Source organism: Haliotis asinina, chromosome 14, assembly GCF_037392515.1.
Source record: "Haliotis asinina isolate JCU_RB_2024 chromosome 14, JCU_Hal_asi_v2, whole genome shotgun sequence".
NCBI classification, from domain to species: Eukaryota; Metazoa; Mollusca; class Gastropoda; order Lepetellida; family Haliotidae; genus Haliotis; species Haliotis asinina.
Window position 1 is genome coordinate 51427852 of NC_090293.1, and position 121736 is coordinate 51549587.

The 121736-nt window shown below is 39.9% G+C and overlaps 3 protein-coding genes across 3 annotated transcripts; all 3 read left to right on the forward strand.

Annotated features, from left to right (window-relative positions):
* Positions 1–2258: 2258 nt before the first annotated feature.
* Positions 2259–36161, forward strand: LOC137262221 (SCO-spondin-like). Its single transcript, XM_067800014.1, has 29 exons — positions 2259–2439; positions 2804–2879; positions 5808–6068; positions 7161–7334; positions 7544–7738; positions 12322–12597; positions 14097–14291; positions 15209–15388; positions 15599–15778; positions 16105–16281; positions 16660–16836; positions 17624–17812; positions 18652–18840; positions 18999–19187; positions 20095–20277; positions 21090–21269; positions 22123–22302; positions 23553–23741; positions 24264–24452; positions 25926–26114; positions 27510–27692; positions 28186–28374; positions 28765–28962; positions 29552–29731; positions 30555–30749; positions 32480–32680; positions 33293–33478; positions 34775–34957; positions 35814–36161. Exons 1-29 carry the CDS (start codon positions 2431–2433, stop codon positions 35879–35881), a joined length of 5160 nt encoding a protein of 1719 aa, XP_067656115.1. The 5' UTR covers positions 2259–2430; the 3' UTR covers positions 35882–36161.
* A 5181-nt stretch (positions 36162–41342) lies between these two features.
* On the forward strand, positions 41343–78926 carry LOC137262219 (calcineurin-binding protein cabin-1-like). The gene is made up of 42 exons (XM_067800012.1): positions 41343–41511; positions 42312–42398; positions 47452–47565; positions 48402–48539; positions 48874–48975; positions 49777–49855; positions 50190–50319; positions 51697–51745; positions 52255–52355; positions 53046–53112; positions 53682–55320; positions 56747–56880; positions 57965–58047; positions 59336–59418; positions 59926–60079; positions 60501–60578; positions 61069–61114; positions 61540–61619; positions 61821–61951; positions 62464–62534; positions 62944–63034; positions 63535–63674; positions 63912–63998; positions 65037–65158; positions 65521–65694; positions 66605–66718; positions 67282–67474; positions 67847–67948; positions 68576–68630; positions 69299–69371; positions 69689–69751; positions 69911–70022; positions 70521–70682; positions 71564–71773; positions 72014–72106; positions 72480–72619; positions 73090–74350; positions 74725–74835; positions 75251–75414; positions 76003–76240; positions 76459–76539; positions 77043–78926. Exons 1-42 carry the CDS (start codon positions 41509–41511, stop codon positions 77433–77435), a joined length of 7548 nt encoding a protein of 2515 aa, XP_067656113.1. The 5' UTR covers positions 41343–41508; the 3' UTR covers positions 77436–78926.
* Positions 78927–112462: 33536 nt separating this feature from the next.
* On the forward strand, positions 112463–116418 carry LOC137262238 (protein delta homolog 1-like). The gene is made up of 7 exons (XM_067800040.1): positions 112463–112527; positions 112652–112696; positions 113042–113155; positions 114201–114317; positions 114496–114612; positions 114803–114919; positions 115784–116418. Exons 1-7 carry the CDS (start codon positions 112494–112496, stop codon positions 115861–115863), a joined length of 624 nt encoding a protein of 207 aa, XP_067656141.1. The 5' UTR covers positions 112463–112493; the 3' UTR covers positions 115864–116418.
* Positions 116419–121736: the final 5318 nt, after the last annotated feature.

Genomic DNA, 121736 nt, shown 5'->3' on the forward strand with positions numbered 1-121736 from the left:
TCGTTTTCAGGAATTCAGCTGATTGGAGTTTTTTTGTGTTGTGTAACTCGATACACCGGGAGCTGGGTATATCTCTGTGGTGAGATATTTTAGGATTTGGGTTTGTGTTCAGGATACCATCTTTCTTTTAACAAACAAAGACAGTCATCGCCTGTTTATTGCCCGTGTCAGGATATCGATTGAAAACAACCTCCTGTGATTGATACTCAGCTCAATTGCTGAGTAAATGATTAATCACCTTCGCGTTCTATCACCTTTATATCGACTACGCCGCACACTGACACAGGGGAGTTCCACTTGAACAGCTCTTGCATTCAATTCTCGCAGTGGCTGTTAGCTATGAGGATGGGTCGTCCAATTTTATATTTAATGGAAAAAAGATTTCGTTTCAATTTCAAACAACCTTGACTTTTTAAACTGCAAAATGTAGAATGTTCAGTTTCACAAGATGAATATCCTGCTTACATAAACCATTTTTGGAAATGTCTTGAAGGAAAGGTCATGTTTAGTATCGACTTTGAAGGGGCGAAACCATGCTAGTTGCTATTGCATGTTTGTCAAGATGACATTTTGTGCTCTACGTGCATCTATTACTGAACATCAAATCACAAAGTGTCAGTTTGCGTGGTTAGAGAATTGTAAATGTAGTAACTCTACACAATCAAATTATATTTTTAAATATGCAGGTATTATTTCTACCTTCCAACAGTCATACTGCACTTAGAATGGAGCAGCTTTCCGTACTGAACTTGATGCCGTTATCGAAACGTTGTCGACATATTTCAGCAACACCGGGAAACGGCTTCACAATGTACCCATGTGGGGAATCGAACCCGGATCTACTGCATAATGAGCGAACGATACAACCACTAGGCTACCAACTGCCGCCGCAACTACAAGAGCCTTTTTGGTAAACTTATGGGTACTGGTTTACATGATCACTGAAAAGTGTCACCGGTTTTCTGTAGTCGATGAAGCAAGATTTCAGAAATCAGAAACGACAATCTGAATGTTGATGGGGCAGCAGCTGTACCGGAGATGACCATGAAATACACTGTACAGAACTACTGTCGAGGCAGGTGAAGGCTATTCTAGTCACCTTGAGCACTTTGTAAATCGTTATATCTCCAACTGAGAACTTTCCTAGGATGATAGGAAGTGCATTCAACACTGAACGATGAACACAATTGCCCGAGGCGCATAGTCTTTGTTAAAGGGGCGAATCCTAAGGCCAGGGGGTCAGGTCACAGGGTGCAGTGACTTGTATAGCAAGTCTACACATTTAATGGAGGGTGGGTGGTGTTTCGTTTGCTAGTACCTGGTGCCATAGCTATTTGTATGTTGACTAACTTACACGTGCTTATGTTGTCGGAACTGTACACTGCACTATTCTTTTTGAAGAGATTTCTCGTGGGTGTGGAAGGGTTTTGCCACTTTTATCTGACATCGATCGCTGTCTGTTACTATTTGTTTCGGGGTAAGACTGCATGTTTGTTCACAAATAGATGCCAGCGGTGACATTGTTTCCTCAATTTACTAATGTCTCTACAAAACCATCGAAGATCGATCCGCGTCCATTTGAAGATACTGGATATTTGTTGAGGGTCTATTTTCCTTCAGATACTATACTCCAATATGTGAAATGGAATGAAAATACATGAAAAGCAATACTCGAACCCTTCCACGGCCTTTTGAGAGAGAGAGGGGGACGGAGGCAGGGTCGGAGGGAAATTTACTATTTTAAAAGCACGGTGTGTGTTTGAGTGTGTGTGTGAGTGAGAGAGAGAGAGAGTATTTACCGTATATTCATGCCGTTTTTGTGAGATTTAATACGTCTAAATACAGTGATACGTTTGAGTGGATAATGTGTAATCGGTCATAGTATACATTTATAAAAGTTACGCCCAGTGATATCGTAAACAACAGAGAGCTCAGGAGACCGGCAACGGACTTAAACCCCCATGGTTTTACAACACACATTGAGAGCCAGGCACCCATTCTTCCCCAAAGTTCCCCTAGAGTTTAATTGTTTTGGAAATATTATCATTTCGTGATGACGTTCTTGAACCCTGACACAACCACCTCTCTGCGCATATAGAAAATTAAACCAGTCAAACATGCCAGGCGAGCTTCGCTGCATGAGTTATGAAGCGGGGCTCTGTCCTACATACCCGTTTAACCACCCCGTATATTGATTCTATTGCTGTTTCGATTGAGGAAAATATACAAAGGCATACAAGCGACTCGGGGAACGCAAACAATCACCCGTGTGGTTATTCAACGCTATTCACGCTAGCGGTAGCGGGATTCACATTCGTGACACACTGTTCAGTAGGTTGGGTGTGACGGTATGCTGTCTTGTTGGATGTACCACTGCTGAAACAAGGAAAAAGCTATTATAGACAATCGATTCTGAGAGACGTCACTTTAATGTCAGAGGTAAGACATACTATCATCGAAATACTGGAATGATGCTATTTTCATAATGAATGGAGTATTGCTTGGGTACATGTTTAGGTTACATGTATTCACAAGCATATGGCTTCTTAATTTCATGATTCCATTGAATTCTCAAAATTTATAACTCATTGTTTAAAGATATGATTACATTCTGTAGTCATCATGAATTATAATATACATGGCAGGCGTACATATTTATGGAATATGTATCACTGGCATATTGGTCAGTCGATCTTTCTTACTTGTTCAGTGCAAATAAGTTATTTTGTAAAAGCTATAATATGAGTTTGCCTTAACAAATATACTAAATGTCCTAGTAACACTATGTCTTCTTGTTCCATAGATGAAGTCCTTACAACGGAACCTTATTGTGATCGGATTTTGTCTGATCAGCCTACAACTCTCTTATCAACAGAGTGGTAAGACCTAATTTCAGATAACATTTGTCTTCATGAAAGATTGTAATATTGTGAAACAAGAACGAGTAGTAGTTTGTATATGTGTGCGTGCGTGCGTGCGTGCGTGCGTGCGTGCGTGAGTGAGTGAGTGGTTCACGTCCCTGAGATAAAATATTAGTTATATCATGATGTCATATATATGTTGAAACACGCCTAATTCATACAACTATGAAACGCTCTGCCGTTGGTATGGTGTTGCCAAATAACCCTGAAGTCCCAGATTATACTCCGTACGACTGTGGCACGGCAAGATGCAAATATGATCATCAGGATGACCTGTATTCCAACAATAAAACGTTGTTGCCTTGCACTCCCCTTCCTAGCCAGCTGTGAATAACTGCGACACTGAAACACGCCTACCCGCCGGACAACTATGAGCAGTGAGATCACACCGTAACACCACAAAGGAGTATTCAGGCGTGTATCTATTTGCGAGAAAAGACAGTGAATGTCATTGATAACCGACAATCTCTGTCAGTGTTGACAACGACGGCCTTTACGAAAAGGGGTGTGGGTATTATTCCCCGCCGGTAGTCATACCGCCTGTAGGGAGTACCCCATTGTCCTGGAGTTTGACGAAATGACGCCATAAGACTGAACTGCTTGCCTTCGGGAAACATTGGCGGTTGTCTTCATCTGAAACGGGTGTTTTCGCTGGGTTGGTTGTTATGTAAAAGTTGCCCGTATGTTTTACTCACTATGACTCATGTGGGAAATATTGGGAACAGGTTTAGAGTACAATAGTGCCTTCAACGGTTATGTTACAGCTGATAACTTGACATTCCGTCTCTGCACATGGATCTTATCATCGTCGCACCTTGTTTATGATGACTCTAGTCCTCATAATGTCGTAACGCCCCTCGCTTTCTGTGCATTTATAGTGCATGCATGTATGAACACGGTGATGTTCAACAGCGTTTTGCAGTTAAATGGCGCACGCATGTATTAATGTTCATTGATGCATCAAGGAAATTCAACTGAGCTTTGATATCTTTTTGATTGGCTTTCTACAAGTTGAGGAGATGGGGAATGAGGACAAGTTTTATGGATATACAACTTCTTTATTCGCGACGTGAAGACATGACTAATGTCGTTGTTAAGCACATTCTTGAGTTTTGGTAGTAAAATAGCTACCTTGGTTTATTGAAGTGTCAAACGTAAACGAAAGTATTAGTGTGGGAATGAACTATGTCTCTTTGTATGCAATAGTTATATTAATGCAACGCCGATGTTTGTCGTATGTGTGTATGTGTGTTTGTGCCTGTGTGTTTCTGTGTGTGTCTGTGTGTCTGTGTGTGTCTGTGTCTGTGTCTGTGTCTGTGTGTTAGTTAACGGAGTAAACGAAATATCAGTTACACGCCGTCACTATGGCTGGTCTCCAAAGACAACTAGATATTCTAAATGCATACACAAATGAATGGAAATTATCTGTGAATCTAGATAAAACTGAAATTGTGATCTTTAGGAAAGGTGGTCCAATAGCGTTGAAAGGAAGATGGGTATTTGATGGACAGTTGGTCAATGTAGTGGATCATTATTCATATTTAGGACTCTGGTTTTCACATACTATGAACTTGAACAAATGTACGAAGTATTTATCATTGCGTGCACAGAAAGCCCTAATGAGTGTAATTTCAATTGTTCATAAAGCTGGACCTATGCCACCTAAAATATTCTTTAAACTCTTTGATAGCCAGATACAACCAATTTTATTATACGGCTCAGAGGTATGGGGATTCCAGCGGTATGAATGTTTGGAGAAGGTCCATTTATTAGCATGTAAAACATTTCTTAGTGTTGGGTCTTCTACACCAAATTGTATGGTATATGGTGAATGTGGTAGATACCCCATATATATTAATTCCCAAATTAGATGTTTAAAATACTGGTTCAGACTTCTTCATCTGCACGAACAGCGTCTTCCTAAAATAGCATACAATATGCTTTTACATTCAGATAACATGGGGAAAACTACATGGTTAACGCATATAAGGAATCGTCTATTTTCCCATGGTTATGGTTTCATATGGTTATGTCAATCAGTTGGAAGTGTAGACATGTTTTTTAAGGAATTTAGAACGCGGTCTGCAAATATGTTTTACCAGGAATGGCATTCAACTTTAGAAGATAGCTCACGTTACGCTTATTACAGAACTTTCAAGACTTTATTCCAACCAGAAATTTATTTATCAATACTCACGACAGAAACTTTAAGGAACCATTTTATTAAATATCGACTAGGTTTATTAGACCTTGTCGAAAATAAGGGAAGAAAGGTGTCCATTGCAAAATCCCAACGAATTTGTCAGTTATGCAATATAGAAACAGAAAGAAATTCACTTTGTGTTCGTCTGTCCATTTTATAGTGACCTTCGAAAGAAATATATTAAAGATCATTTGATAAAGATGCCACCATCGCAAGCTTTCGCATATGTTTTAACTGCTAAGAACGAATCTCAAATATTAAACCTTTCACTATATATTAAACATGCATTAGTTAGAAGAAAAGAATTGCTTATAGAACGTGTTACTCCCTGTGTGTAACTTTTTGTTATATACATACTCTCTTGTATATGGGCCGGAGGCCTTTTGTACAATAAACCTTTTGACTTTGACTTGATTAAAATGGTTATAAATGCAACCTTGATCCCGTCACCATATGGCTGGAATATTGCCAATGTGACGTTTAGTCCAAACGTAGAACAACCGTATTCAAGCAATTCACAAAGAATTCAATTCACATGCACTATAAAGAATGTCTCGAAGTTTTTCCTTTCCATAATATTCCCTCTTATTTTATTTTAAATGTGAATATATCAGGAGCATGTTTCAGACAATTTGCCAACAACAACTTCCTGAAATTAGTTTCACGAAATTGTGATGTATTAGTCTTCCAGCAACCCTTGCAAGACATGAACGTTGAACCAGGAAACTATGGTAACATGGAGGTTACAGTCAGTCCTGGTATAACAGACGCCGGACAATGGTTCAAGGATGGCGTACAACTGTTTAACACACCAGGCAGAATGCAGATTGTGTCATCTGGACAGCTACGACAGCTGGTCATCTTCAGTCTTATTCTGTCTGACACTGGACGATATACCTTAACTATAAGGGGGCAGTCGACGTCAGCCTACCTTACAGTGGGAGGTAGGTGATGAGTGAATGAAAGAAGTAAGTTACTCATGGAAATGAACGAATGAATGATGGAATATCTGAATATGTATGTACAATATCTCTCATGGGAATGAATGCACGAAGTTACATCTGAAGATGTACAATATCTCTCATGTGAATGAATGAATGAAGTTACATCTGAAGGTGTACAATATCTCTCATGCTCGTGAGATTAAATGAATGAAGCTGCATCGGAAGATTACAATATCTTTCAGATGAATGAATGAATGAATGAAGTTACATCTGAAGATTACAATATCTCTCAAGTAAATGAATGAATGAAGGTATTTCTGAAGATGTACAATATGTCTCATGTAAACGAATGAATGAAGTTGCATTGGAAGATTACATTATCTCTCATGCAAATGAATTAATATAGTTATATCTGCAGATTACAATATCTCTCATGTGAATGAATGAAGCTACATCTGTAGATTACAATATCAAGTAAACGGATGAATTACGTTATACCTGAAGATGTACAATATCTCTCATGTGAATGAATGAAGGCAGTTATATCTGAAGATTACAATATATCTCGTGTAAATGAATGAATGAAGTTATGTCTGACGATTACAATACATCTCATGTGAATGAACTAATTAATGAAGTTATATCTAAAGATGCACGCTATAACTCAAGTACATGAATGAATTAAGTTATATCTGCAGATGTGCAGTATCTTCCTTCTGAATGGATGGAGTTACACATGACGCTGCAAGATATCTCATGCGAATGAATTCATAACTAAATGCAGTTGCATATGAGGATTTTTAATATATCTCATGTGAATGAATGAATGAAGCAAGGAAAACCTATTACGTATTTGTTATATCATCATATAAACAGGCGAACATTAGAAACTTCATGCTGATACTTGAACGCGGACAAAAATGAAGCAAAGAGGAAATGATAATTCAACAATATACATAACTGAGACGAGTATGTTGTGTATTGTTTTTAGTTTGCAATGTTTTGGCAAAGTATAACGTTCGTAATATCGGTCAAATCTAACGTGTATACTGTTCCATTGTCATTGAATCAAGAGTGCCTGACTGATTTCAGATGTTGTGGTTGGCGTGTGGGGGGAGTGGACACAGTGGGTCGGCCCCCCATGTCCGGCCACGTGTGGTCCTACAGCCACGCACAACGCCACCAGAAGCAGGACCTGCTCCTTTGCCAATTCCTGCTCTGGAGTAGGAACCCAGAGTGCATTTCGATCTTGTGGACCAGTATGTGGTATGTTGTGGTATTAGTATGTTATATATGTCCAATATTACTCACGCCGAGGCTGATCTACTACTAACTTGTCTTTATTAGAAAACGTCAATGACATCATGAGGTCATCACCACCACCCTCCCTCAGAAGTCTCTGATTATTCGAGACTTCAAACAAACTAGAAACAAGCTAGGAATAAACCTATTGTTGAGACATTTGTCTGTTTTAGGTGCAGTTAACGGAAACTGGGGTACGTGGTCCCAATGGAGTATTCCTTCCTGTCCTGCCACATGTGGCCCTACAGCAAGACGCGACATCACTAGAACCAGGAATTGCGACAACCCAGCTCCCACAGGTGGCGGCGCTCCTTGTGCTGGGCAACGGGAGCAGAGACAAAACGAAGCGTGTGCACCAGCAACGTGTGGTATGTACTCATTCTTGTAGTAGTAGTAGTAGTAGTAGTAGTAGTAGTAGTAGTAGTAGTAGTAGTAGTAGTAGTGGTGGTGGTGGTGGTGGTAGGAGAAGGAGGAAGAGGAAGTAGTAAATAGTTGTATCAGTAGATGTAGTTGTATTAGTAGAAGCGGTAGTAGAGGTAGCAGCAGAAACAGTAGGAGGTAGTGAAGGTAGTAGTTGCAGGAGTAGTAGTAGTTGTAATTGTTGTAGTAGCAGCAGTAGCAGCACTAGTAGTGGTTGTACTAGTAGTAGTAGTAGCAGTAGCAGCACTAGTAGTGGTTGTACTAGTAGTAGTAGTAGCAGTAGCACCATTAGTAGTGGTTGTACTAGTAGTAGTAACAGCAGTAGCAGCACTAGTAGTGGTTGTACTAGTAGTAGTAGTAGCAGTAGCAGCACTAGTAGTGGTTGTACTAGTAGTAGTAGTAGCAGTAGCACCATTAGTAGTGGTTGTACTAGTAGTAGAAACAGCAGTAGCAGCACTAGTAGTGGTTGTACTAGTAGTAATAGTACCAGTAGCACCATTAGTAGTGACTGTACTAGTAGTAGAAACAGCAGTAGCAGCACTAGTAGTGGTTGTACTACTAGTAGTAGCAGCAGTAGCAGCACTAGTAGTGGCTGTACTAGTAGTAGTAACAGCAGTAGCACCATTAGTAGTGACTGTACTAGTAGTAGAAACAGCAGTAGCAGCACTAGTAGTGGCTGTACTAGTAGTAGTAACAGCAGTAGCAGCACTAGTAGTGACTGTACTAGTAGTATTAGCAGCAATAGCAGCACTAGTAGTGGCTGTACCAGTAGTAGTGGCAGCAGTAGCAGCAATAGTAGTGGTTGTACTAGTAGTAGTAACAGCAGTAGCAGCACTAGTAGTGGCTGTACTACTAGTAGTAGCAGCAGTAGCAGCACTAGTAGTGGCTGTACTAGTAGCAGTAACAGCAGTAGCAGCACTAGTAGTGGCTGTACTTCTAGTAGTAGCAGCAGTAGCAGCACTAGTAGTGGCTGTACTACTAGTAGTAGCAGCAGTAGCAGCACTAGTAGTGGCTGTACTAGTAGCAGTAACAGCAGTAGCAGCACTAGTAGTGGCTGTACTTCTAGTAGTAGCAGCAGTAGCAGCACTAGTAGTGGTTGTACTAGTAGTAGCGGCAGCAGTAGCAGCACTAGTAGTGGTTGTACTAGTAGTACTAACAGCAGTAGCAGCACTAGTAGTTGCTGTACTACTAGTAGTAGCAGCAGTAGCAGCACTAGTAGTGACTGTACTAGTAGTAACAGAAGTAGCAGCACTAGTAGTGGCTGTACTTCTAGTAGTAGCAGCAGTAGCAGCACTAGTAGTGGTTGTACTAGTAGTAGCGGCAGCAGCAGCAGCACTAGTAGTGGTTGTACTAGTAGTAGTAACAGCAGTAGCAGCACTAGTAGTGGCTGTACTACTAGTAGTAGCAGCAGTAGCAGCACTAGTAGTGGCTGTACTTCTAGTAGTAGCAGCAGTAGCAGCACTAGTAGTGGTTGTACTAGTAGTAGTAGCAGCAGTAGCAGCACTAGTAGTGGCTATACTAGTAGTAGTAGCAGCAATAGCAGCACTAGTAGTGGCTGTACTTCTAGTAGTAGCAGCAGTAGCAGCACTAGTAGTGGCTGTACTACTAGTAGTAGCAGCAGTAGCAGCACTAGTAGTGGTTGTACTAGTAGTAGTAGCAGCAATAGCAGCACTAGTAGTGGCTATACTAGTAGTAGTAGCAGAGTAGCAGCACTAGTAATGGTTGTACTAGTAGTAGTAGCAGTAGTAGCAGCACTAGTAGTGGCTATACTGGTAGTATTAGCAGCAATAGCAGCACTAGTAGTGGCTATACTAGTAGTATTAGCAGAGTAGCAGCACTAGTAATGGTTGTACTAGTAGTAGTAGCAGTAGTAGCAGCACTAGTAGTGGCTATACTAGTAGTATTAGCAGCAATAGCAGCACTAGTAGTGGTTGTACTAGTAGTAGTAGCAGCAGTAGTAGCACTAGTAGTGGCTATACTAGTAGTATTAGCAGCAATAGCAGCACTAGTAGTGGCTATACTAGTAGTAGTAGCAGAGTAGCAGCACTAGTAATGGTTGTACTAGTAGTAGTAGCAGTAGTAGCAGCACTAGTAGTGGCTATACTAGTAGTAGTAGTAGCAGTAGCAGCACTAGTAGTGGTTGTACTAGTAGTAGTAGTAGCAGTAGCAGCAATAGTAGTGGTTGTACTAGTAGTAGTAACAGCAGTAGCAGCACTAGTAGTGGTTGTACTACTAGTAGTAGTAGTAGCAGCAGTAGCAGCACTAGTAGTGGTTGTACTACTAGTAGTAGTAGTAGCAGCAGTAGCAGCACTAGTAGTGGTTGTACTAGTAGTAGTAACAGCAGTAGTAGCACTAGTAGTGGCTATACTAGTAGTATTAGCAGCAATAGCAGCACTAGTAGTGGTTGTACTAGTAGTAGTAGCAGCAGTAGTAGCACTAGTAGTGGCTATACTAGTAGTAGTAACAGCAGTAGCACCATTGGTAGTGACTGTACTAGTAGTAGAAACAGCAGTAGCAGCACTAGTAGTGGTTGTACTAGTAGTATTAGCAGCAATAGCAGCACTAGTAGTGGCTGTACTAGTAGTATTAGCAGCAATAGCAGCACTAGTAGTGGCTGTACTAGTAGTAGTAGCAGTAGTAGCAGCAATAGTAGCAGCAATAGTAGTGGCTGTACTAGTAGTATTAGCAGCAGTAGCACCATTAGTAGTGACTGTACTAGTAGTAGTAGCAGCAGTAGCAGCACTAGTAGTGGCTGTACTACTAGTAGTAGCAGCAATAGCTGCACTAGTAGTGGCTATACTACTAGTAGTAGCAGAGTAGCAGCACTAGTAGTGGTTGTACTAGTAGTATTAGCAGCAATAGCAGCACTAGTAGTGACTGTACTAGTAGTAGTAGCAGCAGTAGTAGCACTAGTAGTGGTTGTACTAGTAGTAGTAGCAGCAGTAGCAGCACTAGTAGTGGCTGTACTAGTAGTAGTAGCAGCAGTAGCAGCACTAGTAGTGGCTATACTGGTAGTAGTATTAGCAGCAATAGCAGCACTAGTAGTGGCTATACTGGTTGTAGTAGTAGCAGTAGTAGCAGCACTAGTAGTGGCTATACTGGTTGTAGTAGTAGCAGCAATAGCAGCACTAGTAGTGGCTATACTAGTAGTATTAGCAGCAGTAGCAGCACTAGTAGTGGCTATACTAGTAGTAGTAGCAGCAGTAGCAGCACTAGTAGTGGCTATACTAGTAGTAGTAGCAGCAATAGTAGCACTAGTAGTGGCTGTACTAGTAGTAGTAGCAGCAATAGCAGCACTAGTAGTGGCTATACTAGTAGTAGTAGCAGCAATAGCAGCACTAGTAGTGGTTGTAGTAGTAGTAGTAGCAGTAGTAGCAGCACTAGTAGTGGCTATACTAGTAGTAGTAGCAGCAATAGCAGCACTAGTAGTGGCTATACTAGTAGTAGTAGCAGCAGTAGCAGCACTAGTAGTGGCTGTACTAGTAGTAGTAGCAGCAATAGCAGCACTAGTAGTGGCTGTACTAGTAGTATTAGCAGCAATAGCAGCACTAGTAGTTGCTGTACTAGTAGTAGTAGCAGCAGTAGCAGCACTAGTAGTGGCTATACTAGTAGTATTAGCAGCAATAGCAGCACTAGTAGTGGCTATACTGGTAGTAGTAGTAGCAGTAGTAGCAGCACTAGTAGTGGCTATACTAGTAGTATTAGCAGCAATAGCAGCACTAGTAGTGGCTGTACTACTAGTAGTAGCAGCAATAGCAGCACTAGTAGTGGCTATACTAGTAGTATTAGCAGCAGTAGCAGCACTAGTAGTGGCTGTACTGGTAGTGTAGTATTAGCAGCAATAGCAGCACTAGTAGTGGCTGTACTACTAGTAGTAGCAGCAATAGCAGCACTAGTAGTGGCTATACTAGTAGTATTAGCAGCAATAGCAGCAATAGCAGCACTAGTAGTGGCTGTACTGGTAGTGTAGTATTAGCAGCAATAGCAGCACTAGTAGTGGCTGTACTAGTAGTATTAGCAGCAATAGCAGCACTAGTAGTGGCTATACTAGTAGTAGTAGCAGTAGTAGCAGTAGTAGCAGCACTAGTAGTGGTTGTACTAGTAGTGGCTGTACTGGTAGTGTAGTATCATAAAATGATGGCGTTTCGAAGAATGTACATTTGTAAAATTTTATCTCTGTTTGACAACATGTATGTAAAATGTTAAGCACAGTAGGTAGCAGATAGATTGGTGACGGTCACTGGTGACGGTCATAACGCATTGTATAGTACTGTTGCAAACAAATCATGCATTCTAATTAAATAACATATTGTCTGCTCGTTCCATTACTTTTCGGGGTTGAGCTATGTGTACCAGTTTCAAATTGATGACATCGTTTTGTCATTTACTTTTGATAACAGAAATATTCCCAACACTTTGTAATTAATCTAAGTAAGGCAGTATCCTCGAAACCTCTCCTATCCTTAAAAATAATGCCAGGACCTCAGACTTACTCGGGCATACACCTATACCTGAAAACCTTCTTTCACAGCACCAAGCATTTTCAGTAAGGGTCTTTCAAGCGATAATCGAGGAGTTGGGGAGCAGGTGTTATTCGAAGTGACGTTTACCCAGGCACCGGCTCCAGGTACCATAGGCACGTGGAGGAAGAATGGTGTGGTCATTGAGGATGGCGGCAAATTTGTGATCGCTTCTGCTGGCAATAGTCAATATCTGTATATAACGGCCCTCGACATCGTGGACTCTGGACGGTACTCCTACACCTATAATGGAGAGACAACCGAAGCGCAACTGACAGTTGGAACAGGTATGTCAAAACTAACTGCAACATTATCAATAGTTACATTAGAGCATTATTACCATCCATCGAGAAAGATCTGACTTCACAGGCAGGAGAGTGCATACTTTGCAGGAGATGCATATTGTGGATATTATGAAGCAGATGCATTAATGATCTGGTTTACACCATCATGTGAATGACTGTGTGTGTTTATCACTTTCTGCCATGAGCGTGCCAATTTACACGCATCAGACAAAGTCCTCGGTCTTGACTACCGGTTTTCCTGCTTTCATTAAAGTGTGGTTGTGTGCTGACTCTGAAGGTGTCCGTTCGAATCCCGGATGGGTCTCAGTCCATCAAAAGTACTAGGATCTGTACGAAACTGTAACCAAAACAGGTTACCTCATCAATAAAACAGTCTTTTTAAAAACAATGTTTTCCTGGTGACGTTTTGGCGAATATTTATTCAAACGGTAATAATCAGCAGAAAACTTTGAAATTGCCGCGTTTTAGCAGTGATGCTGTTTCCAATCACAAAAATATGACTTTTTTGGAATGAAATGGTTTATTTGTGTTATCTTTGCTGCAGTTGCATAAATCCAGGATTCTGTAAATAAAACAAATGTTACCTGATCAAATTTGTTGAGTTTTGTTATCAATCTATCATTTGTCTAAAAAAGCCATTAGTCAGCCATTTTGGTTCTCACAGCCAACCATGATACATGGGTTTTAGAAATATTTAGAAATATATGCATGTGAGATGTATGTGAAATCATATTATTAACTTTAAATACAACCTGAAAAAATACAACTTCTTAATCTGAATCCTGAATGAGTAGCTGCATTGTCAGACGAGCCTGCGTGGTTTAGACCTGGAAAACAGTGGTGTCAGTGCGCGAAATAGTTTCCAAATCAAAGTTTTCGGTGAAGGAGGGGTTTCATCATTATGTTGAGCATACTGAACACGATTTTCATCACTAAGTTGAGACGATGATACACATTTTTATCAGGCCCAAATCCTTCATCATTTAAAAATGTATAATAACTTACCAAGTCTTAGACATTTATATATTTACGAACTGACTCCATGAAGATTCACCAGCTAGTCGGGCCAGACTGAAATGTAACGAGCCTTGGGCTAGCAGGCCACTGGTTATTCCAAGTGCTGAAGTGCTACTGTGATGCAACCATGTGACCCTTTCGGGTTTGTTGCAGCATTTGAACAATGCATCTTTGTAAACAGTAATCGTCACACCCTGTCATCTACATCCAGTCTCAGTGAGTGAGTTGGTTTAGTTTTACGCCGCTTTTAGTAATATTCCACCAGTATCATTGGGTGGATACCACAAATGGGATTCGCGCATTGTACCGACGTGACGAGCGGACGCTTTAACCTCTAGGCTACATCCCTACCCCACCCCTTCAGTCTGATGTCTCGGGGGATGAGTGAGCATATTTTGCCTTTTAGTCGCTTATCTCCATCGATTCTTTACACTAATTACATACAATTTCACATATACTTGTAGGTCCGGTTAACGGAAACTGGGGTGCATGGTCACAGTGGAGTGGGCCCCCTTGTCCAGCCACGTGTGGTCCTACAGCCAGACGCAACGTTGAAAGAATCAGGTCATGTAACAATCCCGCTCCCAGCAGCGGCGGTGCTCCTTGTCCTGGTGATAACCGCCAAAGTGAGGTTCAGGATTGTGCGCCAGCTGTCTGTGGTGAGTATAAAGTAGTTGCTAGTTACTCTTTGACGCTAGTCACTCTTTGACGCTAGTTACTCTTTGACGCTAGTTACTCTTTCGGGAAAACAGATGTGCGATACCTGAAAATTAATGTGTCCATCTCGGTTAACAGCATATGATAGAAATATATTATGACATTTGATGAAAGGTTGCCAAGCCAAAAAGAATCATAATCACGTATTCGAACAAACACTCAAAACCATTTTGCTAGTAGGTAACCCTTGAAGACTGAATTCAACAGTCAGTGCTTATCTTAAGAAGCGACTAACGCAATCATGTGGTCAGACTACACCAGTTGCGAAGATCGGTGCTCATATGCATAATGTCAATCTCTGGATTGTCTAGGCCAGACACGATTACTTTTGCTGTGCATCTATTATTTGTTCAGATGAAATTAAAATAATTCCACGTGTATCAGTATTAAGTGAATTTATTATGAAATCATAACCCTTCTCCTTTACACTATTGTTTCTCCATATTTCAAATAGACTTTAAAACCGGATATTAGGATGATTTTTCGTTTTTTCTATTATATTCTCGACTTTATGATTATTCACATTTGAGACGTGACAGGAATCTGAATGGGTTATCTTGACTTGCCAACAAGTCTTGTTATTATATTTTTACGTCCATGTAGGTCTTCTATCAGACAAGGTTTAGACAGACAGTTCATAGCACACTGATCACAAGATGTTATGGCCTATAATCATTTATCCATCATTTGTATGTTTGCGATGTATGCATTACACAAGAGCATGGTAAGAAGAGAAAATGTTGATAACGAAATATCTCCTTTATAATGTGAAATTGGCGTGCGAGTCTGCCTTCATGCAGACTAGGTATACTACATAAGGCGGAACACATAATGCAAAAGCATCTTCACTTCCTTGTAGTTTCAGCGTGGAACAACTGGGGCCAATGGATCGACCCCGGGTGTCCTCGATCATGTGGTGTGGGTGTGACACGAACTGCGACTCGAAGGAGGACCTGCAACCAGCAGCCAGGCCAACCCTTCTGTTCTGGTTCCAGCGAGGAGTTCGAGATTAGGGCGTGTAGCCTTCCTTTGTGCCCAGGTAATCCACGTACCTTTGTTTCTACGCCATGGTAGAATTTATTCCAGGATAGTCCAAACATATGCCTCAGCTGATGATATTCGATTGCAGAATTAAATTTAGTATAATTAGAAAAAAAACATTGTCCTGTTACTTACCTTATCTCCTGAATTTGCAATGAAAACCGAGCGTGGAATACATCAAAATTAACTCAGCAGTTTAACCTTGTAGTTTCAACATGGAATAACTGGGGCCAATGGATTGATCCCGGATGTCCAAGAACATGTGGTATTGGTGTGACACGAACTGCCACTCGAAGGAGGACCTGCAACCAGCAGCCAGGCCAACCGTTCTGTTCAGGTTCTAGCGAGGAGTCCGAGGTTAGAGCGTGCAATCTTCCTTCGTGTCCAGGTAAGCAATTGTCATACTGTTTTTATTTTTTGTTTGTTTAACTATTTTTATTGATTTTTTTGGTCTAGTCACAGTGGATAACATTGCTCCAGAACTAGTAATAGTAGTTCGTCCTTATAGCATTACATAACCAATGCTTGCAACCGTGCCTCCTGGACAAGCTATGCCAACATTTTATGTGTTTTGAATGCCAGCTTTTTTATTCTCTCGTGCGAAGACAGAATGACTTTCTTATCACACAGTATTTCCTGTGCACGTCCTATTGTCCCATCAAGAGCAACGAGAAGGCAATTCATCATCATTAACTTAGGAATGTAATTACGTAGGAACATGGAATAACTGGGGCGATTGGATCGATCCCGGATGTCCAAGAACCTGTGGTGTTGATGTGACACGAACTGCCACACGAAGGAGGACCTGCAACCAGCAGCCAGGTCAACTGTTCTGTTCAGGTTCTGGCGAGGAGTTCGAGGTTAGGGCGTGTAGTCTTCCTTTGTGTCCAGGTAAGCAATTGTTATACTGTTTTTTTGTTTTGTTTTTGTTTTTATTTGTTTGGGTTTATTGGGTTTTTTTCTGGTTCTTTTTCAGTCTTTTGTTAAAGTTTTTTAGTCTGGTCCATTTCACAATGGATAACCTTGCTCCAGAACAAGTAACAGTAGTTCGTCCTTATAGTATTACATAACCAATATTTGCAAGCTTACCGTTCCTCCCGGACAAGATATGTCAACATTTTATACGTTTAGAATGCCAGCTTTTTATTCTCTCGTGCGAAGACAGAATGACTTTCTTATCACACAAATCTCCTGTGCACGTCTTATTGCCCCATCAAGAGCAATGAGAAGACAATGCACCATCATTAACTCAGGAATGTAATTACGTAGGAACATGGAATAACTGGGGCCAATGGATAGATCCCGGATGTCCAAGAACCTGTGGTGTTGGTGTGACACGAACTGCCACTCGAAGGAGGACCTGCAACCAGCAGCCAGGTCAACTGTTCTGTTCAGGTTCTGGCGAGGAGTCCGAGATTAGGGCGTGCAGTCTTCCTTTGTGTCCTGGTAAGGCGCGTGGGGTGGATTTCCACTCAATGACTTAATTAAACTCCATGAAACGCTGCACAACCTGCAGAATGTGGCCATCAGGTACACAGCCTGTGGTGCCACATTGGTAGCATAAGGTATTTTTAAAACTAAGTGTTCTCGTCATTTCACTCCATCTTTCGGTTTGGTTTTTCAAGTCTTTTTTCTCATTACTGTGATTGTATATTTTTATTATTATCCCATTATTTCAAAGATACAATTTCAAGATTTTTCTCGACTCTTTAATGTTTATTCTTGCTTGGATTCTGTTTGCAAAGTTTCAAAAGTCAAATTTACGGAAATATAATTGATGAAAAGGTTCGAAAGATTGCAAAAGCCAAATGAATAAAAATAAAAAATAAAAATAAGAGAACTTTTGGCCTTTCATGCATATAGGCACTATTAGTCCTCCATACACTGTGACATCGAAATAACTGTTTGCATACCGTTGTACTGTGAAAATGTATCAAAGAGAAAATGACGAGCGAATCGTCCGAAAAGGCTGTGTTCATACTGAATTTATCAGACAATCACCACACGTTAGATGTAGCACCTAAGCAATTCTTTGGATTTGTAAATGAATTCGTAATCAGAAAATGTCATCGAATGGTTTATAACAACGAACTTGCTGGTGATAGAAATGCCTGTTCTACAGATCTCCTCATGTCTATTGAATGTCATTGGGAAAATGCAAGAAAATACATGACTTCAATGCATACAGTATATATAAACTGAGGCCTTCACATTGTTAATTCACTGCTTCCAGTAAACGGAAACTGGGGTGAATGGACACAGTGGAGTGGACCTCCATGTTCTGCCACGTGCGGACCTACAGCCACACGAACCATCACCAGATCTAGATCCTGTAACAACCCACCTCCCAGCAATGGTGGCGCTTCCTGTCCAGGCCAAAGCACTGTCAATAATGAGTTATCGTGTGGACCGTCCGTATGTGGTGCGTACTTCAAGACGTATCTGTGTCATTGGATACCTTTATATTATATGTTGGTTGAAAGGACAGTTCTGTTTTCTTATTTGTAAAGTATACTCTCAACGTTATATTTTCTTGATCTCCCCTGAAGAGTATATTGACGATAACATTTATGTTCATATGATTAGAATATTAAATTAGATGATACGCAGTGAGAATATGACCCCGGTTTCGGTATTTGTAATTCCCACTGCAGACCTGATCATGAATGTATAATGTTCAGTCAGCTATAGTTCCCACTCCAGACCTGATCATGAATGTATAATGTTCAGTCAGCTATAGTTCCCACTCCAGACCTGATCATGAATGTATAATGTTCAGTCAGCTATAGTTCCCACTCCAGACCTGATCATGAATGTATAATGTTCAGTCAGCTATAGTTCCCACTCCAGACCTGATCATGAATGTATAATGTTCAGTCAGCTATAGTTCCCACTCCACACATGATCATGAATATATAATTTTCAGTGAGAGAAATACTAATGGTGGGATGTGTTATCTCAAATGAACACCCTTATTATATCTTTATAAGATTATGCTTTGTTGTTCTTATTGAGTTGACAGGTTATCTGTTGTGGCGAATTCTGGTGATAAGTACAGTAAAACAAACTTAGAGTGTCAAGTGTGAATTACAGTTTTGTCACGTGATGAGAACTGAAAAAAGGCCATTTTCCTATATTAAACGTTATTTGCCACTGAGAGAGGCATATTTTAAGGATACCTCCCCAAAGGCTTCTACCATTGTTCTGTTGAACCTAGATCAAAACAGAGCTTTCATTTCTCAACAATACTATTTGTCACAGACTCTGTGACGTCAACATGGAATAACTGGGGCCAATGGATCGATCCCGGGTGTCCTCGATCATGTGGTGTTGGTGTGACACGAATTGCCATTCGAACTAGGACCTGTAACCAACAGCCAGGTCAACCGTTCTGTTCTGGTTCTAATGAGATTTCCGAGGTCAGGACGTGCAACCTTCCTTTGTGCCCTGGTAAGCTACATGAAATGTATCTCTATTTAGTAGCACTATGTCGTCCTTGCTCCAGAACAATATCTAACAACGTTCCTGTATATATAGTATATGTATAACGTCAATACAATCAAAATATAAAAACCTTGAATTAACTATTGTTTAATTAACGCTTTCAGTAAACGGAAACTGGGGTGGATGGACACAGTGGAGTGGACCTCCATGTCCTGCAACGTGCGGACCTACAGCCACACGAACCATCACCAGATCTAGAACCTGTAACAATCCACCTCCCAGCAATGGTGGCGCTTCCTGCCCAGGCCAAGGCACTGTCAATGATGAGTTATCGTGTGGACCGTCCGTATGTGGTGCGTAAACCACACATCATTCCATCATTGTATAGTCATTTCTTTCTTTCTTCTGCTGTCGAACAGTATTCTTTTTCTCAATGAAGGTTGTCCCTATTTATATAACAATCAATGTTTTTTTCCTTAGAGATTAAAAAGTATTGTGGATGTAGTTCCCTATATGCTTAACATTAAGATGATATCTTCAGGACCTAAATCACTTTGACTTAGTATTTTCATTTAAAGCGATTCCTAAAGCTTTTAAAACTTTTTTTAGCTGAAACCTATAAATATGTTAGACACATAATGATGGTGTGTGTACTGATGTGTGTTAAGTGAGTGAGTGAGTGAGTTTAGTTTTACGTCGCACTTAGCAATATTCCAGCCATATGGCGACGGTCTGTAAATAATCGAGTCTGGACCAGACAATCCAGTGATCAACAACATGAGCATCGATCTGCGCAATGGGGAACCGATGACATGTGTCAACCAAGTCAGCTAGTCTGACCACCCGATCCCGTTAGTCGCCTCTTACGACAAGCATAGTCACTGTGTGTTAAGCAACAAAGTGTGTTATTTATGTAAATATAGACAACTAATATAATATCGTGCTGGAAATAACATTTTACCTCACTTGAATCAAAAGATCTTTATAGCATCGGTTTTAGCTCAAGATTTAAATACACAGTATACGATACATTGAAAATTCATTGCTTGAAAATATGCTTGATAACGGCATTAACATGTTTTCGGGTAATCACATAGTCCCTTCATATCCCTACAATAACCACTCAAGGACAAGATGTGATAATTATGTGTTATAATCATAATTATGATATACAGCTGACTACCACCTGTGTAAATCATCACACGACCAGTCTGATTATCCCACAAAGATTCTCTCTCGAATATTCTTTTCTTAATATAGTGCAGTCATCATGGAATAACTGGGGCCAGTGGATTGATCCCGGATGTCCAAGAACATGCGGTATTGGTGTGACACGAACTGCTACTCGAAGGAGGACCTGCAACCAGCAGCCAGGCCAACCGTTCTGCTCTGGTCCTAGCGATGAGTCTGAGGTTAGGACTTGCAGTGTTCCTTTGTGTCCAGGTATGTCATGTGAAAAGATTCTGTGTGCTCCATAACAAAAATGTTATAACTTGTTCCAGAATAATAAAGACAATAGCTCATTCACATGATATTACAGAACCTACAAGATTTGACTGTTAGGTAGTTTGCTACGGCAGTCAAACGGTGCCACGTGTGTCACAACCTGGTCGTTCTCATTTATTCATATAATGTTTGGTCCAACATTTGAAGGTCGTATAATAGCGAGGGTTATGTTTTCTGAGCATGCTTGTTTTCTAGTAATTTCAAGTATTTCTAATATAGCCCACGTTTCATTTCTTGCTCATCACTTTGTTTGCTTACTTGTTATGTTATTCATTTTCTAAACATTTCGATTTTTTGCTGTTACGCCGATTTTTTTCTAGAGATTCCGATTATTTCTTTTTGTTATTTTCAAGTAGATTCCACAACAAACAGGAGTATATGTTTTTGTTACTTCGAATATGCCCTTAATCTTATGATTTTGTATACGAACGACACGACCCGGACCCGACCCACACACATTAACCCAGATTGGGTATCTTCCAATTCAGACAGGTCATGTCTTGTTAACCTGGTGTCCGTGTCTGTCTTCATTCAGACCAGGTTCAGCATAATCATAAGCATTTTCCTGTCACTACCATGTTTATCCCATCTCGTGAGTTACTAATCCAACAATTGTAAATGTTCTTTATGAACCTTTTATCAAAATCACGTGTCTTATCACTAAGCATTTAATTTGTACATCCTAATGCCATATAAAGAGCAATTAGCTGGCAATGCATCAAAATTAACTCAACAATGTAATCATATAGTTTCAACATGGAGTAACTGGGGCCAGTGGATTGATCCCGGATGTCCAAGGACATGTGGTGATGGTGTGACACGAACTGTCACTCGAAGGAGGACCTGCAACCAGCAGCCAGGTCAACCGTTCTGTTCAGGTTCTGGCGAGGAGTCCGAGGTTAGGCCGTGTAGCCTTCCTTTGTGCCCAGGTAAGCTGCATGAACTGGATTTATGGATTTGTTATTACGAAGTAGAAACTTGTTCAAATATTATAAAAAGATAGTTCGTTCTGCAACATTACACAACCTATGTGATGAGAGACATTTAGAAGTTCGTGAATATATAGGTAAATGGTTAGCAACTTCTTCATCGAAAGAGGCGACAGTTCTGGATTAGTTCTGGTCAGTTCTTCAGGTGACTGAATCACTTGAAGAAGCAACTACTCGACTCATATAACTTACATGATGTTACTATCAGCCATTTAGTTTTATCGCGAATATTTGAAGGTTGTTTCATCTGCTTCCTCAGCGTGATTGTTTTCTAATACTCTTAATTTCACGTGCACTGAATATAGCTGATGTTCCCTTTCTCATTACTCTGATTACTGTCTACTTGTTCCATATGTTTTAAAAAAATGAGTTGCCTGCCGTTCCTTCGGTTGTTTTATTTTTATTTTGATTTTTTACTTCATATTTCGACTACGTTTTAAAAAAAGTGCCCTGAGATTTTTTTATTTCGAATATACCTTCAACTATAGATTATTTACACTTGACACACGACCTGAACATGCCCACAAATATGAACCTGGGTGGGTTAACTTCCCTATCAGACAATTATTGTTACGTTAATTTGGCGTTTCTGTCTTTATTCAGATCAGGCTCAGATATGTAATGTATAGCAAATAGAACATCATTTTTTGTCAAACTTTTGTTGGATCTACTGAATTTACTAACCCAAAAGTCTGCAGTTTGACCATTTTATCAAAACGTCAACAAAGCTTGTGTTGTATCGCAAAGTATCTCCTTTACGTCCTAATAAAAAAATCACCATGTAATCATATAGTTTCAACATGGAATAACTGGGGCCAATGGATCGACCCCGGATGCCCAAGGACATGTGGTGTTGGTGTGACACGAACTGCGACACGAACTAGGATCTGCAACCAGCAGCCAGGTCAGCCGTTCTGCTCTGGTCCTAGCGATGAGTCGGAGGTTAGAGCTTGCAGTGTTCCTTTGTGCCCAGGTATGTCATGTGAAAAGATTCTGTGTGCTCCATAACAAAAATGTTATAACTTGTTCCAGAGGTTAGGCCGTGTAGCCTCCCATTGTGTCCAGGTATTTTTGAATGTGTAATAGAAAACACACACTCTTGTATAGCAAACTGAACGATCGAGAAGAAAACGAAACCGAAAGTCCTCCTAATTTACTACTTCATTATTAACTAATCCTTCATTTTTTTCTAATGCTTTGGACTTCTTCACAGAATTTCTGTGTTTTCGTAAATCTGATTCCTTTCGAATAATTTATAATATGTTGAGCATATTGCGATTAGTGTTTCGTCACCTTGATAGTTTTCTTATTAGATTTTTTTCTCAAACTTTTGAGTTACATCTCGTTACCTCCTCTTTTCAAGTGATTCCGATTGTTTTACCCCAATTTCAAATGGATGTTAGGAAATTATAGATTTGTGTGTCGATACGTTCATTATTTTTACACACATACAGTTATTTTCTCGAATTTTCAGGGCTTTACTTTATCCTTACACTAATACTTAAAATGATTGGGATAAATTCAAAATACACATCAGTTGAAGAACGACACTAGGCTTGTGCAAAATGCATAGATTCCTTCATAGATACTGATACAGCAATGTGCATTAAATGGTTGTGTTAGAGTACGTCAGAGACCAAATGATGAGAAATCTACATCCCATGAAGCTGTTTGTTATCATTGCCTGAAAATAACATGCCATCTTATTGCCATAAAATTTGAAATCATGCTGAGTGAGTGAGTGAGATTAGTTTTACGCCGCACTCCGCAGTATTCCAGCTATATGGCGGCGGCCTGTAAATAATCGAGTCTTGACCAGACAATCCAGTTATCAACAACATGAGCATCGATCTGCGCAATTGGGGACCCATGTCATGTTCCAACCAAGTCAGCAAGCCTGGCCAGCCGATCCCGTTAGTCGCTTCTTACGACAAGCACAGTCGCCTTTTATGGCAAGCTTGGGTTGCTGAAGACCTACCCGAGACCTTCACGGGTCAAATCCAGCAGAGAATTATCACAGAATTTATATTTAATGACACATAATAACATCTTTGAATTCATTATGGTTGTCTTAAGGTTTCCTATCTGACGTAATTCGGAAATGCAGATCTCCTCGTGTCTGTTAGATGTAATTGTGAAACGAGTGTCACAGGAAACACATGGTTTCAATGCATGCAGTATGTATAAACTGAGATCTCCCTATACTCAAATCACTGTTTTCAGTTAACGGAAACTGGGGAGAATGGACACAGTGGAGTGGACCTCCATGTTCTGTCACGTGCGGACCTACAGCTATACGAACCATCACCAGATCTAGATCCTGTAACAACCCACCTCCCAGCAATGGTGGTGCTTCGTGTCCAGGCCAAAGCACTGCAACAAATGAGTTATCGTGTGGACCATCCATCTGTGGTGCGTACTTCAAGATATCTTTGTATCTTTGGATACCTTTAGATGTTGGTTGAAAGGACGGATCTAATTTATTCTTTCTCTTTGAAGACTATGTTAATGATGTGTTTTCTGTTCATATGATTAGAATGTGAATCTGCAAGATGCCCAATACGGCAATGACTGTGATATCGGTCACAGTCTAATCGTCATTCAAGAAACATTAATATACAAAGGAGGGAGAATTTCTAATAGAGACCTGTGTTTATCTCAAATGAATGCCCTCTTCCTAATTTGAGTTACATAAGATCACATTACCCTGTTGTTTACGAGGTGTCAACACTATTGTTTGTCAGAATGAATTCAAGTGATTGCATTTTTGTGCAAATATTTTGTCACGTCCCATGAATTGCTCATCTTGGCAACTCTACCTGATCACAAGATGATCAGCGAGGGACCTTTTTAAGTGATAATTCTACAGATGACTCCTCGAAAATCTTCATGAAATTAGTGTCTTCTTCATTCCACGATCTTCCCCTGTGACAGATTCGGTGACTTCAACATGGAGTAACTGGGGCCAATGGATTGATCCCGGATGTCCAAGGACATGTGGTGTTGGAGTGACACGAACTGTCACTCGAAGGAGGACCTGTATCCAACAGCCAAATCAACCATTTTGTTCTGGTTCTAACGAGGATTCCGAGGTTAGGGCGTGCGAACTTCCACTGTGCCCAGGTAGGAAACATAGGAAGCATTTCCTTTCTGTAATATTATATTCAGCTTTAAACAACATGAAAAAATGTTCTTGTATATATACCATTACACAACCAACAGGACGCTCCATTAAAGTGACATCTAGGGAAGACTAATGGTGCCACTTTGAGTACATACATGATTTTTTAACATAGCTTTATCGTTATATGACCATTCAGTGGTTTGCATTTTTAATTTTGGTTTTGAGAAATCTTTTTCATGATTTTGGTGGGATGTTGTGATTTCAATTGTTTCTTTGTAATTTAGTTATATGAAAAAGCCGATTTCTCATTTCATTTTGTTCTTTCTCCTCAAATAACGTTTATCGTAAAAATACCAAATTCTCATTTCATCATTTTGTTTTTTATCTTTTTTTTCGAATACTTTTGTGATATTTTGATTTTTCTGTTACTCTGGTATTCTTCGGTATCTAAGATCAAAGATGTTGCCGACATCTCGCATGATGTCATACAATGTGTTTCGTGATCTTCTACGTGAATATTTAATTACTGATCTCAAAACAGTGGTTATATCAAAAAAGGAAACATATCACACTCCGGTATTTAACTGGGGGCATTTGTAGAATCCAGTCATTGGTATTATCACCCTTTCGCTTTACTGTAAAGTCTGATTCTGTTCTACTTTGCCAAAGCTTTAGAAAGTCCATACAAAGAGAGAGAAGTATTGCTGGACGTACCATATGTACCGTCAAAGGTTTGTCTGAAAGATGACCTGACCGAGTTCAGTTGTTCAGAACGTTTGAGCTTCCACTGCCATACTAGGCTATCCCAGACTTAAACAAACTTATGGAAACATTTCCTGTTTTTTATTCAAGGCGTATTTATTAATAAACGTGATGAGCATACAGATAAAGTTATTCAGCTGTCTTCAAGGGATAGTGACGATTTTTTAAAAGTGAAAACTACTTAAAAAAGACATTAAGGGAAATGCCCCACTCACGATATCTCCGTAACCTTTCTGACTAAATGTAAATGGCGATCATGATTGCATTAGTTATGGCAACAGTAAAACTTGCAAAACGTGTTACCGTGGGCATGTGGGAAAAATTCAAAGGTTGCCCCAAGGTGATGTTCAATGCAATTCACTACTTTGACTTGCATTATACTTTCCCAAATCTTCCCATTGGAAGATGTGACTTGCCTTTATCATTCGTTGTCATTTCATGAATACCGGTTATATTGTGACTGAAAACACGTGCTCACGATAAAGTCAGAATTTAACAGTCGAGAAATTTATAATTGTGTCGCTGTATTAGGAAATAGAAAGCTTATGCCTGAAATATCAGAGGGTTTTAAATATTTCTTACACTCTCTTTAAATCTGATGTTACTGGGAATGGTCCTTCAGTGACCTTGCATGTATTATTTATACTCAACTTAAATACCCGTATCATATTTGAATCGCCACTAACCTGTTGCTTGATTAACGCTTCCAGTCAACGGAAACTGGGGTGAATGGACAGGGTGGAGTGTGCCTCAATGTCCTGCCACATGCGGACCTACAGCCACAACCACCATCTCCAGATCCAGGACCTGTAACAATCCACCTCCCAGTAATGGTGGAGCGTCATGTTTTGGCCTAGGGATCGTGACAAATGAATTTTCGTGTGGACCATCCGTGTGTGGTGGGTATCTGAAAATCTCGTACATCAATGTGTACCCATTTGTTTCCTTCATCTCCTGCAGTCTTGTATTTTTTTTTTCTGTTACTGCATTTTTATTTTACTGCTCATGTATTTTTTAAGAAGCAATGGCTTTAATATGAGGATCACAATGTATTATGGATACGATTATGTTAGCCTTGTGGTCGAGGTGGACGAGCTGGCTGAAGCGCCAGGTTGGTGATCCAGCGAGGTTGAGGTGTCGGGATTGAGCCCACCGGGGGTGAAAACCTTGTAGTCAACTTTGTGTGCAAACTCTTTCCATGTTGTCATAACCCCCTGGTGTACAGTACAGAACATTGTGCACTTAAAAGAACCCACAAATCCGTTGGTGTATGATTAGTTGGTGGCCTCTTGAATATGTGCAAACACTCAGTTGCGGGTACATCAACGTGCAGTACCCAGCTGTGAACTGGGTACCTCGTTAAGATGAAAGGGCCACAATAAACGCGGTTCGCCTAGTGGCAGCAAGAGTTGTATACTCCTCAGGGAGCTGAGATTTATAATAGTAATGGTCGAGGGAAACAAATACCATCGCCTTGAGCAAGTACTAGTTGCATAGATATGTGGATATATATATAGAACTTGCATATATATATATATATATATATATATATATATATATATATATATATATATATATATATATATATATATATATATATATATATATATATATATATATATATATCCTTTCCTACCCTATCGTACGTTACACAGTACGGTGTGTCCACCCTGACAATAACATCCATGATACCAGCGGAACAATCAGAACGTAAAATATCAGCGTAAGTGAACACAAAATACAACCCATAAGACATATTCCTACAGATGAAATATGCACATATCACATGTTTTGGGGGTGAAAGGATGATACATTTATTGATTTTGTTGCTAAGATAATATTGCATTTATTGAAGTTAAAATTTCTCTTTGAATGAGTACGTGAAGTTTTACAGATAGTGAACGTCATTACTACAATATTCTATACATTGTTTCTCGTAACGATTCATGCTTATGCCATGTCCAGTCTTGAAAAAGTTGACATTTCCACCCGCCGATGAATTTAGGGAAGCCAACGCTTGAATAGAACAGCATTCTACTTCACTGGAATGAAAAGTTATTTATAACTGAACTAGATATTTCTAGATATATCTTGTAAAAAACATGATTGCGTAACGCCAAAATGTTATTAAGTTGTGACCCTTGGAAAATATGTGAATTACATGATAATTATCATGCGTTGACTGTATTTTGTTGACAAACACCCATGTAAATCCTGTCACTCTAATGAGACAAAGCGACCACGCTACTCGCCCCGCATATAGATTCAATCTCAAAATCAAATTGTTAAAACAGTACAATCATCATGGAATAACTGGGGCCAGTGGATCGATCCCGGATGTCCTCGATCATGTGGTGCCGGTGTGACACGAACTGTCACTCGAAGTAGGACCTGCAACCAGCAGCCAGGTCAACCTTTCTGTTCCGGTTCTACTGAGGACTCCGAGGTTCGGGCGTGCAACCTCCCTTTGTGTCCAGGTAACCAATGTTAACTGATTATTCGTCATTATGTATTTTAGCTTAAAAACAGAATGAGTGAGTTCTTTAGAGTAGAGTCTGCTTTTGGAGCTGTAACATAAACTAAAAAAATTCTAAGCTTCGTTAGACATGCCTGCCAGTCTTTTCTCCGCCCAGGTAGAGAGTATGTCCTATGTATTCCGACAGAGCGATAAAATGCGCAGTCTTTATCTCTCATATTAAAAGTAGAGCTCACGTATGTTAATGGCCACAGTTTGTACAGTTATCGCCCTTGAAAGATGGTGATGTATGACGTTGAACTGTCATGTGTAGGATATTCATTTTTAAAAAATGAAGGATTGTGGTGATGAATAATATTGCGTTCATAAGATGTCTGTCCTTGAAAAGTTTGTCAACGCGTGTGCGTCTGTCCAAGTTCAGGTTCCCCAACTTTTTAAAGAGTGTAGTAAGATGTAAACTTCGGTCAACCTGGATTTCTTCTAATTTGTTTCAGTAAACGGGAACTGGGGCGAGTGGTCAGAGTGGAGTGGTCTCCCCTGTCCTGCCACCTGTGGTCCTACAGCCAGACGGAACGTCACGAGATCCAGGTCATGTAACAACCCAACTCCCAGCAGTGGTGGAGTGGTCTGTTCTGGCCAAGGCTCGATGACGGAAACCGTATCCTGTGGACCGTCATTTTGTGGTATTTAAACCTTTTTGTTTCTGGATTTATGTTTACATTGCACTTATAATACTATATAAGATTATACATAATTGTAAACATTATTTTCTTCTATTTATGGCTGTTGATCGAATTTGAATCGATGTAGATGAATATGGCAGTGAGTTTTCATTAATATATACCGTCTTTTATAGGTATCAAATTTAATTATAGAAAAATGAGTAAAATATGTGGTGCTAAATTTTCATAAAATTCAAGAGGGTAATTCATGTGATTACTTGTTATAAAAAAGATTTTGTGGTGGTTATGTTTTCAGATCCCAAAGCTACACTAACCGGTACCAGTTAGATTGTCTGTCTGTCTATCTGTAGGTCTACCGGCGATTCTACCTGATCAATACGTATGTTTCAGCAAATGTTACAATCAATGGCGGCTACAGTGAGTGGAGCGCGTGGAGCACTGGTCAGTGTTCAGTGCCATGTGGAGACGGCATGAAGACCGACACACGGACGCGCTCATGTACTGACCCGACACCACAGAACGGGGGTCTGCCATGTTCAGGACCGTCCACAGAGAACCGAACAGAGTCATGCAATGTGGCATGTCAAGGTGGGTTAAGTACAGTGATATGGATAGGTACATGAGGGTAAAGAGTAGAGTGGCATGTGCAGACGCATATGGGTAAATAGAAGTCTTAGTAACATAACAAGGTGGGTAAATACGTGAGTATAGTGGCATGTGCAGATGCATATGGGTAAACAGAAGGTCTTAGTGGCATAACAAGGTGGGTAAATACGAGGTTCACCAGCAAGCTGACAAGGTAAGGATGTCATCTGTGGGATGACTCCACGCCCTGCTACAATAACATGAATAGGTAGATGAACATTCCACTATTGAAACTATACAGTATATCAATGATATGTTTGAAAAGGATGATTAGTGTATCAGTTGGTAGAGAATACGTGCACGAATAAATGTTGCGTCCATTTCCACGATAGTCCACATAGTAGCTCCATTAACTGGATTCCTTTCAACACATAAAGCATTTTCCGTAGTTTGGATATTGATTGAGTATCGATGTGAGACATTACTATCGATAATGATTCAGTATATTGTTTCACGTTGTAGTCTTCAGCTGGATATCAAGATGTGGAGGTCAGATGAAAGTTTACCTATGTTGTGAATGCTTTGTTTCTAGTGTCTCCATGGAGCAACTGGGCTGGGCCAGTTTGTCCGGCTACCTGTGGCCGACAGGTCAGGGTCGTTCAGGAACGTTCTAGAACGTGCACCGTACTGAATCCACGTGGTAGCGACAACACATGCGGGGTCTCCCGCCTTCAGAGGAGGAACTTCACCTGCATCGACGTATTGTGTCCAGGTAATTGTGCCATATGTCTTGCTGCTGCTGCTGCTGCTGTTGTTGTTGTTGTTGTTGTTGTTGTTGTTGTAGCAACACTCAGCAAGGTCCATTCCCAGCAACACCTGTCAATGGCCATTCACAAAAATACACATCAACATCCGACCACACCTACATCCATCCAACACCTTTAATGTCGATACACCACAACACCTAGCAACACCCATCAATGTCCATACAGACATCTATCGTTGTCCGTACATCATAACACCCACCCATGACCGTTCACAACAACACCCATCAATGACCGTTCACAACACCCATCAATGACCATTCACAACAACTGATATCAATGACTATGTACACAAATACCCATCAACATCCATACTTACATCAATCTAAGAAGAGACAGTCAGTTATAGACTTACAGCGAGTAATACAGTGTGTGTCACTATGTAGCCATATAATGGCTAGTAGTGAAAGGCAGAAGGTCTGAATTCACCGAAAACCAAGAGCATGCTGACTAACGATTGAATATCTATCCGAATCTAATTCAAATCAATGGTGTCATATATCGTCTTTATCAATCTCCTAGCAATGTAACATTGCGGATATTTGCTCCACACACTGTACCCGTAAAGGATTCAGTCCAGGACCGTTGACCTAATGAACGAACGCTTTGACCACTACCCTAACCCACCTTCTGATATGTGAACTATACTGAAAACTGTGTGATAAGTTATAGCTGTATGGAAATGAGAGTTGGTAAATATTTTCATGATAATCGTATTCATCATAACTGCCTTCGTAGTAACTATATCCATCATACACATCTGATCATCAGTTGATGGCGGCTTTTCTCCATGGAGCGTATGGGTGACCTACAACTACTGCACGGGGACATGTGAGGCTGAGGTGGAGACATTCATCCGCACTCGCAGCTGCAACAACCCCACCCCAGCCTTCAACGGCAGGCCCTGCGAGGGCGACACTCTCCAGACAAAGCAGGAATTGTGTGTGACAACTCCAGACTGCACAGGTAAATTGGCACTCGTCTAGAGATTATGACCAAATTATTATGATTATCAATTTTGCAGTTCGCACCACAATTATTTTTTCAGTTGGAAAGTAATGGCTGTGTATGGTTTTACGTAAGCCTCGCTTAGCAATATTTCAGGAAAATCACTGCTCTGAACACTAGAAGTGGGTTTCACATGTTGTACCCATGTGAGGAATCGAACCTGAGCCTTCGGCGTGACGAGCGAACGCTGTAACTAAAGACGTTTACCAGTGTTCAGAAACCCGAGACCAGGGTACATTGCTTACAAACCTGGAAACATGTTTCAAAGAGGGTTTACGCCCACAATCTTTACACTCTGATGCGCCAAGGGCCACAGCTCTTCACAACTAGTTACAGGTGTAACGGCTTCTGATACCTTACCATCACGCGCATTTTACGAGGGATATATACCATTCCCTAGACCTGTGACCCGTGACGGTCCGGGGTAGACCAGGCCTTCAGCAACCCATGCTTGCCGTAAAAGGCGACTATGCTTGTTGTAAGCGGCGACTAACGGGATCGGGTGATCAGGCTCGTTGACTTGGTTGACACATGACATCGGTTCCCAATTACGCAGATCGCTGCTAATGTTGTTGATCACTGGATTGTCTGGTCCAGACTCGATTATTTATAGACCGCCGCCATATAGCTGGAATATTGATGAGTGCGGGGTAAAACTAAACTCTCTCACTCACTCACTCTAGACCTGTGTAGGTAATATGCGTCACACATGCCAGAAATCAGGTGTGGGATGTTATAATTTGAATGACCTTGTGCTCCACAAAAACAAAGGTCATCCGACCTTGTAGCTCGTAACCTTAACCACAAATGTAGCTGATGGATGCATCAAACCTACAGTCACACTGTCTCTACACAGAAGCAATACATGCTCGTATAATACTGAGATCTGCTTTGGTCCAGACGTCGAAAGTACCGTGAGACGGGATGAGATCTGGGTCCATTGTGACTCACAAGTGTCATTATGATGTAGTTAGGTTTCCAGACACTGTTTAATAAAACTTTTCACATACTGAACTGTAGCGATAAATATGAATTCCTTTTTTAATTTGTTATATTTCTTTACATTTGCTGCAACAAAACTCCTACGGTTTTTGTTAAGACTCAGAGTGCAAAATAGTTTCCATATTGTGCAAGCCAGTCAGGCTAGCTATTCCTGAAATTTACAAATCCACAAGATATTTCACCAGCCAAAGATATGAATGTTGAAACTAAAATAAAAAAAATACGAAAAGTAAAATACCATCATTTATCGGTCCATAATCGTGCCTGATTTAATTGTATTATAACTTAACAACTCAGAGAGAGTGATATAGTTTAAAAGGTCAGTCTGACCAGTGACTGTGGAGATTTACTGGCCCAACTGGAATTTTACAAGATACGGGCTAGCGGACCGGTGGCTGTTTCGTTCACTGGCCAAGATGCTGTACAAGTATGTCTTTGGTGTATGCCTACCTCATTACCACTGCTGGTCTGTCTTTCATACAGCCCCTGAAACAAATATATGCAAGAAACCCCCGGCAAGTCTAGAATATGAGCAAGTACAGATTCCAACTGTTTCTGAAAAAAAAGCTGTACTACTTTTTATTATATTTTGTGAAGATAATTAAGAACATTTTTTTCTGTGTGATATGTTCATTTCAGAGACACTTTGTTAGTCTATGTGAAACGGCCGTTACATTCTCTTTCAGGGTCGGGCATAAACGGGAACTATACTGAGTGGACACAATGGGGTGGTCCCTCTTGTCCTGCCACATGCGGCCCTCTGGCCAGACACACCGTGACCAGGGAGCGGTACTGCACTAACCCACCTCCCAGCAATGGTGGAGCTCCTTGTATTGGTGATAGCACTCAAACCCAAGTCAGAGACTGTGGAACAGCAGCTGTGTGTGGTATGTTGATAATTACAGATGCCGTAGTAGTAGTAGCAGCGGTGGAGTTGTAGTGGTAGTAGTAGTGGTGATGATAGTAGTAGTAGTAGTAGTAGTAGTAGTAGCAGCAATAGGGTTAGTAGTAGTAGTCGTAGTAGTTAGAAGCGACAACAGTAGTAGTAGCAGTGGTAGTAGTAATAATAATCATAGTAGTAGGAGAAGAAGAAGAAGACAAAGCTGTAGTAGTAGAAGCGACAACAGTAGTAGTAGCAGTGTTAGTAGTAGTAATAATCATAGTAGTAGGAGGAGAAGAAGAAGAAGACAAAGCTGTAGTAGGAGGAGGAGGAGGAGGAGAAGACAAAGCTGTAGTAGTGGACGCATGCTAATGATGGATGGATTACAAGTGAGCCAGAAGAATAACCGCATTGTATTTATAACAAATATATCATTTTGTGATGTTGACGTAATAATTGGATGGCTGATTTGTTTATGAAAAATAGTCACGACGTTGTATACGTGACAGATGACGAGTCTCTTGTCTTGTATATTGGTATATTTCATACAATGCAGTGTACATGTACTTATCCACAAACACATGGCTCACGCTCTTCAACTTTCTTACTTCCGATTCAGAAACCCCAGTTGTGTGGTCGGACTGGGGACGCTGGGTGGACCCAGGGTGCCTGGTGACATGTGGCGTGGGGGTGACAAGAACATCCCAAAGAACCAGAACCTGCAATCAGCGGCCAGGGCAACCAACCTGCCCTGGAAACAACACACAGGCTCAAGTGTTGGCCTGTAACCTCCCGGTCTGCCAAGGTCAATATACCAATGTTTTCTTCTGAATGTGAGCGAAATAAGCGAGCGAGCGAGTGATTGAGTGAAGTTTTTTTCTGAAGTCATTAATACATCGCTCATTAAAACACTATACCTGTTGCAATCTAAGGTATTTCGATGTGAATAAAGGAGGAAGCCTCAGTTCTATGGATAGTCAACTTCTGTGTTGCAATGAATGCGACGTTTCGGTGTAGGTACAGTTATACCTTTAACAGTTGTTTGATAATAGTGTTAGTTTCTACATCGAAACTGTCCATAGAACTTTGCTTTCGTAAGGATGTTCAGTATGTAATAATTGCTGTCAAGCAGTCATGATACTTAGTATTCACGGATTGGTGGGCTTATCCCCCTCTTTCCGTGGCACCGTTATCAACACATGCAAAAGCAAGGTAATTGTGTTCGCTTGTAAAGCACGAAGACACAGCTGTCAATTAAACCTGGGAATTGTACCCCTGATGTATCAAATTTACATGTCTACCTGAACACGGTTTGAAAGTTTGACTAAGTCACTAAATGTTGACCTTAAGGAAACGCAGCTCATTCAAATCCTTCAAATAACAATTGTCAGAGATAAAAGCAATATTTGTACATTTACCTGTACAATCTGAAGATATTTCTTCATAAAATTAGAGGAAGAGAATTACACGAATGACCTTTAGATTGAAACTATAATGTATGAGCTACAGGGAATTATTTCAAAAGCTATTTAGTTTCAAATGGTTGCATACATTGTATGATCTCATGATCAAAGTTGTAATACAGTGATATATGGAGATGAAAGTATTCTCTACGTAGGTGCGAGAATCATGTATGTACATGTAAGAATCTTCTACGAAGAATTAAGAATCGTGTACGTGGACGTATCTTCCACGTATATGAAAGGGCCTTCAGCGTAGATGAAAGAGGCTTCTTCATTGATGAAAGTGCCTTCAGCGTAGATAAACGAACCTTCTACGTAGATGATAGTGCCTTCTACGTAGATGAGAAACCATTCTACGCAAATGAAAGTGTCTTCAACGTAGTGCCTTCTATGTAGATGAACGAATCGTCTACATAAATGAAAGTGCCTTCTACGTAAAGAACCTTCTACATAAATGAAAGTGCCTTCTGCGTAGATGAAAGACTTTCAACGTAGATAAACCAATCTTCTACGTAGATGAAAGTATATATCAATAAATATCAATATATTAAATATTAAATATCACAAATATCGTATTAAACCAGTAGGTGTCTAAAACATGCAGGTTTAATATGGAAAGGGTACATTGATTCCAACAGTAATCTACCGCAACTGGAGTCAGTGGTCACAGTGGACCACACCCCCATGCGCCGCCACATGTGGTCCGTCAGCCAGACACACCGTGGAGAGGACCAGAACCTGCATAGGCGGGACAGGTTGCCCAGGTGAAGGGAAACAATCGGAGAACAGATCCTGTGGAAGCAGTTGTCCCACAACTGGCGGTACGTAAAATCTCGCTGACAAAATTATACAGGGTAGATTGCGACTGGTTATAGTTTGCACATATATTTTGAAATTACCTCAACGTGTCTAGTCGTGTGAGTGATTGACGTTTTGGCTGATTTGAGAAATATTCCAGCAATATCTCAGCGGGGAAAACTAGAAATGCTCTTCACTCATTATTATTTATAAGCATTATAATTTAAGTCCGGTCTTTCCCGTGACGAGCGGACGGTTTAACTACAAGGTTACCCCACCACCCTCACTGGGGTGGATTTTGTACATAACATGTCACTTGATCCTTGGAGTACCCAGAATGTTCTTTTGGTTGTGTTTAAATAGGTTAAATAGAAAAGTGAAATATTTCTCTGGCATCGGCGCGTCACTTTATTTGTACGCATAGCATATTTTTATTGCCATTTCAAAAAAAAAAGTTTGACTTGGCCGTGTCACAATCATCCATTTGTCCACTATAAGAATGAGTGTATGCAAGAATCTACAATTTATTAACAGGTCCTAAACTTCCCAAGCTTTACTTCTCAGAGAACAAAATAGAAATGTGCTCGTCCCTCGTCCCATAGATCGATGTTTAAGCTGTTGATCACCGGATTGTCTGGTCCAGACTCCATTATTTACAAACAGCGGCCATATAGCTGGGATATTGCTGAGAGTGGCTATAAACAACAACCAGACAACCTGGGCTCTGGGTGTCTCCAATAACAAAATTAGTGAGGTATTTCTTTGTATTGGAGAAGTGCTATACTTTGTGCATACTGAGCATGTACTAGTCGAATGGGTATGTGCGCCACATACACATCCTGTTGTATTGTACAGAAACTAACTAGTCCTCTTCTACAGCTCCAAAAACGACTGGAACGATTGTGATGGTGCTGATGGGAGCTGCGGTCAGCCTGTGTCTGATGTAAAATCTACTTCAAGATGATGAACAAGACAAAGGGATGAAGAGGATTAGACTGAAGGGACACGTGTGACCCTCCCTTTAAAGAAATAACAAACCGATTTCCCATCCGCTACACTGCCATGTAGAACCCAGCAGTGGATATATTGTGTATGGGACTTGCTTCCTACAATGTAAGTGTCGTTGCAATATTGCGGGAATTATGAGTGACCTTCATGTGATATGATATTCTGGGTGGGGTTGGCCGGGTGGGGTGGAGTGGGGTGGGGGTGGGTGCCTGAATATGTACCAAAATATATGGCATAACTGATTGATATATATTTAGGGTCTGTATGTATATATATATATATATATATAGAGAGAGAGAGAGAGAGAGAGAGAGAGACAAAAGTATAAGGCATAACTGATTGTATATTTATAATTAATGCAGAGTATCGTCCCAGCCCCTAAATATTTCGTACTACTAATAAAACGTATACTGTAACATTAACAGACAAGAGCACGAACCTGTGTCTCAACTACATTAATCAACAGCAGTTTTATCTTAACATTCATCATACACACAAGGCTTTTCCATTCACCTTAATAACATGATATACACTCATCGAAACGTTTGAAGTGGGTATTCAGAAAATACGTTATTTTCTACAACGTTATATAAGGTTGGAGTCCTGGTGACGTCAAACAGACTCGTTCAGAGGTGATCGGTTTCGAGTTCGAGAGTTCGAGTTCGAGAGTTATCGAGTTCGACAGAGAGAGGATGAATTGGGCTCGTTTTCTTGCCAATCAATTTTTCGATTCAATATTCCTCGAAAACTCTACCGTAATAGAAATAGCTAAGCCCGTCACGGTGGCCTGTTTATATCTCGCATTCTGTGGATATCACAGAAAATCAACGTGTCTGAAATATAGGCGGAGAAACCCGCTGGAAGTATGTTTGCAGAAATAAGAGCCCCTGGTATGACTTCATACCACTGTAGCTTGTACTCGACAACAGAACCTTATGCAAGTTCAAGTATCTAAAGGTGCCTTATAGAGACATGATATCCCAAATGTACTGGCAGCCACCGATTTAGACTATATCACTGTGTAATGTTATGAGACCGTATGATATTAATTTTCACCCCTGGGATGTTTCACATTTACCCTGTTCCGTTGTACATGTTAACATTAGATCAGTGATACATTAACGATGTGGTTTTTACTAGTGTGATATGGTTAATATATTTATATATTTTGTATCACTACAAATGCGTTTAATAAATACAAATACTCCATCAAAGTATGAATGAGTGGGTTTGGCGTAACGGTTATTGAACAGCTATTTAACGGTGTGTCTGGTAAAAGTGGGATACAATTCCTAAGTGATACAGGTGTGGGATTTGTACCACTTTGACGGAACCCCTGGGTGAGAGGCTGGCAAGCCAGGAGACATGAACAAGGATTCTGGGACCCTAACTGAAATTTTTATGCTTTAGCACGGGTTTCTGGCGTACCCAAGGGACGTAACTGTACATTATCCAGCAGTGCCTGTGTGTGTGTGTGCGTGCGTGTGTGCGTGCGTGCGTGCGTGCGTGCGTGCGTGCGTGCGTGCGTGTACAGTAGCACACGGGTGTGGAAGCGTAAACATGCAGTTGTATTTACTATGTGATACGTCGTTAGTGCATTTGACTTTAGTGTATCCAGTTGGTGCTTTTACGTGGTGATGTGTGTGTGGGAGAGTGCGTGCGCGTTTGTGCGTTAGGGTGTGTATTAAAGAACCTATCCATATTTGTATGAATCTGAACCAATATGTGAATGAATTCGTTTGTTGTTAGTAAGTAGCTAATCGTATTAAATGGATCGTGCCATAATACTCAATACATATTATTAATAATGTTTTCAGCATTCAGTTCTTCCATCATCAATATTACTCCTGCTGGTGAGAATGTTTGACTAGTTGGAGTTGAATCAGCCCTGTGTATGTACTATTGTGTGTCATGCCTTTTTACTTTTCACAATAAAGAATATGTTTTCATACTGCTTGTTCTACTTTACTGCCAAGGATGAAGACGATATTCTTTTTATCAGAAGACTGGCGATATATTCAGTGCTTGTGCACCCAGCAATGCTACATTATTTTATGATGGCGGTCTGTGATGGAATCTAAGCCATACAATCTGCTGTCAAACAACGATGACACCTAGAATGTCTCAAAGTTCCTCACTCCTTAGTGTAGTGGTTAGAGCGTCCTCCTGGGGAGTGAAAGGTCGTGGGTTCTATCACCGGTGCATCATACAAATAGGCTTGTCGTTTTCCGTTTGGCACGTGGCATTAATAGGAAGAGCATGGACGGGTCGGCCCGGAGTCCGTATAACTGCGGCATGGTATCTGCGGCATGGTATCTCAGTGAGCTGAACTAGTGCAAGCAATCACACATGCACACTCGTGCACGTCGTCATATGTGTGAAATATTCTTAATGCGACGTTAAAGCCCATATCACCATTTCACGTCACCTCACCTAGGTCTCAACTCACAGTTGCTCAACCGCATTATTTTCCCCTGTGCTTGTAGCTTTTAAGACAAAGGTTTGAGTGAAGTCAAGTTTATATTTGCACAGGTGTATCTCCCTACTGGTTCTCCATTTCAATTCACAAGGACTTTATTCGATCAAGTGTATGTATTCAGAGACTATGCTTTTGTCTAGATGGCATAATGTGAACCATTTGTTTCGACCTTGAACGTGTTCAGAGAGAACGGATCACATTTGCATTCCTACACGTCTCTATCTCAGCATGTCGTTTTGCATTTGCACTGTTAACAAGTACGTTTACAGAGAACGTGGAACACACCATACCTTAGAGTAGACAAATGGCGGTCTTCCGATTAAATGAAATTTAATAATCGAAGATTGGTTGCAGTTATCAAACGACCACGCTATCGATCACATTTCCCATAATCGAACACAAACGATTCTGGAACTACTGTTCTGGTGTTTGAAACACTTGACGGTGGAACATATCTCCGAAGTTGTCAATAGCTGAACACGTGTATACTTCTTAGAAAAGACATTTCGCTAACTGAAAAGTCATGACTTAAAGACTCCAAGAACTGTATGTACATGATTGTATTAGTCATCACTTCAAAGTATCAATTTGCACCATGTTATACTTATGTGCAATAACAATCTGGATAGGATCCGGAAAGTCTGAAAAATAACGTTAACCTATTTTTTAATGATTGTTCATTAATGAAGCAGCCATCTATTGTGAGAATTCAGTCAATTCCGTACATTATTTGACAATAAAATCATACCCTTTCCAGATCGCCCTCGAGTATACAGTATCCAGTAATTCAGTTTTCAGTATTCGGTGTACCGTCTGCCATTTTCATACGGAAACGGAGACAATTTCTGAAAAAAAATTACTATTGCTGGTCTCTTGTACTATCAACTATATCCAGAAATATACAAACACAATATACCTTTTGAGGCCCAAACAGAAGCATTTAGCAAGTCAGAAATCGATGCGCACGTAAAATCACCATCTCTCTGTCCGGGTTATCACAAACTTGTTAACATAATGCTGTGTAAAGACAGTAGGGGGACACGAACTTTCAATTTGGACAGGGAGTATAGCGTTAGCAAATTTTGCAAGATAGGCACCATTTCTCTTTATCACCATCCGGCAACACAACTGTTCCGTAAATAAATGAGTTTCATTGGACCAAACGATCCACTGATCAACAACATGAGCGTCGATCTCAGTTGGGACTCAATGACATAGGTCAACCAAGGCATCGAGCCTGATCATCCTATCTACACAATAAACATGGGCCACTGAAGGTCAGATCTAACATGGACCTTCACGTATCTCGAACTGCAAGAATCAGAAAACGGGATAAATGTTAACGGTAAACAGTTGATCTAACTGTACCAGTTCTAGCCTGTGTCTAAAACCTCGACGTTGTTGGTTCAACAAACTGGAGAAAAAAAATGACTTTACTTTAGGTAGAGTTTTTTTTTTTTTCCAGTAACCACGTTAAGACCATTTCTAGATCCTGGCGCTGAAATGTAGAAACATAGAACCTCGCTTACTCTTTCATACACACAATTTTACAATACAGATATTAGCTTGCCTCTACATACATGGGAAAATTAAAGGTACGTTTTTACCTTCGTGAAAAAGGTAAATTCGATAGACGTGTATTTAGGATTACAGTAATTTGTCTTTTGGTGGGTGCACACCTGTCATTTATAACGTGCCACAGGATACTGCCCTCGATTTCCAAATCACTTTTATTGAGCAAGGCTAGGAACAATGACACTATTTGTTTCTGAGCGTATTCCGCACGAGAATTCAACTTCCATTTAAACATAAGAAAAATAACATTTCGAAAACTTAATGTGAACATTTATAACACTAACCGAGAACATTTGGAAACTTTTTGTCATTACTTTTTTCTGTTAAATTAGAGGATGGTATGTCAATGATTCGAATCCAACATAAATATTTTCGGTGATACGAATGGTCGTTTAGTCAGCTTCAACATCTTTATTCTCAAAAACCACCATCAGTGGTACAAGACCAAGGAATATACAGCATTTCCCAACGTACATAAACATAAAGATGGGCCGAGGTGATGACTTATTTACGTAAAATGTATATAAATGAGAGGTGAAAAGTGATGAACAAGCTAAGTGTAAAACCGAAAGGCGACATAAACCTGTTAAGAGTTGATAAACTGGTTCACTTGGGATTTCTGTAGGATATAGGAGAGGTATATTCAAAAAGATAATGTAATCCCTCACCAACTAAATTACAGTTACATAGTTTAGATAATCATTCATCTTTAGTATCTGCGGTTTCTTTTCATTTCCCTTTTTTATCATGTTGATAACAAAGTCCCTTAGAACTGGAACGTTTATCTTCATGCCATTTTGGAATAAAATGATGTATCTGAATTGCTTTGCTTTTGAAAGTAGAGACTTTGCAGAATAGGTCAGAATATTTATTTCAGATAAGCCGAATCTGTCCAATAATTGATTTATGGAATGCAACCAAGAGTATGCCGTAGGTTGTTGTTCATAATCATGACTGATATATATGTATAAAACATGAGATAGTTTGATTGACTTAGCAGTTGAGAGTTTTTGCCAAGAAGACGACATACGATCATAAATTCTGATATCTAATAGCGCCCTACCAAATTCGCACTAAACCATAAAGACTGGGTTGACTTTTTGGAGACAGAATGCCACTTTTACCAACTAAAAATGAACACTTTCAATAAGTTCTAATTTCTCATGTCTCATATTTCGGATCCGTGTGTATCTATTGATGATATCATAACAAACCGATTCTCCGAACAGAGGATCAAACGGTGAAAAATAAAAGTAGCGAGGTCCGCGCAGCCCTTTCTTGCATGGGGAGCATTTATACTCGACACCGTAACTCATAAACAGGAAGTTACTTTTACAGTGTACACTGTTTTCAATATGGCGCAGTCCGCGGGACTGACAAACGACTAAGAAACAAAGAAGTAGTTTTGTGGTGTTGTGAATGCATTTTCCTCATCGTTATGAAACGTTTTTCATTGTGACAAGTCTTTGTGTTAATGGCAGGCGGAGGAGCTGAATGTCAACGAAATAGAAAATGGTTTGCAGATATTTTTCGTCATTTCAAGTAAACGAAACAGACAGACTGACGTTGTCTAACTTAAGTACAAGTAGGGGTAATTCGCTGAGGCGAAATGTCACTGCTGGGTGCTTAAAATAAGCTAGAGTAATTCATGTGGCAAATGTTCACCTTCTCTGAATGTATTGAAACCTATCAATTGTTTACCTGAAACCTGTCTGGCTGTCAGGTCGAATCTCGTGGAATTGACTATGTTTAATTGTTATGTCGTGCCAACTGGAGTTTCTGTTCATGTGTACCTTACCGGCGTTGTAAGAACTCGCAGTTGTTTAATCGTTTGTATATTGAAGCATCTTATTTTTCTAAATCTATACCACGAAGCTCTTACTTCTTGTCTAAAAAGAGGAACCTGCACAGACTGAGATCACAGTTACTTCACTTAGTATTATTCCTTTGAATGTTCTCTTCAGTTTCTTAATCTGAAACATGAATGTCAGTTGACATTTTGTAAAGATGTGCACAATCATTTGTGTATAATATTTCTCAGAAACACAATCTTTTCACCATACATGACATGTGGCTACATTAGTGGCGGTGGCTGGAAGGGGAGGGAAACAGCAAAGAGTGATGCCCCTTCCTCATATGTGCCCCACTGGCAAATATTTAAAATCTCTTTTCCTGGTCATTTTGCCTGCATGCATTTATTATATTCTCTGGGATACTCATGTACTTCAAAAATTATTTGTTTTCGGTCCCATCTAATATTGAACACAGACATTTGACAAGTTTCAGCTCTTGTTTAATCCTTTCTGTTATTTCAGTTCCGTATTGCTGCCTTGAATGAGAGTGACAGTGGAGATGACAACACCACTTACTCTCAGCATGCCGCCACCACAAGGGAGGCCAAGGTCTGTAGACATATTACGTACTGTTTCTTTGTTTAACTAGGAAATGACAGTTTTAATGATCTGTAAATTCATTGCATGTCTCATCAATGGGGTACTAATTTTCTTCGGTTAAGTAAGTTACATTTTATGAAACAAATAAGGGGCACAAACATTTGAATCAGTTTATGGCAACCACAGTAGAACACGGATATAACGAACTCCAAGGGACCAAGGGATTTAGTTCGCTATATCCGTTGTTTGTTATTCACGTTTGACCGCCATATTGGCTTATAGAGATGAAGAGACACGTATATACATGGGCTACATATTTTTATTCTTGTACATTGACATTAAAATTCTGATTTCATTGTTCAAATACATTATCTAGAACATGTTTAACAATCACAACAATTTCAACAATATAACACTTAACTGCGTTTAACATAGTCCACAATTTTGCTCTGCACGCCACGTCCTGCCGATTTCATTTTGTTGACTGCTGCACATACATCTGCTAGAGAGTCAAAAGTAGAATTGTCTGATCCTTCACACACAAGCAGATGACGCAGTGTCTCTAATGCTGCATTGGCCTGAGCAAATGATGGCTTCGGACGAGGTTCATCATCTTCACTGTCCGAGTCGGGAGCAGATGCGACAGTGGGTGTGGCAAACTGGTGGCTGACTGACGTCACAATCTCGTCTTCTGTAGGTCTTTCGGCTACAACAATTTCATTGTCAGCGTTGATGAAGTCATCCAGCGTGACATCAGCCTATGATTTCTTCTGCCTTATCTGACAGTTCACTCCACATAAGTCTGAGATCGGAAAGAACCATGTTGTCACTCTCATCGTCTGATGAATCTTCATCTTGCACAGGAATAACAAAGCCTCCCTTCCGATAACAGCTTTGTGTCAAAGGTGATAGCGACGAGAGCGAACTGAAGATCTGTGTATCAGTCAAGCTTTTAAACACGATGTGTTTCTTTTGTTAATTAATTAATGACTATCAAACAATGTTGATTCACCGCCAACGAGGCTAAACAATGTTGATTCACCGCCAACGAGGTTAAACAATGTTGATTCACTGCCCACAAGGTTGATGTATACCGCTAAGTCGCTGAGTTGACACTGAGCTGACACTGAGTGAGTTCGCTACTCACGTCGTTAATTGGGCTTGGGGTCAGGAAATCAGTCCGCTGTAACTGTTAATTCGCTACTCACGAGTTCGTTATTCACATATAATTTTAATGATATTAAAAAGGGACCATTGACGGGACTTTTAAATTTGTTCGCTATATCCGTTTGTTCGCTATATCCGTGTTTGCTATATCCATGTTCTACTGTATTAACTCATTAAGCCCTGGAGCCACTCCACTGCCCAACACCTGGGACCCCTCGGTGACTGCCTGATTGCTGCGACGAGGCTAATTAGTGCTAATCATGCCTGATTTTCCTGGCAGGTCTCGGATATGACAGGAAACTGTCTAGTCTCACAAACAAGTACTGATTATTTAATTGTGTCGTAAAGATGTAAATGGAAAAGAGGCAGATGTGAATACATCTGTTACAGCATTTCATGTAATTTATTACATGTGTCTCTTATACCCATTTGCCAGTGTGTGCTGTATTTTTTATCAACACCTACGCGTCTTTGTACATACGAGATGAGCAAATATACAAATTCCTACTGTCTCTCTCATCGTATTGACTGAATTATAATATATTATTTATAATAGAGTTTAAAAAGAGGGAGGAACTTGCATTATAATCGTCTACATTTTTTGCCAATACGTTGGTCGGGCTTACTGACTATTTCAAGGAAAGTATCAATTGGTGTGAAAGTAACATGGAGCATATAGAAATTTATAGTTTGTCACTTTGTTCATCTTAACTTAACGCTGCAAATATACATCACCATTCATACACATACATACTGCATGATACATTTATCATTACTCGATGCTAAACAAAGCTTCCCGTCATGTGATGGGATAAAATATCCCGAATGTAACGCATTATATCTCAGTTACTTATTATATTGGCTGACACTTTGACCAATCGTATCGTGAGAACCTGTCAAAAAGGAAGGGCAAGGTGATGGGGCGTGGCCTAAATTTCTGAAGGGCACGTTTGTTCACTCAGATTGGATACATTTATTTTTTATTGTATTGTTGACCAGTGGATATGTTGTGTTTTGGTTGTATATTCTAACTATCATGTAACAATTTGTGTATTGTCTGATATCGTATCGCTATCAAGGTTCACCAGACATTTGTGCATATACAGTACAGAGAATGAAGCGTACGTAGCACCATCAAATGGGTTGTCCGACAAAATAACTACACACGTTTATTTTACGCTTGTCCCGGGACAGTCCGTTCAATAAGGGAGTAGGGGCGTGGCTACATATAAATTCTACCGGAGACTGTTGTTTCAAGACCAAAAGTAGCGCTAAATAATCTTATTTCTGTAGTCTGAATGATGATACACAAAGGTATCAATACCATTATTAATATGCTATCCTGCTTTTACTGATGATGGATCAACGGAATTAGTTGCTACACGTGATAATTACAGAGAGGTGTCAAGAAACTTTCAATAGCACATAAAGTAAGGGATTATGTAAGTGTGTCTTTCTTCACACGTTTGGATTCTTTGTATGTAAGACATACTCAAACCAAATGATGTCCCTCTCATATCATTGTGTGAGATTAAATTGTTCAAAACATCTATGTCAATGGCAGTAAAGACGAATTTACGTACATGCCTAATAATCTATGAAAGAAGCGTTTTCGCTGATACATTGCTAGTGTATACTGAATATTTTAAGGAAAGTACTAATAAGCTAGTCTGTGCCTTACATGTAACAGATTCACAGTTTGTCGCTTTGGTTCATCTAGATTTAACGCAGAAAATGTACGTTATCGCACGAACATACATGCATACATATTGTATACTGCTATTCCTTGCACATATGTAAGACAAAGGGTCATGGGATGGGCGTCATCAAAGTTCCCGAATAGGTCGTTTTGTATCTTAACTGTTCAATATAGTCCCTGATTTGTTATCTATGACCAATCGTATCATGAGATACCTGTCACATTGGAAATGACAGGGGATTGGGCGTGGGCTAAATTTCTGAAGAGTACGTTCGGTCAGTAGACAGCTTGGATACAGATTGACTATTGGTTAGATTGTTGACCAATCGATATGCTAGATTTCACCTTTATCAACTCTAGCTATCACGAAAAGCTAGAGTATCGTGAACATATATAATCGTAAGGATGCCTGAAATGTACACGTAGAACTATCAAGCACTTTGATGAGTTTATTTTTCTTTGAAGCGCTCAAAGCGCTACAATCCGATTATTTTTACCCCGGATAACCCAATCCAACCATTGAGTAGAGATGGTATTTATTTGCATATAGTTTTTGCGCACACTACTTGTACATCAAACATAATGGCTTGCTGAACATTTCTATATAATCGGCACATTGTTGCAAATAAATATAATAATTCAAGTACATGTATTATAGAATTTAAAAAAGTAACACGATACTGATTTATTGTGATGTATACACTTGAAGTTGAATCTCCCCAAATATTTATGAAGATGGGCATACTTATATTGGTTTTGAAAGCAAACGAGGTTCAGAAGATTGACAATGGGCGTGACTCCACAAAACAGGTTGTCCAATGATGTAACAGCACATTAGTTTGTTTTACACTTGTCACGGGACAAAAGTTTACCTGGACATGCATTCGTCCAGAGGCTGTTATTTTGAGGTTGAAAGAGGTGTTCACATATCTCATTTAGTGTTGTCTGATTGAATGATTACACGCATCAATTCCGTAACTGATATATTATCCTCCTTTTATTGACAATAGATCTGATACACGTGATAATTACACTGGATCAGATAATTACAGAGATCAAATACAAACGTTTCTTACACAATGTTTATGTAAATTGCTTTGAAAAATCATGTTTAAAATAAGCATGAAACATCTTGAACAAAATACCCCAGTTACCTTTGTATGGTTTATGTGTACTATATATGTATATTATGAGTAGATGCAAGAGTTATCACTTCATATTCGATTATGTATTATTGTCAACTTTAAAAATCAATAGTCGCAAATGAATTAGGTCTAAATTAGTAACTTGGTTTATTTCAAATCTACACGAACATGAGTGTAATACAGTATTGCTATTTATGTCTACGATTTGTTATATCAACTATTACAACGAATGAATGATTTAATTTAGAAGAAGGTTTTGTAACCTTGTCACCGTTAATTCAATCAATGTGGAGACATAGTATCTTAGTATTCACTCCCAGTGATGAGTAACAAACACGTACCTCCTGTAACAACATCTCATAATCCCCTTTCTCGCAGACATGTGTTCATTTGCCTGTATAAGCCCCCGACATTGCAAGCAATTGTTATCAAAACACATTAATAGTTCTTCTGATTAACACAGAACGTAACCTCCCTCGTAAGAAAGGCTAATCTTTGATCATTACTGCTAACTTGATTGAAATTATAGGTATAGTATGGGTTTAAAATGTAAAACCCCCAATACGCGGCTCTCGCTGAATGAGAGGTGCTTTTCATAACCCCCAATATGCGGCTCTCGCTGAATAAGAGGTGCTTTTTATTACCCCCAATACGCGGCTCTCGCTGTGAGAAGCTATTTAATTTGCCGCATATATGCGGCTCTCGGCCTTAATGAGTTAAAGTGAGTTCAATTACAATCACATGGGCAGTGTTCCAGCCATATTGACAAGAACTGTTAAATCATAATTGATAAATATCTGTCACAAAGAACTATTAGGGATTAATGAGACATGTTTATCACTGCTGTTAGTGCTTGCATTGTTTTGTTTTTTGCAGCGCGTGGACATTTTCTGTTTAAAAAACACTAAAAAATTAGATGTGACCCTTGTGAGTAAATATTTATTCAATACCAAGAGAAGAAAAATTGATACTCAGTGTGAGTATGAACTAGTTAGAAAGTGGTCCTCTGAACATTCTCTCAGACCCTGATTCACTGTTACCATGTTCACAGGAAGCTGAAGCCTTCAGCCTCTACAGCCGGGCACAGAGTCTCCAGCAGGAAGGGGATGTGAGTGGAGCAGAACGGACATTTCAGGATCTTGTGTCTCATGACTTCCTGATAGAGGTATGTCATGCATGATGGTAGCATGTAAATAGACAAACCAGTGATTGATGTTATGAACATCGGGATAGAATGAAACAATCACTGATCCTGACTATGGGGTTTATCATACAAAATTCAGATGAGTGTAACTAGAAAACAATCGTAACTGTTTTTGACTTCAGTGTTTTAATCTATTGACTTTACTGAAGTGACCGTTTGGCCAAATATTTGTCTGACTGTACATGTTACACCCTCAATTGAACCATTAGCTGGAACCTCAGCAGAACTCTAGTTAAAACCTGAACCCCTATTTGCACACTCACTAGTTTAACTCAAGTTGAACTCCTAGTTGCACCCTTTGTTGAACCCCTTGTTGCTCCATTTGTCTAACCTCTTGTTGCACCCGTTGTCAAACCTCTTGTTGCGCCCTCAGCTGAAAACCTAGTCAAAGTTCCACTCCTTGTTGAACCTCACTATTTCAGGATGGTAAGATACCCATGCTTTAGACTTCTCTCCTTGAAGTTGAAGATCCCATTATGAATTGACCTTCAGCAATCCGTACTTGTCATAATACCCACCTAACAAGACTGGGTGGTTAGACTTTGTTGACACATGTGACAGTACCCTAATTACACAAATCGATGCTCATGCTGTTGATCACTGGATTGTCCAGTCCAGACTCGACTAATTACACACTGCCACCATAATGATGAAATATTGCTGACTGTGGCATAAAACTTAATTTTCTCACTGTGTGGTTTTCTCCTATTGTGGTATAGCGACATGACAAGCTATAACTGAAACATGCATCCAAGTTTTGTAAAGCCTTACTGACCCCTGTATGTCCATGACCCCAGGCTGCCCGTATCGTGGAGGAGGAACTTGACAATGTGGTCCATCCCGGCCTTCAGCTGCTGTACTCCATCCATAAGAACCTGGCGGCCATTGCTGCAGAGAGGGGCGACCTACAAGCTGCCATGAAGTCATACCTGGAGGTAAAATTGTATTAGAACTCTTATAAAGTCATTTCTTTCCATCCAAATTGTTTGAAATTTGCTTTTCATTGACGTTACCACACAACGTGTCATAGACAAAGTACGGTCAAGTCTCATTAATCTGACACTGTCCGTTGCATAGGAAATTGTCAGATTAACTAGGATGTCGGACAAAATAAATGACACTTAATTATGTTTATTCGATTTGTTACCAACAAAAGTGTTGCATAAAGATGATTGTCAGATTAACGGAGGTTCGGATAACAAGACTTGACTGTAGTTTCATATGCAAATGATTCTTCTTAACGTATACATTTCAAGTTTGCGTTTTCAGGCAGTGAAGATCGACTCCAGTGAGGTGACTGTATGGTACAAGATAGGCACTATCGGCTTGAAGATACATGACTACTCACTCTCTAGGCTTGCTTTTGAACAGGTACATATGATATTTTTCTATGAAATAGACCCCAGTTTAATTGTGAAGGGATTTCAGGTTAAATAATTCACATGGATTGCCCAGTTGTATAATGTAGCCCAATTTGTAGTGCTGAGTTGAGTCCCCTGGGAATGATATGAGTTTATGTGTACTTGTGTACCAACCAGGTTTTCCTAGATAATGTTTCTAGGACTGACAACACACTGATCATGTTTCTTCGTTTTATCAAAGTGCCATGCTTTGATTTCCTCATGTCAAGTTGAAAGACCTTGACATAACTTTAAAACTACTCTTCATTCGATTCACTGATGCATACATAATAACATTTGTATAACGCTGATATCCTAATGTCATGGATCACTTTAGCTATCACAGGATTCAGTTACTTACCAGTTGCCATTATATAGACAGGGTGTTATGTAGCCCTAAAACAGGTTCCACATTTTCAAGTTAATTTCAGCTGGTGCAAGTAACATTTCCCAACAGGTCGCACCTAGTGTAAGTAACTTGTTAGCTTCAACATAATAATTCATCATAGGAACATTGTGTGAGCTGATTTCCTGGTGAGAAAGTGTAAACGTCTGTGCTCATATATCAGTGATGCTGATGTGTTTTGAATTCTAATGTTTGTGTAACATGATTAGCTTGACTATTGGAAGTGGAATCTTAATTCTTCCTGTTGGCATGGAATCCATTTTGTAGGCTTGACATTTACCATTTCTCATCTTGTTAAATGGAAGCAATTTAGTTTTATGTCTGATCTGTGGAAGTTAAGCTTTAATATTGTTGCATTTATTGCAGGGCCTGCAGTGCAATCCCAGTCACTGGCCATGCTTGGATCACGTGATCCCGGTATCATATGCCTTGAATGATTATTGGCGTAAGTGTTGATCTGTAGTGTGTGTACCAAATACACCTCTGTGTTCTTGGTATTGCCTAATCCTTGTCAGTAGTGATTAGGGGGCAGTTGATTAGCCTTATGGGCAAAGTGTGTGGTTATTACATTGAAGACCCTGGTTTGATTGCCCACATGGGTACAATGTGTGAAGCCCATTTCTATTGTACCTGCTATCATATTGCTGGAATATTGCTAAAAGCATTGTAAAACCATACTCACCGACTCACTAATTCACTCACTAAACATCATAATAGACAGGTTTACTGTTATGATATCCACGTTCATGATGATGATGATGATGATGATGATGTTACAGGGTGCCTGTACTACATTGCCAAGGCTCTAGAGAAGGACTGTCACTATGAGAAGGGGATTGCCCTGAGAGAGGCGATGTTCCGAGAACAGCCTTCCCTCCAACAAGACTCCAAGGACATGTTCATGTACTGGTGAGCAGTATGCTGTGTTTTTGTGGATTCCAAAGTCTCATCAAACAATTATTATCAATAAATTCTCATCCCTTGTTGTCCCAATTCTGTTACTACGATGACCTGCTTCTCTTCACATTGTGATTCTTTAATGGGCATTCTAGAAGTTGGTGAGTCAAGAAATGAAACATACAGCTTTATGGATCACAACTTCTTGAGCGACGTTTCGATGAAGATTGTTACATCGTTTCCAAGCTAAATGTGAATACAACCAAATAATGAGAAGCTTATAGATGGAATGTTGTGACAAACAGCAGATTAACTTTAACAACAGCATGTGATAGAGTAAACAAGTGGTACATAATTGGAGGAGGCCAGTAGGGAGGTAAAACAACAATAAGAACAAGTGATGAAGCCAATGAGTGGGAGTAGTAGTAACAACAAACAGACACAGTGCTTAAATAGTCTATGGTTTGATCAGTTTTTCATGGGCCGATGGTATGTAGTATCCTTGGTCTCCATTGATCAAAGGTTTGTGGTGGCGGATTTCGATGGCTTTCAACAGTTTCCTTTTTGCGAAGTCCTGATTTTGGGTTGAAAGGACTTCAAATTTGTCGAACTTGATGCGATGACTGGGGAATTTTTGTTGATGGTCTGAGAGGGCCGATTTGCTGCCTGCCTTGGCTGTAGAGGATTTGTGTTCTTTTATGCGGATGTCAACAGGGCAGGAAGTTTCACCTATATATATCACATGCTGTTGTTAAAGTTAATCCACTGTTGGTCAGAACATTCCATGTATATAAGCTTCTCACTATTTGGTTGTATTCACATTTAGGTTGAAAACGATGTAAGAATCGACATCAAAACTTCGCTCATTGTAATAAACAAGAAGTTGTAATCCATAAAGCTGTATGTTTCATTTTCACGTTGTGATCTTAATTCTTTTACTATTTCCTTTGATTTCTTTAATTAGCCTCATTATTGTGGTCAGTGTTTATGTTTACACAAATTGGGGGGTCTTATATTTGCACCTTATGGTCGGTCTTTGTGAATGCACGTTGTGGATGGTCTTTATGTTTGCAGGTCATGGTTGGATATATGTGCATGTTATAGTAGGTTTTTATATTTGCACATTATGGTTGGTTTATGTTTATTCATATCATGTCAGGAATTTGCTTGTTGGTGCCTTGTGACTGAGTAAAAATTGTCCTTGAACATCTGTACAATGATGTTTCCTTTCAAGTTAAAAATCTGAGGTCAATGCTACACTTTCATACCTTTTCCATACATAGTTATAGCTTCATTAAAAACACTCTGTGATTTTATGGAGACAATAAATCACTCAAGTGAAGCCAGCAGGCAGCCTACATATAAATATTTCTGTGATTCACCCAACAGTGACCCTATAATCTTCACCCTGAAGCTGGACAAAGAGGATGCAGAAGAGGTACCGATAACTGTTATTACAAATTGTCTGTTGTACTGACACTTTTCACATAATTTATGGACCTGTCAAAATTGGTCTTCAGTAAACCATGCTTCCCGTAAGGGGTGGTTAATGGGATTGGGTGGTCAGGCTCACTACATGGTTGACACATGCCATTGTATCCCAAGTGACTAGACCAATGCTCAGGATATCAGTCACTGGGTTTTCTGGTCCAGACTCCATCATGTCAAACAGTTGGAATATTGCTGAGTGAGGCATAAAACTGAACTGAAATGACAGTCAGGCATTTGCTATGTTGGAATTCTGGGGCAGAATCTGTTGTCAGTACTTGAAGTCACTGCCTACAATCATTGTTGTTTGGAATGCTTTGATTCTGAGGAATTATTCTATTTGGAATAGCATGAATCCTACAACCTCTTGATGAAAATGTTGATTCTAAATTTAAGTCTTCTTTATAATCCGTAGTTGAACTGCTCAGTTGCTTATCTCCTCCTCTTGGTCACTTGCAGTATGTGGAAGAAGCTCTAGCCATGCGGAGGAAGAAGCGAGAGCTTGCCAAGAAACCTCCACCCCCTGTCATCAAGTTTCCTGAGAAGATTGCATCAAACACGTAATGAAACTGATAACTTACATAAAACTTGAATCAAATGCAAGGGCCATGTGATCCATCTATGCATGTGATACGGTCTGTACCCATGTATGTCAGAAGAGGCAACTAACAGGATCAGGGGGCAGGCTTTCTGAGTTGGCTGACACACGTGCTCATGATGTTGTTGACAGGATTGTCTGGTGCAGACTCGATTGTTTACAGACCATATAGTTGGAATGTTGCTGAGTGCATCGTTAAGCAAAACAACCATGATATTTGTATATGTGAAAGATCTTGTTTAATGCTGTTAGTTGATTATAACTCACAGTGGCAGGGTAACCTAATGGTTAAATTGTTTGTTTGCCGAAGACCATCATTTGGTACAATCCGTGATGCTAGTTGCTTGAGTCTCCTGCCATAATCTTACTGGAACGTGGCATAAAAATATGCTCAATCTGCCAATAGTTACAATGTCAGCTGTTGCGTTTATAGTAATATGTTTATAGTAATCACGTTTTTAAGGTCTGTTTGTGTCAGTAAAATGCTGATTAGACTTTTAAAAAAATATATATTGTAGCTTGCTGTATCTGTATTTTACGATGTGGAGTGAGGGAGTGGGTGTTTCCACTGATTTTCCACTGCACATACTATGTGGATATATCAAAGAGAGTTGTAAGGTAATTGATGATGTTTGGGTTTTTTTTCTGACAGGTGGAAGTCAGTTGGGGAGGCGCTGATAGCTCTCTACAACCATGCTACACGTGCAGACCCTCCATTGGTGAGCAGCTTGTTTTTACAACTGTGATATTAATTTGTAATGCTCATTGATATACATCAATTCATGTTAAAGATAATACCAGCGAATTGTGCAAATTAACAGAATTTTCTGATTGGTTTTGTATGAAATGTAATTATGTTCAATTACAATTATCAGAGGTCGAGTTGCTTACTGGAATCTCCTTCTTTCATTAAGTTTATGAACCAGTCAGTCTGTTCCCTAGAGACATGTTCAAGTTATTGTAGCTTATTTCATTCATTTGATCTCTGGACTATCAGGGCAGGTTACACCTGATCAAACTCATGAAGACCCGCTTAAGAATTCGTCTTCAACAAGCTATGATTGTTGTAAGAGACAACTATGGGAATCACATGGTCAGGCTCGCTCGCGGTCAGGTTCACACATGTCATTACATCCCAACTGCATATATCAATGATGATGGTGTTTGTTAAGACTTTATGTTTGCAAAACACCTTCATATGGCTAAGTGTGGCACCAAATATTAAACAAGCAAAAACCATTCCACATTGACCAAAAGGGGAGGTAACTCTTGATCATTTCTGTTCCAGAGCCTGTCAATGCCAGTGGATATGTCAGAGTACAAGGAGGAGGCTAAGGGAAACAACGAGAAGGGCAGTGAAAGTAAATCTGTCAACAAGGATGTGGCTGAGTTACCAGAAACAACAAATGGCAAAGAGACGGCAGTGAGTATGGATGTTGATGGAGCATTTGATGTGGTTGATGGTGACGTCAGGCCATCTACAGACACCAACAAGGATGATCACGAGAGACAATCTGACACTAAAACAGATACACAGACTCCAGTTGTGAAAGAGGATGTTGTGCTTTGTGAGGTTAAAACTGAAATAACTCCCATGGATACTACTGAGGTGGCAGCTCTGGCGATGGAAACTGTGGACACACCTGTGAAAGCTCCACCTGTAGAGTTGGAGATGAAGGTTGAGGTTAAGGTGGAGGTGAAGGAGGAGACGATGGGGATGTTGCCCGAAACCATGGACGATGATGGGGATGTTTATGCAATATCTGATGGACTGGACGCTTCACCAAGTCAGGTGGGTGATGAGTCAGAGAGGACTGACTCTGTGTTACCTTGTGTTGTACCTGTTTCGGAGGCTATTGTTATAACTGTGACTAGTCAGAGTCAAAAGTCAACTGTGGTGCAGGATTCTCAGATGGCAACTGTGTCCAGCGCACCAGTTGCCTCAGCATCAACCTCAACAGGTCCAGTCCTGAAATCACCTGTATCCACAGTTCCAGAATCAATAGCTCCAGGTTCGAAGTCTCCAGTATCCGTGGTTAAAACATCAACTGTTGCTGTGTCCAAGTCGCCTACATCTGCATCAGATGCTTCTACAACACCCATCATGAGAGGTATGTTGGGTTATCCACATGTCGTAGCCCACACAGGGGCTGTTGATGACCCCCACCTTAGCAATCCACATCCTACATCAGCAACTCAGTTGTTCAGCACCCCCAAGAGCAGTCTGCTGCTCACCACCGCTGTTCCACATGATCTTCAGATCCAGGTTCCTAATCCAAAGATGCGTTCACCTCCTCTGACTCCTGGACTCCTCAGTCCTGTACAACTGGTGTCCTCCCCTAAATCCCAGTCTGCTCCTGTGACACCAGACATCCTCCAACGCAACCCTTTCCCAAGATCACCACCATCCAGGTCTCTGGAAGTCACGGTAACCAAATCTCAGTCTCTCCTGAGTCTGGCCTTGACCCAGCCTCCAGCTCCACCTCATTCATATAATTATCCACTGATGCTAGCAGCTGGTGATGCTCATCCGACTGAGATACCTGTCCAGATTTCTCCAACGTCCAAAACCCTCTTGTCACCTGTCCATGTGTCATACCCTCTACAAACCTCAAGCTATGTTTCAAGCACGAAGGAGACATCTCCCATCCAGACGGTTCCTCTCCAGAGTACAATCTCCAGACATCTGTCCACAGCTATTCCTCAACAGGCAACATCCACGGGAGGCCACTCCACCCTCAGCCAAGAGGACAATCAGATGATGGCGCAGCAGGCTGCAGCTCACACTCTCATCGCCCTGGCCCAGATGCCCACGCAGTTGTCTCCCCAAAGGCTCACATCGTCAGCCAGTTTCATGTCAGGAGGGTTGCTGAAGCAGTCTCCGGAGTCTCTTGCATCCACACAGCCATTTCCTCTACCTGCTGAAGGTAGGCTACACGCTTTAGCTCTTTGGTGTCCACTCTGTTGTTTCCTCTATCTGTTGGACTTCTGTGAAGATCCCAATTGCTTGTAAGAACCCATTCTTGTCATAACAGATGACAAACAGGATCAGATTGTCATACTCACTGACACAATTGACACATGATGCACATGCATTTCTGATTCAGACGTGATTATTTACGGACTGCTGCCATGTAAATGGAATATTGCTGACTGCTGTTAACAAACAAACTTGCTTAAGATAGGTGATGTTAGTTCATGCTAGTTGTGTCTCCATCTGCTGATATTGGGCATCGTTATCAAGTGTACGTTTCTACTTGAATGCTATAACCTACACTGCCATTACAACTTACTTGACTTACTTGAACCAAGTACATCTTCATTACCGAGAGATAGCTATTACATCCATCCATCCATCCATCCATACATACATACATACATACATACATACATACATACATACATACATACATACATACATACATACATACATACATACATACATACATACATACATACATACATACATACATACATACATCTCTTCATGCATCCATACATAAATCCATCATCCATGAATTCATCCATTCATCATCCATAAATGCTTACATCATCCCTCCATCCATCATGCATCCATTCATCTATCCATTCATCTATCCATGCATCCTGCATTCATCCGTCCATCCATCCTTCATGCATCCTATCCATACATCCATGTATCCATACATCATCCATGCTTCCATCCATCCATCCCCTCCCCTCCATCGTGCCACTAGGCGCACAGAGCTTGAGTGGCTCTCTCATCCTAATGAGGTACCCATTCACAGCTGTGTGGACTGGGGCATATAGTCATAGTACTTTGTCCAAGTTCACTGCAGGTTGCTGTACCCGTACTCATGTGGCCACCATCTCGTCAATGCCAATGGATTTGTGGGTTCTATTAAGTGATCAAGGTGGTTAACTGTACACATGGGTTATGACAATGGGGAAATAGTTTGCACACAAAGTTGACTCCAAGGTTTTTACACCCGGTCACAGGTGGGCACAATTCCGACATCTCAAATTTGCTGGATCACAAGCCTGGCTTTTTAGCCAGCTGGCTTACCACAGCCCTTGTCATACACTGTCCTAAGAACGGTCGAGGCTGACTGTATAGAATTGAACTACATTATTAAAAGAGAGGAATCAGGAACATCATCATGCTCATTGTCGGGAAGAATTTTTGTTAAACTTATATATGACTGTATTTGTTGACATTTTTTTGTGAACAGTGAACTAGTTCAGCTTACTTGTTCTGACTGTGGTGTTTGTTGGCTTAATATGTCCATATTACATAATTTCTGGATTATTCATCCATGGATTCCTCATCTACGAGTGTGGTTCCTCCCCTTGAACAATCTTCTCTGTCCCCAGTGGCCCTGCAGGACCACCCCAACCCTTTGGCCCGGGACTTGGGGCGGGGTCAGACAGCAGGACGGCGTGGCGCCAAGAGGAAGCGAGTCAGCATTCCAATTGAAGATGCTGGGATGAAGAGGCGATCTGCAAGGGTGAGAGAGATGATTCAAGATTCTTCTTGTCAAGGATTAGTGTGAGAAGTGAATAGACATTACACTTATTGGATTCGATTGAGAGATGATTAGATATTTTACTTATCAAGGATTGGAGTGTAAGAGATGATTAGATATTTTACTTATCAAGGATTAGAGGGTGAGAGATGATTAGACATTTTACTTACCAAGGATTAGAGGGTGAGAGATGATTTAATATTTTACTTACCAAGGATTAGAGGGTGAGAGATGATTTCATATTTTACTTATCAAGGATTAGAATGTTAGAGATGTTTTGATATTCTACTTAGCAAGATAAAAATGAGAGATGAATTGAGAATTTACTTATCAAGGACTAGAGGGTGAGAGATGATTCGATATTCTACTAATCAGGGATAGAATGAGAGATGAATCAAATTCTACTTATCAAGGATTAGAGTGAGACGCAGACAGATATTCATCTTGTCAAGGATTAGAGGGAAATAGAGTGTTTAGAGATTCTACTTATCAACTCAAGGATTAGAGTGAGGCAATGAATAGAGATTCGACTTGTCAAGGATTAGAGTTTGAGATTCTACTTGTCACGGATTAAAGCCAAAGGTCAAAAGTCATGTGATTTTAGAGATGTTGGTCAGGGTAGTAGATGGATGGTGATCATGTTCGGCAGTATAACTCTCAAGAGGTTTGGCCCTTTGGTCCATGGAAACATATAGAGCACGTGCAGTGTCTACTTGAACCATTAGCTCACAATGAAAGGCTCAATAATATTTGCAACATGGCTGTGCAATCAAACAGATCAACTGTTCATATAATGCCAACCATCCATAATACCAAAAGCACTATCTTGAATATCATGTAATCCTTAAGGAAGGGAGATAATGCACTAGTTATCTGCCACTAGAAAATATTGTTTTACTATGGAAGATAATTTTTTTGTTTGGTTTTTTTTTTTTTGGTAGATTCCAGTAGAAAATATTGTTTTACAAAGGGAGATAATTCATTACTTTTCTGCTGTAGATTCCACTACTAAATATATGTTTGTGATCCATGTGAGAACACTTCAGCGGGACATCTTTATCCGCAGGTTCGAAACACATCACGGAAGAAACAGGAAGACAGTATCAACATGCAGGAGCTTTTGTACAAGTTCCTGCCATCGTCCCTTCTGTGAGTCTGATGTAACATCTTATGAGATATCCTCACATCCTTGTGTAGCAGTAGCATGCTCTCAGATGTCTATCTATTTTGGAAATGTTAATTGATGTTTATTTGCATTCCTACTTTCTCATCAAGAGGTTTAATACAAATTCGTTGCAACTACAGTAGGTGTTAACTGGTCTAAGTTGGAAGGCAATACTTTCCCCATGCTGCAAGCATTGTTAAGAGTTGTTGCTTGCTAACACATTTCACCAACCTTTTGTGTATGCAGTTATTGTGTCATGCTTGTTTCTATAGTTCCTTTTATTTCTTTATTGGATCTTAAAAAGCTCATAGAAAGGCCTGATTATCTGTTTTGGTTTTATAAATTTTCAAACATGAACTTTGACATTGTTATCATGCAAGGTTGGATAGCGGGGTATCCTGCATGTTTGATGTGTTCCTTGCCATGCCAAGACATTCCTAGGTATATTTTTAAGATTATGTTATACTGTTGATATTGGGAAATCAGAAGAAACCAGTGTCAAGAAAGAGGTTCCGTTTGAAACACATGGTTAGCAAGGAGGTCATACTGACAAGGGGAGATCACTCTAGGGTAAATGTTAGAAGAATAGGGTCTGACGACAACTGCTTATAGAAAATGGTCAAAAGTGCATCTGTTTATTGTCCTTGAATAAAGTGTTACACAGTTCGCAGCATCTTACATTATATAAATTATTACCCTCTTGTAATCATCTGAAAAAGTATTTTGCTTTGAGATCACATCCAGTCACAAGACCTGTGAAGGTCCCGGGGTAGAATTGGCGTTCAGCAACCCATGCTTGCCATAAAAGCTGACTATGCTTGTTGTAAGAGGTGACAAACGGGATCAGGTGGTCAGGCTCACTGACTTGGCTGACACATGTCATCGGTTCCCAATTGCGCAGATCGATGCTCATGTTGTTGATCACTGGAATGTCTGGTCCAGACGCGATTATTTACAGACCGCTGCCATATAGCTGGAATATTGCTGAGCGAGGCGTAAAACTAAACTCACGCACTCACTCACTCCAGTCACAAACATTCTTGTACTTGTGAAGTCTTCTGCCCCTGAATGATCATTCTTAAATGTAATAGAATGTTTTATGTCATTTTTAGCTTCTTCATCTCCCACAATATCAGAGGAAGAGACATCAGAAATTGGTTTCACACATTGTACCTATGAGGGGAATCGAACCCTGGTCTTTAGTGTAACAAGTGAACACTGTAATAACTGGGCTACCCACAGCCCCTTTAATGTAATGTGTTATGTTTCCAGGCAAGCTAGTGATGATGAGGAAGAGTTGACGATGGAGGAGACTGACATGAGTGTCATGGCAGTGGACAGTCCAAGCAGTAGAGGTACACATGTAGACACTGAGTGAAACTGAATATTCAGATATCAGGTCACCCATATCAATTTCCTAAATGTCATGTAACAGTTGTGTTTATATTCAAATTTCCTATACCACCTCCATGGCTCCATGGTGTTTTGGTTAGAGCATCCAGTCAGAGAACAGAAGGTTGTGGGTTTCAATACTGGCCATGTTATACCAAAAGGCTTTAGAATATGGTACATGTATTTCCCTGCCTGTCGCTCACCAAGGACTGGTCAGTTCTGAGTCAGTATTATCTGTCTGAGTGGGATATTCATGCTTGTCTGTGGAATGGTATCTCAGTGAGTTGGCGCTATGAAACCAGCTAAAGTCTGTACTAGTACAAGCAGCCACACATACACATGCAACTAGGTCGTCCTATGGGCGTAATATTTTTAAGTGACATTAAACCCCATTTCATGTCACCTCTTAATTTGTTTAAAGGATTACTTCATCACCTGTTGGATACTAACACAATGTTTTTAAACTGCAGGTGCAGCACGACGACCCTCTGAGGGAGCACCGCTGGAGTCAACAGAGGAGAAGGAGGTGAAACAGTTCATCCAGAAAGCCATCAAGAACTACGGCATCATCGATCTCCTCTTCCGCTTCCTCACTACCCTCACTGACAAACACACCATGAAGTGGTACGTACAGAAACAAACCCATAGGGGCGAAATGCTGGGGGCCGGTTGTCTTACAGCTGCTATGAACAGCATTACATTTCTCTCATGCTTACTGTTGGTTATTTGGAGATCATGAACATACTGTACACATTAAGTGAACTCGGTATCCGAAAGATAAATATACTCTTAAAATATTCAGGATCCTGAACTGGTTTTGGTCAGTATCATATGACGTTGATCATGATGCCTTCCTAACTTATTTTTAAATATTGAATCCAGAAGTCTTGCTTGCAGATAATCTTGAGGTGTTGAGATTAGTGTAGAGATTATGATGTTTCCCTTTGCTTCTTTATATTTCATGAATGCTTGTTCTGAGTTCATGTGGTATGATCATATCATGTTATATTTGATACTGGTGTTCTGTATAACTGTTGATTTGCAGGCCTGAGGGTTTAGGGGAGGTGTTTGTGCAGGTGTATGACAAACTTCGCCAGCATCTGACATTTCCATGTGTGTTTGGGTGAGTGAACTCTCAGGTTCCGTTTACTAGGGAGGAAAGTTCAAATTGTGACGTTCACAGCTTAAAACCATGAGTATTGTAGTTGTGTGTGTCAATCAGTTTGCAGGAGAAATTGACACAGAAATACACACAGATACACACACACTAACATGCAACTTAATATAGTAGCGTGGCATAGTACAATAATGATTTAATTATAAGTACAGCAATTTGACTCTTCATTTCATTCTCTTCACTTTATGTAGATCAACATTCTAATAATATCAATAAGCTTTGTCCGTGCATCTTGTCAAGTGAATGGTTGACTAGCCTTTGCATGAGTTATTGCATCAGCCACTGGTGGTACAGGATATGTTTACCTTTGCAGACACCTGGTATCATCACTGATAGTGATTGTAAACGCATGACAGAGGAGCTTACTTATGGATGTGGAAGAAGATTTTTAATTGTGTTTGAGATATTTGATCCAAGCTTGTGTTTTTGTTTCCAGGAGTGCTGATGATGTGAAAGATGAGGACATCTGTGAGTATGGACGAGTAAGTAACATAATGTTGTGCTTGTAAAGGTAACAAGTTGATTGCTTCAGATGTGCTATGTTCTAGTTTAAGAGGACTCGTAGTAGAAATTGAAATAAACATAAACTATTGTCATGTAAAATTCAAACATAACATCACCTGGGTAAGTTGAATCATTACTCTCCTATTGACCGACTGTGAAATTTGATTCTGTTTCCAGTTTGTGAAATTCTGATTGGTTTGATCTGAAAAAGAGAACAGCTCAACTCTTTCTAGAGCTTTATCTCAGCTGTGTATTAGTTACTGTCAGAGAGCTTGGATTTTTTGTCAGCACTTAGTGTTTACTTATGTAAAGTTTGCCAGAATAGATAGAAAGCTTACCTGAGAGTCTAAACATGCTGTCTATCTATATGTGTATCCACACGACTGTCATCTGATGTTTGTAGATTTGTCTGATGTGGGCCGAGCTGAAATTGGACCATTGGCTGTCAATACATTCCAACACTTCAGGCACATCTCCTAAAGGGTGGGTGCTTCATTGATTCTCTCCTATCTTATCATATTTGGCCACTTCTAATGAATATGTCTTGTCATGTGCAGTATCTAAACTCATTGTCTGAGATGTGTAAAATCATAGTTTTCTAGATTGTTCCTGTGGAGGCGTTTTTCCTTATTTTGCTTTTGATGTGAGTGCTCACTGTTTTAATTTCCAACCTCAATCTTACAGGGGGATACAGTCAATTTTAGGAGAGCCAGCAGTTATGGAAGAATTCTACAGAGAAGACTTGTGGTATATCACCACTCTGGCAGGCAGCAGATGTAGAATGAAGGAGGCGTGGATAGAGTACGCTGCTAGAGGTGAGTGGAGGACAGCTTTTCTGCCATGGCGATATGTGGTTTCGACACCACATTTCCCTTTTTGACTTTGTAGAGGAAAGTAAGAGAGCATGATGTTCTGCTTCTGCTCCTGTTATGATACTGAATGAATATTTACATATAGGCCAGGAGCATTAGACACAAACAGTAGGCAACATTGGAAAAAAATAGTAGAAAGCTGAATTTTTCAGGAAAACCTCAGAACGTCATTGCCATGTGCAAAGTACAAAGTTCTGCAAATTCTACCTTGTGGCATTTTCACAATGGCTGCCAATTTCAAGATGGCCACCAAACTCATTAAAATGATTATGCACACAATTATTTTGTCAATAATTATGACATGTGACATATCAAATGAAAGCTCATCTCACAAGGAATCTAAATTTATTGATATCATGCATTTTGAATATTTACATAGATTAAAAATTTGTGAATAAAGAATTTGAAGTTTGGAAGTCATATCGAATGTCAGTGGTGATCATGTTCATTTCCAGTGTACTGGCTCAAAGCAAGGTTCTCCATGATTCAAAATGACAAAGATGAAGCTGACTTCTGCTTCGACAAGGTAAAGTAGTTGTGTTATTTAAACTACATTGGATTCTCTCTCATTTATCAGACTGCTTGAATCAACCTCTCACACTTTGTCGCTCAGTCTCTCACCTGGTTTTGACCAGTGAAGATCAATGTTAGAATTGATCTTCTTCAACCCATACTTATCATGAGAGGTGACTAACAGAATCTGTTGGTCAGGCTGATACATGTTATTTGCCACAAGCCATCATATCCCATTTCTGTAGATTGATGCTCATGTTATTGATCACTGGATTGTTTTGTCTAGACTTGATTGTTGACAGACCACCACCATATGGCTGGAATATTGTTGACGGCAGAGTTAAACAAACATGCTGCTCCTTGCCTAACATTCACTAACACGTGATGGACTGTACCTTGTCAGTGTGTATGATCTGATTCAGCTCTCCTATGTAATGGACTGTGCCAAGGAGGAGAAAGATATCACCTACTTCAAGTTACAGAACTGCAAGGTGGATGATGTAATATCAAAAGGTAACATACTGGTTTTACCTCCGCAATGCGTCAGTATACAGTCTTTTCTTTCATAAGATCAGATCATGGTTAACTTTCTTTGTGTTTTTGCTTATTTGTTTAAGACACAGCCTGAGAATCATTACTTTGCATTCTGTTAGTCTTTATTGATTTTGATCTGCATGAAATTAGAAAGATGGTGACTTTGACTGGCTTTCATATTTACTCTTCTATTATCTGTTGTCATGTTTTGGAGACTTCCTTGAGGTTTATGTAATTAAAATGGGGAAAATTCAGTCCTCCTCTAGACCAAGGGGTCTAATCTCTCCCTTCTGTAGACCAATGGACTGATCTCTCCCTATGAAGACAAGTAGTCAAATGTGCCTGTCCTTCTGTACACAGGTAAACAAATCTGTCCCACATTCAGTAGACAAAGTTATCTTAACCATCCTTCCACATGTAGACAGGTATATTGATCTGTCACTCTGACCAAGCTGTCTAATCTATCCATCCTTTTGTAGACCAGGTAGACAAACAGCAAGAATCCCTCCAACGCAGCCAGTCCTTGGAAGAGACCCAGAAGCTGTATGAAGCTGGGAGCTACGACAAGGTGGTGGAGTTCCTCCTGCAAACCTTCTCTCAGCCACGTACAGCCAAGAAGGTGAGCTCTATTCTACTTTTATTCATCCCTGCACTTTATCCTACCTTCTGGCAACCACCTTGTTGGCATAATGTGTGAAGCCAGTTCATGTTGTCTCTTTATGTGATATTACAAGAATATTGTCAGCATGAGATTCTGCTAAGTCTGTGATGATGATGATGATGATGATGATGATGATGATGATGATGATGATGATGATGATGATGATGATGATGATGATGATGATGGCTATTCCAGATATCAGAGGCCCGTAGTTCTCTCCCTGAGCGGCACCGTCAGCTGATGCTGCTCCAAGATTCACTCTTCCAGCTCAAGGACTACAAGGTTGGAGTTTAATGTCTAGTGCCACACATGACATATGATTGCTAAGTTTTTCTTGTCAAATTGTGATTCATCTTTTCTTCTGTAAACACTCTCTTCTCAGCCAGTGAACATATCCCTGAATGATGCAGATGGTTTTGCATATAACAGTTTATGAAAATGATTTGAAAAATGTTGTTGTAATTGGATAAGAACTATGTGGAGGACTATGTTCAAAGGACCTCATCTGATAGGTCTTGCTATGTGTAGGAGACCTCATCTAAGCACCATGTATTGGGACCTCATCTGATATGTCCTGCTATGTGTAGGAGACCTCATCTAAGCACCATGTATTGGGACCTCATCTAAGGTCCATATGTAGGAGACCTTAACCTAAGCACCATGTATTGGGTCCTCATCTTAGGTCTATAGGTAGGAGACCTCATCTAAATACCATGTATTGGGACCTCATATAAGGTCCATATGTTGGCGATCTCATCCAAGCACCATGCATTGGGTCTTCATCTAATGTCTATGTACCCGTGAAGGTCCCGGGGTAGAATAGGCCTTCAGCAACCCATGCTTGCCATAAAAGGCGACTCAGCTTGTCGTAAGAGGCGACTAACGGGATCGGGTGGTCAGGCTCGCTGACTTGGTTGACGCGTGTCATCGGTTCCCAATTGCGCAGATCGATGCTCATGTTGTTGATCACTGGATTGGCTGGTCCAGACTCGATTATATACAGACCACCGCCATATGGCTGTAATATTGCTGAGTGCGGCGTAAAACTAAACTCACTCACTCACTCTAATGTCTATGTATCAGACCTCATCTAAGGACCAGTTGAAGGAGACATGATCTAAGGACCATGTGTCGGGGACCTAATCTAAACCTAATCTAAGGATGGTGTGCAGGGGACCTAATCAAAGGACCATATGAACGGGAATGAGAGGGGCTTTATCTTAGGACCATGTGTAGGGGACCTAATTAAGGACCATGTGTAGTGACGTCATCCAAAGCTCCATGTGTTGGGGACCGTCTACATCTGTGTAATGGTTCCAGAAATGCCTGCTATGGGGTGAGGTATCCTTCAATGAAGCTCTACAGTGTTACCGCCGGGCATCAGGACAGGCACGGGATGAATGGCTCACTACAATCAGAAAGATCTTTCAACACATCAACAAGTAAGCCAAAACTTACTTTTAGTGATTTTCTTCAAAACACTGTAATGTCAAACTTTATAAGATGTTCTGGGAGAGAATTACATCATTTTTAGCTTATCTTCACCCTAATAATAAAAGCCCGCTGTTTAAAGCCTTCAAACATCACATTGAAAGCCCAGGTTTGATTCCCCACATTGTGTGAAGCCCGATCTCCCAACCAGATATTGCTGGAATATTGCTGAAAGTAGGGTAAAACTCAACTCACTCACTCACCTTGGAATAATCCCACAATAAGCAATGATGTCTCATGCTTGAAATTTGGTGATAATGGCATTATTTGTATGTCACTGATTCACTAACTCACTGGCTACTTCTCCACACAGAGTCTTGGACATTGATGAGGATATTCTGAAGAGTCTCCCGTCCAGCAACACGGTCAGGCACACTCAGAACCTCATCCGTATGATAGAGCTGACGATGGACTCCTCTGACACGTCCCCTGAGGTTCCAAACACAGTCGTGTTGTCATGGATATTGCTGTCCAGACTCATCAAGAGGTAAGCATTCATCAGCTGAAAAAGCCCTTAAGCCCTTAAATGTTTTTTTGAATGCCAAAACCTAATAAGTGTACTGTGTATGATAATTTTTGTCAATATAAAGTTACAAAAAGGCTCTGAAATTTAATTGAACAAGTATCAAAATTAAGGATTAGAGTTTTGTTTTGGTCAGAAATTCACACAAAGGTCAGGGACTTTGTGTAAAACTTTCTGTTATGTGTAAGTGAGTTTGTGGGTTGCGGGTATCCATATGTTCATACCACAGACTGTTCATTACTGTAATGGACCTCAGTAAACTTTGAAAAGCAATGAAGACCCATGAAATATTAAACCACATTTAACTCCATTGGTATAAATTTATTGACATGGTCCCTGGCCAGCAAGAGATACCAACTGTACAAATTCATTGAAAAAACAAAGGCGATAATGGTAGTTAACCTTTTATGTGTGCTTCTCACTTCAAGTATTTTACAGTCTCTTCATACATTTATTTCAACACTTGAAGTGTATTGTTAGATGCAGGGTGGACAAAAACATTGTAGTCACCTGTCAGTACACAAGGCTTTTGTGAAGCCACCAAGAAGACTAAGTCATATAGACTTTTGTTGTGACAAACATACAAGAAAATACAATCAACAAGTGAAAGTTATCTTCTATTTCAGTGTTAGGGTATAGTTTACACATTGCATTCTCATCTACCTTCAAATTCACACAAAGTTCTGAAGCTACACGGTACCCAATTACTGCGGGGTGAACAGAGGATATTTACAAGCAAATTCACTTGAGATACCACCTGCTTCACTTACTTCAGTTTGGGACATTGTGTATTTACATCATTGACTTAAGTTACTGTTGCTTATTGGTTTAATATGGTTGAAGCTGGTACCATGCTGTGTGTCAATATGTGTAGTGAGGAGGCCAAGTTGAGGTCCATGTTGGCGCCGGGGGAGGAGGGGACCAACATGGATGGTGCCATCAGCAGCTCCCTCATGCTGCTCAATGTCGCACACGAGTATCTTGGCAGGTGAGTTATCAACCTGAAGAAACATTGGTGCTTTTATTAAACTTTTTCAAAAAGAATTGCTTTTGTGAAAAATGTTTTAAGGTACCCTTTTCATAACAAAATTATGAATGTATGTTTTTATTTTTTTTCTTGGTGTGATAATCAATAGATGGCCGTGAGCCATTGTTGCCATGTAAAAACAGAAAATAATCATTTTTCCACTGTCTGATGTTCAGATAATTTGTATACAGTCCATAGACACATCTTGCTGACTGGTTTAAAATGTTGTAGATTTTAAGCTACCTACGAACTCTCACTGCAATATGTCCCTGCTATATCACTGTAACCCTGATGCCCTCATTTAAAAGAATGAGAAAAACAAACACCCCTAAATACCCTGAAAAACACTCTAAGCTGACAGACATATAACTGAAGAACTGTCAAAAAAAAGCATTAAGCTAAACTGATGTGTGTATTCTGTAGACAAATGCAGCAAGTGAACTGTAATGAAATTTGAAGAAAAATTAATTTTTATAAGTTATTTCTGAGAGTTAGTGATAAACTACAATGATGTGCTGATTCAGACACTCGTGGTGCACCAAGTCGGATGGTGCTCTGCTGCTGTACTTCCTCAGTGAGCTGGAACACGAGATGAAGAAGCCCCACTTCATCAGGGAAGGGCTGGACATGGCCCTAGAGCAGTGCATCTACTGTCTGTATGGACACCCACACAAACGGGGCAAGGCCAAGCACCTGCAAGACCACAATGCACCACCGGTCAGTCACCCTGCATCACGCTGTAACTTATTTAACAAAACATCTGTGTAAATGTCTATGCTGTTTTCTGTTAACAGAAACATTCATTTACGTTTTCATTGCTCATCTTTCAAAGATGGAAAAACTGGATATAGAGGAGAAGGCAATGGGAATAAGTCTAGGCTTGACCTGATTTCTGAAAACAATATTAGTAAGCACAGCCATGAAGTATGACTGTACTTTGAGCTTCTAATCGGCTTTCAGTGATTTTGTACAGTCACGTTTTTGAAGGATTATAAACAAGTCTATCTTGTCTTTTCAGATGTTATAGTCTCTAATGCCATGTTTGTTTGCTTGTTCATTTCATTGACTCTGTTTGTACTTGTGTTACAGATATCATTTGTCTGGGATAAGGCTGGGATAGTGTTTGACTACTTCAAACCAGCAACATTTCCTGAGTACGATAGCTACAAGGCTAACACGGTTTCAGCAGAGGTAGTTTTGAATATTTTGTGTGTCGTGCATGCTTAAAGCATTTAATTTGATATGTCCTTTGTTAAATAGTAACAAAGTGATCCCATCCTACAAACTGACAGTCTCCCAGATTTATGACATGGAATACAGTATGTTACCACTGGTGATGTGAAATATGTCATTCTCCTTTAGTTTAGAAGAGATATTGAGGTCTCCCAGTCAGGGGATTCTGTGTATTGTATTTGTAAAGTATACACATTTAGCAAGGAACCAAATTATGAAGCAGCACCAGTCATCCCAAAATATACTGGCAGTTTATCTGCATCCCTGTACTTCTGTTGTGAATCAAATTGTTATTTTATAGGATCAAGGATTTTCTGTCATCTGCATTCTGAATCATATAAATGTTGATAAACCCCATTTTCTTTAAATGTGAGGGGTAGATGGGTAGCCTAGTGGTTTAAAGCGTTTGCATGTTGTTTGCTTGAAGACATATTCTGTAAAGCCAATTTCTGGTGTCCACCACCATGATATTGCTGAAATATTGCTAAAAGTGGCATAAAACCAATCTCACTCACTTAAATGTACACATCATACCTGCAGCAGTTGATGATGTATCAAAGGGCTAACCAATATCGCCTATTTCAGTTTGAGAATCTGCTGCGTCGATTGTTTGCCCTGGTTCCAAGTGATGTTGGTGCAGGTGAGAATATGTTTTACTTTACCTTTATGGTTATTGGTGTAAATATTTTGGCATAATATGACACATAGTACAGTCACTCAAACTCTGTTTTCATATACAGTTTCATTTCTGAACCTACTCCACTAAGTGGGACGTACATTATTTTTGTAATGAAATAGGAGCAACAAGAGAGTCTTTTCTTTTCATATTTCTGTACAGTAGTAAAGAAAGTGGGGGTTCAGCTCCACCAAATCCTGGACAAGGTTCAGACCATGAAAAAGCTTCCTTGAAGGTTAGGGGCTTTGTAATTGTTTGTTTGTTTGTTTGTTTGTTTGTTTGTCACCTCGCTCAAGAGAATTCTACCATGATGGATGGATTTTCTGTAGATATTTGACTGGAGTCAGACAATCCAGTGATTGATGTCATGAGCATCAATCTATGCATCTACAAGTCAGTATGTTTGACCACCCAGTCATAGTATGGTCTTCAGAAAGGCTCAGGTTCCTGAAGGCCAGTTCCGATCCAGATCTTCACATGGCATAGCATGTAATGTGAAGTGAACAGGACCATGGTACTGTGTGTTGCTACCCTTTCGTACTGATTTTGTGATGAATACAGAATAGTTTCTTCTGACTGCCATTTTCATATTCAAGCTGTGCTTGTATTGAGCTGCAAATTCTAATCTTCAGCCAAACATCATGAGACAGTTCAGAACTACATTGAAGGTAACACCAACACAGCACCATCATCCCAAACAGACAGGTCAGTGTCCTATTATTCGTAGTAGTATCAGATGATCTTATCTTTCCTGATGTAATGATGAAATATTTTTACTTCCAGATTTGTCTTTATCAGTTGTAAACTGTAGCAGATTAGCATGCATGTTTTTAAAGTTTTGTTTTGAGATAAAAATGTAAGTATGACAGTTTTTACTTTTTTTTCATGTCACAGCAAAACACTAGAAATTCCAGAATCTGTGGGATGTCTTTTTTTAACACTACAGTGATTCTAAAAAATATCATGAATGTCTCACAGTAAGATATGCTGACACTAACTGATATTGTGTTGTCTGTTGTCAGCTCCATCCTGAAGGGCCTGTATTACCTCCTTGGTGACTACTACTTCAAGAATAAGGAAACACCGTAAGTAGACACTCAACACCACTTCATATAACATCTTTTGGAGTTTGTTAGAGAAAGTTAATTTATGTGATTGTTGAGACCCATACCAATTCCTTCTAGAATTTTGAGGTGAGTTTTGATGATATGGGATGCTTAGACGTGCATATTGTTCTGTTCCAGGAAGGCCATCAAGTTCTACATGTATGATCTTGGCAGCAACCCCAACAGACTCGACTCATGGGCAGGACTGGCGCTGGCACGGATGAGCCAGTTGGAACAGAAGCTGAGCTCCGTAAGACATGATTACCTGACCTAATTTATTGTAGGTTCAACTGACCAATGATAACACTTATGTATACACAATGCCATTAGCAAGTGGTCAAATGTAACATTATATATTGGGATTACACTTCCTTGGTAAAGTAAAGATTTTTGTGCTATTGCTGGGTTGAATCCTGTACACGAATCAAACCCACACTGTCAGAGACACTGAAGCTGTGGTGGGTGAGTGGGTTAGATGGCTGACTTTGTGTGTTAGCGATTTGATGCCAGACTCTATGTGTATGGATTGAAATCCCAGATGCACTAGATCAAACAAAAGCACAATAACTGATTTTAGTAAAACAATGTAGAAAATGCTTCTTTAAGACTATCCTTTCATTTTATTTTTGTTATGAGGAAACATTTGTATCATGGGTGTAAATTTCTGAAAGGATTCAAACTTTGTATCAAAGCAGTGGTCATGCACCTTGTTTCCACCTATTTTAGCTGATCAAGCAATTCATTTTAGATGGAGCTGCGCATGGACATCTCAATTCACAAGAAGTCCATAGCAGCACTGAGGTGTTTCCGGCGAGCCGTGGAGATTGATGAGACACAGAGGAACCTGTGGATAGAGTATGGCTCCCTGGCTTATCAGCTACATTCACATGCTTCCAGGCAACTCAAGATGGTATGTGACCATTCCAAATTTGGATGTGTTTGTGTGTGTGTTTGTTTGTTTTGTTTGTTTGTTTGTTTGTTTGTCCAGAATGGAAATCTCTATATTCTGAGAGAGAGATTGGTTCCCCTTTACAGTTAGAGGAGAAGTAGTCAGAGGGGTTTGGGGATTCAGAATGGACGACTCAGTCTCAAATCTCTATATTCTGAGAGAGAGATTGGTTCCCCTTTACAGTTAGAGGAGAAGTAGTCAGAGGGGTTTAGGGATTCAGAATGGACGACTCAGTCTCAAATCTCTATATTCTGAGAGAGAGATTGGTTCCCCTTTACAGTTAGAGGAGAAGTAGTCAGAGGGGTTTAGGGATTCAGAATGGACGACTCAGTCTCAAATCTCTATATTCTGAGAGAGAGATTGGTTCCCCTTTACAGTTAGAGGAGAAGTAGTCAGAGGGGTTTGGGGATTCAGAATGGATGACTCAGTCTCAAATCTCTATATTCTGAGAGAGAGATTGGTTCCCCTTTACAGTTAGAGGAGAAGTAGTCAGAGGGGTTTGGGGATTCAGAATGGACGACTTAGTCTCAAATCTCTATATTCTGAGAGAGAGATTGGTTCCCCTTTACAGTTAGAGGAGAAGTAGTCAGAGGGGTTTGGGGATTCAGAATGGACGACTTAGTCTCAAATCTCTATATTCTGAGAGAGAGATTGGTTCCCCTTTACAGTTAGAGGAGAAGTAGTCAGAGGGGTTTGGGGATTCAGAATGGACGACTTAGTCTCAAATCTCTATATTCTGAGAGAGAGATTGGTTCCCCTTTACAGTTAGAGGAGAAGTAGTCAGAGGGGTTTGGGGATTCAGAATGGACGACTTAGTCTCAAATCTATATGTCCTGACACAGAGAGACTGGTTCCCCCTGTATGATGAGCTGCTGGGGATTGTGACAGACACAAAACAGGAAATGCTGCAGATTGCCCAGAACTGTTACTGGAAGGCCAGCGAGTGTGAAGCCGACGGTAGCGAGGAGGAGTGGTTGCACCACTACATGATTGGCAAAGTGAAGGAGAAGAAGAGGTGTCATCCTAAAGAATACCTGGAGCATTACAGACAGGTGAGTTGTGTGTGGAGCATTACAGACAGGTGAGTTGTGTGTGGAGCATTACGGACAGGTGAGTTGTGTGTGGACCATGATCACCATGATATACCTTGATCACTGATCTATGATTGGAACACTACTGAGTTAACTCAATAACCTTCAATGGCTGCAGCGAACATTTTTTTTTTTTTTTCATAATTTAATACATGCAGCGCAGTATTCTGCAACATGTACAATAACTTTGTTCAACTCCAGGCAGCGATCTACCTCCATGAAGATGAGGCCTTCTACCCAAAGAAGATCACATACGCCAACAGCCCACCCAAACTGGCTCTGGAAGCACTTGAGGTAACAGCTCCTGAGTAGTCCATGTCTGTCTGAGGAGGCCGTAGCAGTTACAGTGTGCCGTCTGGTTCGACGATGTCATTCTTTAAGCAGTCACTGCAGATTGTCACCAGTTTGAATTATCGAACATGTTCATCTAGTGGTGTAGATGATGCTTGAAAAGATGACCTGAGGTATGATAGAAGCTGAACATAGTAGATGCTTAGGTGACGTTGTTTGATGTTCCACTGAAAACATTCAGGTGCTCTACTTATGAAGCACATGTGATGTTAAGATCGTGTTTCAGGTGTTCTACCTGTGGAGCACATGTGATGTTCAGATCATGTTTCAGATATTCTACCTGTGGAGCACATGTGATGTTATTACGATATTTCAGGTGTTCTACCGCCTACATGTGGCCATTCTTAAGCAGCTGTTAAAGAAGGACGGGATGGTGGACTATGAGCTGTTCCAGCACTACCTCACAGAGGCTGCTGAGAGTCCCTTTGCAAAGGGCAAGGAGAAGAGACATGAAAGGTGAGTCTGTATGATGCTCACTGCCTAGATTTCCCTTAGGCTGACTACTGAGTTTACTGCAGTGTTAGCCTCTGGTTCCTATGTCAGATTGGTCCAGATGGACCAATTCGGTTGTAAATGTCAGAAACATAAGGCTTTTCTTACATGGTGGCATACTGTGATGTAAGAAACTTCATTTCAGAGTGGCAGTCAGTCTCTGCTCACCGTCCCCTGTAACCAAGTTGTCCAGTGTTATGTTCATCATGGTCTAAAATACAAGATTCAGCTTGATTGTTATTGAGTGGTAACTTTGTTAATTGATATGCCTTGTTTGGGTGGATCTCTGTTTGTGCTATCAACATAGAGCCACAGACAAGATTGTCTACTGGTTGATCTATTATATAAAGCAGTTTAATTATGATCGAAATTTGAAGGGTATAAAGTGTTCCTTGAGTGGGATTACTGTGTAATGATGTATTTGTAACATACAGGCGAGAGTCTCACTCAGTTTCCATGGATGAGAGCTCTTCCTCCAACCTCACTCCTCCAGCCTACAGCCAGCTAAAGGCCCGCCCAGTTTATCACATGACCCCCCAGGACCACACCTACTCCAAGCAGAAGAGCTCTGTGGATGGGTCAGACACATCATGTGATGTGGCTAAGGATGTCCAGGGCAGTGACAGCTCACACTCCAAATCTACAGCTGAAGCTTCTAAGGATGTGCAGAAATCAGAAGATAAATCTGGAGCATTAGAAACAGAAGGTGGAAGCAAACCAGAAGCGATGGAAGTGTCGAAAGATGGAGATTCTGTGAAGATGCAGAGGTATGTGAGTACAGGATTTACGCCCAAAAATGGAGATTCTACAGCAGGAACTGCTGAACAGAAAGAAGGTAAGGAATTAGAACCAGTTCCTGAAGAAGAAGGACAGAAGAACGATTTACAGGATGTCAAGGCCGATAGTGCCAAGTCTGAAAGTAGTGTAGTGATGCCAGATAGTGATAAAGTGATGTCTGGTGATGATAAAGTGGCATCTAGTGATGATAAGGTGCCAGCATTCAAAGGGAAAGATTCAAATGAAAGGGAACAGAAGGACAAAGACACGTTGAATGATAGTGTATTGGTGTTGGATCCCGCCACTGGCCTCATGGTGCCAATGACTGATGAAGACATGGTGGTTGATGATGTGCCACATGAGGATGAGTCAGGTGGAGGTGACAAGTCAGGTGGAGGTGACAAGGCCCAAACTGTTGAGGATTCTGTAAAGGATTCCAAACCTTCTGCAAGTACTCCAGTCTTAGGGAAAGTCCCTCCAGTTCAGAACGTAGATGTCATTGAGATTAGTGATGATGAATCTTCAAACCCTGCTGAACCTACCAAATCCTCATCACTGAAGAAGCCACTTGACTCTTGTAAAGATTCTGAAACTAAAGCTGGACCTGAAGCTAAAAAAGAGCTTTTCGGAAAAATGAAGGAGAAAGGCACTAGTTCTAACTCTCCAAAACCTGAAAGCAAGACAGCTGATAAGTCGAAACCAGATGATGAATCACTTCAGGATGAATCTTCACGGTTGTCGGACAATTCGGACGAATCTGATTCATATCAACAGGACTCCTTGGATACAGAGATCCTTCACACGGAGCTGATAGACAAGTGTATAGATGCACTTCATCTATGTGTGCAACGCTTCCCCACTCACTACAAGTCCCTGTACAGGCTGGCTCATGTGTACATGACATCACCGTACCACAAGGTAAGACCGAGAACTCATGTCATGCTTATCACTGAGATCTGGGCTAGAAGGGGTATTTGTGCCAGTTCCTTTACTGGAATAGTAGAACTGGGATGTCAGACTTGCATACTTGTCTGATGTTTGTGTTATTGTACCCTAGTTCAGTAGACTGATGAACAAGATATCAATCACTGGATTTTTGGGCCAGATTCTTATATTTACAGACAGCCAATGAACCATGATAATCCAAATATATCATCTGTTCAGAAAACATCATTTTTGTGTTACCTAGCCTGCCTAGACATCAGCATTAATCTTCTAGACCAAGGCTCACTTACAAATGGAGAGCTGTCTAAAAATTCTTCCTGAAATGCATATGTCTGTCATTGTTCCAGAACCTGGAATATGCCAGGGACTTGTTGCTAGGCAACAACAACTGGCAGAACCTGTCTCACATGCCAGGGCCAGGTCTGTTTGCAGAGAGACGTACCGCTAACTTCTTCCAGGTATGGTGTTTCAGTTATGTATGGTGTGGCAGCAAGTGAGCAACCCTATATGGGTAAAGGTTAGATTGTCAACATGGTTAAACACAAGCAATAATGTGACTTGACTCAAGAATAATATCAGGGTGAGTCTGTCATTCAGAGGGGCAGTGAGTTAGCCTTGTGGTTAAAGTGTTCACTCATGATGCCAAAGACCCGAGTTTGATTCCCCACATGGGTACAATGTATGAAGCCCATTTCTGGTGTTTCCAGCTGTGATATTGCTGGTGTTTTGCTAAAAGCGGCACCCCCCCACCCACTCACTCACTCACTGTCATTTAGACTCATTATAGGTGTATTGAAAGTTTTGCTTTACACAGGTGGGTACTCTTTTTGTTTCTTTGTGCCTGCCTCTGATTTAGATGATATCATGCTCCAGGGCATATGGAAGATCCCCATCGAAGAGATCGATAGGTCAGGCAGTTTTGCATCTCACATCCACCGTAGTGTCCGTCTGTTGGTTGACATCCTCACCGAACAGAAGGACATCATGATGCTCTACCACATCCACATACAGCTCAACAGATCACTGGACACTGGAAAGTAAGTGGACAGGTCTCAGTAGGACCTATCACAATCTCATGACAACTAGTAATCAAGTTTTCCTAAAACTGATAGGTGGTCAAGTCCACAACCTTTGGCTCACATAAAACTATTCAAGTGATTGATACTGAACATTGCTGGAACTAATTTTGCTTTGGAAGTGGGATTGATGCCAGATTCATTTTCCCTAGTTATTGCTTACATGTGTAAAACTTATCAGTACTGAAAATTTCTGCATGGTGGAATGGTGAGGTAGCCTAGTGTGTAAAGCATTCATTCATCATGTTGAAGACCGGGGCTAGATTCTCCAAATGGGTATAATGTGTGAAGCCCATTTCTGGTGTTTTCTACAGTGATGTTTATGGAATATTGCTAAATCTGTTGTAAATCTGATTCACTCTGCATAGCCCAAGTAAGAATCATTGACTGGGTTAATGCATAGACATGTTTCCCAAGTGCCTAGATTGATGCTCATGATATCAATCACATGATTTAGTCAAAATTTTAATATTTACAGGCTGTTGTCATATACCAGATAAAGATGTTTGAGCTATAGTGATTTGCATGTATGTTCGTGGCATGTTTTAGGAAGTATCTCCGTGACCAGGAGAGGAACTGTTTTGCTAAGTCATCCTTCAAGGCAATCCTGGAGGCCATCGGAGAAGAGCTGAAACAGTGGGACCGCAAGAAGCCACGGGACAAGCAGCTAGACTACCTGATGACGGTGTACCGCGTGTGGCACCACGCATCTCACAAACTCAATGCTTTTGCGGATGGCTGTGCAGATCTGTTTGTCAAAACATACAAACTTGTACAGAAGGATTATGTGAGTATTTCATGATTTTACTATAAATTTCTGAACTAGCACAGAAAGATTGTGTGATGTTTGCAGGATTGCAGTGTGGGAAGATGTTTCAGATCACATAACAAACAAGTTTACACATCTCTGAAAGATTTTAACAACATTTTGTTTTGTCATGTGAAAGAAATAGAAAGTTTTCTCTGAAATCTGTAAGAGGAAACTTTGAAAATTTCTGTTTGTAGATTGATAGCAGCCAGCCCGTCTTGGAGCAGGCAATCAAATTCTGCCAACAAAGAATAGCAATGAATAGACCATCATCTCAGGTAGGTTACAGTTTATTATTACAGCTCTTTCACTTGCATGGTACTTTATAGAGCTTCAATTGGTGGATCGGACAGGCATATTATAAACATTTGTTTGTGACATCTCCACATCAGTGTTTATGACATCGCTGAAGTCAACTGTGGTAAATGTTTCATTCTTGAAGAACCACCACCATGGCGTGGTGGTTAGAGCGCCAAGAGGAGTGGAAGGTTGTGGTCCTTGCTTGGCACTCAGCATTAATTGGTACAAGGATGAGTCAAATCAGAGTCAGTATGTGTCTGAGTGGGGTATTCACGCTAGACTGCGGCATGATATTTCTCTGAGCTAGCACTATAAAACCACGTTGAGTCTCGGCTAGTACAAGCAGCCACACATATACATGCATGTACATCGTCATATGAATGAATGTTCGAAGTGTGACATTAAATGGTTGATAAAATGTAACATGGCTATTACCTCTTCACTGTGGTGCTAAATACCTTCCACTGTCTCACTCTTTCAGTCATCAGATGCGAACAAGTCCGCAAACTTGATCACAGCAGGATTCCTGTCTCCTCCCCCTAACAAAGCTCCATCCCAGACATCCGACCACAGTTCACCTGGAGATCCAGCTTTTCTTTCCCCTAAACATACAGGACCTTTCTCACCTTCTCCAAAAAAGAACATTCAGTCTCCATTCTCATCACCCACCAACCCATCTAAACTGCCCGTCCAACCAGATGGCAGCAAAATTCAAAGCAGCCATTCAGATGGCAGCAAGGTGTCCACAAGCCAATCCGATGGCAGTTCCACTGGAGCTACCAGCCAATCAGACGTGGATGATGCATTGGTGTCTCCGTCGCCAGGGAAATTGACTTCAGCGGTACAGGTACACCTTCCGCATGGTCCTTATTAATGATGGTGTATATCTGGCGGCATGGTGCATATGTCTGTATTTCTTTTGCCCACAGCTTAGCAGTTTCCAACTAAGTTGTTGCACTTTCTGATGACAAATAAATATTTTTGGAAGCAGCTTTTTTGTACAGATCATTGTTGTCTTTGTTTATTTTCATCTTTGTTCCTTATGCATCTGAATGCTGACTGACTACTTGTATATACAGTAGATGTTATTTGTACAAGTTGTAGCTTGTATAATCTGTTACACGTGCTGCTAACTGTATGCTGCTTCATGTGGCATGTTGACTGAGGTAGTGTGTCATACCACAGATTACAGTGATACATAACATTCCTGATACCTCCCAAAGAGGATTGCTGCAAAACTGGTCGTTGTTATGACTTGTCTTGCCCTTAATACAAACATAAAAAGTACCCTTCATTGCAAGAGTTGGACTAGACAGTTACAGACTGGCAAATTTCAAGTGGATTTTTTTATGGATTTCCAGTGATAAACCAAAAGAATCTGAAGAAACACCTATACAGTTAAAGCTGTTGGGTAGCCTAAGGGTTAAAGAATTCACTCATTACATAAAAGGTCTAGGTTTGATTGCCTTTCTGAGTACAGTGTGTGAAACCCATTCCTGACATATTCTCTTGTATATTTGTTGGAATATTGTGAAAAACTTTGTACAATTCACACTGACGTAAGCCATTATCATCAAGCTGCTCTATCTCTGATGCTCTTTAACTGTTGGAGAGTATTCATCAGGCATGTATTTGATGAAGAATGCTTTCAAAATGTCGATCTATCACACAATCATGTTAGTATGACATACAAGGAAATTGTGTTGTGTATGTTTGTATGTAGGAGTTTGATGTAAGAATAACCATGTTTGGATTCGAGGATTGAATAGTCTTTCAGGAAACTATTCTGCTGATGTGATGTGAATATGTGGTCAGAGCGGAATGTGGTGTGGATCATTGCTCAGACTGTATCAGTCTTTGGTCATAGCACAGGGATTTGTAGCACTAATAGTTAAAGGAGAAAGCTGAACCAGGCGATGTGTAGTCACTACAATGTGTGTGTGTGCATCTGCTATGTCTGAGAGTAGAAATGTTGACGAAGCCAAAATACTCTTTGTGAAATGTTAGAGCAAACGGTGCTCTAGTTGTTTGATGTGTGAAGCTCTGGCTATGATCTGTCATGTTGAAGTGATCTTTGATCTCCTACATGGCTGTTTTGTGAGTATGTACTAGAATTGTTACCTTGTGCACACATTTGTTATCTAGCACAAAAACATTGATCTCAAACATATTTTCATAATGAAGTTCAAATTGAAGTCCAGTTTTCAATATGTTGTTTTTCATTGTTAAAACTGACACAAAATATTATTGACGAAAGATTAGAGATTAGAGAAACTCCCGAAGCTGCAGGTAATTCTGGTGTTTCTTTTGCTGTTGAAGTCTCCATGTATTGAAGAAAATCATGATTAAATCCTTGCCCTCTGTTTTCTGTGTTGTCGCCTATCTTTCTGTGTGTCATCTTGAAGAGCAGTGTTGTGTCTTATCATGTAGGGAAGAAGAGACGCTTTTGTGACTGTATTTACTCTGGTGCACAATGTTCCTATGGTGCTACACGTTTTAGATTATTGTGGATGGATTAAAGCAAGCTTTTGGTGTGAGCTTGTTTTGCTGTCTCCATACTTTGGATGATGCAGATTCTCTGAGTTGAAAATCTAAATTACAGTTGTCCCCAGATTATTTCGCACTGGCATGTTCTTCACTGGGCTTGCTGAGTGCGGCGTAAAAAGAATACTCACTCATCAGTGGACATTATGCAGATGTTTGTGTAACTGACAGATTGTTTATTCATGTCTTGGAATGAGTCATGTTTGTTGTTATTTGCATATGATGCAGTAATTCTAGCTACGAATAATCAGTATTAGGTTACACTTATTATTCAGTTAATATTTAAGACGAGAGTTTGAGGATCCAAACGTGATTATGTGGACGCATAAATTTTGAATAGATCAAGCCATGTTTGAAAATGTCAGTTGTGATAAATCTCTTGGAATCACCTTACAAAGAATTTGTCGGAATATGTTTGGGGTGAAATGCCAAAATGCAGAGCTGGTAGATGGAAAATAGAAACTGAAAGTAATTGTCCCCTTTATGTCAGGTGATTTTGTTGATGAAATTCATTGACTTCTTTGTCTAGCTTGGGAAAATGACAGAAAATAGCTAATTCACACGTTCTGCGATAAACCAAACTACTTCGAAATGTATTCATTTCTTTAAATTTTAGGAATTATCCAAAATGTGTGAAAGTAATATGTTACTAACACAGTGTGCAATTAAATGTTGTCCTCTATTATCTTCACTCACTGCTCGTTGACGTTGCCGTTGCATATTCTATACCCGCATATTTAAATGCACGCAATGATATAATGGTTGTATCACCAATGCCACGGGTAGAGGCCTGAATGGAAGTACACTTCAGTTCAGTTCAGGAAACCAACGTAGTTGTCAGGCAACTTAGACAGATTTAGATTAAGCGCGTATACATTGTTTAACATATAATTTTGGTACCTACACTTCTGTAGGACATCTACTGGGTCAGTACGTGTAATGCTCATATGGTTTGTACGACTTGATTGTCTCAATTCTGAAGGACGTAAAATGTTCTTAATGTGGATACATTACAGATGTGAAAGATTTGAAGTGCAGCATATTATGTATTGGTACATACTAAACATATTGTCACCACTGATCTTCCCTCATCTTTTCACCAGATTCATTTTGGTATATACAGGTGATCCTTCACAAAATTTACTTATGGTTAACTTTTAAAGTATAATTTGTTTCAAATTCTTGACTTCAGTCCAAGCTGTTGGACATGGAGACCCGCCACCCTCCACCCGGAATGTTCAGCGGAGGCATTGATCCTTACAGGTTTCCCTACTCACCGAACCCATCGGCATTTATGCATGACTTCATCCATCCGCTGTTGCACAGACCATATAACATACCATCCTTCCTGCATACAACTGGAACTCTGGTAAACCCAGAAACGCCTCTGGATCGTAACACAGGCTTCCTTTACAACATTCCTGACTTCACGCGTCCTAACCTAGAACCAGTGAACTTGACAAGACCAAGGAAACCAGTATCCTGTACTACTTCGAAGCCTCCAATAGCATCGTCTGTTAATTTGAAAACTATTGCGGATGGGATGAAAATGAAATTGAAAACTGCACTCTTAGCAAGCCCTCGACTGCTAAATCCGAAACCAGCCACTATTACAAGTGCAAAGCAAGTAAATGTAGCTCCGGCTGAAAATACATCGGAGGTCCCAAGAGGCATCCAAGCATCGTCAAATGATTCAAACATGAAGAGTCTTCTATTCCAAGAATCAAAAGAGACCCATGATCCATTACTTCCGTCCATGGTTGAACCCGATGTCTCATGTGACCAACCAGCAAGGAAAAAACAGAAACTGGTGTCTCTTTTAAACCAGAAAGTTCATGATATGGATTGTGATGTCACCAAACGGATTTTGAAAGTAGAACAAACGGGAAGGAATGTTTTTGAGGATACTACATCATCGAAAGGTTTTGACAATGGAGGAAAATCGGAGTTGTTTCAAGAGAGTCAGATGATGACGACTGACGTGCCGCAGTCGGCCAGCACACCCCCAGTTTCCGAACAAATACGACAAACAGACAAAGACGGTCTGTGTATCCACATGATGAAAGAAGGACCAGTTGTAAGAACATGCGCTGCATCCCCCAAACCAGACAGGACATCGCCTGATTCTGTGCGGACAGATACATCTCCGAAGAACAAAGAGGTCGGCCAATTATCCACAGTGCCGCCGTATGAAGCCGTCGACCTCGAGACGATGATTCCAACTCTACAAATACGTGCGCCGCGATCTGACAACACTCAAACAGCTGACGGAAGGGTGTTATCCTTATCCGTCGAAGGAAACACACCTGTAACAATAGAAAGTAACGCAACCAAGGCTCAGCTTGATGACACGAAGATCCATGGCCAAGTCTCCTTGACCAAGAGTATAACGTTTGATAGTGCTGCTGATGAAGGTGAATCTCCTCCTCCAGTTCTTGACAGCTATGGGTGCAGAAGTGGTGAAACACTTGACCCGACTTCTCAACCAGAATACAATGCAGACACCAGCCGATACTGTAAAGTTGATTCAACTGATTGTGACATGCCTCGAGAGATTGCCGATATTGTGAGTCAGAAAGGCCCGTCTGAAGAAGATGGAAATAAAGGTCTCGTAAATGAAAGTGTTCAAGGGAACGTCAGTCCGACAGGGGACCATATTGTATCGTCTGGTCCCTGTGGTATACCCCCAGACCTCTCATTTGGTGATTCAAGCATTCCGATGGAAGACATCGTGCCGTCCGTGACGCCTGGACAACTATCGTTGGGAGCATACGACCCTAATCTGTATGAGTTTCTTTCTGATGATGACACGGATGAACATGCACTGACTATCGACATGGACGGATAGAGGCGAACGGCCATGCTTGTTGGTACTGCACAAAGATGATCTGCCCTCATTTCGAGTTCCTAAAATGATTTCGAGTTCCTAACATGATTATGAGTATGGGTCCACCTGCACAAATCGATTTCAGCGCCAGGATTATCTTCCCTCCTGTATATTAACGGAAACTAGTTGCAAGATACTCGTAGGGTTAAGGTGACTTTGTGCATGTGGGCCCTCCCGTGAAGCACACTCTATAAGTGGTACTATCTTCTGACAAGATCATCCTTAGTCCAGGTGTATTCTTGACATACTCTGCACCTATTTCACTCATGATATGAATAAGTGGTTGCTATTAAATACTTTAGATATATGTCACGTATTAGTACATATGATGACACATCCGTTTTTCAGCCAGGCTTTCCTTTTAAAATGTTGTCTCGAAGAAGCGCCCAATTGGATCGAGTGATCATGGCTGTCTTATTCGCAGTGTTCACAAGGTCTGCAACAGAATTATTGTCTAATGCAGACGCGATTACCTACAGCCTGCCCTCATGTAAAACTGGAATATAGCTGAGTGGAGATGTAAACAACAAACATGTTTCATTTACATTCAAGACTCTGTAGCTTTAGAAGAAACGGCGTACACATTTCATGAGTAATTTATTCTGGAGTGAGTGAATTACGATTTACGCCGCTGTAAGCAATATTCCAGCAACAGTAAATAAATGTGTGTACCTATAACATACATACTTAACGGATTGCGAACACATGACGAGTCACGGGTTTCCCCACTTTTTTAGCAACTGCTATTTTTCACTATTTAAAGTGATTCACAATAATAATAACGACTAATCGCTAAATACAGCATGGGGACAGCCTGCTAATTGTAACATGTGTATCTGAACCACTAGCAAATAATGACAATACCAGAGGTTGGTGAAAGGGTGAGCACATTCTGATCCTATTGACAAGAATACACACAAAGGCTTGCTCACCTGAAAAAAAAAGCAAAAAAACATTTGCATCACAGCGGTCATGTATTCATGCTTATGGTCTAGAGTAGTATGTCACTAAGGGATTTTGCTATTATCTAAATGATGTATTTATTTGAATCAGTGTACAGATGGTGTATATTTTGTCAGATGCTGGCGTTTGTCTCTAATGCTTGTGTTCATGACGTGTAGAAACATGTATGCATTTGTTCCTGTTATCATACCCATCCATGAAACCTGTCATGGAAATAGTACATCTGTGTTTGATTGTAGTAGACAATAGGTATTGTAAAAGCACTTCGTGGTGAGAAATCACATCCGAATAAATATCTCGAAACGAAACGAGAGTTGTCATTTAGTTAATGGTGATGGTACATTTGACGCTGTCATTATCATTAGGAACCTCGTGAACGTATTTTACTTGTTAAACATGTTCGGGGTAACACACAGAGAAATGAGGGTGAAGAGAATCAACCCTGAAGTTGCTGAAGGCACAACTGAACTGTGACTGTTCAACTGGTGCAGTTCTGTAAGCTGTGAACCGTCTCTCCCTATGTCCACTGTATGTACTGGTGTTATTCTGTCTATATCCCGACCAGTTGTGCACTCTAACCATTGCATGTTCTCTCTTGCAGTTCTAGCCCACCAAAAAGATTTCTGTGTCAAAATTCAGACACTGTAAATATTAGGTAATGATTCTTTAAACCTCAGATGCGATCACGACAAGGCATTGGAAGAGGACTTTCAAAATAACCACTAAAACGATTCTTTTGTGTTTAAAGATCACCACTTTGGGTATTAATTTGGGCATGCTCCTTCACCAAGATTTAGAAGATCATCGTAATGCACTTGCTCAAATGTTCCTTCTATCAGGGCTGCAGCATAAAAGTCCTCAGCCAAGCGTTCAGATGGTTTTGTGGTAGCCATGTGGAGATTTCAGTTTTGATGTGCCATGGACAAAACTGATGTCTGATGCGATTTATTATTTCAACTTGTGCTATGCGTTCTGAATCGTTTCAGGTGAACAACAGACAACATACGTTTATAGTGGGTGCCACTGTATGGCGGGATACGATCGCCTTCGTGCAATATAGAGATAGAGATGTGTAAACACATGTCCTGTCAATATCACTTGATTGTCTTGAATTTTTGGAATGTTTACGTGTGTAGCCGCTTTGAGTCAAATACAGAATTAATGTTAACAAATATTTTTAAAGAAATGAAACGTATCCTCCGTTTCGACGTGATGTTTTCCATCAGTAATGATTGTACGTATTTGGCGATGAACAAAAGTGAAGACATTTAAGTATTAATGTAAAATGTGTGTTAGCAGGTTATAGTAAGACAGTTGGACATACATAAAGATATTTACAACCGATTCAGCGATTATAAAAAAAATATAAGTATTGCTTCATGAGCAGATATATAATCACATGGCTGTTCTTATCAAAACGTTGTTTACGAAACTAACCACCGCCTGAAATATAGTACCTTCAGCGAGTGGCAGTTCTCAGGTACACACATTATACATGCCGGTATTACACGGTAATAACAGATGGAAATCTCTCGTTGGGTGTGGCAGCTACATATAGTGTGTCTTTTAATGAGTGAGTTTAGTTTTACCCCGCACTCCGCAGTATTCCACCTATGGCGGTGGTCTGCACATAATCGAGGCTAGACCAAACAATTCAGTGACCAACAGCATGAGCATCGATCTCCACAATTGGGAACCAATGACATGTGTCATCCCAGTCAGCGAGCCTGGCCACCCGATCCCGTTAGTCGCCTCTTACGACAAGCTGAAGACCTGTTCTACCCCGGACCTTCAAGGATCGGTATTTAATGCTACGATGCTGTTTCCTTCAGTTCAGCTTGTACTTGGGACATCATGCATCATCTTCCAACGTCAATGGAAAAAGCATGGTAGACATAACTGTTTTTTACTTCAACGGCATGTACCAGTATTTATAATCTATCTATAGTAAACCATAGGCTAAAATAAATAAGTGAGCTGTAATTCATGTTACAAGTCAATGACGTAAACAAACACATTTCATTGCAACATCAACGCCACAGTTTCTGTAATTCATGTCAGAAACGCAACCCAATCCCATCACGTCATGTCTAGGTATCTTTCATGAGCCTGCACGAAATTACGGACATTATAACGAACCTTCATTACAGCAGCTTAAGAAGGTTAAAACTTGTCGCACCAGTCCTGCTGTTATGCACCGAAACCCATGTACATACAGTTAAGCAACAACACGGTATAAATGTAGTGGCGTTTCTTGGTAGGCGTCAGATGTGTGTTCCTGTCAACATAGCACCTTACTTGTTTCACTTGGTTGTTAGTGGGCAGAGGAAAGTACGTGGGTTACGGCATGCTGGCATGTGTGTTGCCAGAACAATTTAGCAGTGTTTCGTGAAGGCAATCATGCAAACAGTATTTTTAAGGTAATAAATAACTTCTCTGAGTGGCATTTAGAAGTTGGTGTGATGAATAACAGGGATAGTTCTATCGATATGCATCTTCTTTAATATAACAGGAACTACGTTTTATTGTGTCTCATATCACTTGCTACTACTGCTCCTTGTCATGAAAATATGTTAGGTTAATACGAACATGTTATTCATTCTTCAGTTATTTTATGCATTATTTCAATGAAAATCGTAGAATCACGATTCAAGGCTCCAAACAAATACAACGTGTTTCTTGCCAATGATTCGTCGAACATTAAAACTCCTGGAATGGAAGAATCTAAAATTTCCAGATAGATGTTGCCTCTAAACAATGAAGTGGTTTCAACTTAGAAGAATCGCTTTCATCTACACATTTTTTTTTGTAAAAGGCATTATACTCACCCTAAATTATCCTTACGGAGTAATACATTGGTTCTTCCTAGCCATATAACTGATCTATCAGTGGGAAATACTGAGCAATGTGTACGGTATGATATCAGATGGTCAAAACAGAATAATATTCATTTTATGCAGGTCACGACTATAAACACCATCATGCAGTCGTGCCTGATTCGATTCAATAAATGATTCAACAGTAGGTCCCACTGCCGTTGACCCCTGATGTTTAAAATACATATTGTGAATAACCACATGTCTTCATGTCAAGTAGTGACCATCAGTTGACAATCAATTTCATGTATGTGAAGCATTTTGTACATTATCTTCTGAACCATATGGTTATTCGCGATAAAAGAAACGTGTTTTATCGGAAAATATGCCAGGTAGTCAATATGTCATAAACGCACTTCAGGGGTGTAAGATTGAGACCCTCTACGTCAAGCAGGCCTATACAAGTCACTCATCCGAGATTGCTATCATGACTAATGTTCCATAACCTTGATGAACGATTATAAGCATAAGAAAATCACCCCGTTTGAACCAGGAAATGTCTGTAGTGTGGGTGTCACGTAAGCAATATATCTGTGAAGACACGCCTTCCACAATGATCAGAAGAACATCCTTTGAAATCATCTGAGAAAATATTAACTCGTAGCTAAGCATTAAATTTCCCTGCACGAAAAGGCTAAAAAATGCCACTGAGTGAGTGAGTTAATATTTAACGTCACCTCCACCTTTTCCATTCAGCTAAACTGGGTTTCATAATGTATTGCCTAATGCCTTTACCCGTTCTCAGTGGGGCAAGCTGTAAAAGGTGCAAACTAACGCCAGTTTAGTGCGGGGCAATTTCTGGTTGTGTGGCACATCTCCGCAGTGACGGGCAGACAAACTTTAAACGCCAGGGTGAGGGTAAGAGTTGAGTCTGAAGTTCTTAGATACGGTGGATATGTATTGATTTATGGTATCTGCAAGATAACAGACAGCGTGTTTGGACTCATGACAGAAAACAAGCGTACATGTACTGAACATTTCAACAAGACAAGTCTGTACATGGTTGTGGGATATCTGACGTTGTTGAAGGAGGCGTTCCCCTGACCGTAAGTACAGGTTTGATTTAATTACCCTCTCAGATGACGTCAACATTATATAGTGATTTGTATAGGTTGGTCCCATTGTAGGCCTATCCCTGAGTGTTTGTTAGGTTTCGTTTTACTTATATCGGGATATCTGTTAGTGACACAGCATTATTCATCACAGACAAGAACTTCTTACACGCCATACTTTCGACAAAGGAATATAACTAACACTTGTCAGTCTTTGGTTAATTAGCAGATGAACATGTCTACCAGTGATGTGTTTGGTAGGTTTGTGTTTGATTACAACATTCAAACCTATCTACACTTTTTAACCATTATGTGGAATATATATTGTTCAATCAGATATTTGGCATTATATCGAAAGGGCCTGGAGTTTGTTTGTTTGTTTATTTGTTGTTTAACGCCGCAGTATTCCAATTTTATGGAAGCAGTCTGCAAGTAATCGATTCTGGGCCAAACATCCAGTCATCAACACCATGGGCATTAATCACAACTGTGATACGGTGATATATATAACAACCACGTCAGGGAATCTGACCACGGGATTCCATTCATAGTCTAAACCAGGACTTCGCGGATCTGGCAAATGTATATAAATGTTCATTCATTAACACGTCATTTGTATTAAGACATAACACTTTAATAGATTCCAAATCATCCAACAATATCTTCGTCCTTTTTCAACATTTCCAAAGTCAACATGCTGATCAAAGCATGGCACAAATGATTTTCCCAATGATACATCGGTTTGATTTGATGATACACGAATGATTTTTATATTAAGCAATTTTATTCGCAAGTTATTTTAGATAGTTTTTTTTTTTTTAAATCGTCTAAGTACTTGTTATTTGATTGCAGTTCTTCTCAATTTCAGATATAAAGCACTTTTTAGACCATTTTAGCAACTAGTTTGTAGAACCTCCCCTCCACGATTGCCCTGGACAATGTCAACTATACCTGACTGTAGACAGTTATTCCTAGTATAGGCATTTTGGTTTTCGTTTTCAGTCAAAGTATACTCAAGCACAATAAATACGTTTTAATAAGTAGTAGTCTCTACGGATGTGTTTCTGGTGGCACATGATCAGTTACTTTAGTTTAGGCCATATATTTCAGCTACTTTGGTTCCATTGTTTGTTTTGACACGACTAAGTCAAAATCAAAACTCCATGGTGTTGTGCAGAGACATAATTTTGCACTGTATACTCACAACAGTGATAACACATTGACGACCTTTGCCTTTGTATACAGATTCACTGGACAACTTCACCAGGTAATAAATCCACGCGAACACATCAGCACGTGTAGTATCACTCCAGTGAATTTTAAAATAACTTCGCCATATATCATATTAATTCACAAATCCGCTTCAAGATGTTTCAACTTGAACCATGATGCAATGGGGTACTAATAATTTTGCCTTGAACACTGTTGTAATACTATAATAACCTTGTCACAGCCCTCAATATATGCAGTAACACATGGGTATTTAGTGCTTGAACAAAGGTTTTTCTATATGCATAAAGTGACAAACATATTCTCTGTTGCATTGCTGATTCGTGAGATTGAACTTGTGGATAGTTGCAAGAACATCCTTTTAAATCAAGGTTTTGGTCAACAATATCATTTGTTTTCTTTCAAAGCTCTCGCTATTACATATATTTGTATCGTTTTCTGAAATTACGTTTTATCCTGTTACGTCAGTTGCAATTTTGTGTAATTTATTTGAAATTTTACATGGGAGTTACAATAATAAAGGAATATTCGGGATATTTACATCTATATATAAAGGTATACAAGGTATACGAGATCTTGTTTGATAATGCATGCTATATGCACAACGGCAAGTGAACAAGAATGTTATCATTATTACTTGTAACAAAGATGCTTATACATATAGTGGTTGTTTTGCAAGAAAATGGTCTGGAAAATATTTCTGTCGTAATTCATAAGAAGCCGATAACAAGGACATAACAGTGTAAATTTAATTTAATTTCCTATCCACACGTTACATAAAGGACAATATCGACTTTCGACCGAGGATGTTCTACCTCATTAATCAATAGTTACTCAATAATCTTTAAAGAAAACAAACTTAAACGATATTATACGAACATTGTTCTTAACCTGTATGTTGTAATTCTTGATAAATATTTCCTGCCTGGAGTAACGTATTGAAGATCCAGTAATATTCATATCGTGAGCTCGTAAAAGTCGACTTGTCGAAACAAATATTGAATTATGTAGGCATTGTAAATAATATTATAAATATTATTATATGAGAGTTTGACTGATATCGCCAATACACTATTCTTTCACGCGACAAAACTGCTTGCAGTTAACTCAAAAGGTTATTCAGCGGACAGATGACTTCGATTTTACAGAGTATCTAGGGATTAGAGATGTCATACTGATACGATTTATTACCGTTTGTAGACTGCAACGTGCACAGATAATCCCATGATATTATCAAACTAAGGCCTGTAATCTTCGCTTCGCTGCACACAAAACAGAAGTGATGGCCTTGGGGTCTTTCGCAATAGTTTATTTGATTTGTCTGAAGTGCACCTCAATGCCCCATTGATTGGCCCGATTTTATAAGCCGAGTCTGCAACAGTCAATGCCATATGTCACGTACGCCATGTCGAAGTCAAAACACAGTTTTCGAAAATATTGACGTGAGGTATTCTCCTTTTATTCATTACTACAGTTTAAAATACAGTTGTATTGTTACACTAATTGTGTGGGTTTTATTTAGATAATATATATATATGCGAAATAGAGCCATTATTTCGAGACTTCATTTAAGTTTGGAGAAATGTTCCTTTTATCATAATCATAGTTTAAAAATGATGTATTGATGTTATGATTGTGGTCGTTTGTGAGCTAAGATAATTTATACACTCCATTCCAAGTGACAGATATATGCTAGGAGCAGCCCTGTATAACATACAAATTGAATCTGAATGTTTTAAAAAATGTCCTTAAAACATGCCTGCTAATTTGTTCGCCTTTTGCTGACATGGGCTGAGCGTGTTTAGTTTTGCGTCCCTTTTAGCAACATTCCAGCAATATCACGACGGGAGACACCAGAAAATGGGCTTCACACATTGTGCCCATGTGGAAAACCAAACCCGGGACGAGCTAACGCTTTAACCACGGGGCTACCCCATCACCCCCTGACATGGGTTGAAGGATTGGTCAGTGGTTCAGTGTTTTAGGTATATTAAGTATACCTTCTCTGATAGATAAGGTACAACTCAATATGAACCATACATGCATTTCCACAAACGTAAGAAATAGCTGCCGTAAATCCGTTGTATGAATCACTACCAAACACGTTCTTTGTGCAGAAACCTTCTGAAAAAATTACGTTAGTTCAGGCATACTGAAATTACACTTAGCATTGTGTGATGTGAAGACATGGCATAGTTCTGTGATGAGAATAGTCATTATTAGTTCAAGTTCATATCATATGAATCAAATATCAAGCAACATACTTCGATGTTTGGACAGGTATTATTTACGTCACCTTTGAACCGTTAGGCTTGGACGTACGTTAACTCACGAGCGTGCGCATACACACATGTATACATACATACACTTTAGAGCGAAATATGACACATCTACACATCTATGTCGGTAAATCAAACATGTAAATATATTCTTAACAGCACCATGATACATCTCCTCGTACGATGTTACAACAGCATTTTCGTTGATCGTTGAGTGTCAAGAATTGATATAGCCGAGACAAGATTGGTTGGCACCAACAATTGTATCTTGCATTTATCCACCGAACCCATCAGCATCCATGCATGACTTCATCCGTCCGCTGTTGCATAGACCATATAACATACCATCCTTCCTGCATACAACTGGAGCTCTGGTAAACCCAGAAACGCCTCTGGATCGTAACACAGGCTTCCTTTACAACATTCCTGACTTCACGCGTCCTAACCTAGAACCAGTGAACTTGACAAGACCAAGGAAACCAGTATCCTGTACTACTTCGAAGCCTCCAATAGCATCGTCTGTTAATTTGAAAACTATTGCGGATGGGATGAAAATGAAATTGAAAACTGCACTCTTAGCAAGCCCTCGACTGCTAAATCCGAAACCAGCCACTATTACAAGTGCAAAGCAAGTAAATGTAGCTCCGACTGAAAATACATCGGAGTTCCCAAGAGGCATCCAAGCATCGTCAAATGTTTCAAACATGAAGAGTCTTCTATTCCAAGAATCAAAGGAGACCCATGATCCATTACTTCCGTCCATGGTTGAACCCGATGTCTTATGTGACCAACCAGCAAGGAAAAAACAGAAACTGGTGTCTCTTTTAAACCAGAAAGTTCATGATATGGATTGTGATGTCACCAAACGGATTTTGAAAGTAGAACAAACGGGAAGGAATGTTTTTGAGGATACTACATCATCGAAAGGTTTTGACAATGGAGGAAAATCGGAGTTGTTTCAAGAGAGTCAGATGATGACGACTGACTTGCCGCAGTCGGCCAGCACACCCCCAGTTTCCGAACAAATACGACAAACAGACAAAGACGGTCTGTGTATCCACATGATGAAAGAAGGACCAGTTGTAAGAACATGCGTTGCATCCCCCAAACCAGACAGGACATCGCCTGATTCTGTGCGGACAGATACATCTCCGAAGAACAAAGAGGTCGGCCAATTATCCACAGTGCCGCCGTATGAAGCCGTGGACCTCGAGACGATGATTCCAACTCTACAAATACGTGCCCCGCGATCTGACAACACTCAAACAGCTGACGGAAGGGTGTTATCCTTATCCGTCGAAGGAAACACACCTGTAACAATAGAAAGTAACGCAACCAAGGCTCAGCTTGATGACACGAAGATCCATGGCCAAATCTCCTTGACCAAGAGTATAACGTCTGATAGTGCTGCTGATGAAGGTGAATCTCCTCCTCCAGTTCTTGACAGCTATGGGTGCAGAAGTGGTGAAACACCTGACCCGACTTCTCAACCAGAATACAATGCAGACACCAGCCGATACTGTAAAGTTGATTCAACTGATTGTGACATGCCTCGAGAGATCGCCGATATTGTGAGTCAGAAAGGCCCGTCTGAAGAAGATGGAAATAAAGGTCTCGTAAATGAAAGTGTTCAAGGGAACGACAGTCCGACAGGGGACCATATTGTATCTTCTGGTCCCTGTGGTATACCCCCAGACCTCTCATTTGGTGATTCAAGCATTCCGATGGAAGACATCGTGCCGTCCGTGACGCCTGGACAACTATCGTTGGGAGCATACGACCCTAATCTGTATGAGTTTCTTTCTGATGATGACACGGATGAACATGCACTGACTATCGACATGGACGGATAGAGGCGAACGGCCATGCTTGTTGGTACTGCACAAAGATGATCTGCCCTCATTTCGAGTTCCTAAAATGATTTCGAGTTCCTAACAGGATTATGAGTATGGGTCCACCTGCACAAATCGATTTCAGCGCCAGGATTATCTTCCCTCCTGTATATTAACGGAAACTAGTTGCAAGATACTCGTAGGGTTAAGGTGACTTTGTGCATGTGGGCCCTCCCGTGAAGCACACTCTATAAGTGGTACTATCTTCTGACAAGATCATCCTTAGTCCAGGTGTATTCTTGATATACTCTGCAACTGCTTCACTCATAATATGAATAAGTGGTTGCTATTACATACTTTAGATATATGTCACGTATTAGTACATATGATGACACATCCGTTTTTCAGCCAGGCTTTCCTTTTAAAATGTTGTCTCGAAGAAGCGCCCAATTGGATCGAGTAATCATGGCTGTCTTATTCGCAGTGTTCACAAGGTCTGCAACAGAATTATTGTCTATTGCAGACGCGATTACCTACAGCCTGCCCTCATGTAAAACTGGAATATAGCTGAGTGGAGATGTAAACAACAAACATGTTTCATTTACATTCAAGACTCTGTAGCTTTAGAAGAAACGGCGTACACATTTCATGAGTAATTTATTTTGGAGTGAGTGAATTACGATTTACGCCGCTGTAAGCAATATTCCAGCAACAGTAAATAAATGTGTGTACCTATAACATACATACTTAACGGATTGCGAACACATGACGAGTCACGGGTTTCCCCACTTTTTTAGCAACTGTTATTTTTCACTATTTAAAGTGATTCACAATAATAATAACGACTAATCGCTAAATACAGCATGGGGACAGCCTGCTAATTGTAACATGTGTATCTGAACCACTAGCAAATAATGACAATACCAGAGGTTGGTGAAAGGGTGAGCACATTCTGATCCTATTGACAAGAATACACACAAAGGCTTGCTCACCTGAAAAAAAAGCAAAAAAACATTTGCATCACAGCGGTCATGTATTCATGCTTATGGTCTAGAGTAGTATGTCACTAAGGGATTTTGCTATTATCTAAATGTTTTAAAGGATGTATTTATTTGAATCAGTGTACAGATGGTGTATATTTTGTCAGATGCTGGCGTTTGTCTCTAATGCATGTGTTCATGACGTGTAGAAACATGTATGCATTTGTTCCTGTTATCATACCCATCCATGAAACCTGTCATGGAAATAGTACATCTGTGTTTGATTGTAGTAGACAATAGGTATTGTTAAAGCACTTCGTGGTGAGAAATCACATCCGAATAAATATCTCGAAACGAAACGAGAGTTGTCATTGAGTTAATGGTGATGGTACATTTGACGCTGTCATTATCATTAGGAACCTCGTGAACGTATTTTACTTGTTAAACATGTTCGGGGTAACACACAGAGAAATGAGGGTGAAGAGGATCAACCCTGAAGTTGCTGAAGGCACAACTGAACTGTGACTGTCCAACTGGTGCAGTTCTGTAAGCTGTGAACCGTCTCTCCCTATGTCCACTGTATGTACTGGTGTTATTCTGTCTATATCCCGACCAGTTGTGCACTCTAACCATTGCATGTTCTCTCTTGCAGTTCTAGCCCACCCAAAAGATTTCTGTGTCAAAATTCAGACACTGTAAATATTAGGTAATGATTCTTTAAACCTCAGATGCGATCACGACAAGGCATTGGAAGAGGACTTTCAAAATAACCACTAAAACTAAAGATCACCACTTTGGGTATTAATTTGGGCATGCTCCTTCACCAAGATTTAGAAGATCATCGTAATGCACTTGCTCAAATGTTCCTTCTATCAGGGCTGCAGCATAAAAGTCCTCAGCCAAGCGTTCAGATGGTTTTGTGGTAGCCATGTGGAGATTTCAGTTTTGATGTGCCATGGACAAAACTGATGTCTGATGCGATTTATTATTTCAACTTGTGCTATGCGTTCTGAATCGTTTCAGGTGAACAACAGACAACATACGTTTATAGTGGGTGCCACTGTATGGCGGGATACGATCGCCTTCGTGCAATATAGAGATAGAGATGTGTAAACACATGTCCTGTCAATATCACTTGATTGTCTTGAATTTTTGGAATGTTTACGTGTGTAGCCGCTTTGAGTCAAATACAGAATTAATGTTAACAAATATTTTTAAAGAAATGAAACGTATCCTCCGTTTCGACGTGATGTTTTCCATCAGTAATGATTGTACGTATTTGGCGATGAACAAAAGTGAAGACATTTAAGTATTAATGTAAAATGTGTGTTAGCAGGTTATAGTAAGACAGTTGGACATACATAAAGATATTTACAACCGATTCAGCGATTATAAAAAAAATATAAGTATTGCTTCATGAGCAGATATATAATCACATGGCTGTTCTTATCAAAACGTTGTTTACGAAACTAACCACCGCCTGAAATATAGTACCTTCAGCGAGTGGCAGTTCTCAGGTACACACATTATACATGCCGGTATTACACGGTAATAACAGATGGAAATCTCTCGTTGGGTGTGGCAGCTACATATAGTGTGTCTTTTAATGAGTGAGTTTAGTTTTACCCCGCACTCCGCAGTATTCCACCTATGGCGGTGGTCTGCACATAATCGAGGCTGGACCAAACAATTCAGTGACCAACAGCATGAGCATCGATCTCCACAATTGGGAACCAATGACATGTGCCATCCCAGTCAGCGAGCCTGGCCACCCGATCCCGTTAGTCGCCTCTTACGACAAGCTGAAGACCTGTTCTACCCCGGACCTTCAAGGATCGGTATTTAATGCTACGATGCTGTTTCCTTCAGTTCAGCTTGTACTTGGGACATCATGCATCATCTTCCAACGTCAATGGAAAAAGCATGGTAGACATAACTGTTTTTTACTTCAACGGCATGTACCAGTATTTATAATCTATCTATAGTAAACCATAGGCTAAAATAAATAAGTGAGCTGTAATTCATGTTACAAGTCAATGACGTAAACAAACACATTTCATTGCAACATCAACGCCACAGTTTCTGTAATTCATGTCAGAAATGCAACCCAATCCCATCACGTCATGTCTAGGTATCTTTCATGAGCCTGCACGAAATTACGGACATTATAACGAACCTTCATTACAGCAGCTTAAGAAGGTTAAAACTTGTCGCACCAGTCCTGCTGTTATGCACCGAAACCCATGTACATACAGTTAAGCAACAACACGGTATAAATGTAGTGGCGTTTCTTGGTAGGCGTCAGATGTGTGTTCCTGTCAACATAGCACCTTACTTGTTTCACTTGGTTGTTAGTGGGCAGAGGAAAGTACGTGGGTTACGGCATGCTGGCATGTGTGTTGCCAGAACAATTTAGCAGTGTTTCGTGAAGGCAATCATGCAAACAGTATTTTTAAGGTAATAAATAACTTCTCTGAGTGGCATTTAGAAGTTGGTGTGATGAATAACAGGGATAGTTCTATCGATATGCATCTTCTTTAATATAGCAGGAACTACGTTTTATTGTGTCTCATATCACTTGCTACTACTGCTCCTTGTCATGAAAATATGTCAGGTTAATACGAACATGTTATTCATTCTTCAGTTATTTTATGCATTATTTCAATGAAAATCGTAGAATTACGATTCAAGGCTCCAAACAAATACAACGTGTTTCTTGCCAATGATTCGTCGAACATTAAAACTCCTGGAATGGAAGAATCTAAAATTTCCAGATAGATGTTGCCTCTAAACAATGAAGTGGTTTCAACTTAGAAGAATCGCTTTCATCTACACATTTTTTTTTGTAAAAGGCATTATACCCACCCTAGATTATCCTTACGGAGTAATACATTGGTTCTTCCTAGCCATATAACTGATCTATCAGTGGGAAATACTGAGCAATGTGTACGGTATGATATCAGATGGTCAAAACAGAATAATATTCATTTTATGCAGGTCACGACTATAAACACCATCATGCAGTCGTGCCTGATTCGATTCAATAAATGATTCAACAGTTGGTCCCACTGCCGTTGACCCCTGATGTTTAAAATACATATTGTGAATAACCACATGTCTTCATGTCAAGTAGTGACCATCAGTTGACAATCAATTTCATGTATGTGAAGCATTTTGTACATTATCTTCTGAACCATATGGTTATTCGCGATAAAAGAAACGTGTTTTATCGGAAAATATGCCAGGTAGTCAATATGTCATAAACGCACTTCAGGGGTGTAAGATTGAGACCCTCTACGTCAAGCAGGCCTATACAAGTCACTCATCCGAGATTGCTATCATGACTAATGTTCCATAACCTTGATGAACGATTATAAGCATAAGAAAATCACCCCGTTTGAACCAGGAAATGTCTGTAGTGTGGGTGTCACGTAAGCAATATATCTGTGAAGACACGCCTTCCACAATGATCAGAAGAACATCCTTTGAAATCATCTGAGAAAATATTAACTCGTAGCTAAGCATTAAATTTGCCTTCATGAAAAGGCTAAAAAATGCGACTGAGTGAGTGAGTTAATATTTAACGTCACCTCCACCTTTTCCATTCAGCTAAACTGGGTTTCATAATGTATTGCCTAATGCCTTTACCTGTTCTCAGTGGGGCAAGCTGTAAAAGGTGCAAACTAACGCCAGTTTAGTGCGGGGCAATTTCTGGTTGTGTGGCACATCTCCGCAGTGACGAGCAGACAAACCTTAAACACCAGGGTGAGGGTAAGAGTTGAGTCTGAAGTTCTTAGATACGGTGGGTATCTATTGATTTACGGTAGCTGCAAGATAACAAACAGCGTGTTTGGACTCATGACAGAAAACAGACATAGATGTACTGAACATTTCAACAAGACAAGTCGGTACATGGTTGTGGGACATCTGACGTTGTTGAAGGAGGCGTTCCCCAGACCGTAAGTAAAGATTTGATTTAATTACCCTCTCAGATGACGTCAACATTGTATAGTGATTTGTGTAGGTTGGTCCCATTGTAGGCCTATCCCTGAGTGTTTGTTAGGTTTCGTTTCACTTATATCGGGATATCTGTTAGTGACACAGCCATTATTCATCACAGACAAGAACTTCTTACACGCCATACTTTCGACAAAGGAATATAACTAACACTTGTCAGTCTTTGGTTAATTAACAGATGAACATGTCTACCAGTGATGTGTTTGGTAGGTTTGTGTTTGATTACAACATTCAAACCTATCTACACTTTTTAACCATTATGTGGAATATACATTGTTAAATCAGATATTTGGCATTATATCGTAAGGGCCTGGAGTTTGTTTGTTTGTTTGTTTGTTGTTTAACGCCACAGTATTCCAATTTTATGGAAGCAGTCTGCAAGTAATCGATTCTGGGCCAACAATCCAGTCATCAACACCATGGGCATTAATCACAACTGTGATACGGTGATATATATAACAACCACGTCAGGGAATCTGACCACGGGATTCCATTCATAGCCGAACCCAGGACTTCACGGATCTGGCAAATGTATATAAATATTCATTCATTAACACGTCATTTGTATTAAGACATAACACTTTAATAGATTCCAAATCATCCGCCAATATCTTCGTCCTTTTTCAACATTTCCAAAGTCAACATGCTGATCAAAGCATGGCACAAATGATTTTCCCAACGATACATCGGTTTGATTTGATGATACACGAATCATTTTTATATTAAGCAATTTTATTCGCAAGTTATTTTAGATAGTTTTTTTTAAAAAAAAATCGTCTAAGTACTTGTTATTTGATTGCAGTTCTTCTCAATTTCAGATATAAAACACTTTTTAGACCATTTTAGCAACTAGTTTGTAGAACTTCCCCTCCACGATTGCCCTGGACAATGTCAACTATACCTGACTATAGACAGTTATTCCTAGTATATGCATTTTGGTTTTCGTTTTCAGTCAAAGTATACTCAAGCACGATAAATACTTTTTAATAAATAGTAGTCTCGACGGATGTGTTTCTGGTGACACGTTATCAGTTACTTTAGTTTAGGCCATATATTTCAGCTACTTTGGTTCTATTGTTTGTGTACATGAGTATATTTGGAAATTTTGACACGACTAAGTCAAAATCAAAACTCCATGGTGTTGTGCAGAGACATAATTTTGCACTGTATAATCACAATGGTGATAACACATTGACACCGGTCGTAGACGACCTTTGCCTTTGTATAGAGATTCACTGGACAACGTCACCAGGTAATAAATCCACGCGAACACGTCAACATGTGTACTATCACTCAAATGAATTTTAAAATAACTTCGTCATATATCATATTAATTCACAAATCTGCCTCACGATATTTCAGCTTGAACCATGACAATGGAGTACAAATGCTTGTGCCTTGAACACTGTTGTAATACTATAATAACCTTGTCACAGCCCTCAATGTATGCGGTAACACATGGGTATTTAGTGCTTGAACAAAGGTTTTCCTATATGCAGAAAGTGACAAACATATTCTCTGTTGCATTGCTGATTCGTGAGATTGAACTTGTGAATAGTCGCAAGAACATCCTTTTAAATCAAGGTTTTGGTCAACAATATCATTTGTTTTCTTTCAAAGCTCTCGCTATTACATATATCTGTATCGTTTTCTGAAATTATGTTTTATCCTGTTACGTCAGTTGCAATTTTGTGTAATTTATTTGAAATTTTACTTGAGAGTTACAGTAATAAAGGAATATTCAGGATATTTACATATATATTTAAAGGTATACGAGATCTCGTTTGATAATGCATGCTATATACACAAAGGCAAGTGAACAAGAATGTTATCATTATTACTTCTAACAAAGCTTTATATACATATAGTGGTTGTTTTGCAAGAAAATGGTCTGGAAAATATTTCTGTCGTAATTGATAATAAGCCGATAACAAGGATACAACAGTGTATATTTAATTTAATTTCCTATACATACGTTACATAAAGAACAATATAGACTTTCGACAGAGGATTTTCTACCTCATTAATCAACTGCTACTCATTAATCATTAAAGAAAACAAACTTAAACGATATTATACGAACATTGCTCTTAAACTGTATGTTGTAATTGTTGATAAATATTTTCTGCCCGGAGTAACGCATTAAAGATCCAGTAATATTCAAATCGTGAGCTTGTAGAAGTCGACATGTCGAAACAAATATAGAATTCTGTAGGCATTGTAAATAATATTCTTGTGAGAGTTTGACTGATATCGCCAATACACCATTCTTTCAAGCGACAAAATCTCTTACAGTTAACTCAAAAGGTTAATATTCAGTGGACAGATGACTTCGATTTTGCAGAGTACGTAGGGATTAGAGATGTCTTACTGATATGATTTGTTACCGTTTGTAGTGCACAGATAATCCCATGATATTATCAAACTAAGGCCTGTAATCTTCGTTTCGCTGCACACAAAAAGCGATGCCCTTGGGGTCTTTCGCAATAGTTTATTTGATTTATCTGAAGTGCACCTCAATGCCCCACTGGTCCGATTTTATAAGCCGATTCTGCACCAGCCAATGCCATATGTCACGTACGCCATGTCGACGTCAAAATACAGTTTTCGAAAATATTGACGTGGGGTATTCTCCTTTTATTTATTATTACAGTTTAAAATACAACTGTATTGTTACACTAATTGTGTGGGTTTTATTTAGATAATAGATGGGAAATAGAGCCAATATTTCGAGACTTCATTTAAGTTTGGAGATATGTTCCTTTTATCATAATCATAGTTTAAAAATGATGTCTTGATGTTATGATTGTGATCGTTTGTGAGTCCATTCCAAGTGACAGATATATGCTATGAGCAGCCTTGTATAACATACGAATCGAATCTGAATTTTATATAAAAAAATGTCCTTAAAACATGCCTGCTACTTTGTTCGCCTTTTGCTGACATGGGCTGAGCGAGTTTACTTTTGCGTTTACTTTTAACAACACTCCTGCAATATTACGGCGGGAGACACCAGAAAATGGGCTTCACACATTGTGCCCATGTGGCGAACCGAACCTGGGACGAGCTAACGTTTTAACCACGAGGCTACCCTGCAGTCTCCTGACATGGGTTGAAAAAGATTGGTCAGTGGTTCAGTGTTTCGGGTATATTAAGTATACCTTCTCTGATAAATAAGGTGTAAATCAATATGAACCATACATGCATTTCCACAAACGTGAGAAATATCTGCTGTAAATTCGTTGTATGAATCACTACAGAAAGACGTTCTTTGTGCAGAAACCTTCTGAAACAATTACGTTAGTTCAGGCATACTGACATTACACGTAGCATTATGTGATGTAAGTGAGTGAGTGAGTAAGCGAGTGAGTGAGTGAGTTTAGTTTTACGCCGCACTCAGCAATATTCCAACTATATGGCGGCGGTCTGTAAATAATCGAGTCTGGACCAGACAATCCAGTGACCAACAACATGAGCATCGATCTGCGCAATTGGGAACCGATGACAAGTGTCAACCATATCAGGAAGGCTGACCACCCGATCCCGTTAGTCGCCTCTTACGACAAGCATAGTCACCTCTTATGGCAAGCATGGGTTGCTGAAGGCCTATTCTACCCCGGGACCTTCACGGGTCCTATGTGATGTGAAGACATGGCATAGTTCTGTGATCAGAAGATTCATTATCAGTTCATATCATATGAATCAAATATCAAGCAACATACTGTGATGTTTGGACTTATTTATTGGACTTGGTATTATTTACGTCACCTTTGAACCATTAGGCTTGGACGTACGTTAACTCACGAGCGCGCGCATACATACATGTATACATACACTTTAGAGCGAAATATGATTATGTGTCAATACGCCAAACATGTTATAGAAATAACACATCTACGTCGGTAAATCAAACATGTCAATATATAATTCTGAACAGCACCATGATAAATCTCCTCCTACGATGTTACATCATTTTCGTTGATCGTTGAGTATTAAGAATTAATAAAGCCGAGACAAGATTGGTTGGCACCAACAATTGTGTCTTGCATTTATCCACCGAACCCATCGGCATCCATGCATGACTTCATCCATCCGCTGTTGCACAGACCATATAACATACCATCCTTCCTGAATACAACTGGAGCTCTGGTAAACCCAGAAACGCCTCTGGATCGTAGCACAGGCTTCCTTTACAACATTCCTGACTTCACGCGTCCTAACCTAGAACCAGTGAACTTGACAAGACCAAGGAAACCAGTATCCTGTACTACTTCGAAGCCTCCAAAAGCATCGTCTGTTAATTTGAAAACTATTGCGGATGGGATGAAAATGAAATTGAAAACTGCACTTTTAGCAAGCCCTCGACTGCTAAATCTGAAACCAGCAACAGTTACACGTGCAAAGCAAGTAAATGTAGCTCCGGCTAAAAAGACCCATGATTCATTAATTCCGTCCATGGTTGAACCTGATGTCTTATGTGACCAACCAGCAAGGAAAAAACAGAAACTGGTGTCTCTTTTAAACCAGAAAGTTCATGATATGGATTGTGATGTCACCAAATGGATTTTAAAAGTAGAACAAACGGGAAGGAATGTTTTGCGGATACTACATCATCGAAAGGTTTTGACAATGGAGGAAAATCGGAGTTGTTTCAAGAGAGTCAGATGATGACAAAGACGGTTTGTGTATCCACATGACGAATGAAGGACCAGTTGCAAGAACATGCGTTGCATCCCCCAAACCAGACAGGACATCGCCTGATTCTGAGCAGGCAGATACATCTCCGAAGAACAAAGAGGTCAGCCAATTATCCACAGTGTCGCCGTATGAAGCCGTCGACCTCGAGACGATGATTCCAACTCTACAAATACGTGCGCCGCGATCTGACAACACTCAAACAGCTGATGGAAGGGTGTTATCCTTATCCGTCGAAGGAAACACACCTGTAACAACAGAAAGTAACGCAACCAAGGCTCAGCTTGATGACACGAAGATCCATGGCCAAATCTCCTTGACCAAGAGTATAACGTTTGATAGTGCTGCTGATGAAGGTGAATCTCCTCCTCCAGTTCTTGACAGCTATGGGTGCAGAAGTGGTGAAACACTTGACCCGACTTCTCAACCAGAATACAATGCAGACACCAGCCGATACTGTAAAGTTGATTCAACTGATTGTGACATGCCTCGAAAGATTGCCGATATTGTGAGTCAGAAAGACCCTTCTGAAGAAGATGGAAATAATGGTCTCGTAAATGAAAGTGCACAAGGGAACGACAGTCCGATAGGGGACCATATTGTATCTTCTGGTCCCTGTGGTATACCCCCAGACCTCTCATTTAGTGATTCAAGCATTCCGATGGAAGACATCGTGCCGTCCGTGACGCCTGGACAACTATCGTTGGGAGCATACGACCCTAATCTGTATGAGTTTCTTTCTGATGATGACACGGATGAACATGCACTGACTATCGACATGGACGGATAGAGGCGAACGGCCATGCTTATAGGTACTGCACAAAGATGATCTGCCCTCATTTCTAGTTCCTGAAATGATTATGAGTATGGGTCCACCTGCACAAATCGATTTCAGTGCTAGGATTATCTTTCCTCCCATGTGTTAACGGAAACTAATTTCAAGATACTCGTAGGGTTAAGATGACTTTGTGCATGTGGGCCCTCCCGTGAAGCACACTCTATCAGTGGTACTATGTTCTGGCAAGATCATCTTTAGTCCAGGTTATTCTTGACATACTCTGCACCTATTTCACTCATAATATGAATAAGTGGTTGCTATTACATACTTTAGATATATGTCACGTATTAGTACATATGATGACACATCCGTTTTTCAGCCAGCGTTTCCTTTAAAAATGTTGTCTCGAAAGAAGTGCCTAATGGGGTCGAGTGATCATGAATGTCTTATTCGCAGTGTTCACAAGGTCTGCCACAGTATTGTCTAATGCAGACGCGATTACCCACAGCCTGCCCTCATGTAAAACTGGAATATAGCTGGAGATGTAAACAACAAACAAAGTGTTTCATTTACATTCAAGACCCTTGAGCTTTAGAAGAAACACATATCATGAGTAATTTGTTCTAGAGTGAGTGAATTACGCCGCTGTAAGCAATATTCCAGCAACATCACCAGAAACATCCTTCACACATTGTATCCATGCTGGGATTCGAACCCGGTTCATCTGCGTGATGAGCGAACGCTTTAACCACTAGGCTAACCGACCATCCTTAATTTGCTCTAGCTATTGGAAAATAAATGAATGAGTCTACCTTTAGCTTACCTATTTAACGGATTGTGAACACATGACGAGTCAGGTTTCCACACTTTTTTGCAGCTGCTATTATCACTATTTGAAGTGATTCACAATAATAATAACGACTAACCGCTTAATACAGCAAGGGAAAGCCTGCTAATTGTAACATGTGTATCTAAACCACTTACACATAATGATTATGCCAGAGGTTGGTGAAAGGGTGAGCACATTCTTATCGTATCGTCAAGAATACACGCAAAGACTTGCTCACCTGAAGAAAACAGCCACTTGCATCAAAGCGGTCATGTATTCGTGCTTATGGTCTAGATTAGTATGTCACAAAGGGCTTTTGCTATTATGTAAATGTTCTGAAGGATGTATTTATTTGAATTAGTCACATGATGACATATATTGTCAGATGTCTAATCTAAAGCTTGTGTTCAATACATGTAGAAACATGTATGGTATGCATTTGTTCCTGTTATCATACCCAACTATGAAACCTGTCATGGAAATAGTACATCTGTGTTTGATTGTAGTAGACAATAGGTATTGTTACATCACTTCGTGGTGAGAAATCACATCCGAATAGATATCCCGAAACGAAACGAGAGTTGTCATTTAGTTAATGGTAATGGTACATTTGACGCTGTCATTATCATTAGGAACCAAAGCCTCGTGAACGCAGTTTATTTGTTAAACATGTTCGGGGTAACACACAGAGAAATGAGGATGAAGAGAATCAACCCTGTGCGAAAGGCACAACTGAACTGTGGCTGTTCAACTGGTGCCGTTCTGTAAGCTGTGAACCGTCTCTCCCTATGTCCACTGTATGTAAGACCTGGTGTTATTCTGTCTATACCCCGACCAGTTGTGCACTCTAACCATTGCATGTTCTCTCTTGCAGTTCTAGCCAAAAAGATTTCTGTGTCAAAATTCAGACACTGTAAATATTAGGTAATGATCCTTTAAACCTCAGATGCGATCAAGACAAGGTATTGGGAGAGGACTTTCAATATGACCACTAAAACGATTTTCATGCCGGTATTACACGTTAACAACAAATTTCAATGTCGTTTCTCGAATGGGTGTGGCAGCTATATTTAGTGGGTCTTTAAATGAGTGAGTTTAGTTTTACCCCTCACTCTGCAATATTCCACCTATGGCGGCGGTCTCCACATAATCGAGGCTGGACCAAACAATTCAGTGACCAACAGCATGAGCGTCGATCTCCACAATTGGGAACCAATGACATGTGTCAATCAAGTCAACGAGCCAGTCGCCTCTTACGACAAGCTGAAGGCTTGTTCTACCCCGGACCTTCACGGGTCGGTATTTAATGCTAGGATGCATGCATCATCTTCCAACGTCAGTGGAAAAAGCATAGTAGACATAACTGTTTTTACTTCAACGGCATGTACCAGTATTCATAATCTATCTATAGTAAACCATAGGCTTAAATACATAAGTGCGCTGTAATTCATGTCACAAGTCAAGACAAATCCATTTCATTCAACATCAACGCCAAAGATTCTGTAATTCATGTCAGAAATGCAACCCAATCCCATCACGTCAGTTCTAGGTATCTTTCATGAGCCTGCGCGAAGTTACGGACATTATAATGAACCTCCATTACAGCAGCTTAAGAAGGTTAAAACTTGTCGCACCAGTGCTGCTGTTATGCCCCGAAACCCATGTACATACAGTTAAGCAACAACACGGTATAAGATCAACGAGATGTAGTGGCGATTCTTGGTCGGCGTCAGATGTGTGTTCCTGTCAACATAGCACCTTACTTGTTTCACTTGGTTGTTAGTGGGTAGAGGAAAGTACATGCGTTACGGCATGCTGGCATGTGTGTTGCCAGAACAATTTAGCAGTGTTTCGTGAGGGCAGTCATACAAACACTATTTTAAAGATAATAAATAACTTCTCTGAGTGACATTTAGAAGTTGGTGTGATGAATAACAGGGAGAGTTCTATTGATATGCGACTTCTTTAATATAACCCGAGCGACGTTTTATTGTGTCTGCTAACGCCGTTATTATATGACTTGCTTGTCAGAAGATACACCGAATTTCTTGTTATTACGTTTTGTATTTGTAATGGTACTAACGGTCCTTGTCATGAAAATATGTCAGGTTAATACGAACATATTATTCATTCTTCAGTTATTTTATTCATTATTTCAATAAAAACCGTAGAATCACAATTCAAGGCTCCAAACTAATACAGTGTGTTTCTTGCCAATGATTCGTCGAACATCAAAACTCCTGGTATGGATGAATCTAACATTTCCAGATAGATGTTACCTCTAAACAATAAAGTGGTTTCAGCTTAGATGAATCGTTTTCATCAACACATGTTTTTGTCAAAAACATTATACCCACCCTAGATTATCCTTACGGAGTAATACATTGGTTCTTCCCAGCCATATAACTAATCTATCGGTGGGAAATACTGAGCAATGTGTTCGATATGATATCGGATGGTCAAATCAGATTTATTTCCATTTTATACAGTCACGACTATTGACAACATCATGCAGTCGTGCCTGATTTGATTCAATAGATGATTCAACAGTTGGTCACCCTGATGTATAAATACATATTGTGAATAACCACATTCCTTCAAGTCAGGTAGTGACCATCAGTTGAATTTAGTTTCATCACACTGTGCATGTGAAGCATTTTGTACATTATTTTCTGAACCAGTTGGTTATTCGTGACAGAAAAACGTGTTTTGTCGGAAAATATGCCAGGTTGACTATATGTAGTGTAATGCACTTAAAGGGCATACTATTGAAACCCCCTACGTCAAGCAGGCCCATACAAGTCACTCATCCGAGATTGATATCATGAGTAATGTTCCATACCCTTGATGTGCCATTATTAGCACAAGGAAATCGCCAAGTTTGCAACAGGAATTGTCTGTAGTGTGGGTGTCACGTAAGCAATTTATCGGTTTGTAAATTCATGGCTTCCACAATGATCAGAAGAACATCCTTTGAAATCATCTGAGAAAATATTAACTCGTAGCTAAGCATTAAATTTGCCTTCATGAAACGGCTAAAAAATGCTAGTGAGTGAGTTAATATTTAACGTCACCTCGGCAGTTTCAATGTGAAATGCATGTGTACTTAATACACTAAAGACGACAGACACGATAGTTGAGTTACATAACTATGTTATTCGTCTCTTCAGCTTTCAAAGTATCACTTTACCATCATATTAGCGATGTCACCCTTACCTAACACCCAGCACAAGAACCCAATACATTACGGGTAGCGTCTCCAATAATCCATTGTTGCTACTTTGTGTAACTCTTTCATCTTTTTTTCTCCCCAGTGATTGTTTTACCATTCAGCTAAACTGGGTTTCATAATTTATTGCCTAATGCCTTTACCTGTTCTCAGTGGGGCAAGCTGTAAAAGGTGCAAACTAACGTCAGTTTAGTGCGGGGCAATTTCTGGTTGTGTGGCACATCTCCGCAGTGACGAGCAGACAAACCTTAAACACCAGGGTGAGGGTAAGAGTTGAGTCTGCAGTTCTTAGATACGGTGGGTATGTATTGATTTATGGTAGCTGCAAGATAACAAACAGCGTGTTTGGACTCATGACAGAAAACAGACATAGATGTACTGAACATTTCAACAAGACAAGTCGGTACATGGTTGTGGGATATCTGACGTTGTTGAAGGAGGCGTTCCCCAGACCGTAAGTACAGGTTTGATTTAATTACCCTCTCAGATGACATCAACATTGTACAGTGATTTGTATAGGCTGGTCCCATTGTAGGCCTATCCCTGAGTGTTTGTTAGGTTTCGTTTTACTTATATCGGGATATCTGTTAGTGACACAGCCATTATTCATCACAGACAAGAACTTCTTACACGCCATACTTTCGACAATAGAATATAACTAAAACTTGTCAGTGTTTGGTTAATTAGCAGATGAACCTGTCTACCAGTGATGTGTTTGGTAGGTTTGTGTTTGATTACAACATTCAAACCTATCTACACTTTTTAACCATTATGTGGAATATATATTGTTCAATCAGATATTTGGCATTATATCGTAAGGGCCTGGAGTTTGTTTGTTTGTGTATTTGTTGTTTAACGCCACAGTATTCCAATTTTATGGAAGCAGTCTGCAAATAATCGATTCTGGGCCAAACATCCAGTCATCAACACCATGGGCATTAATCACAACTGTGATACGGTGATATATATAACAACCACGTCAGGGAATCTGACCACGGGATTCCATTCATAGCCGAACCCAGGACTTCGAGGATCTGGCAAATGTATATAAATGTTCATTCATTAACACGTCACTTGTATTCAGGCGTAGCACTTTAATAGATTCCAAATCATCCGCCAATATCTTCGTCCTTTTTCAACATTTCCAAAGTCAACATGCTGATCAAACCATGGCACAAATGATTTTCCCAATGATACATCGCTTTGATTTCTTGATACACGAATCATTTTTATATTAAGCGATTGTATTCGCAAGTTTTTTTAGATAAGTTTTTTTAAAATCGTCTAAGTACTTGTTATTTGATTGCAGTTCTTCTCAATTTCAGATATAAAACACTTTTTAGACCATTTTAGCAACTAGTTTGTAGAACTTCCCCTCCACGATTGCCCTGGACAATTCCAACAATACCTGACTATAAGCAGTTGTCCCTGGTATAAGTATTTTGGTGTTAGTTTTCAGCCAAAGTATGTACAAGCACAATAAATACGTTTTATTAAATAATCGACGGATGTGTTTCTGGTGACAAATGATCAGTTTGTTTTGATTAGACCATGTATTTCAGCTACTTTGGTTCCATTGTATGTGTACTTGAGTATATTTGGAAATTTTAACACAACTAAGTGAAACTCAAAACTCCATGGTATACAGATACATGGATTTACACCTGAATGATCACAGTTGCCTTTGTATACAGATTCATTAGACAAGTTCACCAGGAAATAAATCCACGAGAACACATTAACACGTGTACTATCACGCCAATGAATTTTAAAATAACTTTGCCATTGTATATCAAATTAATTCATAAATCTGCTTCAAGATGTTTCAGCGTGAACCACGATGCAATGGGTTACTAACAATTGTGTCTTGAACACTGTTTTAATACTATAATAACCTTGTCACAGTCCTCAATATGTCTTCGGTAACACATGGGTATTCAGTGCTTGAACAAAGGTTTTTTCTCGATGTAGAAACTGACAAATATATTCTTTGTTGCATTGCTGATTCGTGAGATTGAACTTGTGAATATTTGCTAGAACATCCTTTTAATTCAAGGTTTTGGACAACAATGTAAATCTTTTCTCTTTCACAGCTCTCGCTATTACATATACCTGTAATTTTTCGGTGAAATGATCAGGTGTTTTTTCCTTTTACGTCAGCTGCACGTTTGTGTAATTTGATTAAACTTCTCGTTAAGATATTCTCGTTTCTTCGATTCTTTTACTATTGTATCAAATCTTTTCACAACATTTTATATTTTCCACTTCAATTACTTTATCGTTATGATATGTTTTTTTTCTCCCATTATGTTTTTTGTTATTTCATTTTATTCTCTAATTTTCTGTTTTGCAAATAAAATTCGAACACGTATGTTGGATGAAAAACCTCCGGTCTATATACACGAGAGTTAGAGTAACGAAGGAATATTCAGGATGTTTACATATATAATTAAAAGTATGCAAGATATACGAGATCTCTTTTGATAATGCATGCTTCATATACAGACAAGTGAACAAGAATATTTTAATTTTTACACTGTAACAAAGACATATGTGCATATTGATGTTGTTTTGCAAGAAACTGGTCTGGAATATATTTTTGTCGTAATTCATGATAAGGGGATAACAAGGACATAACAGTGTAAAATGAATTTACGTTCCTGTCCCTAATTTACACAAATGCCAAAATCGACTCGGTCTTTCTCGATAGAGGTTTTTCTACCCTCATTAATCAATAAAGATGCCAATTCTAAAATGTTATTTTGGGACCATTGTTCTTAAACTATATGTTGTACTTATTGATAAACATTCTTCTGTCGAAACAAATATTTGAATTATAGGACATTTCGAGTTAACATGACACCATTGGCCTACTGGATTACCACTAAAGAATCCTGATATCATGACAGTACTCGACACCTTTGTCCCTCTACAGTCTTGGTGATATAGTCTTTGACAATACCTAGGTTTATGTGTTCATTTTTACGACAACCAGTAATTATCTGTAGGTATTGTATATACTTTCCTTGTGGGAGTTTGTTAAGTCAATACACTATTCTTTCACGCGACAAAAACTCTCACAGTCACGCCATAAATTCACACGATTATTCACTGGGCAGATGACTTCGACTTCGAGTATCTACGGTTTAGAGGTGTCTTACTTGAATGCTTTATGACCGTTTGTAGATTGCACCGTTCACGGATAATCCCGTGACATTATAGAATTTAGACCTGTAATCGTCTGCAGTAAATTCTGAACCGATGCACTGGGGGTCCTTCACAATAGCCTATTTGATTTATCTGAAGTGCACTTTAATGCCTCGCTCGCTTGATACTTGATTTATTTATAAGCTGAGTCTGCACCAACTAATGCTTCTTGTCACGTCCGGATGTCGAAGTATGGTGTTTACATAAATCAACCATGCTCCTAGTGTATTCATCTTTATATTTTTCAACATTTTATAATAATAGCAGCGTATGTGAGTTAAGACACTATATATTCTGAATGAATCACAAAGAGAGGAAGAAGGTTTGGTTATATCTTGTATATCTCAAATCACCAGCATCAGTTCTGACCACCACCCGACAAGATGAAGGTAGTGAAATGTTTGCAGCGTGTTCAGGTATGAGATACACATCATGTGATGGCTAATTTCCAAGTGTTAATGAATATTTGAAGCACGAAAATTCATCTACAACCGTGGGCATTATTTCCAATGAAATTTTCCGTGCTTCAAGTACTCCGTAATACCCGGAAATTGGCAAACATACGATGTTTCTCGACCTTGTAAACACAAAACTAAATGAAATGGCCCACATGGGTTTCCATGTCTGCACTCATGGGTACACCACTGATGTGCCAGCTCGCCCTTTCAGCTGGTGTTCATGATACTATCATTCCGACGTTACGTCAAAATATGATTTGAATGACCTCACCACTGCTGACGACTCAATAGTACAATTGTGTGCGATGTTTGTACGTGTTTTTCGGAAAAAGGTGACTTTTGCCTTGCAATGGTCAGTGGTGCTCTTTGACATTTGTTGGACCCTTTAAACAGACTTCTGCAGAGGAATGAACATTTCTTCACGTTTTGATGTCGGCAAATGTTGATGCACAGTCCGGGATCCTTCTTCGTTGAACAGATAGGATTTAGATGTGACATTATGTGATAGGGCAAGCGACTCATGAAATGACACTGACACTGATAACGGTCATGATATTTCACGCGTTATCAAAAGTGTTTTTTGAAGGGAAACCAGACATTCCATGACAGTCTTTTTATGTCCTTTACAAATGTCATCGTGAGGTGTTGATTCAATCTAATATTTTACTTCTTTGTTAGGTGTGAAAATAGTTCGTGGTCCCAACTTGTAAGTGTCTGTTTGGTCTATATCTGAATGGCTGACGACGTTGTTACTGCTATTAATATTCAAGTAAAAATGATTAAACTTCGAACCGTTGTCTCTTGTATGAATAGTGTGAAATTACAACATGAATTACCACGTCAACGTTCTGCAGCACATTAAAATAAAACTATGAAACAAGAAATGAAATGTCATACGAGTATATCATTCTTCAAATGATACGTTCCTTAAACAGACATTGCGTTTTCATTCTGTGAACATGCAACAGTGATAAATCCCCACGGACAACAAATTTACTTTCGCTTCAAGTATTTGCCATGTGAACAGCATTTTAAACTTTGTTTATGAAACAATGATAACTGACAGAGAAAATCCGTAGTCAGTCTAAGTTCGCATTTTGTACACCAAAACTAAACGACTTAGCCTTTACTTTTTTTTCTCCACGTCTGCGATAGTCACACTTGCATACATGCATGCAAGCAAGCAAGCAAGCACGCACACACACACACACACACACACACACACACACACACACACACACACACACACACATACACACACATACACACACATACACACATATGCATACAATAATGAATCATATTAAAACAAAAACAGTTCTCACAAAAGAAAGCTTAAATGTCGGTTGAATCGTAACAATGCCGAATGTCGATTAAATTCACAAAGCTTTTCATGATGCTTTAACCATCTTATTCATTCAACATCGTTACCAATGAGTCAAATATCTGACAACTGTTGACCTTTAAAAAGCAAAAAAACAAAAACTAAAAACCAAACCAAACCAACCAAACAAACATAAAAACAAACAAGAAACAACTTTTTTTGGACAACTTTACCATGTGTTTTATAGCACTGGCTCGATACTTAGTCGATACTTTGCGTTGAATGTATTCTTTCTCAAATGCATTCTAAAAAGACTTGACTAACACGTGGTTCCTAAATATCGTATAATATTCATATTTTAAGAAGATATTTGGCATACTGCAAACGTAAACAACAGTCTTGATATGATGAAAGTTATGATCTGATGGAGAAGCGCCAGGATAGATTCACGTAGGATCTTTAGCTAATATACAAGTCGTCCATAAGGGTGGAAGTAAAGTCGTGTCACTAACTGACATTCGTATTTCAAACACGATATATGTCGTTATAATATAAGCAACATAAATTGTAACTAATCTAGCACACGTGGTGACAAATATTGACTCAAATATTCACCATGACGAAGACACTCCCCCTTTCATTCCTCCCAATCAGATCTGCTGTACTGAAGTAGATGTATGTTGGACTTCACATATAAGCAATGCGTCGTGGTCACAATTGACACTGGCAGCAAGAAGCAAGTGTTAGTCAGCATGAAGTCACGCGCGGAAGAACCGTTAATGTGGGGTAAGAATTAACAAGTGTGTTAACATAAACAGGTGTGTTATCATATCTTCGAAATTTGCAAGCAGTGTCATTTGTATCAGCATTACATTAAATCTGTGAGGATTATATATATATATGTTTGCAGGTTTAATCGTGATTGTATTGATGTTCAGCAGCCAGTGTATAGCAGGTAAGTGTTCCATCAACATCAAATATTGTCAATTTCAACTTCTCAAAGACATAAATAGCTCTGATTTGTAGTCCCATTTATCTGTTAGTCAAACGTACTGAAATAGTATGGACAGTAGTGTGGGTCTGTAGATATCACTGAAACATTAAGTGTTATTTAAGCTGTTATTTCGAGAAAAGCAAAAACAAAATAAATCGAAGTAAATATTGCGAGTCAGGTGGCTAGTGGCGACAAGATGACTTCTCGACGTATCGAGACTGAAACTGTGTCCTGGCGAATATTTACACTCTATACCATAGGCACCATTTTTCAAATAGTCTTGAGTTTAAATATGTGTATTTGAAGATGATGTCTGCGACCCGAATCCATGCAAAAATGGAGGAGCATGTTCAGTTGGTACCGGAGGTTCAGCTGAATGTGCATGTACATCTGGCTTTGGAGGAACAATGTGTGAAGATGGTAAGACTATGAGACATATATTACTGTTTGAATGTGTGCATTTTGTATGGCGGTGTAACAGGGTGATGACATGAATATGTGTGATAGACAGATATTAATCACTATTTCTGCGTAATACCTATCAATATGACGCTCGTTAACGCGAAAGGTACTTTGTGGGTTTTAGGGTTTGGTTTTGATTTTTTATAATGCGTTATACTGATATTTCTGAAAGATACCTCAGCAAACATCCCATCTAGAAATGGAGTGACAATTCCTTCTCGTCAATTGACTGCTCTTGCGACACCGACTTCGGTGGAGACAAATGTGCAGATTGTGCACATATTAGGCTTAGTTCATTAAGGAATGTTTGAGCTCGTAGAAAGACCCACAGATTTTCTAGAAAGACAGATCAAAACAATATGAAAGTAGAGCACAATTCCTAATTCACAACCGAAACACCGTCATACGTAGTCAGTTCATCAAGGGTCGCTGTATGCAGTGATTGTTCTTCTCATTAATTGCATCACATATAAACGTGATAAGTTCCATTTCCGCTAATATTCGCAGGGCTTGTCACACTTTGGATATCTACCTAAATATCACATAATAGTGGGTAATATCTACTTTTTCAATATTATTATAAAATAGTATGACATTATCCTCAGGTGAAAAAGTATCGACAATGACTTCATTATATCATTTTTCTCTATCTGTACAAAGAAGCATTTGTAGACGTTTTTGTAACATTTCAATAAGCTGCAAACACTGACTCGATTCCCCAGTTCAACTTCAATGTATGGCATGTTCCCTAAATCTTCGTAGACATTGCTAGAGAACTTCATTACTGTACAATTTACATGAACGGACTCGTGGAATTGAGGAGAAAGAGACTTAAATTTGTGTGCCGGCAGAAAACTACGATTAATGCATGGTTGAACAATAATTGCTTTTCTCTCTGACTCTGTCGTAACATCACACATTCATTCAGTTCCATCCACTGAACGTATTACGTGTCATCTATTTGTATTCGAAGTTATTTGAATCTCGCATTGTTTTGTTCAAGCTCCAAAGTGCTCAGTTTCTACTCCATGTGAAAACGGCGGCACCTGTAAGGCTGACACCCCTGGTCAGGATATCTGTTTCTGTACTCCGGGCTTCGGAGGGGACCTATGTGCTGACGGTAAAATTACGGTTTTGTATACATTCAATAGTCCAGCTAATGCATCGCTGAACAATCATTGCTGAAGAAATACCTTTCCTCTGACTCCGTTCCTTCCGCTATGGGTGATGTATGTGTATTCAACATTATTTGACTTCCTCAACTTTTTTGTGTTCAACCTCCCATTGTTTTGTTCAAGCTCCAAAGTGCACAGGTGCGATTCCATGTGAAAACGGCGGCACCTGTAAGGCTGACACTTCCGGCCAGGATATCTGTTTCTGTGCTCCGGGCTTCGGAGGAGACCTATGTGCCGACGGTATGACTATGGTCTTATACATATTTAATAGTCGAACTTATGCACTGCTGAACAATCACTGTTGACAGAAAATCTTTTCTCTCTGACTCCGTTTTAACATCACACATTCATTCAGTTCCTTCCACTTTACGAAGTACGTGTCATCTATGTGTATTCGAAGTTATTTGAACCTCCCATTGTTTTGTTCAAGCTCCAAAGTGCACAGATGCCGCTCCATGTGAAAACGGCGGCACCTGTAAGGCTGACGCCTCTGGTCAGGATATATGTTTCTGTGCTCCGGGCTTCGGAGGGGACCTATGTGCTGACGGTAAATATATATACATGAACGCTGCGTATATAACGGGAGTATATAAAACATCTGCCTCTCACATTCGTCTTTTGACCATCGTCACCTTCAAACACCAATACTGTGTGAGTATCGTGCTGAGATAAGGGCAATAGTAACAATATACAGTATTTCCTCCCGTAGTTTCCCGCCGTTATGGCTTCACCTGTCTACATGATACATAGCAATTCTAACAGTCCCACATGTTGAGAGTGTACATCCAGCTTAAGAGCGAAAGGTTAAACTGAAAATGCAATTTGTACGTTTTTGTACCGGCTCTCTTGTTTTAATCAATACAGACATTGGAGAACAAACTTTTTTTCTAGCTTTACATGAAATTATGTATTTTATATTCTTTTTTCTTCAGTTAGGTGTGTACATGGCTATAGATAATATCTCACCTGTGTTATTCTATACGTATACGAAGAAAAGATCTAAATAGTCACAATTTACGTCAAGAGCGTTCAGAATGTAGTTTGCAGCTTCTGCAAATAACACATTTGGGACAAGAGTAAATATTTGGAACGCAGCCTCACACACAGACACACACACAGACACACACACACTTGAACTTTACATGATGTGGGAAGATGAGTATAAATCAGTAGTGACAAGGCCTTCCTTCCCAACTGAATCTTTCATCGTGGTTGCGTGGCACCAATTGTTATTTAAGTGGAGAGAAATGGCTAATGAAAAACGAGAGATATATTCAAAACATCTTTAGAATACCTTACATAGAAATATGTTATGTTTCATAAAGTTCAGAAAGTAACATTGTTACACAGTGTGGCTTGCAATGTACAGGCAGTACAGGAAAAACACTGACATGAATGTATTACATTTCAGCATCTGGTGCTGCTGAGATATCGGTGCACGTATGGATGCTCGCAGCTGTAGCTGTCCTCACAAAGCTGAGTTTCAACTGAAGATCGCAAGACCATATTTTACGCTAGATGTGCTTATTTTTGTCTTGAGTGAACATTAGACACATTCTGACTATTTCATTGATTGACTAATCGTTGTTAAGAGATTGAAGGTGTTTAAAGCAGTAGCGACCAGTGTGTTATGCAGTAGACTTAGTGGACAGAAAATACATGGTGGGTTTTCTATGACTTTAAACTATTCCCAATAACCGATTTGACGGTTCATCTAGGTAATTATCTGTACACATATCTTGGATCTGTCAATCGGTGACTCTGGTCCTCATCTGATTTATGACAACGTTATGACCTCACTACAGATAAGAAGACAAAATTCTCCCCAGGTTACCTTTAGGCCATTGATGACATGTTACTGATGACGTGGACCTGTCCCCCAGTGACCACTGACACAGAGTACATGTCATCTACTTCTTATCTACAGTGACAGTGGGTGTAACCTACACGACAGAAGTGTGTTATCCTCTTTATACATAGTCTGATTAATAGTACATGTATGTCTCTCTTTTATAACTTTTATAATAAAATAAGGAAGCATGCAGATTCATGTGTATTCGTGTTTACTCGAGCCGTGTATTTCCACACACATGTGCCAGAAAACCTCCAAGCTTAACTGAATACTGAAATGTCAGCACGCCATTATCTCATCCACACAGGATAGTGAACATGCATTTGTGTTTGAAAGCATTTTGACATCATTTTGGCAGCTGAACAAACATTCGGTACGCCAGATGTAACTAACAATGACATAATCATGCATGGATTTCCAGTAGTGTTGATCCCCTACACCCTCTAACAAAGTTTGAACCGGCCCAGTGTGGGCGATGGTGTGGGTTGTTGCTCTTAATATCACTCACTGATTTATCTAGTCAGCTGTGAGCAGTCATATAAGAACTGGGATATTGTGGACAAAGTTATGGACCAGCACACACAAACATTACAGGAACTTCCTTGGCGGATCCTTCAAGAATCTCAGTTGAAGGCCCTCTGGCCACACGGAGTCTCTTGGGCAAAATTAAATAATGCTGGAAATGTTACACGAAGCTATCGTGCAGTTCATTTAAACCATACAATGCAAAAAGCACCATTCCTTGTCATCTCCGAATACTCAGGTGAGGCAGTATCTATGAATTCTATGAACGTGAATTCATTGAGTATATTTATGGTTATGCCTGTAGCTATGCAACAGAAAAACACCCTATGCTTTTTGTGCTTTGTATATAATCATTCAAGAAGATTACGGTTTGTCAAATACTTCACAGTTGCTCCAGTGTTTTGCTAGAACAATATATGCTAGTTACATGTAACAGTAACGCACCGAATTTAAAGCTCTTTCCCCATACTTGTACTCGTGCTTTCGGACTCGTACTGATCCGTGTTAGAACTGGTTTTGAGCAACCAATGCTTTTCGTAAGAGGCGACTAAGAAGATCGAATAATCAGGTTCGTTGCCACATTTCATCGTATTCCAATTGTGTAGATTAATGCTCATGATGCTTGCAACTGGTTTGTCTAGTCCATGCTCTATATTGAGTGTGGTGTTAAACAAGACAAGCAAGAAACATAAGGCAAGAGCTTTTATGGATGGCATATATAGCTACCTGTCCATGATTGTTTCTTTCACCTGATGAAGAATTAAGAACATACTTCGAAACGTCGTGTCCCTTCACAACAAAGAAGATGTCGTCAATGAAAACTCTTTTTCTTATCACTTATAAATGCCCTTCAAAGACTCTAAACATAAACCAAATCTGCAAAATGCCCAACTTCCATTTCCCCAAACGTTTCATTACCAAAGAGAATATCTATTTTATGGATATGTTCCCCAGTGTGTGTGGATTTAAAGATAAAATCAAACCATAATACAGACCTGTAAATGCCCTGCTCACTGTATTGTGACCAGACCTAGAAACGGGGTGTTGTAAGTATGCTGCTATCAAAGAAACAGGTTGCTCCCTCTCGGCAGGGTTCGTTACAGCTAAATACAGTTGGTCCCAGATACAACACATCTCCTTATCTACACCACACCAACAACTCTGAACTCTTCAGGCTTGTTAAAAACAAATGAAACTCGTGTCAGATAGAGCAGCCAACACATGCCTTTATCCACCTCATATCAACAGCTGTACAATTGTTGAAACGACCTTACAATGATTTTTCTGATATGTTACACTTATGAAAAATGGTTTCAGAGGGTCTACACATCACCACATCACATCAATAGCTCCGAATCGTTTAAGCAGCCTTAAAATGACTGCGCCTGATTTGTGCTCACCAGTAGTGTATGGACAAACATCGTTTATCATATTGTGAAATAATTCACATTCTATATTGCATGTACTGTTGCACATACAGCGTCTCAGTCAACTATATTTAGAGATAGGGGTTTGCTTTTGGAATGTATTTGGCAAACGAAAAGAAGAAAAGAGATGCTTCGACTCAAGGAATTACAGATGAACAACTGTTCGAGACCGGCGAACCCTGAGCGGCTGTTGCCTGGGTTTTTAATATGGCCAGAACAAACCAACGCCCAAGACCATTACATACGTTACCTGTGTGAAACGTAAGAGGCAGGCCTCCTAGTGCAACTTTGCACCTCACCAACGTCAACAACAGCTTCTACAGAGCTGGAGACGAGTCTAGACCCAGTAGAAGATGTCCAGGTATACAGAAGTCATAGACGCAAACTGCATCCTGGAAATAAACAGCTTTGGTGGTGTAAAAAAACTCAGTGCCGTATCCCACAATGCCAGAAACAACACAGCTCATAGTAAAGGCTACCTAATTTATTTTTATTCTCACATATTCTGGCATATACTAGTGCACTTGTACCATATGGGTATGTTAATAGTGGTCATAACGTGATCAGTAATTACGTTTACATATTCTTCCATGCTTACACACAAAGCAATTGGAAAGAGAATTTATGTCCTTCATCTGTCACTAAATATCACGTTTCATAGAAAAAACAAACAAACAACTAACGAACACCAATGGTTTCACTGGAATTCATCATAAAAGATGTACAGATTGTGATTCCGATACTGACTTTTATCAATAAGTGGCTATAACCTACAATATGTGACGGACGAGTGCATATATAATTATTTTAAGGCTGTTTCAATCACTTAAGTGACTTCAGTTTTCCATTTCGGACAAGGTGATCTCACCTTCAATTGATTCTCGCTGGGGACAGTACTCCCGATACCTTATTTCTGGACTACGCACAGTTCACGAACAGGTATGGTTTTGTGGTGGGTACTGTATTAAATATTATGTTTCATGTAAACGGGCGATGGGGTAGTCTAATGGTTAAAGCGTTCACTTGTCACGCCGAAGACCCGGGTTCGATTCCCCACATGGGTACAATGTGTGAAGCCCATTTTCTGGTGTCCCCCGCCGTGATATTGCTGGAATATTGCTAAAAAGCGGCGTAAAACTGAACTCACTCACCCATTCAAGTTAACACACAAAAGCACAATTAGTATCTTTGGACGCAAACAATCTTCCAAATGAAACTCCTGCTCAGTGACAGATTTGTCATTTAGAAACGAAACGAAAATTATCTTAGTTCCTCTTGGCAAATTGCTTTCCCTATTCTATTTGCTCTGTTTGGACGCATGTCAAATGATGTATGCTGCAGAATGTCACTTATGCTTAAATTTCTTCTTAAATTAGTTACTCAGAAAATACTCTGCAATTTCGTGCTTTCACCACAACGCCAATTATTCGTTTGGTTGTAGTCATCCCAACTTGAAAACACAGTGATTCAGTGAATACTGGCATCACTCCACTTCACGGCGGCGGACACCAGAAATGGGTTTGTACATTGTACTCATGTAAGGAATCGAAACCAGGTTTTCAACATGGTTATTAGACTATTCCATCGACCCCTGGTACCACACGTGCTAATACATAAACTGAAATCTCGTTGTGATTTAGTTCCTGTAGGTGTGATGCACATTAGCATTCACGTTTAGTTACAGTAAGAGTTATATCTTCTTAATGCCAAGATTTAGTGTCGTATTTTCATCATATTTCCTACCATACATTTGTGAAACCTACATTTATTATTAACAAAAGAGTTTTTTATTACAAATGTATTTGCATTTGCATTTTCATTTACCGTATTCTGATACAATGTATGTGTCAAGTTGGTCTTTCTTCATACCAAACATTTAATCTTCAAAGTGACATGTCGTCGCTTCCACTTATTCTGTATGTTTGGCGTTATTTCAATTATTATGGTGATATTTTGCTCAGAAAATAAATGAACCTGAAATTTAACTGGACAAATCAAGTATGACTGGACAAATCAAGAATCAATGATGAGCCAGTGACTGATATGGACAGGATCCCGCGTATGATTACCAGGTACTCGCCAAACTGTTTGAGCCAGACGATTCAATCCATGTGTTTGATTCTCACAGAACACACATGTTGCTGGGGATAGTAACTTGGAATTCCCTCATAATCGTTCATTTACACTGATTAGTTCTGTTCACAAAGCCCAACAGCTAAAATGAAGACTCAAGTCCAACTGAGATTTCCTTCTGGAAACTGATGCACTGACGTAGTCGGTTTGGACGACTGAGGCGTATAGTCCGTGTTTTAAGCAGTAAGAAGTGTTCTTGCTTGACTGTCATGAATACAGATTGATTTCAGTTATTATGGATTGACTGCATTATTAATACAGTCTCGTGTAGACGTTGCTCTTTGGCTGAAGCCATGGAGACATCATAAGTCAACTGGTCGTTTCTTATGGGGCATTTCAGCCAGGTTAGGGCGATGTTTCTCTAATAATCACGATTACACACGAAACTGCATGCTTTCGTATATATATATAAATGATCGATACAGTATTCATTATATGATACATAAGATAAGGATCACACACTTCTTGCTGGAAGCAAAACCTCAATGTCACTGTAGTGGGTGCGTGAGTTGAGTTTTACGCCGCACTGAGCGGTATGTATTCCAGCAGTATGGTGGCGGTCTGTAAATAATAGAGTCTGGACCAAACAATCCTGTCATCAACAACATGAGCACTGATCTGCGCAAATGGAAACCGATAACATGTCAACCAAGTCAGCGAGCCTGACCACCCGATCCCGTTAATCGCCTCTTACGACAAGCATAGTCGTCTTTTGTGGCAAGCATATGTTGCTGAAGGCCTATTCTACCCCGGGACCTTCACACGTCCTGTCACTGTAGATAATAAGTAGATACCATTACTCCTTGTCAGAGGTCTTTGTAATGAGGAAGTAGTAAACATTTACTCCGTGTCAGTGCATTTACTAACATTTATCTACAGTGTCCAAAGACAAAGAGTAAATGTCATCTACCCCTTATCTGCAGTGACAACTGACGCTGAGAAAGTGGTGTCTACTTCATGAACGCAAGATAAAATTACACAATGTCATTTTAGAAAGTGGTCAGATGTAAAGTACAGTATGTTTGGTATTACACTTTCTTAGAATCGCTTTGTGTGCAGGCGATAAGGTGCCCGACTGTGAGAGAGTGGGTTCGAATCCAGAATTTGTACTGTATTAAGAAAGTGTAGTGCCAGATATAACATATGTTACATCCCTTTATATGCTATCCCCTTTGAATCGGTTGAAACAAAACTCACCTAAAAACGATCAGATTAACGTTTCAATATAGGACGTTTATCTCAGTGCACTAAAGATGGTAGCCAGGATACCTGAGGTGCATTAGACTCTTCAGTTTTCAAAATATCACTAAACCATCATAAATGTCATCATAACTGGGGGCGCGGTGGGTGAACTGGCTAAAGCGCCAAGCTAGTGATCCAGCGAGGTTGATGTGTCGGGATCGAGCCCACCTGTGACCGGGTTTATA

Bases quoted from the DNA above. Each gene is read 5' to 3' on its own strand.
- LOC137262219 (XM_067800012.1), top strand. The intron at 51,746-52,254 runs GTACCGATAACT...GGTCACTTGCAG, and splicing joins ACAAAGAGGATGCAGAAGAG to TATGTGGAAGAAGCTCTAGC. The intron at 61,952-62,463 runs GTGAGTGGAGGA...GTTCATTTCCAG, and splicing joins GATAGAGTACGCTGCTAGAG to TGTACTGGCTCAAAGCAAGG.
- LOC137262221 (XM_067800014.1), top strand. The intron at 14,292-15,208 runs GTGAGTATAAAG...ACTTCCTTGTAG, and splicing joins TTGTGCGCCAGCTGTCTGTG to TTTCAGCGTGGAACAACTGG. The intron at 26,115-27,509 runs GTGGGTATCTGA...TTGTTAAAACAG, and splicing joins GTGTGGACCATCCGTGTGTG to TACAATCATCATGGAATAAC.
- LOC137262238 (XM_067800040.1), top strand. From the start codon at position 112,494: ATGAAGTCACGCGCGGAAGAACCGTTAATGTGGG. The intron at 112,528-112,651 runs GTAAGAATTAAC...ATATGTTTGCAG, and splicing joins GGAAGAACCGTTAATGTGGG to GTTTAATCGTGATTGTATTG. The intron at 113,156-114,200 runs GTAAGACTATGA...GTTTTGTTCAAG, and splicing joins AGGAACAATGTGTGAAGATG to CTCCAAAGTGCTCAGTTTCT.